The sequence below is a fragment of the Asparagus officinalis genome, chromosome 6 (genome assembly GCF_001876935.1).
Source record: "Asparagus officinalis chromosome 6, Aspof.V1, whole genome shotgun sequence".
NCBI classification, from domain to species: Eukaryota; Viridiplantae; Streptophyta; class Magnoliopsida; order Asparagales; family Asparagaceae; genus Asparagus; species Asparagus officinalis.
This window is the reverse complement of record NC_033799.1, coordinates 77350738-77478183: the sequence shown is the minus strand read 5'-3', so window position 1 is coordinate 77478183 and position 127446 is coordinate 77350738. Positions and strand designations below refer to the sequence as shown.

The 127446-nt window shown below is 38.7% G+C and overlaps 3 protein-coding genes and 1 non-coding gene across 5 annotated transcripts in view; 2 read left to right on the top strand and 2 right to left on the bottom strand.

The window, feature by feature from the left end:
- On the bottom strand, positions 20628–58808 carry LOC109845151 (agamous-like MADS-box protein AGL9 homolog). Its single transcript, XM_020414364.1, has 7 exons — positions 58484–58808; positions 56903–56972; positions 49847–49911; positions 49635–49734; positions 22192–22233; positions 22050–22091; positions 20628–20703 (listed from the first exon to the last, which is right to left on the bottom strand). The coding sequence occupies exons 1-7, from the start codon at positions 58666–58668 to the stop codon at positions 20635–20637; spliced, it is 573 nt and encodes a 190-aa protein (XP_020269953.1). The 5' UTR covers positions 58669–58808; the 3' UTR covers positions 20628–20634.
- Positions 113525–122064, top strand: LOC109844538 (probable tRNA (guanine(26)-N(2))-dimethyltransferase 2). Of its 2 annotated transcripts, XM_020413610.1 has the most exons (13): positions 113962–114354; positions 114429–114595; positions 114679–114975; positions 115133–115220; positions 115311–115432; positions 116273–116412; positions 116489–116561; positions 116669–116757; positions 118302–118407; positions 118528–118740; positions 119499–119693; positions 119781–119858; positions 121615–122064. In XM_020413610.1, the coding sequence occupies exons 2-13, from the start codon at positions 114548–114550 to the stop codon at positions 121903–121905; spliced, it is 1740 nt and encodes a 579-aa protein (XP_020269199.1). In that variant the 5' UTR covers positions 113962–114354; positions 114429–114547; the 3' UTR covers positions 121906–122064. The 2 variants fall into 2 exon arrangements, with proteins under 2 accessions (XP_020269198.1, XP_020269199.1); XM_020413609.1 differs by lacking the exons at positions 113962–114354; positions 114429–114595 and adding an exon at positions 113525–113871.
- TRNAD-GUC lies at positions 122355–122426 on the top strand. Its single transcript has one exon. It is a non-coding gene; the product is annotated as a tRNA-Asp (tRNA).
- Positions 126434–127446, bottom strand: part of LOC109846361 (cytochrome P450 85A1-like) — a 25406-nt gene continuing 24393 nt past the window's right edge. The window contains exons 6-8 of the mRNA XM_020415585.1: positions 127104–127182; positions 126618–126724; positions 126434–126517 (exon numbers count right to left, since the gene is read on the bottom strand). Coding sequence (XP_020271174.1) covers positions 126434–126517; positions 126618–126724; positions 127104–127182 — 270 coding nt within the window. The remainder of the gene's footprint in view (positions 126518–126617; positions 126725–127103; positions 127183–127446) is intronic.

Below are 127446 nucleotides of genomic sequence, written 5' to 3'. Positions count from 1 at the left end.
CAGGCTCGGCCTTGGCCAAGCCACCATTTGGTGGCTCGGTTTTGGCCGAGCCACCAGACGGTGGTTCGCATATTTCGGCAGTTCTAGGTGCTGTTTAACTTTTTGTCGACGCTGTTTCGGACCTTGGTTTCCAGACTTGGTGTGGTTTTGATGGTTTCTTGATCACCTCTTTTTGTTTCAGCTTCTGCGCCTCTCGCACGAGAATTCGTGCGTGCGCAATCAAGGCACGACGCTTCTGAATGCGCTCCTCGAGGGTTGAGCGGGTCCGTTTGACTTGGATCCACTCATTCGCTGTTGGTTTGGAGGAGAGGCCATTTATTTGCTCCTGGGGCACTTGGTGCCTTCTGCATTTCAGATCCGTCTCATAGCCAATTCCGTCAATAGGCTCCAAAGCCTTAGCAAATCGGCGCGCAAGTCGTTGGCGCTGCCTTTGGCGTGCCCTCTTCGATAAAGTCAGCGCGGCTACAGCGGTTATCTCCTTGATTGAGGAGTCCAGATCTATAGATCCGACTTCGTTGGAGGCCGGAGGGGCTTTGCAAGGCGAGATTGCAATGGCAACACGGGCATTGATCTTCATGCACTTGCGAGGTACAGAGGATCTGGAAGAGGAGGACGACAGATACTCCTCAAATTTTAGTTGGTCGAATTCGTACTCGACCTCTTCGTGAACCGGAATCCAGATCCGCGGTTGTGGCACGACAGCTTCGGCAACGAAGCTGTTGGCTCCCACTGTGGTCGCCAGTTTGTTCGTGTCAAAAGTTGCCTTTTCCATTGCTTTCAAATATGTTACACCGTTTATCGATTACAAGTTCAAATTGAAAGAAAAGTTGATCTTTTTATAAGATCTTCTTACAACGAAAAATAAAGATTATAACTTTATCAAATAAAACGCAACAGTAGTTTATCTCCCGCTGTTTTGCGTGGGATCTTTGCCTGTGCTAGGGACGCGTTAGTCCGTGGACCACCACAGATCAACCCGATAGACAATATAATTACACTCTTGTTTCACGAAGGAAACAATTGCGGAAGCGACAATCACGACCAAGCGAGATTGTGGCTCTTCTCGAGATTAAAACCAAGTTTAATCCGGAGGAAAGAAGGTGAAAGAATCACAAACCTTTCGAAGGGGCTTTCTTTATGAAAGTATTCGCCAAGCTCTGATGATTCTCCTCTGAAATTCGTGGTTAACTGGACAATTTAACAACACCTCGCCTTCTCAATCTCAGATCCTCTTTAAAGAAGACCCTAGGTTTCTATTTATAGGCTTTTGGAGAGGTCCTTTTGAATAAGAATTTGTATTTAAACGTCATCTGCAGTTTATAACTATCTAAACGTGTTTAGGGATAACCTCAAAATAGTTGGAGAGGTTTTGGGATGAAAGAATCCTTAAAAATTATCGAAATCCGTGTTTGGGGAGGTTTTGTGTTCAGTAAGAGTCCTAGTGGCTCGGAACTGTGCGAGTCACCATTTGGTGGCTCGGAACTATGCGAGTCACCATTTGGTGGCTCGCGCCTACACAGGCCTCCAAGTGGTGTTTCGTTCGGTTTTTTGATACTTTGGCAATTTGTAATTCTTCCATTTCCCTTGTTTTGTATACACTTCATCGCTTCGCTGACTTGTGCATTCTACTGATCCATTTTATTCCCTTGCTGATGTTGGATAAATTCCCTTGACTTGGATAATAACGTTTATCGTCTTTTTCTTGTCTTGAACTGTGTTTAAGGACTTATAGGTAATTTTTAACCCCTACAACGACGAACCAAAGCAAAAACCCATTTTTTTCTTTCGATTTTAAACTAAATCATTTAGATCCAAGCCTCAAAAGTGGAATCAAACCAAAAAGAATAGAACTTTACAGTTCAATAATGCTATGGATCCCAAAAATTGAAAGAAAAAAAATTAACCAATAAATAAACTTTTACTGTTCATCCGTGAACAGTTTGAAAAACAGAGATTTAAGATCAAAAACCAATTTTAAAAACCTTAAACCCCTAAGAATTAATCACGGGTGGCTCTGATACCACTTGTTGAACATTGTAGACATAAAAAATTGCCTATAGGTTCTCGCATATAGCTCGAGATAAAAAAAGACGATGAATGTTACTATCCGAGTCAAAGAGGATTATTTGAGTCAAAGGAGATCATCTGATATTGTAGAGAAGCTAAAACACACACGAAATAAGTCGGCGAAGCGTACGAGTCTGTGAAACATGCTAAACAATAAAGGAACAACTCAACCAGGAGTTGTGCTTTATCCACAAAAGGGTGAAGTACCATGTGTGTCTCATCTACTCTATGAGTGTTTTGCCTATGGAAAGTTGTAGATCTCTTTGTCAGATTTCCAACGCATCTTGGATCATCTCATTCCGAGATCGGATGATGGAGTTAGAGCTAAAATACCCGAGACAACACAAACTGTCTCAGAAGTGCGAGACAGACTTTACTGTCTCGGAATGCGAGACAGTCATGACTGTCTCGCACCAAATCTGAAGAAGGTCAAAAGACAAAAGTTGTATATCTCTTCATCATCTTTCCAACGCATCTTGGATCATCTCATTTTGAAATCGGACGAGGGAGTTAGAGGCAAAACCCGAGACAACACAAACTGTCTCGGAAGTGCGAGACAGTCTTCACTATCTCGGAATGCGAGACAGTCATGACTGTCTCGCACCAAATCTGAATAAGGTCAAAAGACAAAAGTTGTAGATCTCTTTATCAGCTTTCCAACGCATCTTGGATCATCTCATTCCGAAATCAGACGAGGGAGTTAGAGGTAAAATATCCGAGACAACACAAACTGTCTCGGAAGTGCGAGACAGTCTTCACTGTCTCGGAATGCGAGACAGTCATAACTGTCTCGCACCAAATATGAAGAAGTTCAAAAGATAAAAGTTATATATCTCTTCATCAGATTTCCAACACATCTTGGATCATCTCATTCTGAGATCGGACGAGGGAGTTAGAGCCAAAATACCCGAGACAACATAAACTGTCTCGGAAGTGCGGGACAGTCTTCACTGTCTCGGAATGTGAGACAGTCATGACTGTCTCGCACCAAATCTGAAGATGGTCAAAAGATAAAAGTTGTATATCTCTTCGTCAGATTTCCAACGCATCTTGGATCATCTCATTCCGAGATCGTACGAGGGAGTTAGAGCTAAAATACCCGAGACAACACAAACTGTCTCGGAAGTGCGAGACAGACTTCACTGTCTCGGCCATAGAGTTGGTTACAACACATTTTTTGACGGTTTTTTGGCTTCATAACTACTTGAGATCAACCATAAACGTGGGGAGATGGTTACAAACTGAAAGGAGACCCACTAACATCATAAAAGGATGGTATTTAGGTAGTGGGACAATGGTTATAAAAGGGGGCTGATTAGAGAGCATCCAAGGGGGCTGATCATTTTGGAGCATTTCCAAAGCAGATTAGAGCAGAGAGCCTTGAGTTTTGGTGAATTAGAGCAAGAAAGAGAGTCTTTCTTCTTCACAAACATCCTCAAGAAGTTTCTGGCGATTCCTAGAGATCTAAGCTCTGACTTGATCTTTAGAAGAGTGAATATCTTACATCGATAAGATATTCGCTTCAAATTCTTACTTCGATAAACGAAGGAAGAATCATTAAACCCTTCACAGTTCAATCAGAATCTGTGATTTGGTGGTCCACGAGTCAAAGCGCTCCCGGCACAGGCAAAGATCTCACGCAAGCAGCGATCCAAACAACGATCCTGCGTTTGTTTCTAAAAAGTTGTAATTTTCTTTTTTAGTTGTGTAAAAGGAGTCTTATAAAAAGACTATCTCTTTTGAATTTATTGTAATCGACCGAAGATATAATGAATTCCACAATGAAAACAACTTTTGACGAAAACAAAGTTTGTTTTCGTCAAAAGTTGTTTTCATTGTGGAATTCATTATATCTTCGGTCGATTACAACAAATTCAAAAGAGATAGTCTTTTTATAAGACTCCTTTTACACAACAAAAAAAGAAAATTATAACTTTTTAGAAACAAACGCAGGATCATTGTTTGGATCGCTGCTTGCGTGAGATCTTTGCCTGTGCCGGGAGCGCTTTGACTCATGGACCACCAAATCATAGATTCTGATTGAACTGTGAAGGGTTTAATGATTCTTCCTTCGTTTATCGAAGTAAGAATTTGAAGCGAATATCTTATCGATGTAAGATATTCACTCTTCTAAAGATCAAGTCAGAGCTTAGATCTCTAGGAATCGCCAGAAACTTCTTGAGGATGTTTGTGAAGAAGGAAGACTCTCTTTCTTGCTCTAATTCACCAAAACTCAAGGCTCTCTGCTCTAATCTGCTTTGGAAATGCTCCAAAATGATCAGCCCCCCTTGGATGCTCTCTAATCAGCCCCCCTTGGATGCTCTCTAATCAGCCCCATTTTATAACCATTGTCCCACTACCTAAATACCATCCTTTTATGATGTTAGTGGGTCTCCTTTCAGTTTGTAACCATCTCCCCACGTTTATGGTTGATCTCAAGTAGTTATGAAGCCAAAAAACCGTCAAAAAACGTGTTGTAACCAACTCTATGGCCGAGACAGTGAAGTCTGTCTCGCACTTCCGAGACAGTTTGTGTTGTCTCGGGTATTTTAGCTCTAACTCCCTCGTACGATCTTGGAATGAGATGATCCAAGATGCGTTGGAAATCTAACGAAGAGATATACAACTTTTATCTTTTGACCATCTTCATATTTGGTGCGAGACAGTCATGACTGTCTCGCATTCCGAGACAGTGAAGACTATCCCGCACTTCCGAGACAGTTTATGTTATCTCGGGTATTTTGGCTCTAACTCCCTCGTCCGATCTCAGAATGAGATGATCCAAGATGTGTTGGAAAGCTGATGAAGAGATATACAACTTTTATCTTTTGAACTTCTTCAGATTTGGTGCGAGACAGTTATGACTGTCTCGCATTCCGAGACAGTGAAGACTGTCTCGCACTTCCGAGACAGTTTGTGTTGTCTCGGGTCTCGCATTCCGAGACAGTGAAGACTGTCTCGCACTTCCGAGACAGTTTGTGTTGTCTCGGGTATTTTACCTCTAACTCCCTCGTCCGATCTCGCAATGAGATGATCCAAGATGCGTTGGAAAGATGATAAATAAATCTACAACTTTTGTCTTTTGACCTTATTCAGATTTGGTGCGAGACAGTCATGACTGTCTCGCATTCCGAGACAGTGAAGACTGTCTCGCACTTCCGAGACAGTTTGTGTTGTCTCGGGTTTTGCCTCTAACTTCCTCGTCTGATTTCGGAATGAGATGATACAAGATGCGTTGGAAATATGATGAAGAGATATACAACTTTTGTCTTTTGACCTTCTTTAGATTTGGTGCGAGACAGTCATGACTGTCTCGCATTCCGAGACAGTAAAGTCTGTCTCGTACTTCTGAGACAGTTTGTGTTGTCTCGGGTATTTTAGCTCTAACTCCATCATCCGATCTCGGAATGAGATGATCCAAGATGTGTTGGAAATCTGACGAAGAGATCTACAACTTTCTATAGGCAAAACACTCATAGAGTATATGAGACACACATGGTACTTCACCCTTTTGTGGATAAAGCACAACTCCTGGTTGAGTTGTTCCTTTATCGTTTAGCATGTTTCACAGACTCGTACGCTTCGCCGACTTATTTCGTGTGTGTTTTAGCTTCTCTACAATATCAGATGATCTCCTTTGACTCAAATAATCCTCCTTGACTCGGATAGTAACATTCATCGTCTTTTTTTTTATCTCGAGCTATATGCGAGAACCTATAGGCAATTTTTTATGCCTACAAACATAAACGTGATTAAATCATAGAGGATAAACTTAAGAGCGGAAGCTTATACTTGAATCCATGGCTTGGATTTGAGATGCGTTTTGGATCTTCTAATCTTAGGGTTTCTCTCCTTAAGATCTCTTTAGATGGGGATAAGTAGGGCTGAGCACGGTTCGGGTCGGGTCGGTTTTTTTCTAAATTTTAAACAACCGAACCGAACCACCTGTTAGTCAGAACCAAACCGAACTGCTCCATGTCGGTTCGGTGTGGTTCGGTTCGGTTTGTTTAGTTCTTACTTTCAAATATTATAAAAACTTAAACACACTTAATTATTCACTATACAACACAGAAATGATCACAGCGAATACTGTCACAAGCTTATCAAACTTAGGTTCAGTTATCTTGCTTACAAGAAAATGGATTATTTTGCATCATTAGAGCTTGGAGGTGATTAATTTGTTATAAAATGGAATCAGAACAGGGTAACAAACCGCGACTAATCTGATGAGCAGTCTCATCAGCTGCTTCGATCCATGATCCTTTCTCTCTCCCAACATACTCCATCATCGTCGCTTCTGACTTGCATCAGGTTCTCTGCCTCCCAGCAACAAAGAGGTGATGGGATCCTCCTCCGCCAGCCTCAGTGTTATCTAAAGAAACAAACTTTGACAGCATGAACGCACTCAAATCTAGCGAATCTGGAGGGTAAAACGATTTTGAAACCAAAGAGGTAAAGAACAAAAGCTGGCTTACATCTGATCCCATCACAAGAGGAGGTTAATATACTGAAAGATTTGAGAAAGTTTAAGGACATGGGCATGAGACATCTCACCGTCAGAGAATTGTCGGAGTTGGAGGCTTGGAGCAGCGGCGGCTGAAGGCTGAGGTTGGAGATAGGTTTAGGTGGGAGAGGAGTTGGGATTTTATAGAAATGAAGAACGGGTTGGGTAAATGAAGAATGGGCATTACGGTATGGGTTAGTAAGGGATATAAGCGGTCGGTTCGGGCGGTTTGGGTTGAAAATTTTTCAACCCGACCCGAACCGACTTATAACTAAAACCGAACCGAACCATTAAATTTCGGTCGGTTCGGTCGGTTTTTCGGTTTGGACCAAACCGTGCTCACCCCTAGGGATAAGAGAATGAGAGTGACTAACCCAAGATTAGGAACCATAACCCCATATATATAGATGTTATACATTTGTAATTTGACCCCTCATTAAATTACAATTACAACCTGGTATCTGCACATATAACCCCATGGTTTATTTAAATACCCATTAACCCAAATTAATTGATCACTTCAGTGGGTTATCATGAAGAATAGCAATACACACAGATTAATCATATGTGCCAACAAATAGATTTAATTAGATTTAAATCTAACATTTACATATATACATACATACATACATACATACATACATACATACATACATACATACATATCATCCTATTGAAGAGGATTAATAAGTTGATTTTGTCAGAGGTGTGATATTAACATGACAGGAATTGTGTTGCGATTGGAGCAACTTTGTGGACTTATCATCCTATTGATGAGGATTGATAAGTGGGTTTTGTCAGAGGTTTAGTGTTAACGTGACAGGATTTGTGTTGCGATTGGAGCAACTTTGTGGACTTATCATCCTATTGACGAGAATTGACAAGTGGGTTTTGTCAGAGGTTTAGTGTTAACGTGACATAATTTGTGTTGCGATTGGAGCAACTTTGTGGACTTATTATCCTATTGATGAGGATTGATAAGTGGGTTTTGTCAGAGGTTTAGTGTTAACGTGACAGGATTTGTGTTGCGATTGGAGCAACTTTGTGGACTTATCATCCTATTGACGAGGATTGATAAGTGAGTTTTGTCAGAGGTTTAGTGTTAACGTGACATGATTTGTGTTATGATTGGAGCAACTTTGTGGACTTATTATCCTATTGATGAGGATTGATAAGTGTGTTTTGTCAGAGGTTTAGTGTTAACGTGACAGGATTTGTGTTGCGATTGGAGCAACTTTGTGGACTTATTATCCTATTGATGAGGATTGATAAGTGGGTTTTGTCAGAGGTTTAGTGTTAACGTGACAGGATTTGTGTTGCGATTGGAGCAACTTTGTGGACTTATCATCCTATTGACGAGGATTGATAAGTGAGTTTTGTCAGAGGTTTAGTGTTAACGTGACATGATTTGTGTACTTGTAATTTGAACAAGATTTTGAGGACTAGCGTCTCGCTGGGGAGAATTGCTAAGTGAGTGTATCATCAGAAGCGATGAATTTTGATACTAAGATTTTGAAGACTTAGTGTCTTACTGGGGAAGATTGCGATTTAAGCAATTTTGAGGACTTATCATCCTATTGAAGAGGATTGATAAGTTGATTGTCAGAGGTATATTATTAACGTGACAAATTGGAGTGATGCCAGCTGCATTCATACTCTGTGGGGTGATGATCATCAGAAGTGTAATGTTAACTTGACGATGTGAAAGATTTATTACTCTTAATCCAATGGATTCTAAGTAACCAACCCCCAGTCTTGATTAAGACTTAGCAGGGGAATAAAAAGATGTAGACAAGACACATCACCTAGTGGGGCACTATCCATGAAGTCGGAATAGAGGTACATCACCTGGTAGGCTATTATCTGATGAGTTTGACTATCAGAGGTAACTGTTAACGTGATAGTTTTGTGGACCCGCCATCCTACTTGAAGAGGATTGGTGGGGGGATTTGGAGGAAAAGGACTATCATTGGTGGACCCTCCATCCTACTTGAAGAGGATTGGTGGGGGAATTTGGAGGAAAAGGACTATCAAAGGTGACGGTTAACGTGATAGTTTTGGTGGACCCGCCATCCTACTTGAAGAGGATTGGTGGGGGAATTTGAAGGAAAATGACTATCAGATGTGACGGTTAACGTGATAGTTTTGGTAGACCCGCCATCCTACTTGAAGAGGATTTGTGGGGGAATTTGGAGGAAAAGGACTATCAGATGTGACGGTTAACGTGATAGTTTTGGTGGACTTCGTGGTTGACGGAGGTGTTCTATTGAACATGACAACTCAGAAAATTTATTGCTCATAATCGAATGAACTATAAATAAACCAACCCCCAGTCTTGAACAAGTGCAGGGGAAAAATGGTAGACATGGCACATCGCCTAATGGGCCACTATCTAATGAGTTTGACTATCAGAGGTAACTGTTAACGTGATAGTTATTGGAGACCTGGTACCCTACTAAAGAGGATTAGCTTCAGTGGTCGTAGTATCTTCCGGTTCTGATTGGGAAGAATGAGCTTGGTCCGATTGCTCAGGAGAAGATTGGGCTTGGTCCGATTGCTCGGGCAGATCTTGCCCACTTTGTTCTTCAGCTTTGATCCTGGCAATAATCTTTTGAGCCTGTTCGCCTTGAGAGATTAGTTGTCTCCAGGAACGACATTCTGCAACCCCTATTCGGGCTAGAAGATCGGTCTGCAAGTTGTGTCGACAGGTCTTCACTAAGGTAGACTGTGTCATACCTGTCGGACATCGAAGAGCCATGCTTCGGAACCTCTTGACGAAAGCTTTGATGGACTCCCTCTTCTTTTGCTTAGTGGCGAGGAGGGTATGGATGGAGACTTCTGTATCCTCTTCAAAGAATCTTAACAGGAAGAGTCTCTCTAAATCTGCCCACCTTTGGATACATCCGGCAGGTAGTTTTCTGAACCATTCAAAGGCAACTCCCTTGAGGGGGCCAATGAACAATCGAGCCAGTATGACATCGTTTGATATCACATTCACAGTCTGTGACTTGAAATGATAGATATGTTGGTTCGGTGATCCCGTGCCATCAAAAGTTTGTAGCGTCAGGACTTTAAATTTTGGAGGATAAGGGGTTGCATCCCATTCGGCAGGATAGGGTCTAACAACTCCCTCATCTTAGAGCTCGCTTTTGTTAGAAATTGTATTGAGACGGGCTTCCAATTCTTCCAATTTAGCAGATTGGAGATTCTGCTCGTTCTCAGTCTCTCTTCCTTTATCAGAGGAAGATTCTAGATTGTGGGCTTCTTGGTATGTATGTATACACACACATACACACACACACACACACACACATACACACACACACACACACACACACACACACACACACACACACACACACACACACACACACACATATATAATCAGATGATTGGATCTCTTCTATACATATCAAACCGAACCAGACCCGATATAACTTATGCTGTAGGGAGACTGAGTCGGTATACCAGTAACCATAACCTAGATCATTGGTCTGCCCTAGAGAGAGTTCTCAAATACTTGAAAGGGACAGTTGACTATTGCTTGACTTACACTGAATACTCTGATACTATTGAAGGGTATAGTGACGCCAATTGGATCACGGATTTTAACAGTGTAAAGTCAACATCTAGGTATATATTTCTTTTTTGTGGTGCTGCTGTATCCTAAAAATCATGTAAGCAAACAGTAATTGTCAGGAGTACCATAGAATCTGAGCTGATTACTCTTGATACCACTTGCACAGAAGCAGAATGGTTAAAAGATCTACTTTCTGAACTTCCTTTGGTTCCTAAACCCTTTTCTCTAATTTCCATTCATTCTGATTCTAGATTTACCATACAGCTTCTAAAGCAAGTGCATGTAAATAAAAAACTCAACATGCATATTTAAATAAGATATATGTCTGTACAATGCCTGATAGGTAAAATTATGATCTTGGACTTTGTAAAGTCTGAGAAAAATCTTACTGGCCCTTTGACTAAGGTATTATCCAGGAGTGTGGTTCTGGATTCATCGAGGGAGAAGGGGTTAAGCCCATAAGAGATGTCACTGACAGTGGTAACCTAACCCTTATTTGGAGACTTAGTCTCAATGTTGGTTAAATGTGGTAGAAACAAGCTGGACTAGTGACACTCGTGTGGAGCATCGATCCAAATATATTCATATATCACTATATAGCTTGTGCTACTACCCCTTCTCTATGATGACGATGCTCTTATGATACAGCTGGCTAGGCTGAGTTTTACTCTCAATAAGTCCAACGTGTGTATTATGGGGGGTATTAAATAAACATATATCACTATATAGCTTGTGCTACTACCCCTTCTCTATGATGACGATGCTCTTATGATACAGCTGGCTTGGCTGAGTTTTACTCTTAATAAGTCCAACATGTGTATTATAGGGGTATTAAATAAACAGCTGTAGTACCCTTTGATGACTTACCTATGTGAGAGGAACCGTGATGGTCGCGGTTGGGGGGCTAAGCTAACCCTAGAAACTCTCATGAGTCGATTTATTATGAGCATGGCCTTTAACGCTCAACCCGCTTTGCTCAATAGATGGAGATGTATTATGTGTGTGTTTTGTCAATACCTGATTCAAGGGGCCTAATTCAATGCCTAGTCCATTATGTCCCTCAGGTGATGATAAACTCACTAAGGAAAAGTTCAAAGCCGGAAGCTACCTCTCCCGAATTTACGATACGAAATATTATCCAACCTATATCTTTTTTGATTTAATGATTTACTTATTGTTTTGTTTTAGTCAATATTGCCTTGGGGGGGGAGGGGGCTGTTGGACTTTTGGTTCATAAAAAGGCAATTTTGCCTTTGTGAATAGTCCCACATTGGAAAATGAAATAATGGTTCACATCTCAATGAGCATTTAGTTAGTATTTTGGGCATAGTATTGTTTGGGCTGTTGCTCCTCACGCGTGCGCGCGCACGCACGCCATACCTCACCTCAGCACGCCTCGCCTTGCCTCGACACGACGCGCACACCATGCCGCACCGCACTCGAACGCGTTTTTTGCCTCTCAACTTTTATTTTTTGCATGTTTACACAAGCTTGTAACGGTCATGGGAGTTATGAAAATGTATAACGGACACGGGATATACGTGTAACGTGTGCGGACTATCAGTATCGGTTATCAATTCGAGAGGCTATATAAAGAGCTGAAGCTCATTCGGAGAAGACACAACAACAAGAAGAATGCTCTAATCCTCTCTCATCCTCTAAAAATTTCTCAATATTATAATTGTTATATTTTTGGGCAACCGTCTTCATCTGAGCAGAAGCTCTGCTACTCGCGCTCGAGTAAAGAGGTTGGCCGTTTCCAGGGGCTTTTACCGCTAGGGTGAGAGGATCGACTACGCCAGGGTGAAATGTGGGCCCTCTATCTTCTAGGATAGTGAATCATGATTGTACCCGTTCAGGCCTGGTGTTCTAACTCTTTTATTTTTAGTTTTATAATAATTGTTTTAATTTAAACAACAGTAAGCACTACTATATTTATAATAAGATAGAAGCATTCCTATAATAACCGAGAGTGTTTTAGACCAACCTAGTGTTTGTTCAAATCAAGACTACTTATCATAGAGTGTTAGCTTTCATTTTGTATGACAATGACCATTATAAAAGAGTAATTTCACCTACCTAAGTATTTGTTCAAATCAACTACAATAAAGACTATCAAACTTAAGACCATTTATGAGATATTAAAATAATTAACGTGTACCCATTATACAGATGAGAGAAGCTTCTAATAAGTCGTGGATTGATAATCCTATAGTGAAAAGAAGAGCAAGATATGACACTCGATATTGAGACATATGGGAAGCGCTCCTTGAGTATGCTTATGCTAATATAAGGAAGATAGAGAATAATTTGTTATGTTTTCCATGTACTAAGTGTAGAAATAGGGGTTTGATGGATATAGTTGCTATACGAAGATACCTAAAAAGATGGGGATTTGATGAAAATCACTAATATTAGAGTTTTCATGGAGAAGGAGAAGATATTGAACCAGATGATAGAAATATAGACGTGATAATAAACGACACACAAGCAATGTTCAAAGATATTGAGCAGTTGTAGAAGTTGTCAAAGATGTAGAAGTACCAAAGGTTATCAAAGTTCCCAAAGATGCAGAAGGTGTTGAAAATATAGAAGATATGTGTGATACCAAGGGCTACAAAAGGTTAATAAAGTTATTGGAAGATGATAAAAAGGATTTGTATGATAGCAGCACCAAGTATAGTAGATTTTTATTTATTCTTTAACTGATGTGTATTAAGACCATGAGCAGAATGGCAGATAAATACTTTCAAATGCTTCTTAATTTACTATGCAAGGTAGGATGGAGAGAATAGCATAACAGAAAAGTGTTATGATGATAATAAGATTGTCGGTGCTTTGGGTTTAGGTTATAATAAGATCGACGATTATCCTAATGATTGTGTCATATATTATAAGGATAATGAGAAACTTGAGGAATGTCCAAAGTGTGGAGTGTCTCGTTAGAGAAAGAATACGTACACTTCAATACGAAAGTCAGATGAGTCAGTGAAGAAGCAATAGAAGAAAATTCTAGCGAAGGTGCTTCGGCTTTTTCCTTTAGTGCCTAGGTTACAGTGGTTGTTTATGACAAAAGACAAAGCTAAAGATACGTGGTGGCATAAGCAAGGACACGTAGATGATGGTAAGCTCAGACATCCAGCAGATGCAAAGACACGGGAGCATGTGGATCAAACTTTTTCCTCATTTGCCATAGAGTGCAAGAATGTCAGACTTAGTCTATCTAGTGATGGATTCAACCTGTTTAGCATTATGAGTTCAGGTTAATCTACTTGGCTAATTGTATTAATGTCTTATAATTTTCCACCTGGATTTTGTATGAAACAACCATATATGATCCTTTCATTGCTGATATCAGGTAAGCATTCACCCAGTAATGATATGGATGTGTTCATGGAGCTATTAATTGACGAGTTAAAATGTCTCTAGGATGAAGGGATCCAAACATATGATGCATTTTCTTGTGAGTTATTTAATCTCTGTGCTATTCTTATATTGATGATTAATGATTTTTCAGCTTATTCTAATCTCTCTTCTTGGTCTATGAAAGGGACATTTTCCTATCCTGTATGTGGCCTGAACTTAAAAGGCTTTCATTTACAACATAGCCAAAAAGTGTGTTATTGATTTAACAGAAAATGGTTACAAAATGGACATAGATATAGGGGCAAAAAGTGGACAAATAAGTTTGATGGCCAAAAAGAGAAAAGAGGAGAGCTGCATGAAATGACTAGAGATAAGATTGTAAACTCGTTTGAGAGATATCCTAAATTCAAGTTCGGAAAGAACCGATATACAAAAGAGGATATTCTCACTCCAGCATGAATTTCTATCATGAAGGGGGCACCAAAATCAAAGAGATAAGTGTAGAGTTTAGACGGCACACATACTGAGGATTTGCCAATAGGATGGATAAATTTTAGAATATTGTTTTAGCTTCCTTATGTCATAATCTCAAACTTTGACACAACTTAGATATAATGTATATTGAAAAAATATATGCGATAACTCATTGTCCACACCCCTACAAGATGGTAAGGAATCAAAGAATGATTATAGAGCTCGGTGAGACTTGAACGCACTAAACATCTGACATGATCCGCAAGCACGAGAAGTCGCCAATGGCAAATTTGAGTTGTCTTCGTCTCACATTACAATATCAAAAGTTGAGATGCAGAGATTCTATGAGGTTCTTAAGTTAGCAAAGTCACGGAATGGTTACTAGTTTAATGTTTCAAGTAATATCCATTGAAAAAAGTGAAATTTTTTTGGCACTTAAGACTCATGATTATCATATCCTTCTTCACCAATTGCTTTCAATAGCACTCTGTGACAACATGGCCGATGATGATGTAATAAAAGTTATAATTGAAGTCTGTGAATTTTTTAGAAAGTTATGCTCTAAAGTTATCAATATTGATGAATTTAAGGTACTAAAAGTAGAAATAAATGAAACCCTCTGCAAAATTCATATATTCTTCCCTCCATCATTTTTTACGATCATGATCTATGTTACACATTATCTTGTAGATGAGACATTACTCGGAGGACCAGTTAACTGTCGTTGGATGTATCCAATAGAGAGGTTAGTTAAAATTCAATTAAGTCTATTTACATAACATGCAATTAATTTTTATTAATAACTCATATTAATATCTCCTTTAGATATTCAGGTTTCTTCAAGCGCATAATGCACAATCGGGCTCATCCGGAGCGTTCAAGTGTTAGCTGGTGGTTAGTTTGTGGTCACAGAGTAGGCGTGACAACTTCAATCGGGATGACCGCTCCTACTCCATGCACTATGGGGCCTCTCCTGTGGAAGCCTCATGGGCCGCTCTGCTAGTTCCCACCAAGTCAGTGAAAAAAGCTCACGTGGTCTCCTTGTACCTATTTTTCATCCATCAACGTATGTTGCTAGTGGTGGAGAAATAGTTTCTCTAACCCGCCCTTCTTGCTTTCATCATCAGTGTTCACTTTTCTCAGAGAGGGATGGCAGGTGATGTAGGAAGTTGAGCGGATAGGCGTTGTCAAGATTGATTGATTCTTGTTAGCCGATTTATTCGACATAGTTGGAGTTGATTGCTTTTCTATGATTTGGAATTAAAGACCAACCATTCCTCAAAAGGTGGAGAAGAGGCCTCACGGTGGGCACCGAACTGTTTACATCAGAAAGTTGACATGTGATTCAGGGAAGTTTTAAACTTGATTTTTGGGCCCCTTAATCGCCTTTTGATAGTTAGTCTTTAGTTGAGGATCTTGATCTGTACTTTGCTACACAAGTAACAAAGGTTAGAGACACCAGAGGTTGTTCACTCGGGCATGCCCTCAGATGCTTAACTCAATGACTATTTCTAGTTAGTCTGAAGAGAAAAACAAAGTATAGTCTTATTGACTTTTTGTATGTGAAATTGTGTACCTTAGTTTGGTGGAAATTACTGTTATTTATAGAGGGTTTATAAGTGCATATTGGTAATTTTGGCCGAATGTGTGCAGTTTTGGTTAGATCTTACTTTACATATGCTGATAATTGATTGGTAGAGTTGCCTTTGTACACCGATGGGACTGTTAGAGTAAAGGGTTGATAGAGTAAAGGCGTATTTGAGGAACTTTGAAGGCTCTGGCTTGAAAGGTCATCTTGACTATGATGCCACATTAATCGTTGATGGTGACAAGGTAGCAAAGTACGGACGTTGATTGTACATTCATTAAATATAGTGTGAATTTTGATGATGCGAGTCAGGTCGTTCTACTTTTTGAGACGTGCTGCATTGGTTCGAGTGGAGGATGCTCTTCCTCTTCGAGTTGGACATCTAGCATGGCCCGGGTCGACAGCGTCTTTTGTCTCGGATTTGGATCGCGAGGCAGGTTGGTTGTCTCATCACCCGGGTCGAGCTTACATATGCTTCAGGAGTTGGCTAGCTAGCTACCACGTGACTACTCTTGTTAGGCTTAGTTATTTTCAGGATATAATAGTAACAATCTAGAGAGTTTCTCATGGATCACCACAATAATTGACAGATTTGCCCTTATCATAGTAGTTAGTTAACCGTACGCTATCTAAAAATCACTATAGATAGCTGATACCTATCAAATCACTAATGATGGAAGTTACAACCTAACGACTTTCACATCACCAATCCAATGATAAAAGTTATAATCAGACAACTTTCACGTTAACAGATGAATGCTACAATTGGAAGATTTTTACGTAGATCGAGAAATGTTACAATCTGACAACCTTTACGACAACCGATGAAAGCTCTGATCAACAGACTTCACAACAATAACGGGAGTTACAATCTGACGACTCTCATATTTTAAGGAGCCAATACGGAGATTACAAGATGACGATCTTCGCAAAGCTCTAACAAAAGTCTCTTCAATTCAAGACACAAAGCTTACCTTTGCGTCTCAGAAGCTAGTAGAACTGCGTTCTAGATTTTAGACGCAGAACTCATCTGTGCGTTCCAAGAATAAAACGCAGAGCTCATCTATGCGTTCCAGACTCAAAACGCAGAGCTCATCTCTGCGTTCCAGACTTAAAACGCAGAGCTCATTTCTGCGTTCCAGACTCAAAACGCATGGCTCATCACTGTGTTTTTCAGCCTCAAATGCAGAACCCAACTCTACGTCTCAGCTCCAGAACGCAGAGTTCGTGCCCAGAATGCAACTACTACGTTTGACTCCTTCAAACACGAGCTGAACGACAACCGAAACTTTTCCTCGCTACGAAAAATTCTGATTTCTTGGCGAAAAGGCGAAGAAGAGAAATCAGTACCAGATAAACCCAGTGGTTTCAAAATCATATCCCATGATTTGAGGGGATCACTCCCGCACTTAAGAGCGAATTAAGGCGGCGGTTACACCCCTTAATCCCCTATAAATGACTGAAAAACCAGCTTAAAATGAATCATCTTTTTTAGATCTTCAAATTGGGGGGGGGGGGGGCTCTTTTTGGATCTGGGAGCACTTTTGAATCTTGAAGAGATCGGCATTCACCCTTGGAGATCTGGGATCATTCCTCGACAACAGAGATCTTTAGAGCTTTTCTTCATCTTTGGCTATAAACCGATTTCGGTTAAATCAAATTAACTCTTTAAAAGAGTTTTCAACTCGCCCTGAGTTCTTTAACTCGCTAAGAGTTTCACACTTGTCACGCAAATTCTCCTCAACGTCAACTGAGAGGAAGATAGCGTGTTCCACGAGGTGAAGCGTTCGGATCGTCAACGGGATACAAGGATCTGAACTCCCATCGACACCAAGAAGAACACAGGTTAAACAAAGGGAATGGTCTCCATCGATCCCTTCTCTCTTTTCTAAATCGGGAAATTGATTGAGAGGAATTGTAATTTGTTTTTTTAAGTTTGTTAGAGAGATTGCATTGAGAGAATTGTAATCCATTCTTTTTCTAAGTCTGTTAGAGAAAATAATACAAATTCAATTCTCCATTTTATTCTTTCAAATTTCCCACCAAACATTAGCAAAAGTTGTACATCAATAATAGTATTGAGCACAAGTGGTGAAAAGGCAATTAAAAAGGGAAAATTATTTCTGTTTGCATAGGCGATTGAGACAAGCTTTTATGTGGCGCTTACCAAATTAGTCCTAAGAACCTTGAAGCCCCCCCACCCCTCAACCAATCACAGTAAGCTTGCTAACTTTATGGCATGCACCATTGTTACAAATGTTTCTTTTCAAGTGGGCCTTCGCACTCGCGCCACTTGCACATAGGAAACTATTTGAAATTAACATGCTGACCCCCACCCCCAGTGTAGCAATCCCATTATTGATGTGGTAAAAAAAAAAGAAAAAAAAAAGAACAATGGAAGCAATCATATTCTTATTGTAATGAAATAGTTACAATCAAGGGATGCCGCTAGAATAAGCCACACATTCATTCAAAATAATAAATATATTGCCTTCATATGATTTGACCCCTGCAGGGCCATTTTGTGCTTTCCGTGCTCTCTCTTTTGCCCTCTTTTCGGGAAAGCGAAACAAAAAACATGGGGGAAAGTATCAAATTGAACCTTATACACGAAGACTGGGGAGCTACGTAATAACTGAAAATTACTGATCACGCCCAAGAGAAAAATAGTTAAATATTCTGATTTCAGCGCTAGTGACAGATATTATGCTCAAATCTCTGTTGGGATAGCTTTTGATAATATGTATGTGATTGCAATCTTATCTCTTCCTACAGGGACATAAAATAGTGTCCTTTCACGTAAAAAGGGTAATCACTTTTTGATAGTAGAGACCCATCCCTAATCCTCTGCAAAGATGCATCCAAATTTCTAGTGCAATATATGTACCAAGTTCATTAATCTAAACTTACGTGGATCTACTATCAAAAAGAGAAAAAACAAAAGAGGAAAAAAAATGCGATTTCTATTAAAAAAAAAGAAAGAAAGAACAAAAGAGAAAAAAACGTCTGAAATTTAATTTCCTTGTATTTCTATAAAAATTTGTTGAACAGGTTCATAGATCTCAAAATGCGATCCTTTCTTGTTTTTGCTATTTCTTTGTTTGGTTTAAAATAAGAAAATGAGTTCCAAACTTTATAAAAAATATGTTGTTGTTTTTTTTTCCTATTTTGTTTAGTTGGATATGAAAACTTTATGGAAAAGTGCAACCCATATAAGAATATTTATAATGACTAGTTTAGTACAAATTGATGTTACAAAAATGCTTCTACCCTTAACTTACCGTGAACAAAAAAATTGCCAAGTTAAATAGGCCCACCTTTAGGGAAAAAACATGAGTAAGGAAGGTAGAGATATTGGTGAATCTTCATCCGCACCAACATCAAACGTAAAAATTATGAAATAAAAAACCAACAAAATTATTTTTTCCTAACGTTAAATTACTTTGCTTTTTTGATCTCAGGGTGCTCGTAAACTCACTTTTGAGGAACGGATTTCCTATGCAGATGAAGATCAAGAGCGTAATGAGATGGATGATTTAATTCATGTAGTAGGAAATAATGCTAAGACTTAATGCTTTGGTAGCTAGAGATCAAAATGCCCAAATAGATCCCAAGAAATAGACCAGATCCGAGGAAGTGCTGTAGATATGAACAAGATCAACAACCGAAAGTCCCGAAAAGATCCATCACCAAAACCATGAACGAGTTAAGGTGGAGGAGGTTGATTAAGAACCCGTCGAAGCAAAATGGGGGGCGGGAGAAAAAATTGGCACGAAAAATTTTAGGGGAAAAGAGAATTGGGAGCTAGAGCGAGAGCGAGAGGGCAGCTCAAACCCTACAATACAATTTCCGCTCTTCGTTACCCACGAGTAAACAAATTGGGGACTGGAAATGGGGTACATGTTAATTAAAGTAATTTTTAAATATCAAATGTCAGATTTCTCGCCCATTTCAACCCATCTTGATTGGAAGTTGATTTCTATACAACACCTCATTTTCCCTACTGCATAGAAATCACTTTTATAAAATTTTTTTCTGTGAACCAAATACTGTTTATAGAAATCTACAGAAAACTTCTACTTACGAAAACGCCACCACAGGCAATTTCCCTGAATTTTTTTTCGTTTTGGGCGTTTTTTTCTCTCCCCCCCCAGTCTTCGACCTGCGATGTTTCTTTAATTAGGACGTTCAACATATCGGTAGGGATCATTTGGTGGACCTAACAAGCTACCTTCGATCAACAAACCATCAAATACGACGCTGGCACGTGCCTTCCACCATTAATCAAGAAAGTGAGACGACGACAAGGCGCGGGTGGACAGGAAGGGCCCGCGCGTGGCCAGCGGTCCTGAGAAACGGCCGCGCGCTGCTCTCGTCGTCAACTCATGCCGACAGTTTGATATCTGAGAGAACTTTTGGGTTCGGAGACAACTAGTAAGCAAGCAGTAATGAGAAAGGGACGGCGTACGTGGACGGATCGAGCAGCGAAATGAATTAAACGAGTGGCGAAATCAAGGCCGAGGTGTGAATTAATGCGCCATTTTTCGCAATTCGGGAGCCGGATCTACCTACAGATCCGGCCCCTTAATCCGGTGCAGCTCGTCTTATGTTTTTTTTTTTTTAAGAAGGGAAAAAGGAAAGCAAATTAATGCACACGAGATCCGATACAATTAATCTACTAGCTCCCCTTTTGTGGAAACATCGTTATTGGTACACAGCAAGTTCAGAACTCCAAATTAAAGGGATTAAGGCGGCATAACGGAAGACTATCTACGCTAAATTATGAGGATATTGGCATTAAAGCTTCACCTGCACATCATCCCCATCAGTTCGTGGTTTGGGTCCGTCTCCAGCGTTCCACTGATCCATGCACACGGAGCTACTACTGCGCGTGAAACACAAAACAACCACATGTTGTAATAAAACGAGCCCGGATTCATGACAGATTGACTAAAACCGTCCGCAACGATGAAAGCTGTACGCCAATGCCGTCAAACAGGCTGGCAAGAACCTGTCTGAAACGTCAGGATCGCAATCTGGCAGCGACAGGCCTGATCACCCCGCGCCACCCACCACATCTTCCCATGAAAATCCCACGGGATTTCTCGAATCGGGTTCGTGCAACTGCAACAGAAATTAGTGATAGCAACCGTGAGACAAACGTCGGCCAAATTAGTGACTTACTGGCCTGCGGCACTAACAGAAATAAATTGAAACAATCTGTAGATATCTACAAGAAGCTTATTTGTTTAGAATCTCTCTAAAAAAAACAACTAGACATTAGAGAAATAATAGTCTTTAGACGTCCATAGAATCTGGAAAGTGTACAGACTTCTTTAGAAACTTTAGATGTATGATGAAAATACCTAATATCATAGAGAAAGCAAAAAAAAAACAAGAGCTTTGCTACAGGGACCAAAAATATGGGACCAATAAATAGGACAAGTGAGGTGTCCCCCTCCTATTGGATAATGAGTTGGCCATCATTAATGATGACCAACTCATTATCCAATAGGAGGGGGACACCTCACTTGTCCCCTCTATTGGTCCCATATTTTGGGTACTTAAAGAATTTTTCAAAAAACAATGCCTATAAACAGAAGTCGGGGTTAACCTGCATGGAAAAATAAGTGAATGCAAAGTTTTATAAGTTTCACTTAATTTCCTCTCTACTCAATCTTCCCATACAAAAAAAAAAAAGTTCTCCCACCTAGCTTCCGAATTCCCAGCCTCAACATACTCTTCCAACTTGTAATGAACCCAATTAAATACCAACGTTTCATGACAAATTGTTCCAGAGAACATGAATGGCTTCTAGGATGGAAACAGGAAAAAGCACTAACAGAAACTAGGAGTAAAGACAGAACAACACTTAAGTGGTTTAAAAAAACCAAGAAGAAGAAAATTAGCATGTTATCTACGAAAGGAACCATTTGGATTTGAATTAACTAGTAATATGAAAGCCAGCCGCTTACAAGTACTTCCTGGGTTTAACCGCTATAAATTGGAGGAATATGTTTGCGCGAGAGGATGAACGTATTGGAAGAGTTTCTATAGTCAACAGGCGGTTAATTTAATTAACACGGGTAAACAAGAAATGAATATATCAATCTTTCTCCCATAATTCCTTTGTAAAACTTTACGCAGCGCAAAAGGGTTACCTAAGCCATCTAAGGGAGTCAGCCCCTTGTCCTAAAACCCCAAATCTACATTTAGAGCAAACATTGACCCATTGCTGAACAGGGTTTTGAAACTGCTTGATCATGATCCGAGATGATTTTTCTTTACACGTTCATTCTGATGCTAAATGCAACAATCGACTAATCAAAATATTCGCAATACAGGAAATATTGCTGAGGTTAACTGGCTGTGGGACATTATACTCGGTATTATGATTGTGTGTGATAATATGAATAGAAATATTAAGTTATCAAGCGGAAGTAGAGGCATAAAAAATAAAGCAAAACAACCTTCTTTTCCAAGTCTCTACTGGCTTCCTGCAGGGCATGTTGCTGCACAAAGATAAGACTGCTTAATACCACACTGAAAATGGACTGAATTCAACTAGATGCCATGTGCACTGAAGAAACAAACGAATCAAGTATCAAGTACCTTCCTTTTAAGATCGCACAACTGGTCAAGCATTAACTGCGTCTGCAAAGACATAAGAGAAATGTAGTTCAATATGCTGACACACAATATGGCAACTCTATTCATTAGCTTCTTCTACCGTAAAATAGTAGATAATAGCTAGAGGAAATCTAACAAAAACTAGGCCAGAATCAGGCCCGCCTGAATTTCATCCTAAACTAGTTTTATTTTGGATCAAGGAAGAGGTGGTCCAAATTAGAACTGGTTTAGTGGTTTTTTTTTTTTTTTTTTGGCTTACAAAAACTGGGTCAACTTGCAAAATAAAAAAGTACCCAAAAACTAGGTAAGGTCCAATCCTAGCCAAGTTTTAATGGGTTGCCAAACGCACCTTTGAATTCAGTGTTTCAAGATAAGCTATTTTTTTAGAGCTTTGCTACGGGGACCCATAATATGGGACCAATAAAAGGGACAAGTGAGGTGTCCCCTTCTTATTGGATAATTAGTTAGCCATCATTAATAATGGCTAAGTCATTATCCAATAGGAATGGGACACCTCACTTGTCCCCTTTATTAGTCCCATATTTTGGGTCCTTGAGGAATTTTTTATTTTTTTATGCTAATGTAGGCATCTAAAAGGGGAGATGATTGTTATTCAGTTTACGAGGAGCCACTTCATGCAGCTGAAAAGTGCGCTGGAAATAAGGGCCCTACTACTGACTTGTAAATAAAAATAGCCTACAACTCGTGTGGAATCTTCAACTACATTACTCACATCCTTTTCTAAGTCGTATAGCTGTTGATTATTCTTAGCATTTATAGTTGATACTAAGATTACTGCCGTCTTTAGTACACCGGGATACGAAGTTTACTACATTAGTGTACTTGTAAAACATAAAATAGTAGGTTTTGGTATTATTTGGAAGAAAATATTGGTGTGGCTAAGATATTCTCGAGATCCTGTGGCTTGGAGAGGAGATTGAATGGTTTTTGTGCACAGGGGAGAGGAAGACTGTTGAGTTAATTAGTTAATATTGTAAGGACCTATTTGTAAGAGTACATTAATATAAAAGAGGTACCTCTATGTGAGAGAATGTAACCCTAATTTCCAACCCCAAAGACTACATGGTACCAGAGCTGCTGGAGATCTATGTGGCGACTCCAAAGATCTAGCTGAAGAACTCATCTCCAAAGATAGAGCTCCCCTCAGCCGATTCCAATACTTCTCCCACGAGTTCGTCGGCGGCGTCTCCTAGGGCCTCGCAGAGCTCCGCCTACCGGCCGATATCCTGGCTACTAAAGAGCACCTCCATCCGCATTCCTGCTAACCGGAAGGCCGCTCGTAGCATTCCTGCTAGCTGGCAGCCCATCCTCGCCGCTTGTCCAATTTTTGGCTCGGAATTCCTGTTGGCTGCTGGAAGCCACGCGCCTCGCTCGCACCCCTTGTCCGCTGTATGGTGGTGGTCTGTCGCTAGCTCCAGAGACAACTCCAGTTGAGGAGAAGAAGGAAGAGAATGAGGCGTTGCTGCTACTGGTGGAGCCGCTTCTGGTGGTGGTAGTGATGCCGCTGGTCCAGAGAAGCGATGATGATCTGTCGCCTTCTTGAATGATATCCGATGAAATTCCAGATCTGCAGAGAGGAGTCTCATCCGATTCAGACCCGAGCGAGCAGATATGTTGTGGTTTGAAGGAGTTTTTGGAGTTTGAAAAGCGAGGGGTTTTTAATGCTTTTTTTTTAACAGATCTGTTGTGCTTTTAACTTTTTTTTAAGGGGAAACAAAAACGAGCAGAGATAAGGATAGTAACTATAAAGATGGGAACACCCGTGACTAGTTAGGAATTGAACGAGATTCTAGAGGGGGTGGCCAGGGTATTTCAAACCAAACTAGAGGAGAATCCTAGTAGGTCAGTCGTGGCCGCACCGGAGTCGGCGCAAGTAATGCAGAGGGTAAAGTTGCTACCTAATAACATCAAGCTTGAGAGGACAAGAAACTAGCTAAGTTGGTCTCGGAGGGCACTGCTGAATCTTCGAATCAAAGGACTTGAAAAATATGTGAATGGGGAGTGCACTGAGCCGGAGAATAAGGCGAGTGCTGAGTGGAACACATGGAGTAACACTAATTCTCTGGTGGTTTCTTGGTTGCTGACTTCTGTATCTCCAACCATAACTGGGATGGTGGAGTCTATCTCAAATGCAGCTGATGTCTGGAGGACATTGGAGGATATGTACTCTGGAGCTGGGAGTGTGATGATGATGATGAAGTGGGGAAGAAGATTGATGCTACTACACAAGGGGAGAAGACAGTCCATCAGTATGGAGTAGAGCTACGTCACTTATGGGTGGATTTGGATCACTATGATCCGTTATCACTACAAAACCCGACAGATGTTCTTTTGGAGAGGCAGTATCTTGAGCGCAGGCGTGTAGCTCGCTTTCTCAAGGGTCTGAACCCAAAGTTTAAGGGAAGGAGGGCAGCAATGTGTCACCTGTCATCTCTCCCCTCCTTGGATGAGGCTATTGCATCGATGGAACAAGAGGAGATCAGACAGAAGGTGATGACAAGCGAGGCCTCACCTGCTATCCGCTCGGCATTGGTGGTTCTAAATGCTCACATCAGAGATGATAGAAAGTGCTACAATTATGGAAAAAAAGCATCTCAGCTACAATTACCCTCAACCTCGCAATACTGGTGGTAGCCGAGGGGGCAGAGGACAGAGAGGTGGCCATGCAGGTCGAGGAGGTAGGGAACGTGGAGGATGAGGAGTTGCTCACCTAGCTGTGACAGAGGAGTCTCAGACTACTGCTGGGATGATTGGAGCTGAAATAACAGAGCTGAAGGAACTACGTCAGTTCAAGCTTCAGGCTGAGAGTTCGAATGGTAAGGGACAAGTCACTCATGATCTAGATAACACTACCTACTTTGGTAACTTTGTTGGTTATGCCCATGCAAACAAAGATACACGAGTTCAGGCACTTGCATCCACTAAAACTCATGTTGATTGGATCATAGACTCATGTGCATCTAGCCATGTTACAGGAGCATCTAGTGAGTTTGCATTATATTATCCGAGTAAGCATATGCATCCTAAGACAGTTCAGACAGCTGATGGGACATCCCAACCCATCAGGAGTACTAGCTCGGTCCATTGCACTTCATCTGTTATCTTGTCATCTGTATTGCATGTTCTTTCGTTTCCAGTTAACTTACTCTCTGTTAGCTCTCTCATTGATCAATTAAATTGTATTGTTTTATTTGATCGAGATATGTGTATCTTCTAGGAGAAGGAAACAGGGAGGAGGATTGGGATTGACATCAGGCATGATGGTCTTTGGTACTTGGACAGGGAGACTGCAATGATTGCTCCTGTTGTTAGTGTAGGCGTCAAAAAATACTGAAAGATATCCAAATACAGCTCAAGAGGGAATCATCAAAAAAAGGCAGAAGAACACAAGTCTTGACTGTCTCGCCGTGCGAGACAGACTTGACTGTCTCGCCGCGCGAGACAGTCTTTACTGTCTCGCCGTGCGAGACAGTCTTTACTGTCTCGCGGGCGAGACAGACTTTTACTGTCTCGCCCACGCGAGACAGTCTTTGCTGTCTCGCCCACGCGAGACAGTCTTTGCTGTCTCGTCGTGCGAGACAGAATTTACTGTCTCGCACGTGAGACAGTTTTCAGATGGTCAAAACTACCTTTGCAACTGCCCTACACGTGGCCACTAACTGTTCAAGATGTCTCGCGGGCCGAGACAGCAAACACTGTCTCGCCCGTCGAGACAGCAAAAGCTGTCTCGCGAACCTGTTTTCTGCCAACTGTTCTTGGAGGTTATAAATACCCTCCTAAGGCCATTTTTCCAGGGGGCTGATCATTGTGAGTACTTCAGAGCAATCCAGAGCAATCCAGGGCAGAGAGAGAGCAGAGGTGCTGATCTTACGGCCAATCCTTGATAATCAGGCTTTGACTTGATTTCAAGAAGAACGACTATCTTACATCGATAAGATATCGTTTCAATTTCTCACTTCGATAAACGAAGTCAGAATCATAAACCCCTCACGGTTCAATCAGAATCTGTGATTTGGTGGTCCACGAGTCAAAGCGCTCCCGGCACAGGCAAAGATCCCACGAAAGCAGTGATCCAAACAACGATCCTGCGTTTATTTTCTCAAGAGTTGTAATTTTCTTTTTGTTGTGTAAAAGAGTCTTATAAAAAGGCTGTTTTCTTTGAATTTATTGTAATCGACCGAAGATATAATGAATTCGACAACAAATTCGACTTTTGGCGAAAACAAACTGGCGACCACAGTGGGAGCCAACGGTCTCGCTGCCGAGACCGTCGTGTCGCAGCCGATCAAGATTCCAGTTGAATCCATGGTCGAATACGAATTCGACCAAACCAAGTTTGAGGAATATCTCTCATCATCCTCTCGCAAATACAAGAGGATTTCACAATTGAGGAAGACTTATATGCCAAAGAAGGCACAAAATGAAGACTCTCGCTTGATTGTTGCTGAGAATTTCACTCGCAACACCTCTGCTCAAAATGGCTCTTATCTAATTGAAGAGTCATCGAATCAAAGCCCGACGACATTGACGAAAAGAGCTCGTCAGAGACAGCGTCAGCGTCGTGCTCGTCAAATAGCTAAGGCATTTGAACAAACCGACGGAGTTCGTTATTATGCGGACTTAGAGTCGAGGAAACAACAAGTGGTTCGCTCAACGCAAAGACAAACTACTCACGTTTCTGCACAATTCACAACGGATGAATGGACTATTGTCAAAAAGACTTGTTCGACCCTCAAAGAACGTATACAAAAATCAATTCACAACGGATGAATGGACTATTGTCAAAAAGACTTGTTCGACCCTCAAAGAACGTATACAAAAACGTCGTGCAAAAGTTGCTAATGCCCATTCTCTCTCACAACAAAGACGAGAAAAGAGGAAGGAAATGGTGACCAAAGAATCACCAAAACTTCGTCAAGTTTGGATTCCAAAGTCTGGACTTATGCAAAATCAGCATTCGGAGCCCGTTAAGACCCCATACCCGCAAATGGGTGGTTTCAGACGTGCGACTCCTAACATAACCTTGGATCGCTCAAAAACAAAAATAAATTGTCCTGAGAATGCCAACAAGGTTTTATACCCCCAGAAGAAGACGCATTCACCAAATGATATCGTCATACCTGGGAGATCATACCAACAGACGATACGATTTTTTGGCAATCATACCGATGAATCGTATTATCAAGTTGAAGTTGTGAATAATTTTCGAAAGAGAGTTATTCGAGAGATAAACTCTCGTTGTTCCTGTGCGCGACTCGTTAAAACAGCATTATCAGAATGTGACTGTTTCAAACGAGAAGTCATCCCACGAAAAGTCTCTGTATTATCGAAACCTAAGCCGAGACATTTCCGCAAAAGAAGAGCAGCTGTCCAAAATGATGAATTCCCTGAAGTCACCATCAACGTGGCTGATAGAAGAAAGTCTAAACAGCATTCAAGTGACTCAAATCCCGACTTTTCCCCGAAAGGAAAAGTCAATATAAAAGAAAGTCTAAGCGGCATTCAAATGACTCAAATCCCGACTTTTCCCCGAAAGGAAAAGTCAATTCAAGAATTGCTCAAAGGATGTCTCGACTCCAATTAGGAGCTATCAGACGCAGAGACTACAAGAGAATGCAAGAAGGAATGTCCTCGGAGGATGAATTCTCGGACACTTATTCTGCAATCGCTTCTGATGATACAATGTCTAGCACAGGACAAATCAGAGAAGTATTCACAATCACTGCTGATCAGTTCACTCAAATACTTCAGGAAGCTCTAGCCAAACAACGTGAAGAAATTAGAGCTGAAGTGAAGACAGAAATGAAGTTGGCTATCCAACAAATGAGAGAACTGTTAACTCAACAGCCTCAACCTCCTGAGTCCAATCAGCGATTTGAATCCAGCCACCACACTCGGAATGTTGTAGATGACAGTGATCCAGAGGTGGATGAAGTCATTATGGCTGATACACCTCCCAATGGCAATAACGCTGGGGGTGGTTTAACGGATCCTCCCAATAACGATATTGGGGGTGGTTCAATAGCACCTCTCACTGGGGGTGGTCCAATTATCTTTACTCGACATCATTCAGAAAGAAATGAAGACGATGACGGGAAAATGCAAAAACTTGAAGACAAAATCAATGCTTTGATGACGGCTCAAGAAGTTAAGAAGACGGGTATTCCATGTCCTTATCCGAGGGAATGGGATTCAATACCATACCCGACCAAATTCAATCTGATTAACTTCACACCGTTTGAAGGGAAGAGTTCGCCGATTCAACACTTGATTTATTTCAAGTCTCATTTGGGCATAATCTCTGGAAACGAGGCCTTAATGATCCGGTCATTCGTTGGCACCCTTCGTGGGCCCGCCTTCGATTGGTACCGACGGCTCAAGCCAGGGAGCATCAATTGCTGGGATGACATGGAAAGTTTGTTCCTCAGCAACTTCTTCGATGATGACACCGAAGTGTCAATCGGAATCCTTTTGGATGAGAAGCAAAAAGACGGAGAGTCAGTCGACAATTTTGTCAAGCGTTTCCGTAACATGGCGATGAATTGCAGAGATCCTATTACAGAGGAGTTCATCCTGCAAACATGCCACAATAACCTCTCCATCGATGTCTTGGAAGCTTTGGGGGTTGAGCCGTCCACAACTTGGAAGGAGTTAAAATTTCGTGGCGAACAAGCTGAACACTTTCTTAAAAGAAAGGAAGCTGAGAAAGGCCAACAAATGACATCTGCAATCATTGGGAACGCAACTTTCGATCCGAAGTTTCAAAAAGAATATTCATTCGAAGAGGATGAAGCTCCAGCCATATTGGAATACCTCCTCGCTAATGACAAAATCGAGCTACCACCTATTAAAGATCAGGATGGAGCTAAGATGATTACGGATCCAAATTACTGTGCGTACCACAGAAGGATTCTTCATCCCACCGAAATTTGCTTTGGACTCAAAAACAAAATCCAAGCCTTAATTGACTCCGGCGTCATAACGGCCAAAGAAGTCGAGTAAAGACGACCATATTACTCCATCGGATACACGAGTATAAACTGTTTTCCCCAACTCCATTGGGTACACGAGTATAAACTGTTTCCCCTCACTCCGAAAAGTATACGAGTATAAACTGCTCCTCGATACTCCAAAAGGTATATGAGTCTAAACTATTTCCTTTCCTTAACGGGAAGTTCCTGGAGAATCCTATATTCTTAAGGATAACCCGAACATATGACTGAGGTTAACGTACTCCTCGTTATACCCAGTTTTACAAAGAAAGCTGGGGGTCGATAATTCATGTAATGGGAAGTTCCTGGAAGAATGTTAAATATAATATTCTTAGGGATAACCCGATTATTATGGACAGAATGATAAATACTAAGCTCCTATTATGATTTTCGAACACTCTTTTGCTGAGATGAGATTCGATCACTTCGTTAGATCAATCTTCCCTCACAAAACCCATTTGGTCAAACCTTTAAACAGTTAGGACCGAAGCCAAAATCCCCTCTCGATTCGTTCCATGAACGAGAGGTCCACAAATTGAACGATCAAACCTTTAAACAGTTAGGATCGTCTTAAATACCCATTTGGTCAAACCTTTAAACAGTTAGGACCAAAACCAAAATCCCCTCTCGATTCGTTCCATGAACGAGAGGTCCACAAATTGAACGATCAAACCTTTAAACAGTTAGGATCGTCTCAAATTCCCATTTGGTCAAACCTTTAAACAGTTAGGACCAAAGCCAAAATCCCCTCTCGATTCGTTCCATGAACGAGAGGTCCACAAATTGAACGATCAAACCTTTAAACAGTTAGGATCGTCTCAAATTCCCATTTGGTCAAACCTTTAAACAGTTAGGACCAAAGCCAAAATCCCCTCTCGATTCGTTCCATGAACGAGAGGTCCACAAATTGAACGATCAAACCTTTAAACAGTTAGGATCGTCTCAAATTCCCATTTGGTCAAACCTTTAAACAGTTAGGACCAAAGCCAAAATCCCCTCTCGATTCGTTCCATGAACGAGAGGTCCACAAATTGAACGATCAAACCTTTAAACAGTTAGGATCGTCTCAAATTCCCATTTTGGTCAAACCTTTAAACAGTTAGGACCAAAGCCAAAATCCCCTCTCGATTCGTTCCATGAACGAGAGGTCCACAAATTGAACGATCAAACCTTTAAACAGTTAGGATCGTCTCAAATTCCCATCTTGGTCAAACCTTTAAACAGTTAGGACCAAAGCCAAAATCCCCTCTCGATTCGTTCCATGAACGAGAGGTCCACAAATTGAACGATCAAACCTTTAAACAGTTAGGATCGTCTCAAATTCCCATCTTGGTCAAACCTTTAAACAGTTAGGACCAAAGCCAAAATCCCCTCTCGATTCGTTCCATGAACGAGAGGTCCACAAATTGAACGATCAAACCTTTAAACAGTTAGGATCGTCTCAAATTCCCATCTTGGTCAAACCTTTAAACAGTTAGGACCAAAGCCAAAATCCCCTCTCGATTCGTTCCATGAACGAGAGGTCCACAAATTGAACGATCAAACCTTTAAACAGTTAGGATCGTCTCAAATTCCCATCTTGGTCAAACCTTTAAACAGTTAGGACCAAAGCCAAAATCCCCTCTCGATTCGTTCCATGAACGAGAGGTCCACAAATTGAACGATCAAACCTTTAAACAGTTAGGATCGTCTCAAATTCCCATCTTGGTCAAACCTTTAAACAGTTAGGACCAAAGCCAAAATCCCCTCTCGATTCGTTCCATGAACGAGAGGTCCACAAATTGAACGATCAAACCTTTAAACAGTTAGGATCGTCTCAAATTCCCATCTTGGTCAAACCTTTAAACAGTTAGGACCAAAGCCAAAATCCCCTCTCGATTCGTTCCATGAACGAGAGGTCCACAAATTGAACGATCAAACCTTTAAACAGTTAGGATCGTCTCAAATTCCCATCTTGGTCAAACCTTTAAACAGTTAGGACCAAAGCCAAAATCCCCTCTCGATTCGTTCCATGAACGAGAGGTCCACAAATTGAACGATCAAACCTTTAAACAGTTAGGATCGTCTCAAATTCCCATCTTGGTCAAACCTTTAAACAGTTAGGACCAAAGCCAAAATCCCCTCTCGATTCGTTCCATGAACGAGAGGTCCACAAATTGAACGATCAAACCTTTAAACAGTTAGGATCGTCTCAAATTCCCATCTTGGGGTCAAAACTACCTTTGCAACTGCCCTACACGTGGCCACTAACTGTTCAAGAACGTGGGAAACGTCGTGGGCGAGAATCACGTGGATAACTGCCAAAATAACGGAGTTTGAAACGTGGGAAGGCAATTAAGATGAAAACTGCCTGCGGTTACTGTTCCGCGAGATAGTGTTTACTGTCTCGCGGGCCGAGACAGTGTTTACTGTCTCGCGGGCCGAGACAGCAAACATTGTCTCGCCCGTCCGAACCTGTTTTCTGCCAACTGTTCCTAGAGGCTATATATACTCCCCGAAGGCTATTTTCTCAGGGGCTGATCATTTTTGAGCACTTCAAAGTAATCCAGAGCAGAGAGAGAGCAGAGGTCTTGAACTTTCGGCCACTCCTTGATAATCAGGCTTTGACTTGATTTCAAGAAGAACGACTATCTTACTTCGATAAGATATCGTTTCAATTTCTCACTTCGATAAACGAAGTCAGAATCATAAACCCCTCACGATTCAATCAGAATCTGTGACTTGGCGGTCCACGAGTCAAAGCGCTCCCGGCATAGGCAAAGATCCCACGAAAGCAGTGATCCAAACAACGATCCTGCGTTTATTTTCTCAAGAGTTGTAATTTTCTTTTTGTTGTGTAAAAGAGTCTTATAAAAAGGCTGTTTTCTTTGAATTTATTGTAATCGACCGAAGATATAATGAATTCGACAACAAATTCGACTTTTGGCGAAAACAGTTAGCGGAGGGCCAAAGGCAGAAGCAATGATTCAACATTACCGATTAGGGCATTTATCTTTTGATAGTTTGAATAGGTTAGAACCTGAGATAATGAAGAAAGTGGGTAGAAAAGTGTTATTTTGTAATGCTTGTGAACTTGGAAAGCATACTCATTCTACTTATAAAATGATTGGTCTTCGAAGTCTTGAACCATTTGCACTTGTCCATTCTGATGTTTGGGGACCATGTCCTACTACCTCTATTAGTGGTTTTAGATGGTTTGTTACTTTCATTGATTATTATTCACGTATAGTCTGGATATACATGATGAAGCAGAAATCTGAGGTTTACAAATGTTTTCAAGATTTCTCGACTTATGTGAAGACACAGTTTGGAGTGCAGGTAAAGATTCTTCGAACAGATAATAGGACTGAGTATGTTAACAAGGAGTTTGCAGCTCTCATCTCTAGTCAGGGAATTCTTTATCAAACCACCTGTCCAGACACCCCTGCTCAAAAATGGGATGGCTGAACGTAAAAACATGCATCTACTAAAAGTAGCACGCTCATTGATGTTGACAATGAATGTGCCTAAGTTTTTATGAAGTGAGACGGTTATGACAGTAGCTTATTTGATCAACAGGATGCCATCAAGAGTACTGGGGATGAAGACACAATGTGAGATGCTCTTGGGCTCGAATGTTTTTGTTGTTCTACCAAGAGTGTTTAGATGCACATGTTATGTGAGAGATCACAGATTGATGGTGAGTAAACTGGATCCGCAAGCAGTTAAATATATTTTTATTGGCTACTCATCAAGTCAAAAAGGATATAAGTGTTGGTGTCCCACTGAAAGAAGGTTGTTTGTCAGTATGGATGTGACTTTTCGAGAGTTTGAACCTTTTTATGGGGAGAAGATGGAGTTGAGTTACTTGTTTGGAGATGACTCTACTGATGCTAGTAGAGAGGGGGAGAATGAGAATGAGAATGGCATAGTGGTTGGGATGATTTCATGTCCTCTTGAGTCACCAAATAAAGATGGTACATCACCAAGTAGTGGTGGCGACTCAAGAGTTAGCAGTCAAGGTCAGAGGGAGCTGAGAGTATACACGAGGAGACAGAAACAGCAGCATAAGCCCCCTCCTGTGCCTGTGCCAATACCCACAAATATTGATGTCCCAAGTCCCTCCTCTCCAGTGCCTTCTCCATCTTCTCTACCTGAGTCGAGAGGTAACGATTCCTTCCCTGATACTTCTAATACTCTTGTCTTGCCCCACAAAACCTCTAGAGTCAATGCTGGAAAGCCTCTAGGTAAGTTTGATAGTTGAGATACTGACATTATAAATTACATTTTATACGTATCCATTCCACCTGCATATAAGTCATTCATTGCATCATTGCATTTAGTGCCTGTACCTAACAACTGGCAGGTAGCTAAGCAAGATCATAGGCGGTTGAGTGCCATGCAAGAGGAACTTCAAGCCTTGAAGAAGAATGACACATGAGAGCTGGTATCTTTGCTAGCTGGGAAACGTGTTGTTGAATGTAAGTGAGTGTATACGGTTAAGCAAACTCCAGAGGGCAGGATCGATATATACAAGGCTAGATTGGTTGCTAAAAGTTACAACCAAACATATGGCATCGACTATGACGAGACATTTGCTCCAGTAGTAAAAATGAGCACTGTTAGAATGTTGGTGTCATGTGCTGCCAACTTTAATTAGCCACTACATCAGCTAGATGTCAAAAATACCTTTTTGCATGGAGATCTCCAGGAGGAGGTGTATATGGAGATTCCACCAGGCTTCGCTACTTCTCAAGTAGCTGGGAAGGTGTGCAAGTTGAAGAAGTCTTTGTATTGGTTAAAATAGTCTCCGAGGGCATGGTTTGACAGGTTCATGTTGGCAGTCTGTGGTATGGGGTACAAACAGTGCAATGAGGATCATACTGTGTTTTACAGGCACTCCAAAACTCGTATCACTATCCTGACGGTCTATGTTGATGATATTGTAATCACTGGAGATGATGCTGAGGAAACCCTACGGTTGAAGAAGAAATTGTGAGAGGAATTTGAAGTTAAAGATCTAAGGCAGTTGAAGTACTTCATTGGAATTGAAATTGCAAAGTCGCGAAAGGGTATAGTACTTTCTCAGCGGAAGTATACTCTGGATCTTCTCTCAGAAACAGGGATGTTGGGGTGCAGAGTTGCATCTACTCCTATCGAGCAGAATCATAAGATGTGTGCCGAGGGTGGTGACCCGGTGAGTAAAGAACAATATCAAAGATTAGTTGGATAACTTATATATCTATACCATATGAGACCTGATATTACTCATGCAGTGAGTGTGGTGAGTTGATATATGCATGATCCCAGAGAGTAGCATATGGAAGCAGTTTACAGAATTCTTAGGTATATTAAAGGAAGCTCAGGAAAGAGGCTATGGTTCAGGAGTTCTGGACATCTGAGAATTAAAGGCTATTGTGATACTGATTGGGCGGGTTGTATGGATGATCGTAGGTCCACTACAGGCTATTGTGTATTTGTTGGAGGTAATCTCGTATCTTGGCATAGCAAGAAGCAAGATGTGGTGGCTAGGTCTACAGCTGAGGCCGAGTATAGGGCTATGGTAGTTAGTCTGTACGAATTGATATGGGTCAAAAACATATTATCTGAGCTACGCCTATTTAGAAGAGACTCCTTATAACTTTGGTGCGACAACAAATCAGCAATTAATATTACAAACAATCCAGTTCAGCATGATCACACCAAACATATGGAGATTGATCGGTTCTTTATCAAGGAGCAACTGAATAGAGGAGTTCTGACTTTGAGCTATGTGAAATCAGAAGAGCAGTTAGCTGATTGTTTAACAAAAGGATTAGGTTCTAGAGAGTCTGATATCTTTTGTAACAAGATGAGGATGATTGATATCTATCGCTCATCTTAAGGGGGAGTGTTGAGTTAATTAGTTAATATTATAAGGACCTATTTGTAAGTGCATTAATATAAAAGAGGTACCTCTATGTGAGAGAATGTAACCCTAATTTCCAACCCCAAAGACTACAAAGACAACCAAAAAAGCAAGTGTTGCAGGTTGGTTTGGCTGCTACAGTATATATGGTTTGGAGGGAAAGAAGTAGGCGCATCTTTCAACATATTGCGTCTCCTCCTAATCAATTAGTGAAAGCGATTATGGTAGTAAGTGATTACCAGAATTCAAAGTCTAACAGTGCTAAGAGTTGGATAGATGGGTTGTAAGGAATATATAAAGATTGTTAAGAGGGAATGTATGTAAAGATGATATGCTAACTCTTTGTTTCTGTGCTGTATGTTTCTTTCAGTGCAGCTATGTTTTCATTGTGCTTCTGGTATGCCTGGGATTTGTTCTTGTGTACATAATTCCAATTGGTAAATGAAAATCATTCAGTTACCAAAATAAAAAAAAAGGAAAAGAAAAAGAAAAGAATAGGTTCCGAACTAATAGTCTAGTACATATAGTTGCAGTTAGAAAAAATTGTTGTACGTTTTTCAATGGACTAAATGTCTTGTCATAGCCAACCAATACTGTTGAAGTAATCCACACATCACGTATCGTGCAATTTACCTCTTGTGCTTGAGTCTTCACCTTGTATACCCTTTAATAAGATACGTCTATTGCTTTTAGCACAAACTCCCAATATTTGATCACGCTTTAAAGTTCAAAGCCTAAAATTCTTCATCCATTGTCCTTCATTGAAACTCTAGTAGGACTCGTTAAATCTTAATGGCTTCTCAATATCTTTGATGCGCAATGCATTTACGTCCTTAAGGTTTGTCTTTTTACCTCATCGATTTTCAGAGTGTACCAGTATTACATCAATGTCCTCCATTTAGCATGAGAACTCCTTTGGGAAGCAATTTGCTATCAACTTTTTGTCCTTTGTGTCTAGAGAAGATGGACTTCTTCGCTTTAGACTATTATTGCGGTAACTCTTCTTGCTTTAGTTCTCACAGCTTCTCTTCTAGCTTTGCTTCCAAAACTATAGTTAAAGTGTAACTTCTTTCCGTAGCCCACGAAGAAGATGCTCATAAGAACTAATAGTCTTTGATGTATTACATCTTCGAATTGTACAATAATAACATTTCTACCATTGTCCTTTATTGTCGTAAACACCAGTAAGATTCATCAAACCACTTTATTATCAATGATTAGTTGCGAATAAAGCCCTTTACAAATGCACAATTGCAAGTAGACCCCCTGATGAAACTTTTTGGACCCTTTTACCCTAAAAAAGTCTATTTGTCAAAACACAAATTTTCTCTTTCCTTGAGAGTAAGAGAGTCAAAAATAATTTAACTCAATGGGTCTATCTACAAATAGAACTATAGGAGGCCTATCCACAATCAGGAATCATAAAGGAATTTAACTGCAATTAACCATATTATCAAACATGCTATGCAAAAGCTTAGGCACAAACTTTACAGACAGAAAAAATTCAAGAAGCAATTTATAGTTGGTTTAATATTTCACACCTTCTTGAATTATGGTAACCTATTGACATCTGCATTTCATTCTTCATGTATCCTTTCCTGGAACTGTCCTATACAATGTTTAAAAAATGGGAATGCAAGGAGAAATGTTATTATAGGCTAACTTACCACATGGATATTACAAGCAGTACCTAATGACCACATTGAAATTATCTCCGACGACAACAACATATTTAAACTTGCACGATGAGACAAATAATCTCAATATAAATTTTCCGGCAATCACTTAGGTGATCTACAACATGATGCTTAGGTGGGTTTATGATGATGTGGCAGCTGTAGTTAGCCTCGTTAAATCTATATTAATGTAAAAGGAAATAAAAGTTTTAAATTTAGGGCTTCTTCCCCTTCCTTCAAACTGGGGGTTCTCCATTGCCTGAGCTTGAAGAATCCATGTTCTCTAGTAATAGAGAACTCACAATTTAAAGAAAGGAAAAAAGCCTCTAAATTAAAAAACCCGCTTTTATTACCTTGATTTAAAATTCCCCTATTTCTATCAAATTGATCATGGCTTACCCATCATTGCCAGGTCATGATAAATACGCCAAAATCACAATACAGATCACGAGAGTGGTGGTTAGAAAAATTGGTTAGAAATTTAATTTTCTGGCTTTATTTGTCTCGTTGTGAAAGTTTAAATGCCTTGTTATTGCCGGAAATAATTTAAATACCAATTTGGTTATTAGGTACTAATTTTAAAACCAATCTAGTGATTTAGCCAAACTTTTTATGAAGCAAGGCATATGCGTCAATGATAAGGTGTAAGCCTCTTGAATTAAGTATATTTTACTTTTAAAATTATAAATATTATAAACTATGCTAGTGTAACAATTTACAAATAAATACGTCCATCTATTAGTTTGTATTGAAGGAATTGTGTCCTTTAATTGAATGTGCAATTACTAATTATAAAATGGGACATTTAATGGAGATTGAAGGAATTGTGTCCTTTAATTGAATGTGCAATTACTAATTATAAAATGGGACATTTAATGGAGATTTACAATCCGGTTATTTTAGGTATACTAATTATAAAATGGGACATTTAATGGAGATTTACAATCCGGTTATTTTAGGTAATCATAGTGCTTTACTAGAAGCCAATTATGATTTATGGACTTTATGTTATAAAGTTCATTGCTATTATAATTGGGTCCTACGAGGTCGCACACTAAGAGTTTATGGACTGGATATATTGGGAGAATTATAATATAAAGTTATATAAGATATAGCTTCGAAATAGAGTTTATTAATAATAAGGAGTTATTGTTAAATAAAGGATAAATTTATTGTAAATTTTATAAAAGATAATATTTAATTATAGAATTAAATATAACTTTAATTAGTGGATTATAAATAGGAGTGGTTTTTCTATTAGAAACTCTAATCCTATTCCACTTTCTCTATATATACGTGAAAGTGTTACTACTTTCTCTCCTATCATCTTCAACCTAGCAGTTGATTTCTAAGGATCCAGATCTTTGCTCGGGTGGATCAACTAGAGGAGTTTTTAAGTGAGACTCTCAATCTCTCCATTAGAGAAGGCTTTGAACACGCATCAAGAGGTAATTATTTTTTCCTAATTCTTAATCCAATTGATTTATGCAATAGATCCTTCGTTTAGATGTTAAGAAAACGTTTCCTACATTTCCGCTTAGAGCATCTAAAATCCTATAGTGGTATCAGAGCCTCTTGCATAAATTAATTGGATCAAATTTTAATCTTACAATTTGATGCATGTTCATGATTATTTAGATTCAATAAGAATAGATCTGATGTTTGGATTAATGCATAATAAATACGATTTATTTTATAAAATATTTGATATTTTATTTGATAAATAAAGATTTAATTGTTCTGTAAGATCTATAGATATCTTATTTGGTTAATTTTGAATTAACATAAATATTTGTTTCTATTTCTTGGCAAATTACTAATTAATATTAGATATTAATTCCATTCACAGTCTTATTGAATTAAAATAATGAGAAATCGTTTCTAATTTTAAATAGTTAATATGATTAATTATTTATGCTTTTTATTTGGATAAATTGCATGTCTTACTTGAATAACATTTCATATATGATTATTGCATGTATGTATTATGATATTATTGCATGTGGTGACTAGTATTGCCCAAATTAGGATAGATAAATACGATCTGTGCATCGTTATGTTTTTCTTGTACACGATCTGCGTATCGTTATGTATTTTTGTAATTTAAATTTATGCAAGAGAGTTTATTCAAATTTATGTAACACAAGAAGAAGAAGATCCTATGATGACTAAAGGATGGTGATCCAGAAAGTCAAGACTATCGAAGATTAGATCTCTTTAGGGGCCATATTAGGATCCAAATTTTTATTATTGCATTATGTGAATGTTTTATTATCTCTTGCCTTGCATGAATGCTTGTTTATTTATATTATTTAGGTTGCTTATATATAGACAACCATTGCATGCTAAAAGCCCCTTAAAAGAATATTGAGATTATGCCTTTCCATGTCATAACCATGAGGCCCCTGGAATTCGTTGGATAGTTTTCGCCCTAGCGAGGTGTCCTTCCTTGACCTTGGGATAGTGCGGGTATGTCTACTAGGGGCATGCTGCCTCGATATGGTTATACTCAATAAGATGCCAAAAGACTTAGTTTTGGATCTTGAGGCATAAGGATGTGTTAACATATGATGTGGCCATCAACCAAGAAAAAGACTTAGTTTTGGATCTTGAGGCATAAGGATGTGTTAACATATGATGTGGCCATCAACCAAGAATTATAAAGTGTTATAATTAGTAAAGTGTTTACTTACCTTGATTACATGAGATTTGGGGAAGTGCCTTAGTACGCTCAAGTTTCATCTAAGATAGGATCTTGGAATTATTTTACTCACAAGGGACAATATTATATTGAGTAGAATATGTAATAACTTATTATTTAGAACATGTCTAAAATAAAGTTTTTGCATTTCAAGCATAATTTATCTACATATTTCAATTTCTGTTTTGTAGTTACTATGTCTACTGAATACCTCAAATTCACGCTCCGCTCAATTGTTGAGAAAAACAAGTTGAACGACACCACTTTTCTTGATTGGGAACGAAATCTGAGAATTATTCTCAGGTCTGAGGACCAAGAGGATGTCCTAGAAACACTCATCCCAGAGCTGATTGTCACCTCATCTGATGAGGATAAGCCACGTCACAAAACAATATGCGAGAGGTCAAGGAATGTTACTTGCCTTATGCTGGCTGCCATGGAACCGGGTCTTCAACAGAGGTTTGAGGATCAGGATGCATATACAATTATGAGAAATCTTAGAGATCTCTTTAAGGAGCAGACCAGGATTGAGAGGTATGAGACCCTTAAGTCCATATTGCAAAGCAAGCTCGAAAAGGGGAAATCAGTGGGGCCACATGTTTTCCACATGATAGGCCTGTTTGACAGGATGGCTCAACTTGGAAACCCTTACAATGTTGAGATGGCTACGGATATGATCCTGTATTCCTTACATGATGGATTTGCCAATTTTAGGCAGATGTATCACATGGGAGCCATGGGTAAGACCGTCAATGAGCTGCATGCTATGCTCAAAACTGCTGAGCAAAATGTCTTGGTTGAACCTAGGAAGGATGTTCTTATGGTCAACAAAGGGAAAGGGTTTAAGAAAGGGCCACAGAAGAAGCAACAGTCCCAAGAGAAGGGCAAGACAGTTGTTCCACCTAAGGGAAACACACCTAAAATAAAGGTGGCTGCTGAGCATGACTGCTTCTACTGCAAGGCTAAGGGGCACTGGAAGAGAAACTGCCCCAAATATCTGGAAGATAAGAAGAGGGGTGCCTCTGCTTCAGGTATTTACGTCATTGTAATCTTATCAACTAACTCTAATTCTTGGGGTATTAGATACCGGTTGTGGTTCTTACATTATTTCAAATGTGCAGGGACTACGAAATATGAGACGGTTGCAGAAGGGTGAGACAGATCTTCGCGTTGGAAATGGAGCAAGAGTTGCTGCACTTGCCATTGGAGATTATAGTTTACCGCTACCTTCTGGCTTGGTTTTAGAACTTTATAATTGTTATTTTGTTCCTTCTATTACTAAGAATTTGATTTCAATTTCAGTTTTGAACCTTGAGGGTTATAATTTTGTCATTAAGGATTGTTTTTCTATTTTTAAGAATGACATCTTTTATGCTCAAGCCCATATGAATAATAGTGGATTATACATATTGGATCTCAAATCTGAAGTTTATAACGTTGATACAAAACGGCAAAAGTCGAATGACATAAGTGAAGCCAATCTATGGCATTGTCGCCTAGGCCACATTAGCATTAAACGCATGAAGGAACTCCAAACAGTTGGTAGCCTAAAGTCATTTGATTTAGAATCATTTGAAACATGTGAATCATGTCTAATGGGTAAGATGACAAGGTCACCTTTCAAAGGTACAAGTGAAAGGACTACTGAGCTCTTAGCTCTCATACATACCGATGTGTGTGGACCTATGAGCACAGAAGCTAGGAGAGGCTATCGATACTTCATTACATTTACTGATGATTTTAGTAGATACGAGTATATCTACCTAATGAAACATAAATCTGAGTCTTTTAAAAAGTTCAAAGAATTCCAGCATGAAGTTGAGACACAAACAGGTAAGAAGATAAAGGCACTTCGATCAGATCGAGGGGGTGAATATCTGAGCCAAGAATTCGACCATCATTTGAGGAGTTGTGGTATTCTAACACAACTGACTCCACCAGGTACACCACAACTGAATGGTGTGTCTGAGAAGAGAAACAAGACATTGTTAGACATGGTCCGCTCAATGATGAGTTTTGCTGATCTTCCTACATCCTTTTGGGGTTATGCCCTCACTACCGCTGCGTTCACACTAAACAGGACTCCGTCCCGATCAGTTGACAAGACACCACATGAGATATGGTTTGGGAAGCCTCCCAGCTTGTCATTTCTGAAGGTTTGGGGATGCGAGGCTTATGTAAAGCGTTTACTATCTGATAAGCTCGCACCCAAATCAGACAAATGCTTCTTTATAGGTTACCCCAAGGAAACGAGGGGTTATTATTTCTACAATCCCGTTGAGAACAAAATGTTTGTTGCTTGGGATAGTGTCTTTTTGGAAAAGGATTTCTTTTTCAAGAAGTCAAGTGGGAGAAATGTTCAGATTGATGAGATTCAACCTGAGCAACAAACCCTACAGCATGAGGACATAGAAGATGTCACAGAGGAACTTGATTTTGGAGGCGTACCTTCTCAAAGGGAAACCACCTCTATTCAATATGCAATTCCTCAGGTAGATGAAGCACCCGAGGTCCCACATACTGATGTGGTCAATCCTCCTGCCGAAGTCTCTCCAGCTGTTGGACCACTTTGGAGATCAAACAGGCCAAGGCGGCAACCTAAACGATATGAGGATTTCGTCTTGAATGCTAGCATTGACTAGAAGACCCACTCCGTTCAGCTTGATGAGATTCAACCTGAGCAACAAACCCTACAGCATGAGGACATAGAAGATGTCACAGAAGAACTTGATTTTGGAGGCGTACATTCTCAAAGGGAAACCACCTCTATTCAAGATGCAATTCCTCAGGTAGATGAAGTACCCGAGGTCCCACATACTGATGTGGTCAATCCTCCTGCTAAAGTCTCTCCAGCTGTTAGACCACTTTGGAGATCAAACAGGCCAATGCGGCAACCTAGACGATATGAGGATTTCGTCTTGAATGCTAGCATTGACGTTCTACTTTTAGAGAATGATGAGCCTGCTACCTATAAACAAGCAATGGCGAACCCCGACTCCGAAAAATGGCTTGAAGCCATGAAATCCGAAATGGACTCCATGTCTGAGAATCAAGTATGGGACTTGATAGATTTGCCTGATGGGGTAAAACCCATTGGATGCAAATGGGTCTTCAAGATCAAGACAGACAAGGATGGAAATGTTTCTGTCTACAAGGCAAGATTAGTTGCCAAAGGATTTAGACAAGTTCATGGTATTGACTATGATGAAACGTTCTCACCGGTTGTTATGATCAGGTCCATTAGGATAATCCTAGCAATTGCCGCTTATTATGATTATGAGATATGGCAAATGGATGTCAAGACCGCTTTTCTAAATGGATATTTAGAAGAAAATGTATACATGATGCAACCAGAAGGTTTTGAGGATCCAGAGAATCCTAGGAAAGTATGCAAGCTTAAGAAGTCTATCTATGGACTTAAGCAAGCATCCAGGAGTTGGAATCTTCGTTTTGATGAAGTGGTCAAAAAGTTTGATTTCATCAGATGCGAAGAAGAGCCATGTGTTTACAAGAAGTTTAGTGGGAGCAAAGTGGCCTTCCTGGTTCTATATGTGGATGACATATTACTCATTGGAAATGATATTCCTATGCTGGAGACAGTCAAGGAATGGCTTAAGAAGTATTTCTCAATGAAGGATCTAGGAGAGGCAGAGTACATATTAGGCATTAAGATCTATAGAGATAGGTCTAAGAGGCTTATTGGTCTAAGTCAAGGAACTTATATAGATAAGGTCCTTGCTAGATTTAATATGGTGAATTCTAAGAAAGGATTCCTTCCTATGCAACATGGCTTACGTCTCAGTAAAAGCCAGTGTCCTAAAACACCTGGTGAAACTGAGAAAATGAGTAGGATTCCCTATGCCTCAGCCATAGGATCCATCATGTATGCTATGACTTGTACTCGTCCAGATGTTGCGCACGCTTTGAGTGTGTGCAGCAGATACCAATCAAACTCTGGAGAGGCATATTGGTGTGCAGCCAAGAACATTCTAAAGTACTTGAGAAGAACTAAGGATGATGCCTTGGTGTATGGAGGTGATGACGAGCTGATCGTCAAGGGCTACACTGATGCGAGTTTCCAGACAGATAAAGATGATTTTGAATCTCAGTCTGGATATGTCTTCATTCTGAATGGAGGAGCCGTCAGTTGGAAGAGCTCAAAGCAAGGGACAATAGCAGATTCTACAACGGAAGCAGAGTACATTGCTGCTAGTGAAGCAGCTAAGGAGGCGGTATGGATTAGACAGGTAATAGCTGAGCTCGGTGTTGTTCCTAGCACTTCTAGAGCAATTGACGTCTATTGTGACAACAATGGCGCCATTGCTCAAGCCAAGGAACCTAGCTCTAGCTCCAGATCTAGACACGTCCAACGAAAGTACCACTTGATCAGACACTATGTTGATAGAGGAGACGTGAGGATGTGCAAAGTGCACACTGACGACAACATTGCAGATCCTTTGACCAAGCCCTTGCCTAGGCCCAAGCATGATAGTCACACTCGGGCCAAAGGGCTCAGACACATTGGAGAAATATTTTGAAATATTTTCGTTATTACAGACATTTATGCTTGATTTATATATATGAGTATCATATTATTATTTAATCACTGCTTGGGATTAGATAAAGTATCCGAATAATTTAATAATTATCAAATGGGCTCATCAAAACTGTTTTGGTAAATGAAACCCCATTAAGTGAACTGATATTATAAAATTATTAGTTGTTCATGGTCTGAGTCATTAACTAGGATACAAATGACTTAATTCAAGACCATATTGTGAGATTGATTGATAACACCGGGTTTCATGTGTTATAGGGACATGGAGATGTCTAATCGATTACATAGGTATGTATGGTGATACATATCAGACAGACCTATCATAGAACTCTTCGGGTTCTTTCTGCAGAGTTCTAGGATTATTCATGATTAGTGAGTTCCTTAGACATGAGTATGATATAGTCATCATTTGACTGCTGGTATGTCTTTGACGCTGCTAAACGCTGACCGTAACAGGCAGTTATAAAAGTAGTGATTGGGATTGCCAAAAGTTGAGTGGGAGATATAGTCTTACAAGATTGAATATGTCCTCCTATTCCATGTATACCATGATACATTTGGAAAGGAACGGTGTCTCGGCCACTTGAAGAGTGAGAACTGTGAAAAACGCATGGCCATGCTCAGATGGATTATTAGTAATCATTTGTACTGACAGTTCGATCTCAAGAGTTCAAGAAACATATTTGGTGATAAAGATGAGTTTCATCATATAGTCAAATAAGACATTAAGTGACAAAGGAATTTTAACATTGCACACTTGTTTCAAGGACAAGTGGGAGATTGAAGGAATTGTGTCCTTTAATTGAATGTGCAATTACTAATTATAAAATGGGACATTTAATGGAGATTTACAATCCGGTTATTTTAGGTAATCATAGTGCTTTGCTAGAAGCCAACTATGATTTATGGACTTTATGTTATAAAATTCATTACTATTATAATTGGGTCCTACGAGGTCGCACCCTAAGAGTTTATGGACTGGATATATTGGGAGAATTATAATATAAAGTTATATAAGATATAGCTTCGAAATAGAGTTTATTAATAATAAGGAGTTATTGTTAAATAAAGGATAAATTTATTTGTAAATTTTATAAAAGATAATATTTAATTATAGAATTAAATATAACTTTAATTAGTGGATTATAAATAGGAGTGGTTTTTCTATTAGAAACTCTAATCCTATTCCACTTTCTCTATATATACGTGAAAGTGTTACTACTTTCTCTCCTATCATCTTCAACCTAGCAGTTGATTTCTAAGGATCCAGATCTTTGCTCGGGTGGATCAACTAGAGGAGTTTTCAAGTGAGACTCTCAATCTCTTCATTAGAGAAGGCTTTGAACACGCACCAAGAGGTAATTGTTTTTTCCTAATTCTTAATCCAATTGATTTATGCAATAGATCCTTCGTTTAGATGTTAAGAAAACATTTCCTGCATTTCCGCTTAGAGCATCTAAAATCCTATATGTATAAGAATTAAATATGCAAAGTATAGACTCGAACTATGAAATACTAAGTTATATATCTAAGACATGTGACTTATTTTATTGTCACGGAGTCATATTGAGGACCCTTGACCTAAAGTTAAACTTTTTAATAGAAAAATAGAGCTTGCTCACTACATTAATTCAAAACTCCAAATAAAAATGAATAAGGGAATAGATATAACTCCCAAAAAATACAAATGATTGAATTTTAGATATGATTTGAAAATTCATCCTTGTAAACAATGGAATATAAATCAACCTTAAACTCAAAAATTCTGGAGCACGAGTTGAATTAGTAGAAAGAAGTGTTCATCTAGAGCGAACAAGAAATCAGATATACAAAATAGTTAGCTAATATTTTAGCTTTTTTATATCCTCCTCTTATTTTATCTAAAATACACACTTCAAAGAAGAGACGCTTCATGGAGTGAGAAGCTCACACTTTAGTTACATTTTAAGTAATGAGGTGTATGTTTTAAGGGATAAATGTTAGGAACTTTATGATGATTACCCGCGAAATTAAACACAAGAAACAAATAACGGTACTAACAAAAATATCACACACAAGCAAACATCAAGATTTATCGTGGTTCAATAAATCATGCCTACGTCCATGGGACAATGTAGATAGAAATATTTCACTATGAATCAAGAGTACACCTCAAAGTTACACCCAAGTTTGAGGATTAAATCATAAGAAAAAATATAATGTTACCTCTAGGGCACCAAAACACTAGAACCTGCCTCAATTCAAGAGTACTCCCTCCCTCCCTCCCTCCCTCTCTCTCTCTCTCTCTCTCTCTCTCTCTCTCTCTCTCTCTCTCTCTCTCTCTCTCTCTCTCTCTCTCTCTCTCTCTCTCTTCGATTGAAGCAACCTCAACATTTTGATAAATGAAATTATGCTTGATCATTAAAAGGGAAAAAGATAGACCCTACCTTGCATAAAATTTGGGTTGTGCAATATAAAAGCGACAAACTATCTATTGATAGTGTCTTTAAACTGCTTACACAATTTATTAAACTTGTTACTGTTGGGATTATGTCTTTGATTATTTGTAGAAATTCATGAGAATTAGATAGGGTTAGAGATCCATCATGATTAGGAGTTTGGATTTCATCATGATTAGGAGTTTGAATCCTATTCTAATTAGGAAGTTAGGCTAGAAATAGGGTTTTGGTTTCCCTATATATATTCTTTAATTGTTGGAGGAAAAACTAAGAAGAATAGAGTAGAGAGAAGATGTAGTAGAGAGAGAGAGTCAATATTCTTATAATCTAGGGTTAATAGAGGGCGTAGCCTGATTCAAGAATATTATGGGAGAGGCGAGGATTTCGTGATCTTTATCCGTGCAAAAGATTACAAGGAGTGGGCTTTGGAGAGAATATGGGAGTTGATTATGTATGTGAGTCTTTATCCGTGCAAAAGATTACAAGGAGTGGGCTTTGGAGAGAATATGGGAGTTGATTATGTATGTGAGGTTGAGAGATTGAATTACAAGGAGTGGGCTTTGGAGAGAATATGGGAGTTGATTATGTATGTGAGGTTGAGAGATTGAGAGATGAGAGTTGAGTGGTTCCTCTTGTATTTCTCCCTGATACATAGTGAATTTCTCGTATTGTTACCCTGTGGACGTAGGTCGAAGTTGGTCGACCGAACCACATAAATCCCGGTGTTCTTTTTTTATTGATTGTGATCATTTTATATCTTGTTGATTATGGGTTAGTTTCAGAGTTGCGTATATTATAGTAGACGGGGAGAGTAAAATTCTCCAACAAGTGGTATCAGAGCGATGGTGATAAACCCGGGAGCGAATTCGCAAGATAGAAGACGATGACGTGCAAGATTGAAGATCGACGTTACAAGAATCAAGACGAAAAGAAAAAGGAAAAATTACTATAGCAACGACATAATGTAACGGTCGAGAACTATAGCACGATACTGTAGTAGGAACATTGTAACGGCGCGACGGGATATTGTTCGCACAAATCCAACAGTTAAGATTGATTTATCTTTTGATCGAGGATTTGGAGGCGGATTTTGGTGATCCAGGAGTCATTCCTAGGGTTTTTCGACGTGATAGGTTTGTTTTTGGTGTCGGTTTTATCAAATTCAATCTCTATAGTAACTAATTTGAATTTTGATCCTGGTTAGATAATGATGACTTCTTCAGGTCCGAAGTTCAATATTCTGCTAATCAATGACAAGACGAATCTGATGGTAGATAGGGCAAACGAGTATACGACAGATGAGACTGGCGTAGAGAATCAGATGTGATTCTAGTAGTAGAGTTATCAGAATATAATTATTCAAAGCCATCGCGGGAGCAGTAGTTGGTTAGTGTGTAGACTCGAGAAGGACACTGCCAAATTAGGTGGAGCTTGCAAGCTAGCACGACGCTGTGACACATAGGGTAATGGAGATGGTGGTATTAGACTTGAAGACGATGAGCGCTCATATTCGGTCCAAGTCAAGTGATGAAGGAGATAGAGGCATCCGGCTCATAGTATGGAGTAGGAGAGGTGCACCGATAGGATTCGAGACGAGCGATGCAGGTGGAGCACAAGGACAACAAGTAAGGGGAGGCTATTGTCAGGCTCAAGTTGGGAGGACAAACATGATTGATTTGCTTTTATTGTCAGAGGTGACGAAGATCTCTTGGTGCACACAAGAGAGATGGAGGCTCCATGGTGAAGCAGATGATAGTGAGGGTCACGAGACAACCACCTGGAGTGTAGGTGTTCTGATTAGGAGTGTGGTTGCTTCGATTTGAAGTGCGAAAGAAATAAAAGACTCTAGCGGGAGAGACAAAGTTTCAAGACGACGATGATATATCTTCAAGGGAGTTTGGGAATCAAACAAAGTTTCAAGACGACGATGATATATCTTCAAGGGAGTTTGGGAATCAAATCCAAGGTGGAGATTGTTAGGATTGTGTCTTTGATATGATATATCTTCAAGGGAGTTTGGGAATCAAATCCAAGGTGGAGATTGTTAGGATTGTGTCTTTGATTATTTGTAGAACTTCATGAGAATTAGATAGGGTTAGAGATCCATCATGATTAGGAGTTTGGGTTCCATCATGATTAAAAGTTTGAATCCTATTCTAATTAGGAAGTTAGGCTAGAAATAGGGTTTTGGTTTCCCTATATATATTCTTCTATTGTTGAAGGAAAAACTAGAAAAAGAGAGTAGAGAGCAGATGTAGTAGAGAGAGTGAGCCAATATTCTTGTAATCTAGGGTTAGCAGAGGGCATAGCCTGATTCAAGAATATTGTGCGAGAGGCGAGAGTTTTGTGATCTTTATCCGTGCAAAAGATAATAAAGAGTGGGCTTTGGAGAGAATATGAGAGTTGATTATGTATGTGAGGTTAAGAGATTGAGAGACGAGAGTTGAGTGGTTCCTCTTGTAGTTCTCCCTGATACATAGTGAATTTCTCGTATTGTTGCCACGTGGACGTAGGTCGAAGTTGGTCGACCGAACCACGTAAATCCGGGTGTTCTCTTTTTCTTGATTGTGGTCGTTTTATATCTTGTTGATTGTGGGTTAGCTTCGGAGTTACGCATATTGTAGTAGGCGGGGAGAGTAAAATTCCCCAACAGTTAATGTCGTAGTAGTTAGTGGGAAGGGGTGGAGAGAAGGAAGGAGAGGAGCAATATTGAGGATTATACATGTCCTCCTCCTTTTCATGATTGTATTGAATTATATGAAAATTTTATAGCAGAGAGGAGTGTTCGCAAGCTATGGTCAGTCTTTGTTTCTGGCCTTATGTTGGTATATATGGACAGCTCATAACAAAATGACTTTCATTTATATCGCAATAGCCTTATGTTGGTATTTATTGAACTATGTGCCAGGTGACGTCTGGGACCAATCCCTGGTCAGTTTCCAGTGATGGATTAAGACGACTATAATATTTATCAGACTCCATAAATAGTTACCTTTCCAATATGTTAGCTTAGGAATAGGGCATCTCGCCCTATTTTCTGCTCAAAAAGTAAAAAGGAATCAAGTCAAAGCAGCTAAATAGCATAAAAATGAATGCAGGTTTTGCAGAATCTTTCTCTATTTAACATAACATTATTCTCAGCTAGTTGTTACCTTTGTCAGTCTTATCTGCTTTAGAGACATGGCAACTTGATTTTCTAGTTGCTCAAGTTCCTTAGTGCTTAATGGAGTCAAGTCCTCCCCGAGAAGGTTTCTGAATTTGTGCAATCAAGAGATCATTAGATTAAGGATTTGTACTTAAAAAATTGTAATGATCGAAATACAATGAGAAATATGTGCGGTGTTTTTTTTATCAGCAAGTCTACCTTTGTGAACGTTGTAGAATCTCAACTCTTCCTTTCAGCCCCAAATATTCTTCATAACTTTTTGGCTTCAGGGAAAAAAAAAATTTGCCCTTGTTAAAAGTTGTAAATGGAACCATAGAAAATGATAGTTCAAGTTGGCCTGACCAGATTTCTCTAAATACTCAGATCGCATAACGGAGTGTTATAAACTTTTATTGCCATTATTATTATGTAACGTACACTGAAATACTTGAGCACGTCACATACTTCAACCAAACATGGAGCAAATATGTGCTACTTCGTGATCTTTGTGATTATTTAACTGTGTCAAACCTGATTGGTGTAATCTATAAGCTTCAGGAGAAGCCGATAGCAGATATTCTGATAGCCATGAGAAGTGTATAGGGTAATGGATATAGCATGAAAAATATCTATGATTCTTGTTGATAATAGTGTATTATAGTGGGTTTTAGTCTCACATTGCTTGGGAGAACACACATCACACTCCTCTACTTGTATAAATATATGTGCACACTCAATATTCAACTAAAGGGAAATTTACCCAAGATTCTCTCTCACATTGCTAGGGCTATTTCCCCTTCAATAAAATTTTTAACGCTTCTGCGTTCTTTTGCCAAATCTTGGCCTTGTTGCTTTGCAGCCGTTTAATGTATTTTTTTTTTTTTTGCATTCATCTGCCAGATATTTTGGCCTTGTTGCTTTGCGGCCTCTTGACACGTTTCGCATTCTCGTTTAACCTTCGGGTTTCATTCTAACCTTCGGGTTCTATTTTAAACCTTCGGGTTTCATTCTAACATTCGGGTTCTATTTTAACGGCATTGTCGTTTTAAGACCGTCTCTCGGTCTCAAATTAACGGCATCGTCGTTGAAGCTGTCTCTCGGCCTCAAACGAACGACATTACCGTTTCGCAGTCAGTAACGGCATCTCGATGTCTTAACGTCTCAACATTGCTGTTATGGCTCCTTCAGAGAAGATTCCCAAACCACCTTTGCCCATCAATGATCAAAGTGACTGGGCAGGGTGGTCCACCATTGTCACCAATGCCTTGCGTGGCGCTGGTTTGCTTGATCATCTCACCAGTACGGGACCAGTTCCACCGTCCATCAGCACTGTTGCTTCATCCAGTACTATTGCCTCTGGCAGTGGTGATGTCGATCTTCAGACTGCTCGTGCTCTCTATGTCAAGGAGAGTTCAGAGTGGCAATTGAAGGAATTTCGTGTTATGGATTATCTCACTCGCTGTGTTGGCTCTGGTCTCACTGTCGAAATTGGCTCGTTTCCCTCTGCTCGGGCCATGTGGACTTATCTCACTGAGCGTTTCACTGAGTGCTCGGGTGCACGGGAGACATATCTTCTGCAACGCATTGCTCTACAACACAAAGGTAGTTCATCTCTGCAGTCCCATTTTAGACAAATGCAAGCTTTTTGGACAGAGTTACGCTCTATGCTTCCTTGACGTAATTCCACATATGAAGACTGGCTAGCCTGGTACGAACGGCATGAGGTGCATCAACTGTTTTAGTCCATTCCTGAATATTCAACTATGGCTGATCAACTACTTCATCAGCCTTAATTTCCGACTTTGGTCTCAGTTATGGGAGCTCTCACTACTTATGAGACCCGACAGCAGACAACACGACTCAATTTGTCAACAGACACTCCTACCTCTTCACTCAAGACTGTTTTGTCTGTACCTGTCACTACTCCTGTTATGAATCATACTTCTCAACAGGCTCCCTCTCCAGAAGCTCGATCTAAGCTCTCTTGCAAATATTGCAAGAAAGAAGGACACCGCATTGAGACATGCTTCAAGCTTCATCCTGAGTTACGTTCCTCAGGTACTGGTCGTGATCAGCGACCCCCTCAGTCTCAACCCTCTCGTACACCAGGATTGCTAGCCAATGCTATACCTTCTACTTCTTCAGACTCTACTATTCAAGCTATTAAAAGTCTTCGCCGTCAACTTGATGCTTTTCAACATATCACCTCTACATCAGCCGCACAACTCTCTAGTATGCATTTTGCTGGTTCTTCAGCTAATCCTTCGGTCTCTGGTATGAATGATCTCTGGATTTTTGACTCTGACTGTTCCTTTCATATGACTTGTAATGCCTCACTTTTATCCTCTGTCTTTACTTCATCCTCTCTTCCTCCTATCTACACAGCTGCTGGACAACCATTGTCCATTACTCAGTATGGCTCAATTACCTCACAAAATGATCCATCTGGTCGTCTAACACTTGGTCCCGTCTATGTGGCTCCTCAGTTGTGCTTGAATTTAATTTCTATTAGCTCTTTATGCATGACGGGCCTGTTTGACTCATTTTCTTCTGATACTTGTATTATGCAAGATCCACAGATGGGCAAGACGGTTGAGGCGGATCGTAGGAGGCACAAACTGTATTTTCTGGAATATATTCACCTTCCAGAATTCATACGTCCACATTCTCTTGTTGCTTCTCTTCGTTCATCAAAACCCTCTACCTCGCTTCCTGCTAATTTATGGCATAGATGACTTGGTCATGTGTCTAATAAAAGGCTGGAGAGTCTTATTTAGTCTGGAGTACTTGGTCCTATATCATCTAGTTCTAGTATTGAGTCATGTACTGGTTGCAAATTGGCTAAATTCACTGCTTTACCATTTAAAATGAGTACATCCGTATCCACTTCCTTATTTAATTTAGTACATTCTGATATTTGGGGGCCAGCTTCTTTGCCTTCTTCATCTGGCTACTTATATTATGTTAGCTTTATCGACGATTTCTCTCGTTTTACATGGGTTTACCTACTTAAGAATCGCTCTGACGTACTTACTGCTTATCAAGCCTTCACTGTTATGATTTTCACTCAATGGTAATCTCGTATTAAAGTTTTTCGTTTTGATTGTGCCAAAGAGTACCTATCCTCTACCATGCGCTCTATCATGTCCTCTCATGAGACTATCTTTCAACAGTCATGTCCCTACACTCATGAGCAAAATGGTGTTGCTGAATGCAAACATCGTTATATCCTCGATACTGCTCGATCAATGCTCATTTCTTACTCTGTTCCTCATCATTTTTGGGCTGAGGCTATTCTCACCGTGACTCATGCCATTAATATCACTTCATCTAGCTCTCTTTCTGGTGCTACTCCTTATAGTCGTGTTTATACTCATCCTCCCTATTATGGTCTAGTTCGTGTTTTTTGTTATCGATGTTTTGTTCTTCTTCCATCTCACGAACGTGATAAATTGTCTCCCAGAGCTGTTTCTTGTGTTTATTTAGGAATTAGTTCAGAACATCGAGGTTATCGTTGTTATGATCCCGCAACTGGTCGAGTTCATATATCTCGTCATGTTCAGTTTGAAGAGGATTCTCCATATTATTCTGCTTCTGATGACTTTAATTTCCTCCACTCCACTGATCATGCTTCCTCATCAACTGCATCATCCACTTCTTCACCTCAATTTTCCTTTCGAGATCTCCCTGACATCTCTCCCTCTCCTTCTGTTGACTCTTCCTCACCCGAGTCTTCTCTTACACCATCTAATTCATATCTCGTGGACACAACTCTCACTCTAGAAAATACTATTGATCTCCACGCACCTGCGCCAGCATCTCCCCCGCCTGAGGTTCCTCTTGCTCTTCGTCGAGGCAAACGCCCACATGTCATGTCTGCCCGATATGCTTCAGTTACTTCTTATTCACCTATCTTTCATAACTTTCTTGCTGTCATTCATACTATTGTTGAGCCAAAGTCCTTCCAAGAGGCAGTTCAAATTCCAGAGTGGCGACAGGCTATGACTGAGGAATTTCAAGCCTTTCAGCAAATTCATACCTGGGATGTTGTTCCCTGCCCTCCTGGGATCTCTCTTGTTGGCAGTAAATGAGTTTATAAGGTCAAGTTTCGTCCTGATGGCATCATTGAACGTCGAAAAGCTCGTTTAGTGACTCGAGGTTTTACTCAGCAACAATGTATTGATTATGAGGAGACCTTTGCTCCTGTTGCTCAGATACCCACTATTCGTACTCCTCTTGCGGTCGCTGTTGCTCATCGTTGGCCCTTATACCAGATGGATGTTAAAAATACTTTTCTTTATAGCTCTTTATCAGAGACCGTATATATGCAACCGCCTCCAGGGTCAAATATTCTTCTGAGACATGTATGTCTCTTTCGCTGTGCTGTTTATGGTCTCAAGCAGGCACCTCGCGCTTGGTTTGAGTGTTTTCGTGATGTCGTGCTCAAAGCGGTCTTTATAGAAAGTCATCAAGATGCTTCTCTGTTTGTTCGCACTACATCGTGTGGCAGAGTTTTATTACTCATCTTTGTAGATGATATGATCATTACAGGTAATGATATGACAGGTATACAATACGCAAAATCTTAGTTGCAACAATAGTTCCACATGAAGGATCTTAGATCTCTTCAGTATTTTCTTGGTCTAGAAATTTCTCAAGGCCCGCGGGGTGTATTACTGTCTCAACAGAAGTATCTCTCAGATATTCTAAATCAAGTTGAGCTAACTGATATGCAACTGTCAATACTCCACTCCAACAGAATGTTAAACTTTGCTCTACTGACGGTGAGTCTCTATCTGATCCTACTCGATATCGAAATCTTGTTGGCTAGTTGGTCTATCTGTGCATCTCTCGACCAGATATCTCTCATGTTGTTAGTATTGTCAGTCAATTTGTTAGTTCCCCACGTTTTATACACTATGTTGTCTTATTACGGATTCTTTGGTACCTCCGGGGTACTAGCACTCGCTCTCTTTTGTTTCCTACTACATCTAAGTTAGAGTTTTGTGCATATTCTGATACTGATTGGGCTGGTGATCCAACTACCAGAAAGTCTACCACAGGTTATTGTATATTTCTTGGTGATTCCCTTATTTCCTGACGAAGTAAGAAACAAGATGTTATTGCTCTTTTCAGTACCGAGGCAGAGTATCATGCAATGTCCACAACAGGTAAAGAGATTATTCATCTTCATCGCCTTCTCAGTGATTTCAGTATTTTTGTTATGACTCCTACTCCTCTCTACTGTGATAATAAGAGTATCATCCAGATTGCTAATAATCCAGTATTTCATGAAAGGACCAAACATATTAAGATCGACGCTCATTTTGTCATTGCTAATAATCCAGTATTTCATGAAAGGACCAAACATATTAAGATCGACGCTCATTTTGTCCGTCACCAAGTTATCAAGGACAAGACAATTCTACTTCCTCATGTTTCATCCGCTGACGAGCTTGCAGATTTCTTCACAAAGGCCTTACCTGTTCATCAGTTCCAGTTTCTTGTACGCAAACTCACTTTGTTTGATCCAACATGAGTTTGAAGGGGACTGTTGATAAAAGTATATTGTAGTGGGTTTTAGTCCCACATTGCTTGGGAGAATACACATCATACTCCTCTACTTGTATAAATATATGTGCACACTCAATATTCAACTAAAGGAAAATTTACCCAAGATTCTCTCTCTCTTACTTTAACAATTCTAAAGATATGTTTACACTCAGGGTCTCAGTTTTATGCATGGGTGCAAGTTGAATGAGAACAGAAGTCCAGTTCAAGCTACCATCTTGCGACTTCTACTTCCCTCTTAACCTTCCAACCTTATAACATAACCAGCCACAACATGTCCAGTGATCAAAAGTCTTGAAGGTACTTATGAGATTTATAATCACTTCAAGAAAAAGATTAAAAAAATGATGGATTGTTGACCAAATCAACCACATTTTGGCCAGCCTTGATGATGTGACAAAAAAGAAATAGATTTTGCTAATTATTATGTGAAATGGTCAATTTTACTAATATTTTTTCAAAAGTGATCTTTTTTTAAAATTTCCGTATTTACTAATACCTAATAAGATCTAATAATATCTAGCAGATTTAGATCCAAACTATGGATTTATGTGAACCAATTTCTTTCTTTGATTTAAGAGCGAAACAAACACATAAAATGCTTTTCCAGGAAACACCCAAAAATAATGGAAAATGCATTTTTAGGAAAAGAATAGACTTCCTATAGTTTCAGGAAACGAACCGATTAGCCCCCTAAAAGCAAAGAAGGTTTATATACATTTATTTATGGATATATTTCAAAAAGCCCCCACTAGGTTTGGGTGTTTCTTTGATAACCCCCTTAACTTTCAAATGTCAGAAAAACCACCTTATGTTTTATCAAAAAATCCCCCATACTAATGAGAATGATTGAAACTTCATTCTAGAGTTTAACGAAACTCTTAAGTGTGAGCAATTCTATGACCCCAGACTCGAGGTATGTTCTTTCTTCGCAGGATCGAGAGTATTTTGAGGAGCATGCTTAGTGGCAATGATCACCATTTATCGTATCAGTTCTTTAATTTCAATTGGTTTAGGTAGTTATTTGATACAGACATTTCCTTGAGCCATATGTGGCCTTCTAAACTATAATGTATTTTTACTTACTCTTTCCATTGTGAACTTGTTGTAGTTGAACTTTGTCTTTCTGGAGATTTCTTTATCTATATTTTTCTTTTATTGTCTTAATTGCATGCTCTGTGGTGTAGTTGTGATTATATATTTATATACAGGATGACCTAGAGGCATGAATGTGGCCGAATGATTGCATTGCCGGTCAAGTTACGTTCCAATTATTACGCTTTGGAACCGGGGCGTCACAAGGTTTTATTGACATTCCCCTTTAAGTTTTGTTAGATAAGATAATCCTCCAGTTTGGAGTGTTTTTTTTTTAATGTTTAAAGTTTAAGGGTTTTTATTAGAACTCTAAAACTTAAGGGAGCTTCTGTGACATTTTGAAAGTCAAGAGTAGTAATATGAGAATCACCTATACTTAAGGGGGGTTTTGCCAAATATACCCTTTTTTATATCTTCATTATGAGCAGTGACCTTAGAAGATCATATTCAAAACATAATTAAGAACTGTAATTTCTCACAAACAACTCCACAACAATAAGCAACAAGAGAATTTCATCAAAATAAGAGAAAAAGAATAAACAAGAGAAACTGTGGAGATTGAAAGTGGATGACATTTAAAACACTTTTAAAAGGTAGATTAAGTATTACCTGTATCTCATTTGCTGGAACTGCTTGAGCATAACTATATTTTCTGTATGTCTCAATAGTTTTAAGCACGCTGAAAGAAAGAATAAACAAATTAAAGAGCTACATATGATTAAACTCATTCAAGGTACATGGCAACCAAAGTAAGGTGGAAGAATTGAGCATGATATTGTCGAGTAACTATGGGAAAATGTCAACTTGAAAGCGAAAGTGTTGAGTACTAATTGTGGATACATTTATTCCTCCAGACTTTACCTTGATAGGACGTGTACCTCTGATCACTTTTTGTTTAAAACACTTGAGGCTCCCACACCATACGGTTAATTGGATGGATGCCAATTGAGTCGATCATAAGTATCCGAGAGAAACATTTTTTATCCATAAACATATTCCTCACGGTCTTGAGAGATTAATCCTATTTCATTTTTAAACTTCCAACAAAAATAAAAATAAAAAATATATGGTAATAAAGACCGTCAGTTAAAGCCTCCTCTTACTAAAAAAGACATGGAAGTCCATATACTAGATGAATGAACAATAGGTCACTGAATACTCGGCCTACTAATTAAGTGCTACGGATGCCACATGGAAGGCCACAATTGAGAAACATGCAACGGGTCTGTCTAGTTGTGAATGTTTATACCATAAGGTTAATTGGATGGCATGCTAATGTACGTAGTTGATCTAACTTTAGCGCCTTTTATATGCATTTTTCTAACCATATATATGTAGCTTGAGAATTTTAAAAATAAATAAACAAACAATTCAGAACTGAGGCAATTAAATACCTACACCCAAGGATTAAATTCTAAAGTGGGTTAATTGATTATTTATGAAAAAAAAAACTTAATTTTTGAATACTCATAGCACTGAGAAACTAACTATTAATGGAAAGGAGGGATATGTACGTATGTAACCAGAACAAGGCATTGAGGCGAGGGATACTTAATTAGTGGCTGGTGCTTGCATATTTGATGTTACAACATAGAATAAGAATCCCCAGGGTGGAACCCTAGTACATAAAACATGGCTTTAAGACATAAAATATATATGGTCATGTAATTATAAGCTTTACCAGTGGGGCCTGAATTAAAAAGGGGCTCGCTCTTAGTTTTCAAGGTACGAGGTGAACACACCCACACCCCACCCCATGGCACAGCAATTAATATACACAGCGGCTGCTGGTACGGATAAAAGCAGTGCGCAAAGCAGCTAGCTAGCATTCATTCATCCTAAGAATCCGCAGGGAGCGAAGTTCATAATTCATTCATAGTTCATTCTAAGAATCGATCTGCGAGGGTTAGGGTTCTAGAGGAGACGGAAGATCTAGCAAGCCAGAAACTTGGGACAATTAATAACGTCATTCATTAACTACACGAAGATATGTAGCCGGATCTAGTTTTGGACGCTCGGATCCAACAAACAAACAAACAAACCGGGGAAAAAAAACAAGTTTTTATTATTAATTAAATTTTTTGGAGAGAGAATGAGAGAGAGGAGATCGGAGATAGATTGAATCCAACAGTGCTAAGCTAGGGTTAGTTAGGGTTTGATTAGCTAGCTGGAGAAACGGTGGGTGGGAACCTGGAGCTGCTGCAGAACTCGTAGAGCCTGCCTCGGTTGGAGAAGACGACGAGAGCAACCTCGGCGTCGCAGAGCACCGACAGCTCGTGGGCCTTCTTGAACAACCCGCTCCTCCTCTTCGCGAACGTCACCTGTCGGTTGATCTTGTTCTCGATCCTCTTCAGCTCCACTCGCCCCCTCCCCATCTCCAAGATCGAGCTCCAAGATCGCAGAAATTATTAGAAAGACCAATGCCGTTCTTTCTCGTTTTTTATTTTATTTTATTCCTCCTCAAATTAGAAATTAGAAAAGTCTTGGCGGTGGTTTCTGTCTGAAGGAAAGGAAGCTACCCCACCCCCCTCTCACTCTCTCTCTCTCTTTTACTCGGATCATTCGTTACGTGTCGAGTTGGCACCGGGCAACTCAGTTTGCGGATTTGCCCCCGGGAGCTGGCGATATTTACGGATGAGATCGTGGAATCAGTTGGCTCCACAAGCGTGGCTGTTGTTTATTTACTGTTTTGACACCGCGCTCCCTCCGCACAGTAGCATGCTGTTGCCCCGGGCGGCCCTCCAGAAAAAAAAATGGACCCTGTTAATTATACGAGTTGGGAACGTACATTCATGTTAATGGTGTTGCATTAATTAATAACCATTTTTGTTTATTATTATTATTATTACGGTTTTTCTATAGGGTGCCCATGAGCACTTTATAAGAGAGGAGAGAGATAAAAAGAAATGAATGAGAAGATGATCCCAATGCAAATCAGTGGAACCCCCTCCTCATTCATTTCTCTCTATCTCTCTCCTCTCTTATAGAATACCCATGGGCACTCTATAGAAAAACCGTTATTATTATTATAGATTAGACAATATAGCTACTAATTTTATGATGCGTGTAGCAACTGATCAGCACGAGCTAACAGGCTTTACGACCAGCAAATGGCCAATTATGGGCATTGAGGGGGCGGCATTAATAATTAATAATAAAGCCAAAGGATAAGCGGAAGTCAATTGATTAAGATGAACCACAGCTAATTAACGACACGAGATTCCTATATTAAAGTAAGTGCTCGCAAAAAAAAAAAAGTTAGAGATCGAGGAACTTAATTGGCTCGAACCATCGGCTCCTGATTGTTTAACACTTGCTCCAAAATCAGGGTACACGTACAATTTCCCGAAACACGATACATCTATAAATTATTATAATAGCATTGAAAAAGGCAGTTGTAGCTAATTGAAGGATTGATAAGTGGCAATATCGTTTATGGATCCCACTATAATTCATTAAATTATATTGCTTCACATTTGATCCTCTCTCTTCTCCAAATCCACCCATCTCTGTCTATCGACCTCATAATTAAATACACCCACTGCAAGTATCTCCTCAAATTCTCCTTCCACGTTTAATTTCATCATGTCCATGTCCTCGTCCTGGAGTTGATGTGGATTAATTAGTTAATTATAAAAAGAACAAATAGTTTGACAAATTAATTATCAAAAAGCTACTTACAACTCTTTATAAGAAATTTTGGATCTAATCCGTATCAAACTACTAATTTTAGAGGGATTTTCTCGACCACGACGACAACAACAGAAACCAGTTTTAAAAGGAAAATAACCTAAAATTTTATTAGCTTGCACTTTTTCAAGACATGTTTGTAATATAAATATCACCATATGCAGATCTTAGTCGATGTGTAATATTACTAAATCAATAGGAGTCTTGATGTGCAGAGTGCGTACCACCAATCGATTTATCTTTATTTTTAATTTCACACTGTTAAGATTGTATCTTTAATTTTTTGTATAACTTCATGTGAATTAGATATCTATCATGATTAGGAGATTGAGTCTCATCATGATTAGTAGTTTATATCCTATTCTAATTAGGAAGTTAGGCTAGGGGTAGGGTTTTGATTTCCCTATATTTATTCTTCTATTTTTGGAGGAAAACCCAAGGAGAACGGAGAGAGCTAATATTCTTATAATCTAAGATTAGCAGAGGGCGTATCCTAATTCAAGAATATTGTGCAAGAGACGACGGTTTTGTGGTCTTTATCCATGCAAAAGTTTACAACATTGGGAGAGGGTTTCGCAGTCTTTAATTGTCCGTTCAAAAGATTGTAAGGAGTGAGTTTTGGAGAGGATGTGATAGTTGATTATATATGTGAGTTGAGAGATTGAGAGGAGAGAGATGAGTGATTCCTCTTGTAGTTCTTCCTGATACATCGTAGAATTCTCGTATTGTTACCCCGTGGATGTAGGTCAAAATCGACTAAACTACGTAAATCTCGGTGCTCTTTCTTCTTGATTGTGGTTGTATTCTATATTGTTGACTATGGGTTGGCTTCTGAGTTGCGGAGATCGTAGTATGCAAGGAGACTAAAATTCCCCAATAAGTGGTATCAGAAACATGATGATGGATTCGGGAGCGAGTTCGCAAGATAGACATCATATAAAAGTAAAGATCAGCGACATTACAAGAATCAAGATGAAGAAAAAAAGAAGGTATTGTAGCGGCGGGAACACTGTTCATGTGGGTGAGGGTTTGGTTAAAAATTATTTAATCAAATCTGACAGTGCAGATTAATTTGTCTTCTGATTGAGTGTTTGGAGGAGGATTTTGATGATTCAAAAGTTGATTCCTAGGTTTTGGAGTGCTCTGAATGCGATGGGAGGATTTGATTTTTTAGATTTTGCTCAGATTGGTCAGAAAGTGCTGACAAATTTTAATGATGATAACAAGACAGATCTAATGACAGATAGGGCAAACGAGTATGCGACGGATGAGACTGGTGTAGAGAATCAGATGTGATTCTAGTAGTAAAGTTATCAGCATATAATTATTCAGGGTCATCATGGGAGCAGGAGTTAGATGGTGTGTAGACTCGAGGAGGACAGTGCCAGATTAAGTGGAGCTTGTAAGCAGGCACGACTGAGTGACATACCCAGAGATAGAGATGGTGGCATTGGACATGAAGACGATGAGCGGTGATATTCGGTCCAAGCCAAATGATGAAGAAGATAGGGACATTCGGCTCATAGTATGGTGTAGGAGAGGTACACCGATATGATTCGAGACAATGTTACATTAAACGCTGGGAGCTCCTAGGCGTCGGACTTGGCGCCCAGCGTTTAGACTCCTAGGCGGCATCTAAGCGGTTTATGGGTGGGTTTTTTCTTTCTTTTTAATTGTGATACTTGAATATAAATATATATACTCAATCAATAATGCATAAATACAAAAATACCAACACATATGCTATCCAAACTGTAATAGTCAATCAAAGATGCATACATACTAAATGGCAAGGCATATAATATCCAATAACTAGAAGTTTAGGTCCCAAAATATCAGCAAAAAGATAGTCAAACAGGAATAGTCTAGATCTAATATAATGAATTAGCAATATGCATCTAATCTAATGTCATCATCAAACATCATCATCATGAAGTTCCTCCTCTACTCCATCATCACTATCCTCTCCAGAATCCATTTCCACACAATCCTCCTCCTCGTCTGAAACATTATCATCCGAGACAAGAGGCCCTTCTTCATCATCCATCACTGAAGTAGAAGCACTTGAAGGTCCTGGTAGCCTAGAACTCCTCCTATTCTCCGCAGCCTCAGCCGCTCCCGATATACCCTCTACCATCCTCCAAGTAAGGCCTGAGCTAGGATAAACTTCTTCCTCATCATCGGAACATGCTCCTTCTAGGATCCATGCTCGTGTCGTACTACGACCAGTAGACAGTAGTAGGTTCTTGTTTTCTCCTCTCCTCTTCTTCTGGTTGAGCTTTGAGTTAAACTTCACATAGACCAGTTCCTCTAACCTCTTCGATTCCAATCTATTCCTCTTCTTTGTATGAATCTTCAAAAGTAAAGGACACAAATTAGAAAACATAACTAAGAAGAATTTCATATTTTTTATAAGTTTAGAAGTTAGTTTACCCCCTCATAACCATCCAAGAATTAAAACAAGGAAATGATATCATACTCCCTTTAAAAGAGAGAGTTGTGAAAAAACTTTCCAATTATTATGTTACCCCTATTTTTTTGATATTACATTCTAATACTAACTAAACTAAATTAATTATCATTGTTAATTAATTATATTATATGTCACTTTAAATTTGTAGAATTTGGTCCATAAAACTTCCAATGTTATTGTAAACTCTACATCATATTAACTATTAGTAATGTATAACAATATATTAATAGATAATTACATGTTAATAAAGTATTTATGGAAAGAATAAAAAACATAGAATTGTTCTCAAATTATATCATGACACTTATATAGGAAAATTACAAAGAGCATTCTTATGTTTAGGTAACAAGACAAAAGGTACAAGCATAAAATTTTAGAAAACATTAGGATATTTAAGTGCAGCAAGATACGCTATCTTAAATTTAAAAAAAAGTGTAGCAAGATACAAGTGGAGGTATATATAGTATAATTTTGGTAAATTATAAGGTATATAAGTTCAGTTAAGCGTATAAAATATTTGAAATATTTGTTATCTACAAACAATAGTATATGATTTTATTGATAAATAACATTCATCATACAATATGCGGCCACTTGCATAGCTTATATTTATATAGTAAAGGAGATGTGGAAAAATTAAAGCATCATATTTTGAATGAGTCTCAAGATTTTGAATTATTTCCTAAAATTATATAATCCGCTTAGAAAACTTCAGAAGAGGTTTTCGAATGACTACTACAAAGTGTTGAACATCGGATAAATATTGAACAAATAAAATCCACGATATTGGATTGCAAAAATCAGGGATATGTATATAATACTGGGTGTCATATGAGATAATATTCATACATAACATGATATGTAATATGTAATCTAACATATTAATAAATTTTAAACATAAGAATTTGTATCAAGATATATATTTAAGATTTGGGAGAGCCAAGAGTGGAGAGATTTAGGAGAAGAATTGTGGCCTTTGTGTGTTTTGAGGGCTCTGATTTTGTTTCCCAAACACGATCCAAACCCGAGCCCACTATCAAATTAAAAATGACACAATTTTCTCGATATCTTCAAAGGGATATATCGGCCCTATTTTCGATAGCGGTCGATATTAAAAAAATTACCAAACAAAAAAAATAGTATAAAACATTATCGAGATAAAGTCTTTAACTCAATATATTAGCTGATATAGCAACATATCCACCAATATTTAATATAATGCCTGTAAGAGCAAATATGTAAATGTTATTTAGATATTAGTTCCTTGACTTTAAATGTCCAATAGTCCCTCAAAAGTTTAAAAAATCTCATAATTTTAGGTCTAATATTAAATTATTAAAGTTTTAATAGAAAAATTATAAATAAGTCATATTTAAAAGAATAGTTAATTTTTACAAAACCCTCTCAACTATGAAGATTGTCTTAAAAACCCACTAAACTAATTCAATTTAACAAAAGCCCCCTATTTCTGGGAGGTGTTATAAATAACCCCTCTCAATTTCGGTGCAATTTTAGAAAATACCTCTCAACTATAGCGTGTCTCATAATAACTCCCCTAATCTTTTATACTTCTATCAACAAACCCTCTTAATGTAGTTACCTCAATATGTGATTTGGACAAAATACCATATTGAAGAAAGCAATTTTAATAAAAAAAAGACCCTAAACTGATAATAAAAAGACCATAACCAATTTACAATTCTTTTTCCTCTATATCACCTATTTTTATTTTATCCGGCAAAAATCAAGGTAATTCTTTTATAGTTGATGGATATTTTGGTCTTTCCAAGTCAAGTACTTGTCACATAATAGATAAGACATAATGATATTAGTTTTGAGAGGTTAAGTTTAGGTGAGAAAAGTTCACAAAAAATCAATTTTTTTAAGGTGAGATAAATTATCTACAAAATACCCAAAACTTAACGGAGATTTACTCAGTTTTAAATAGTGGGGGGAGAGGGGAAGGGGCTAAGTGGGTTGACATGCCTCCAATAGTTGAGTGAGAGTTTTCTAAAATTAACCTTAAATAAAAGCACAACTTAAGGCCCATGTGACATTAATTTTATACAAGTGGAGTTTATAGCAAGTCTATCACTCAGTGGACTGGTTTGGGATGGATATGTGATCCTTCTGATTCCCCTTAATTTTTATGATTTATAATAAATTATTTGACAAAATAAATTAAGTTGTTATTTTATATTACTCGCCTTCTTATAAGTTTATGAAGCTCATAGCTTAGATATGAATATTGTTGTAGATATTATATTCTTCTAACTTATTAAGCTAAACCTTTGGATGTTGTTTGATATTGGATATATATGAATTATTTTATTAAAATACAATCAATATAAATGCATAATATGTATAAATCATTTCTCAGACTATATTTTATAATTTTCTAAAACTAGAGAGTAATCATTTTGACAAATCAATTAGTAATTGGGAAGATGTAAAAAGAGAACAACGTCATATTTTGGAATTGATCAAATAGTTATATTTTCTTTCTTGGTTGAATTTGCACATTCTTTTAGAAGATTGTAGAAAATTTTTCTTGAATATCTATAATGCTTAGTCGCCGGATAAATAACAACGGAAGTACACAACAAGTGGAAGTGATTTTTTATAACTGAACAAAATCCTTAATGACTAGATAAAACCTACTATTTTTCTTTGATGAATTCAAGACTTTATTTTTTTTCATTAATAATTATAGTTTTTTAGTATTGGTAACAACGGAAGTACACAACAAGTGGAAGTGATTTTTTATAACTGAACAAAATCCTTAATGACTAGATAAAACCTACTATTTTTCTTTGAATCAAGACTTTATTTTTTTCATTAATAATTATAGTTTTTTAGTATTGGTCCCTTACGTCATTAATATTTAGAAATTATACATTCAAATTACTAATCAGTCTTAAATTATTAATATTTTAAGGCTTTAAGTGTAACTATTTCTTTGGAAGATAAAATGTTAAAGCCACACATGGAAATATCTAAAAAAAAGTTAATAATTTAATATATTATGATAATTAAAAAGCTTTTTGCAACCATGTTGTAGTAAATAAATAAACTTAAAGTAAATAACTAAATTATCTGACCACGTGCAATGCACGTGTATTCCACCTAGTATTTAATAAAACCATGAATTTGTTTCTCACAAAGCGTCTACCTTGAGCATTAGGGTGACACGAAACCTCCTAACCTATGCATATGGAAACCCCTAATGATGTTAATGATCCAACAATTTACAATCAAAATAATGGTTGACGATACATTATCACTAGCAAGAGGTCTCTTGGGAAAGTAAGAACGTTTGAAGGGGTTCTATGAGACACCCCAATATAGAGTTTGTGGACTTTAATAATCCTCTTTACTATCAAAAAATAGTAGGGAGAGCACTATTTTTTTAATTATAACTGTTGATTATCAGTGAATGATTTTGGTTCATTCTAAATCTAGTACTCATGATCAAATGCTATCACCTTTGCACTTGAAGATAAATAATGTTGTGCGCGGCGCGGAAGCGTGACAACCAAACGGGCGTGCTTCGAGAACCAAATCAAACAAACATCGAGATAAAGGCCAAACAAATCAAAACAACGGCACAAATCCAAACATAATAGTTTTACGTAGTTCGGTAAATTGCCTATGTCCACAGGGCAAGAAGGGGATTGGGTTTTCACTAATAGAGAAGAAGAGTACAAACTAAGATTACAAAATGCTCAAACCAATTAACTAATCTCACCAACAAATCTCTTAATCTCTCTAAATAAACCCTCAAACAATTGCTCAGAAAAACTCTCCTTTTTCTGTGCTCTAATATCCCCAAACCAAGCCAAAGAAACTCTAATTCGTATGTTGGTATTTATAGCAAACACCAAACCCAAACTGAACAGGAAACTCAAACTGGACCCTGACCCGATTGGCAGTCGATCGCCCAAAGCTCGCGGTCGACCGTGATCCAGCGATAGAGACCAAAAAGTCATACAGGGTCTCACGGTCGATCGCGCCAAGTCCATGCACAAATCCTGGATCCGTGCACGATCGTAGTCGATCGGCCTTACGCTACGATCGACCACGCAACACCCAAACAGACTCATGCGCTATCCAAAACATGTTTTGATCAAATCTCTTGCCGATTCTACAATTCTCCACCTCGGCAAAGTTTCTTCCAAAAACTGAGCCGACACCGACCAAACCAAATGACTCACTTGTTGCGTCCCCGTACGAAGTGGAACGATTCACGATAACTGACTCAATCCACAACAAGTCGAGACCCAAACAGGAGTGCGAACACTCACCCAAATGTCAGTATCTACTCACCAAATCGGCTGTATCAAAACTGACTGCCTACATATCCTCTTGCCCAATGAATCAATCCTTCACATAGTTCACCCAAACAGCCTCCAAAGGCCCTCAAACAAATAGAAAAATTTGCAACTCTTCACCAATATTATCTGCATCTAAATCCAAATGATCCCCAATTTGTGTCACCTCAGCTGGAATCCCAAACGATGCAGTATGATCTGGAGTATATGGAGTAAACTCTACCCAACGTGGAGTAGCATCACCCTCCATCTGCTATGATATCCAACTAATCTGATCAACTCTCTCCACCTGTCGAGAGTTCAATGTGACATACTTGCTTAGAACGAAATCAGAAGCTCCCAACCGATAATCAAATAAGCCTCTGAATCCTAAATGCACAATCGGATCAAATCTCACATCCTCGATGTGACTAAATGTTAGGTAACCAAATATCTGATGTCAACCAAAATCTGAAGCAGCTTCACCAGATCCAAAATCTCCAAACACAGCAGTCGACAACCTATGCATAAGATGACCCGAACATGTCGAAGCCAGGATACTAAATCTAATGCTCAACAACCAACGCCGATCCCCTTCCAGAAAGGAACAACCAATCAAAAAATATCATTTTATCTCGTCGCCATAATGTTTTCTCTCCAATGAAGTGTCTCAAACTGCCATGAGCTCGGCACAAATGTAAAAATAGGTCCCTCTTGTACCTCCCACTAAAATCAGAATGAAGTACCTTCACCTTCTACCAATACACTTCTTCAACTGTTGTTGACTACTAGGACTTCAAAACTAACGGGACTTGGTTGCAACCCACAAATGCCTAGTATAATCCCTAACATAGGGAACCAAAATACCAATTTACCTTCCAATGATGCCTCCTTGGAAGGCCCCTAAATGCCTGAATGAACACCAAATAGAAGACTCCTCAATCATCGAATAGAAGTGCTAAACTCCACCTCGGTCTCCTTGCTCATACCAACGTGCTCAAAGAACTTTAATATGCAGGTCAAGGGCACTTCTCAATAATCCAATGCACCGTATTAATAAACAAATAACCAGTCTAATATCCTTCTATCTTGGCCAACTATCTCAAAGCACCAACAAATGAAGAATAGATCCAAACTGATAAAGGAGAGAATTTTACCTCCAATTGAAACCCTAACAAGAGTCTCCAAACAATCTCACCCCGCACGACGGCAACAAGATCCACAAATAGGAAAAATCCCACCTTTATCTCTAAACGAAGCCCTCGAAGAGCCTCCAAAGCGATCTACTCCTCCAAATAGCCCAATCCCCAACAAATCAATGCGGAACAAACAAAGAATAGATTCAAACTAAAAAAGATAGAGTCTTTACCAAAAAGATCTCACCTTTCTCACCAAACGAAGTCTTAGTCGAACTTCCAAATTGATCTACTCCTCCAACTAAGATAAAACCCTAGATCTGGAATCTGGAGCTCTGATACCAATGGTTGTGCATGGTGCGGAAGCGGGACAACCAAACGGGCGTGCTTCAAAAACCAAATCAAACAAATATCAAGATAAAGGCCAAACAAATAAAAACAATGGTACAAATCCAAACACAATAGTTTTACGTGATTCGGCAAATTGCCTACGTCCACAGGGCAAGAAGGGGATTGGGTTTTCACTAATAGAGAAGAAGAGTACAAACTGAGATTAAAAAATGCTCAAACCAATCAACTAATCTCACCAACAAATCTCTTAATCTCTCCAAATAAACCCCCAAACAATTGCTCAGAAAAACTCTCCTTTTTCTGCGTTCCAAATATCCCCAAACCAATCTCCAATCCAAGCCAAAGAAACCCTAATTTGTATGTTGGTATTTATAGCAAACACCAAACCTAAACTGAACAGGAAACTCAAACTGGGTTCTGACCCGATTAGCGGTCCACCGTCCAAAGCTGGCGGTCGACCGCGGTCCAGCGACAGAGACCAAAAAGTCTTACAGGGTCTCGCGGTCGACCGCGGCGGCGGTCGCCCGCGGCGGTCGACCGTGCCAAGTCCAGGCACAAACCCTGGATCCGTGCACGATCGCAGTCGACCGGCCTTGCGCCGCGGTCGACCGCGCAGCACCCAAACAGACTCCTGCGCTATCCAAAACTTGTTCTGATCAAATCTCTTACCGATTCTACAAATAATAATCATTCATTCAATAATAATCGATTTTGATAAAGTAGTAGTCTCTCCATTTTTTTCTGAAGAGAAGAGAATTTGAATCCATTTTGCCGTTGAAAAAGTTTTGGCGGTTTAGTGGGCAAGCCTCCAAAAGTCATGGGCGCTTTATGTAATTTATATAGGCTTAATATCAGGAAACACCCTTGACGTTGGATGATTATTAGACAACCTTCCATAGCTTTCAAAATATCAGAAACCCCCTTAAGTTTAGGGGTTATAAAACCCCTCCTTAACTTCAAGATTTTATCAGAAAATCCTCCGGAAGTGTGAACAACAATATTTATTGGCAAAAACACCTCCGTGTGAAATTTTACCTACACATGTAAAAAATTACGAGTAATAATGCTAGTAAGTTTTTAGTATGATTTTCCGATAACTCCTAACTTTATATGAGGGACGCAGGGGGGGTTCTTGGTAGTTTGAAAAGTTACGGGGAGATTAAATGCTAAAAGTTAAGGGTGGATTTTGTGATATTTAATTAGCCATTTATTTACGTATAGCACATGAAATTCACACGTGATTTCCGTACAGGTGCGGCAAAAGAGCCTCGTAGGGGTCACGCGCAGCTACAGCACGATAGGTCTTATCACACTGCTCTGCGTATTCAGACTGCAATGACCCGAGTGAACCCGAAACCCAATTGAACAGTGAGCGCAACCGGCACTTCTTGGCTCTTGCGGTACGTGAACACTGTTGATTTGACTTTCATCCATGCCAGAACCCGACCCGCTTCCGACCCAATATCAGACTGGTGTCTTGACTCATCTGCATTATCTTCAGGCTCGTGTGACCTTTTATGGACTTTACTGATTTTAAAAACAGAGGTAGCGATCAAATATAGGAAAGCTAGCTAGCGAATAGGAAAGTACTTTCTCCTTAATTATTCAAATCCTCTAAATTATACTACCATATTTGTTAATCAATTTAAATTCTAAATAAAATCAAGGAAAAAATGTGTACAGGCCCCAAAAACAGAAACTTCATGTGCTGCAGCCCCTCTTAGTTTCCCCCATGTGATTCAGCCCATTGAAATGTAACACTTTGTACTGCGGCTCCTTTTTAGCAATTATTACATGCCAGCTAAGCTAAAATCCCCAAAATAACCTTATCACATCTCTTCAATCCCTCAAGCCCAGCTCTCTCATCTCCCTGTGTTAGTTCTAGCTAGTTGGGGGCAAGTTAGAGCTAACAATATTCGAAGCGATATAACGAGAGATAGAAAATGAGCCCAAGTGAAAGGAAGATACCGTGTGATACACAATATAAAGGGCTACACACCGGCGAAGACGGTGGTGAAAACGGAGACCGGAGGTGGCCGAAAAACACGCGCGAAGTCGGCACGGCGCTGCTATTTTCTGCTCGCTGATGCCGTCGAGCGATGTTTCGGACGTTACCGAGAGAGATAGAGACTGAGTTAGAACGTGATATAAATTGGAGGTGATAGACAACATGTAGGGCTAGTCACCAAAGAAGAAATCGGCGGACGGAGATTGGAGGTGATCGGAAAGTGCGTGCGAAGTCGGCACAAAACTGCAGCACCGTGCCGACTTCGCGCGCGTTTTCCGGCCACCTCCGGTCTCCGTTTTCACCACTGTCTTCGACGGTGTGTAGCCCTTTATATTGTCTATCACACGGTATCTTCCTTTCATTTGGGCTCATTTTTTATCTCTCGTTATATCGGTTCGAATATTATTAGTTCTAACTTGCCCAACTAGCTAGAACTAACATGAGATGGGCTAGAACTAACATGGGGAAAGTTAGAACTAACATGGAGAAAGTTAGAACTAACATGGGACAAGTTAGAACTAACATGGGGTAAGTTAGAACTAACATGGGATGGGCTATAACTAACATGGGGCGAATTAGAACTAACATGAGGCAAATTAGAACTAACATGGGGCAAGTTAGAACTAACTTGAGAGTCCAAGAGCCTAAAACTAAGATGAATTAGAGCTAGAACTAGCTAGAACTTACATGGAGCATGCTAGAACTAACATGGGGCGTGTTAGAACTAACATGGGATAAATTAGAACTAACTTGAGAGCCCAAGAGCCTAGAACTAACTTGAGAAAAAGCTCCTCCCACCTTCGGCGGAGCCCACCGAGACACCCCGACGACCCCGACAACCTCCTCCCACCTCCAGCAAGCCCGGACAGCGGCGAAAGGCTCCGAACAGCGAAGAACAAACCTGAATGGCGAGAAATTGCACTGCAGAAAACTGTAGTTTTGTGCCGACTTCGCACGCACTTTCTGATCACCTCCAATCTCCGTTTCTGCCGATTTCTTCTTTGTTGACTAGCCCTACATGTTTTCTATCACATCCAATTTGTATCACGCTCTAACTCAGTCTCTATCTCTCTCGGTAACGTCCGAAATATCGCTCGACGACAGCAGCGAGCAGAAAATAGCAGCACCGTGCCGACTTCGCGCGCGTTTTTCGGCCACCTCCGGTCTCCGTTTTTACCACCGTCTTCGCCGGTGTGTAGCCCTTTATATTATCTATCACACGGTATCTTCCTTTCACTTGGGCTCATTTTCTATCTTTCGTTATATCGCTTTGAATATTGTTAGTTCTAACTTACCCAACTAGCTAGAACTAACATGGGACGGACTAGAACTAATATGGGACGGGTTAGAACTAACATGGGAAAAGTTAGAACTAATATGGGGTAAGTTAGAACTAACATGGGGCAAGTCAGAACTAACATGGGGCGGGCTAGAACTAATATGGGGCGAATTAGAACTAACATGAGACAAATTAGAACTAACATAGGGCAAGTTAGAACTAACTTGAGAGCCCAAGAGCCTAGAACTAAGATGAATTAGAGCTAAAACTAGCTAGAACTAACATGGAGCGTACTAGAACTAACATGGGGCGTGTTAGAACTAACATGGGGCAAATTAGAACTAACTTAAGAGCCCAAGAGCCTAGAACTAACTTGAGAAAAAGCTCCTCCCACCTCCGACGGAGCCCACGGAGACACCTCGACGACCCCGACAACCTCCTCCTACCTCCGGCAAGCCCGGACAGCGGCAAAAAGCTCCGAACAGCGAAGAACAAACCCGAACGGCGAGAAATTGCACTGCAGAAAACTACAATTTTATGCCAACTTCGCACGCACTTTCCGATCACCTCCAATCTCCGTTTCCGCCGATTTCTTCTTTGTTGACTAGCCCTACATGTTGCCTATCACCTTCAATTTGTATCACGTTCTAACTCAGTCTCTATCTCTCTCGGTAACGTCTGAAACATCGCTCGACGGCAGCAGCGAGCAGAAAATAGCAACGCCGTGCCGACTTCGCGCGCGTTTTACGGCCACTTCCGGTCTCCGTTTTCACCACTGTCTTCGCCGGTGTGTAGCCCTTTATATTGTCTATCATACGGTATCTTCCTTTCACTTGGGCTCATTTTCTATCTCTTGTTATATCGCTTCGAATATTGTTAGTTCTAACTTGCCCAACTAGCTAGAACTAACATGGGACGGGCTAGAACTAACATAGGACGTGTTATAACTAACATGGGAAAAGTTAGAACTAATATGGGGTAAGTTAGAACTAACATGAGGCAAGTCAGAACTAACATGGGGCGGGCTAGAACTAACATGAGGCGAATTAGAACTAACATGAGGTAAATTAGAACTAACATGGGGCAAGTTAAAACTAACCTGAGAGCCCAAGAGCCTAGAACTAAGATGAATTAGAGCTAAAACTAGCTAGAACTAATATGGGGTGTGTTAGAACTAACATGGGGCAAATTAGAACTAACTTGAGAGCCCAAGAGCCTAGAACTAACTTGAGAAAAAGCTCCTCCCACCTCCGGCGGAGCCTACCGAGACACCCCAACGACCCCGACAACCTCCTCCCATCTCCGGCAAACCCGGACAGCGGCAAAAAGCTCCGAACAACGAAGAACAAACCCGAACGGTGAGAAATTGCACTGCAGAAAACTATAATTTTGTGCCGACTTCGCATGCACTTTTCGATCACCTCCAATCTCTGTTTCTGCCGATTTCTTCTTTGTTGACTAGCCCTACATGTTGCCTATCACCTCCAATTTGTATCACACTCTAACTCAGTCTCTATCTCTCTCGGTAATGTCCGAAACATTGCTCGACGGCAGCAGCGAGCATAAAATAGCAGCGCCGTGCCTACTTCGCGCGCGTTTTCCGGCCACCTCCGGTCTCCGTTTTCACCACCGTCTTCGCCGGTGTGTAGCCCTTTATATTGTCTATCACACGGCATCTTCTTTTCACTTGGGTTTATTTTCTATCTCTCGTTATATCGCTTCAAATATTGTTAGTTCTAACTTGTTCAACTAGCTAGAACTAACATAGGGAGATGAGAGAGCTGGGTTTGAGAGATTGAAGAGATGGGATAAGGTTATTTTGGGGATTTTAGCTTAGCTGGCTTGTAATAATTACTAAAAATAGGTTACAGTACAAAGTGTCACACTTCAAGGGGCTGAATCACATGGGGGAAACTAAGAGGGGCTGCAGCACATGAAGTTTTTGTTTTTGGGGTCTGGACACATTTTTCCCTAAAATCAATTTCTTTCTTTCTTTGTTTTCCTTTTTTTTTGGTGATATAAGGATATATTTACTTTTTAATTAAATTAACAAATTTTTACCATCATTGTTTTTATTTGTCATAGATATGTAAAACCTAATTTCATAATTCTTGAGACTCTTTTAAATTTATAAAGATATGTACATGCTAAATGTCGCTCTTATTTTTCTAACACGTCCCTCTCTAACTCTAATCTTGAGTATAATTGATCATTTAAAAAGGGTGAAAATGAATGAAAAAATCACTCTAGTACTCTAGTAAATTCTCAATTCAAAATTTCAGATGAAAGTATGATTCATAAAAAATGGTGTTTAGATTTCCAAACTACACTCTGCAGTATTTATTTTATACCTTCACAGGGCAGAGGAAAGTGTTGTGTTCTCACCCGTTCCTTCAAATTTGAACCTGTTGGGGGTACACACCAACAATAACGCCTCGAATGGAGACGTAATACATAGAATAAAAGCGCAAAAATCAATCACAGTACTCACAGATATACGTGGTTCACTCCTTCGAAACTACTCCACGGTGCAACGATGACGCCAAATTCTTTTATATCCCAAAAGAATAGATCAAAGAGAACACACACTCTTGATCAGATACACTCCAAGAACTCTCACAATCTCTCTCTGTGTTTTCTCTCTTACTTTTCTATGAGAGGAGTTGTTTCTGGGATGAATTTTTCTGAAGAGTTTAGGGCCATATTTATAGTGTTTAGAAAATACTATGCACTAATAAAATATTATTAGCGGGACCCTCCACTAATAATATTTTATTAGTGGGACCCATCTTTGTGGGGCCCATAACCCTTTTTCAAACTTCACCTAAAATTAGCTAGCCAAGCTCTCCTTTGTCAAAAAGGTGGGGCTGGGGCTGCTAACAATCTCCCACTTGAAGATTTGATTGAGTATCAATCATATCTTCACACCACTCTTGATTGCATCATCCGGATGTCTTGTATCTTTGACGTCTTACACGGCCCTCAATGTTCTTAACGGAGGTCATATGAGGCTGCACATAGCCTCACCTTCTTGAGTGGAACTGGCTTGGTCAGCATATCGGTTGGATTGTACCTCGTATCAATCTTCACAAGCTTGAACTCGTTCCTGCTTTGTCATCTCCGTATGGCATGATACTTCACGTCAACATGCTTGGTCCGAGCATGGAATGCGTCGTTCTCTAATAAGTGAATGGCACTCTGACTGTCATAGTGGATGAAGTATTTCTCAAAGCTTAGTCCAAGCTCAAGAAGAAAAGCCTTCAACTATAGCAACTCCTTTGCTGCTTCTGCTGCAGACACATACTCAGCTTCGATTGTAGACAAAGTCACAGTATCCCGTAACTTGGATCTCCAACTTATCACTCCACCACCCAAGATGAAGATGTAGCCGCTCGTGCTCCTTCTTGAGTCTATGTCCCCTACGTAGTCTGCATCACAAAAGCCCTCTAGCTGCAAATTTGTCCCGCCATACTCAAGACAACAGTCGGACGAGCATCTCAAGTAGCGTAGAAGTCACTTGACCACATCCCAGTGTTGTTTCCCCGGATTGCTCATGAAGCAGCTCACAACTCCTACTCCTTATGCAATATCTGGCCTTATGCACACAATCACATACATCAAACTCCCGACGACAGATGCGTATTGTATATTGGCCATGAACTTATGCTCTTCAACAATCTCTGGTGCTTGGGTCTTCGATAGCTTGAAATGGCTTGCAAACGGTGAGCCTACTGTTTTAGCTTTCTCCATGCCAAACTTTTTAAGAATCTTCTCAATGTATGCTTTCTGAGACAACCTCAGCATCCATGCTGATCTGTCTCTGATGATCCTCATCCCCAGAATTTGGTTTGCTGAACCCAAATCCTTCATCTCGAAGCACTCAGAGAGATGCCACCCAAATCCTTCATCTCGAAGCACTCAGAGAGATTCCCCTCGAGTTCTTTAATGTGGGCTAAGTCGGGCCATGCAATCAACATGTCATCAACATAAATCAAGAGTATCACATATGATTCGCTATATCTCTTGATAAAGCAGCAGTGGTTTGTGTCACATTTGAGAAAACGGTTCTCCTCCATAAAGTTCTCAAACTTCATGTACCACTGTCGCAGAGTTTGCTTCAGGTCATACAAGCTCTTGCGCAAGCGACACACGAGGCCTTCCCTGCCTCGTTCCTCGAAGCCCACTGGTTAATGCATATAGATCTCTTCATTCAAATCACCATGAAGGAATGTTGTCTTCACATCCATCTGCTCTAGATGAAGATCTTGAACTGCCACAATGCTCAGCACAGTCCGGATCGTGGTCAACTTAATGACGGGAGCAAAAACATGAAAATAGTCTATCCCTGCTTTCTTCTCATAGCCCTTCACTACAAGCCTTGCCATGTTGCGTCTCCGTCCATCGGCTTCATCCTTGACCCGATAAATCCATCGCTTGTGAAGAGTCTTTCTCCCTCTTGGAAGCTTTACGAGCTCCCAAGTCTCATTCTTCATCAAGGACTTCATTTCTTCCTCCATGGTAGACTCTCACTCGCCTCGAGTTTTTCCAGTCTGTTGTACCTCCTCATAGCTTTCTGGCTCACCATTGTCAATCAGAAGAAGATAATTCATGGTGGAAAGGTACCTCTCTTACTCCCTTGGATTTCTTGGAGCTTTACGAACTGCGATCGTCAACTTTGCTGGATCCTGCTGCTATACATCCGGTATGTTCTCTTGGTCTCCGTCTTCTATGATGATAGGTATTTCACCGTCATCCTTACTGTTAGCAATATCTAGGAAAAGAAGAGTGGGTATTTGACTCCCACTCACCTCTTTAGTCTTGTACACCACATTCTCATGGAACACGATGTCATGACTGCACACCACCTTACGCGCATCGTGATCCCAGAAATAGTACCCATACTCATCTCCTCCGTAGCTGATAAAAGAGAGCTTCTTTGACTTTGGATCAAGTTTTAATCGGTCTGTAGGATTGGTCATGACATAGGCATCACAACCAAATACTCGTAAGTGCTCTAGTTTCAGCTTCTTTCCGGTCCAAGCCTCTTTAGGTATCCCATAACTAAGAGCCGCGGATAGCCTGCGGTTGATCAAGTATGCAGCAATATTAACAGAATCGGCCCAAAAACTCTTGTACAATCTGGAGTGGATCCTCATACTTCTGGCGCGCTCCAAGATAGTACGATTCATACGCTCCGCCACTCCATTGTGCTGAGGTGTGCCTGGGACGGTCTTCAATCTCCTAATCCCATGGGATGAGCAGAAGTTCTCAAACTCCTGGCTACAATACTCGCCTCTATTATCAGACTTTAGGCACTTCAGCTTATTACCTATTTCGTTCTCTATACAGGCAAGCCACTTTTTGAAGACGATGAAAGCATCTAACTTGTGCTTCAAGAATAATACCCATAATTTTCTAGTAGCATCATCAATAAAAGTGATAAAGTAAAGAGAATTTTTAACAGATGAGACTTGCACAGGTCCCCACACGTCGGTGTGCACCAACTCTAATTTTTGTAGTTTTAGAGCCGGTCCGGTCTTGTTAAAGCTCACATTCTTTTGTTTGCCTAGGATGCAGTCCTCACAGAAAGTCAGATCGATCTTGTTCAGACCCGAAAGCCTCTCTCCCGCGGTCATAATATGCATCCCTTTCTCACTCATGTGGCCAAGTTGTCGATGCTAAGTCATGCAGTCGACGCATGATGATGATGATGCTTGTCCTGCGGCAAGCAAGTGGTCGATCTTCCCATTGGCGATGTAGAGAGACTCCTCGTGTTTGTCGTGTACCACCACCAGGGTACCCTTGGACACCTTCCAGCTTCTCTGCTCGAATGATACTTTGTAACCGGAGTCAGTCAGTTGCCCGACTGATATAAGATTTTGCTTGAGATCTGGTACATGCCGAATGTCATTCAGCATCAAGGTGGTCCCACCTTCCATCTTAAGGGTACAATTTCCCTTCCTAGAAACCTTGCAAGGTTGATCGTCGCTAAGATAGACTGTCCCCAAGTCCTTATTCACGAACGATGAAAGCAGCTTTTGTTGTGAGGTTGCATGGAAAGATGCACTAGAGTCAATGACCCACGTATTATTTTTGTCTTCTAGGGATAGGAGAAATGCATCTGAATCCGTCTCGTGCATGTGATTGGATGCACCATCAGCCCGATCATCCCCTGCTGATGCTAGAACATAAACTCTGTAGTCCCGTGCAAAGTGACCTTTCTTTCCTCATCTGAAGCACTTCCCTTCACCGTAACCATTCGGGTTCGGCCCTTTAGACTTCCCTCTAGATTTCAATTGGTCTCGTCGTCCCCTACCCTTCTTCTACACACACCCTCATACCTTGACATGCAGAGTACTCCCACTACTAGAGGCCTCAGCTCCTGAGACTTTACTGTGAGATTTTTTATCCAGAATTGCCCCAATCACTATGTCGAGCTTCATCTTTTCATTGTCATTGGCGTTGCTCACCGCCATCACTATATTCTCCCATGAATCTGGTAGACAAGAAAGTAGTATAAGAGCTTGGATCATTTTGTCAAACTTGAGATCTACTACAGCAAGCTGTTGCACCACTGCCTGAAATTCGTTCAAAAAGTCCGCCACGCGAGCTCCTTGCCGCATCTTTAGATTGAACAACTTCTTCATCAGGTATACCTTATTTAAAGCAGACGACTTCTCATATAGTACCTCCAAGGCCTCCATCAACTTCTTGGTGGTGGTCGCATGCGAGATGTTATAAGTCACATACTGGTGAAGATTGAGCCTGATAGTGACAAGTGCTTTACGATCGAGCACCTTTCACTTATCGTTGTCCATTTTTTCAGGTTTCTCTGCCTCTCCTTGGAGGGGTAGGAAGAAATCCTTCCGGTACAAATAGTCTTCTATTTGCATCCTCCAATACCTAAAATTTTAGCTACGAATTTCTTAATTTGAAGCCTATTGTCTTCAACTGTAGATCCCATGGCGAAAGATTACGTCTTTCCCGAACCGTATTTGTGAATAATAATAGTACTTGTAAACAGTACCGTACTGGTGAATAGTATCGTATTCGTGAATAGTGTTCAGTGCCTTAAAAGAGTAAATAATAATCTAACTTATTTGCTGATGTGGAGGATCCACTTTTAGTGTCAGTCACAGAGCATGCGATAAGCAGATATATATACTCTAAGTCAGGCTCTGATACCAGTTGTTAGTAGGGGTGTTAACGGAGCGGATACAACTTGGATATGACACTTACCATATCCATATCCGCTTACCCATCTCGGATACGGATATGGATACAGATATATGTTGGTAAGAAAAAATCATATTCATATCCGCCAAAATCGGATATGGTTACGGATATAGATGCGGATATATAAACGGATATGCATGCGGATACAAAAAGGATACTAGAAAACTAGATAGTATTTAGAAAAATATAGTCATGTGATACAAAAAGAGTTCGTTAATATGTTCATTATGATTAAAAAGCTAAGATTAGACATATTGATCATCAAAATTAACCACAAATCCATAATCTAAGAGTATGACCAATATGTATTCGGATATTTTCGGATACGGATACAGATATTTCACTACAAAACCATATACGTAACCATATCCTATCGGTTATAGATTTGAGTAACCATATTTGTATCCTAACAGATATGGTTACGGATATTTCCTCGGATATGGATACGGTTTGGCACCCCTAGTTGTTAGGGTACACACCAACAATAACATCTCGAACGGAGACGTAATATACAGAATAAAGGCACAAAAATCAATCATAGTACTCACAGATATACGTGGTTCACTCCTTCGGAGCTACTCCACGATGCAACGATAAGGCCAAATTCTTTTATATCCTAAAAGAATAGATCAAAGAGAACACTCTCTCTTGATCAGATACACTCCAAGAACTCTCACAATCTCTCTCTGTGTTTTCTCTCTTACTCTTCTATGAGAGGAGTTGTTTCTGGGATAAACTTTTCTGAAGAGTTTAGGGTCCTATTTATAGTGTTTGAAAATACTATGCACTAATAAAATATTGTTAGCGGGACCCGATACTAATAATATTTTATTAGTGGGACCCGCCTTTGTGGTGCTCACAACCCTTTTTTTCAAACTTCACCTAAAATTAGGTAGCCAAACTCTCCTTTGTCAAAAAGGTGGGGCTGGGGCTGCTAATAGAACCCTAACTCTATCCTCGTTAAGCACTAGAGGTATATTGTAACCTTTTTTTTTGTCTTTTTGAATAAAAGCGGTAGTTTATTAGAAAGAAAGGGGGAACAAAAAAGCCTTTGATAGAGAGCATCTCACTATCTATCCTACTCTTCGTTTGAAATTCAGATCTTAGTAGCATGCTGAAAATTTTCATGGTTCATGCAAAGAGGATTAGAGTCGTCGAAAACGTTTGCGCTAGATCAACCTTGTCGATGTGCGCCTGATCGATGGTCGTGTGGTAGTCGATTCTCCCTTGCTCTATTGATTAACTCACTTATTTTTAGCCGACTATGTGGGATGCATGTCTGTTGCATGTGGTTAAATATTTTTATTATTTTTTTAGTTTATATCTTCACTGTAATTGCATTATGGACGTGATTTGTTTTGTGAACAGAAAAAAAAAGTTAATAAAAACAAGAAAAATTAAATTTAGGAGAAATTATGATGAAGAGTTTTTGAGTATTTATATATAATAATACTTAAAATTAATAGTGAAATAAGTAGAAACAATCTACCGAATCCATGTGAATTAGAGATGATGATCGTAAAACTGATTCCTAGTTGCTATTGTAGTCATCACCTTAATAAATTATTTTAATTAAGTGGAGCGCACGCGTGCACACACACATGAAAGGCTTTTTTATAACTGTCACGCACCGGTTCCAAAATGCAATAATTGGAACGTTACTCGGTCGGTAATGCAGCCATACAGTCATATTTACGCCTCTGGATCATCCTGTATACAAATATATTGCCAAAAGAACTACTACATAGAGCATGTAACTACGAGAACACAGAAAATAGGTAGATAAAGAAATCTCTGAAAGGACAGAGTTCTACGACAAATCCACAACTATCCAAAGTGGGGGGAAAATACATCATAGTCTGGAGAACCACATGTGATTATAGGAAAAGTCTAAAACAAATATCTGCCTAAATAAAATGAAGCTGAGAGAGTGATAGGACAGAAGGTGATCACTGCCACTGGGCTTGATCCTCAAGGTACTCTCGGTCCTGCTAAGAAAGAACGGTCCCCGAGTCTGGGGCACGCAAACCCCAGGGGAGTCAGAAAACTCCCAGCAAACATGTAAAATGAGAAAATTGTGCGCGTGTAAGTGTATGTGGCAGGTATAAAAAAAAGATGGAAACTCAATTAAATATGATAAAGGAAATTGCTAATTGTAGATATCAAACAAAGTCTACCACAAAAGCATATATCTTATACCCTGTACTAAAAGGAGTTAGGATTTAGAAACCTACAACACGAGATGAGTACGTCGAGAGAATAGTCCAAACAAGGAAACCCTCGTGTATACCATATATCTCAAATTGTTAATCACTAAATATCAACTCCCAAAATCTTATACACAAGCAATAAAAAAAATACATCACCAACACCTCATCCAGGACATGTCGTGCATGCCAAGTTTATCACAAATTATATAAGCACATTATTCTTATTTTACATGTTATTTGAATTAGAGGAGAATAGTATCATGTATATAAATCGGTCTTCCCATAACAAGTCCCGGGAACACGACTTCAAGTCATGTGTTGGCCCTTGGCCCTTGTATATATAGCTCAAGATATCAGGAATGTGCATGAGACCATTTATATACGTTATATATTATCCGTCCAATTCTCCTTTATTAAACCCCATATTTGTATATTTATTTAAATGATTGTGCATGAAATATTGTGCACTAACCACAACATCACCGTTGAATGACTTTTGTAAAACTATAAAAAATAACCGTGACCCAGAACATGTCCAATCAAGATGGGTGCATTGTCTAGTAGGTGCTACAATAGTAATAACCAAGGAAAAACCTCATATCGGGATATCGACATCGAGCGAGGGCATAGCCATGCTATGAAAACGCACTTACAAATCATATTTTTAACAGGAGTCGTCTTCATGCACAGTCTCTCCTATTGGATAACAACTAGGTGATCACACAACAATTTTTCATAAAGTCATGCATGTCAAACACAGTAATCTAATCATGCCGGTGCTAAATTAATGTAGAACACACAGCAGACATGTTTATGTCAAAGTGGGACAGTCGCAAGCCCAAATGCGGACCTGGTCGAAAATAATAACTTTTCATCAATAAAATTTTTCTTTTCAATATTTTCTTCGTGGATTCGAAGATCGTTCTTTGTGGATTCAGAGAACACCCTTGGTGGATTCCGAGCTTATCACTTCCGCGCTGCGTCATAAATATTACTCTTGTATCAACCAACCGATACGTACGTGCCACCATATACTTGTATATCTTTGTAATGCTAAACTTGAATGTATCCGCTGACTATACACACTTTGTCAATACTACATACTATTATTAAATAAGATCCCTAATATCACCCGTTATGCACATTGTACGTGTACCTACTTTAACCTACTACCATCTGCATACTAACAGTTTCCTGCTATGATGTGAATCATGCTGCCTCACTCTAAGATACTACATCTCCTGCTGCTGACCTCTACTAGACCATTTGAAATAGTGAATTGTATGATATGCCTTCGTGTCTACATATCTGCCTATGTCTTACTAATATGTGTGTGACCTCATTGCTGCTAACATCTATTTACAAATGTAATATGGCTTCATAAATCTCAACTTATACTTAGACCATTCTATAAGAATATATGTGTTAATATATGATTACTAGCTATATTATTAATGTACACAAATTTATATCTATAAGTGTGTATGCTTACATCATGTGTCAATCAGTCAATGTGTGTACTGTTACATAACACTTTAAGTATATGCACTTATGTGTGACTATTTGCATGACCATTTGTTGTCACATATAATACACTACTGTAAACACCGTGCAAAGCACGACATATTTTTTTTCTGCTGTAGTAATCCCGGTTTTTAACTGATACAGTATCTCGCCTCTGCTGTAGTATTCCGTTGCTACAGTGATATTTTTCAGAAAAATATTGTCTATTTTTCATGTTTGCTACAGTAATAATACTACAATAAATACTACTGTATCATTTTACTGTAACATGAATAGTAAATCTTGGGTTCTCCCATTTGTATAGAGGAGTAGATGTCACTTGTATTCGTGAAAATCTAAATGAATCTAGGATGACATTGCCTTAGGGGGTGTTTGGTTCAATTTCTAGAAATTATAGGAAATATTTTCCACCTAAAATATGATTTCCTTGTATTTCTTAAAAAAAATTATAGGAAAAGTTTTGAGAAATCAAAAAGTACCAATTTTCTTATTTTTTGTACTTTGCTTGTTTGGTTCAAAACAAGAAAATAGCTCATAACTTTATAGAAAATAACAAGATTTGGTAGGTATTTAATTAAATATGGTATGCGTCAGATTTCTGGTGATTTCCTCTCATTTTGAGAGGAAATCGCTTTTTGTAAAATTTGGTAGGTTTTGATATTTTATAGAAAATATTTCTATAAATTTTTTATTGAACCAAACACAATTTACAGAAATCTTTGAAAAACTTTTAATTATAAATTTGTCATTGTCAGATGTTTTGAGAAAAGTTTTTTCAAAAAGTGTGCAACCAAACAGCCCCTTACACTAACCAACCTACACTTAACTCATACTAATCGCATACTTTACTGCATGTAAACATTTGATAATGAAATATCACCATTGCTCAATTCTGTACCCTATGATTTTAGCATTTTTTGTGAGGACCTTCATGTGCGATACTATTTTTTGATCATTTTACTTACTCAATTGACAAATTATTACTACGTATATGTGTGTACATCCAACACTGACAATTTAAATAAACGAAACTTTGCTCGTACAATTGCGAAAATCACGAAAAAGCATAAAACACAGACAAATGCAATTTGACTGATGCTTACAAAAAGACGAAGTAAACCCAACTCAATATCAAAAATCCAGGTACAATTATTTGAAATACACTTTAAGAATATCATGTACCACACATGACAAAGGTCCCAACATAAATCCTTCCAATAAAAACTATGTGGTCAACAAAGAATGAAGGACAAGGCATTGTCAGTAAGTTTTTGTATGAACCTTTAATAGGGAAAAATATAAAGAAATACTGCTCTATCCAAACAAAGTTGAATAACCAGAATTCTAAATTAAATGGATAGAGTCGTAACTATCAGTAAGACTGAAATGGGTTTTGTGGAGGGAAAAAAAACCTAAATTTTGTATTATTAATGAGTCCCAGTTATGGAAATTGCATTAAAACATTTTTGGCAGCTACAATCTATTGCTCATGATTTTCTAGAAAGTAATACTAGTAATTAGATAAGCTGATCATGAAAAAGAGAGAGTTAAAGGATAAAAAAAATGCTTGCATAATAATAATGAGAAAGATAAAATGTGCTTGCCGATTATGGAAAAAAATAAGGCAATCATGAAAAATAAAAGAGTTGGATAAGAAATGCTTACTTGCGTATTAGATCCAAAAGATAACAATTTCTAAAGACAGATTGACTGAATTCCCCCTTCCTTCTCTATTGTTTTCTAACCAGAGGTCTTCATTCTTCTCTCTTTTTTTCTTTCTTTCTTTCTTTCTCTCTCTCTCTCTCTCTTCTTGTGAGAAGTCTCTCTCTCTCTCTCTCTTCCTCTTTCTCGTGAGAAAAAAGTGGAAGAAGATGAGCGTGCTCGCAAACCAAACGAGTCGTCGAGCGATGAGAGAAGAGAACTAAACCAAATACGAGTACAATAACCAAAAATACGACACCAAACAAACAAACACAGAGAATTTACGTTGTTCGGCAAATTGCCTACGTTCACGGGGAGAGGATTAGGAGATTTCACTATATGGAGGAGAAAAAAAATACAACGAGTTACAACTCACACAATCACTCAAATATAACCCTAACAAAAAATCTCAACTCCCTCACAATATCTCTCTCTCAATATGCTCAAAAGACTCTTTTTTCCTCTCTAGTTCTCTCTTCTAAAATGTTCCATATATATAGAAATCCTAAAACCAAAAACATACTAGGAATTCTAAAACCAAAATCAAAACAAATTAGGAATCCTAATAACATGTTACCAAAACAGATTAGGAATTGGAATTCTAAAACCAAAATCAAAACAAATTAGGAATCCTAATAACATGTTACCAAAACAGATTAGGAATTCCAATAACATGTTACCAAAATAGATTAGAAATCCTAATAATCTGTTACGAAAACAGATTAGAAACCTGCTATCCAATAATTCTTCACATCGGCGAAGTGTTTCCAAAACTGAACCGACACCAAACATGAGCACCACTGCGTCGTCTCATCAAATTCAGCTGCACCAATGTGGTTGCCTACGTACCCCCTCTGTAATAATCATTTTTTTTTGTTATGCAAGGTTTTACATAGGAGGCCCACAATCATTTTTATGTCATTTTTATGGTAAGCCATAGGCATAGGCCCACATCATGATGAAATTGATAGAAAAAAACAAGTTCTTAAAGGCCCATCCTAGAAAGCCCAAGTCCCACTCCTCATGCAGGTTGTTGTAATTGATTTTTTTTTTTTTGAGATTGGTGAATCATTTTTTTGGAACTTTTGCCCAACAAAACCTCCGTGACTTGATAACTCCCAAGATCAAACGTGGGATCCTCTAGATTTTTTTGTTACAATTACCTTTTTACCATACATTAAACTTCCTTAATCTTTGGGTTTCTTCACTCATTCTTTTCCTATATAAGCCAATCCTCTCTTCTCCCCATCTCTATTTCAAAAAGGCAGGAAAAAGAAAATGAAACAAAACCCCAACCGAGAACAAGAGGTGAAGAGGAACGAGATTTGGATTTTCTTTTGGGATTTGGGGTTCATAGCCTTTTCTTCGACAAATCGGCAAACATTCTTTCCCTCAAATATTATTATTTTTTATTTTATTTTTTTATTTTTCCTTCAAGCAAGCATTTTTTCCACTCGTTAGTTTTTTTCATAATTTTAATATTTTGTAGGTTATCAATTTGATTAGTACACTATACTTTAATTCACTGTACATATGATATTAATTTGAATAGTTCACTGTACATATGTTATTAATGAAGAAGTGGCGAGAGAAGCAGCAAGAAGTTCAGGAGAATCGGCTAGGCAGACTGGCGGTCGACCGCGAGTTAGCGGCGATCGACCGTGAACGTGCACGAAGGCCAGTGGGATTCGGAGCTGAAGGCGGTCGACCGTGGTGGTCGACCGCGAGGACCCTGTAGGTGATTTTTGGTCTCGGGATGAGATTCGGTCAACCGCGCCATAACTGTAATCGATTCTGCTCTCAGGTTTTTGGTTCGGTCGACCGTTGCGGTCGACCGTGGTACCTGCACGGTCAACCACCGTGGTCGACCGCAGACTGATTTGGGCTGAGCCTTGGTTTTTAACCCGGTTCGCTTCTGAGTTAATATATAACCATAAACCTGATTAATTAGGATTAAGTAAGGACGATTTTGAGCAGTCTTTTGGAGAAGATTGCTGCATTCAATTGTGGGAGATTTGTGAGAGATCTAGAGTTTTGTTTTAAGGTTTGATCGGTGAGATTTATAACTCTATTTGTATTCTCTTGGTTTCTAATAGTAAGAACTCCCCCCTCCTTGCCTCGTGGACGTAGGCAACTTGCCGAACCACGTTAAACTCGTTGTATTGCTGTGGTATTGTGTTTGGCTTATTAGTTGTGATTTATCTCTTGGATTGTTCGTGTTGTTCCGAGAAGCTTCCGTCACGCACAACAACTGGTATCAGAGCTTCAGGCTCGTTCAAAGGATTCAGTGAAGATTCCTATCTGAAGAGTTAGATCGACAACATGGGAGATGCAAGTACATCAGGTTCGTCTCTTACGAAGGCGATACAGAGTCTAAGCATCAATAACACGAAGATTGATATATCGAAATTCTATGGCAAGATCAATTTCGGATTGTGGAGGTGTCAGGTGATGGACACCTTGGATCGATGCATAGAATTTAGAGGAGACTCTTGAGTTAAAAGAGAAATCCGCTGATATGGAGGATAAGGTTTGGAGGAAGATGAACAGTAGAGCTTGTGGTATTATTAGGTCATACTTGACGCCGGATCTTATTTATGATGTAATGAATGAGACGTCGGCGAAAAAGATGTGGGAAACACTCAATGAGAAGTATCTTATGAAGAGCATTGAGAATCGGCTTTACTTAAAGAAGAGGTTTTACCAGTTCAAGATGAAGAGGGGAGTTTTCATCAGGGAGCATGTCAACAATTACACTAAGCTACTTTTAGATATGGCCAATGTGGACATCATAGTTGAGGATGAAGACAAGACAATATCACTTTTATGTTCGTTACCCGAGGATGATTATGGTACGTTTGTTCTAACTATGATCAATGAAAGAACTATAGTTAGCTATAAGGAGGTGACCTCAGCCTTAGTAAATAATGAGTTGAGGAAGAGTGATGGTGAACCCTCCGAGAAGACATCAGGAGATGCATTAGCTGTTCGAGGTCGTGATCCAAACTGCCACCAGTTCAACCACTCAAAGTCAAAGAATAAGAGTGCCTATAAGAGTGTTGATAAAAATCAATGTCGGTATTGTAAAGAAGAAGGACATTGAAAGATTGACTGCCCAAAGTGGAAAGAAAAAGCCAGGAAGAACAAAGGAAAAGCTGCACAGGCTTCAGAAGTAAATGTTGTGAAAGCTATTGGTGAACATTCAAATTTAGATTCTTCAGGCTACTCATGCTCTGTACTACCGTCGGTTTGCTATGCTGATTCCACAGAGTGGATGATGGATTCAGGAGCTACATATCACATATGCCCTAGGAGAGATTGGTTCTCTAGCTTTGAGGAGCTAAAAAGAGGGGATGTCGTGCTTATGGATAATGACCATGTATGTCCTATTGGTGGTATTAGTTCGGCCCAGATTAGGATGCATGACGGAGTGATTGGGGAGTTGGAGGAAGTGTTGTTCGTGCCGCAGTTGACGAAGAACATTATTTCTCTTGGGACTTTGGAGGCAGCTGGATATAGAGTGATCTTAGAGGAGGCTACAGTGAAGGTCACGAAGGGTTCTATGGTGATGATGCGAGGTGTTAGGAAAAATAACCTATACTACTTGAAGGGCAAGACAGTTACAGGGGGTCCGGCAGCTTCTATCACTACAGAGGAGGACACTATCACTTTATGACACATGAGACTTGGACACACAGGAGATAAGTTATTACAGTCATTGGCGAAACAAGATCTATTAAAAGGTGCTAAGACCTGCAAGATGGAGCTGTGTGAGCATTACGTACTCGGGAAGAATACTAGAGTAAAGTTTGGCATCACTCTTCATAATACCCGAGGTACATTGGATTACATTCACACAGATGTTTAGGGCCCTTCCAAGAACACATCTCTTGGTGGGGCCAACTACTTTGTCACTTTCATTGATGACTATTCCAGAAGAAATTGGATATACCCTATGAAGCATAAACGTCAGGTCTGGATATTTTTGTGGAGTGGAAAAAGAAAGTAGAGCTGCAGATAGGTAGAAAGGTAAAGACTCTACGTTCAGATAATGATGGAGAGTACAAGAGTGATCCATTTCTGTAGTTTTACCGGGATCACGGCATTAAAAGATACTTCACAGTTTGAGAGACACCGCAACAGAACAGGGTGGCTGAGAGATTGAACCGTACCTTGCTAGAGAAGGTGCGATGTATGATGACGCAGAGTGGATTGGCTAGATCCTTTTGGGCCGAGGCATTGGTTTATACGAGCCATGTCGTGAATAGGTTGTCATGCACTGTGATTGACGGGAAGACTCCTTTGGAGCGTTGGTTTGGTTCAGTGGCTAGTGATTATGAGTCGCTTCGGATATTTGGGTGTCCAGCTTATTACCATGTCAGTGATGGTAAATTAAATCCGAGAGCGAGGAAAGTAGTCTTTGTGGGATTTATAGATGGAGTCAAAGGCTTCAAGTTACGGGATCCATATGACAAGAAGATAGTTATTAGCAGAGATGTCACATTCGATGCGACATACATAATGAGGCCTCGAGTCCCTCAACTGGTGGAGGGAGACCAGACAGTTGAGATATCGCAGCAGGTAGAGGATGATGTGACTCCACCCACTCTAGAGAGCATTGTATCCATCAAGGCTCCTACAGAGGTGACACTGAGAGGAGATGTGATGACAGACAGACAGATAGAGGATACAGTGGATTATGAGACTCAGGAACAGGGTCATGTTCAGGGGTCCATTGCAGCAGATAGACCAAGGAGAGTAATTCGTCGGCCAACTAGGTATAATGATATCATGGTCGCATATGCATTATCAGTGAAGGTCGTTGATGATATGGTTCTATCCACATTCAGGGAGGCAGAGTCTAGCCCCGATTCGATCAAGTGGAGTAAAGCTATGGAGGAGGAGATGCGGTCTCTTTAGAAAAATAACACTTTGACACTTGCACATCTACCTAAAGGTAAGAAAGCTATAGGTTGCAAGTGGGTATATGCGAAGAAGGAGGGATCTTCTATTAGGGACATTCAATTTAAAGCCAGATTAGTTGCCAAGGGGTATGCACAGCTTGAGGGCATTGATTACAACGAGATATTTTCACCCGTTGTGAAGCATTCGTTGATACGGGTTTTATTGGCATTAGTGGCATAGTTAGATTTGGATTTGGTCTAGATGGATGTAAAGATAGCATTTCTACACGATGATTTAGATGAGGAGATCTACATGATACAACCCTTGGGATTCAAACCTACATGAAAGAAAGATTTGGTTTGCAAGCTGAAGAAGTCTCTTTATGGTTTGAAGCAATCGCCGAGACAGTGGTATAAGAGATTCGATAACTTTATAATTGGCTATGGGTACACGAGGAGCGCATATGACCCATGTGTTTATATGCATAAGCTACAGGATAGTGAGCACATATATTTTCTTTTATATATTGACGATATGGTTATTGCTTCCAGGAATTCTTCGGCTATTCAAAAGTTGAAAGAGGAGCCGTCATCTGAGTTTGAGATGAAGGATCTTAGAGAGGCAAAGAAGATATTGGGTATGAAGATCGAGAGAGACAGGGTGAAAGGAAGTTTGAAACTTACACAGAAAAGCTACTTGCAGAAGATGTTGAAGAAATTCAGCTCTGATGGTAATGAAAAAGTAGTTAGCACACCATTGGCTCTCCACTTCAAGCTTTTAGCATTGATATCTCCTGTTTCAGTTGAGGACAAAGATTATATGTCGAAGGTCCCATATGCTAGTGTAGTAGGTAGCTTGATGTATGCAATGGTGTATACAAGGCCAGATTTGTCACAGGCCGTGAGCATGGTATCGATATACATACACGATCCCGGGAAGGGTCATTGGGAGATCGTGAAGTGGATTCTACAGTATGTTCGAGGCACCGTGGTCCGTGGATGTTGGTTTAGTATTCCAGAAGGATGAGAAGAATGGACATGATTGTATTGGATATGTGGATTCAGATTATGCTGGAGATCTTGACAAGCGCTGGTCTACTTCAAGTTATGCTTTTACATTGGCAGGTGCACCTGTATGTTGGCGATGTACACTTCAGTCCACAGTGGCTCTCTCTACTACAGAGGCGGAGTATATGACGGTGACTAAAGCTGTGAAGGAAGCTTTGTGGTTGCGTGGATTATTAGAGGACTTGGGAATTGCACAGGAGAGCATGTTAGCTATCTATTTGACAAAGAACCATGTTTATCATGCGCGCACGAAGCACATCGATGTCAGATTCTACTTTGTTCATGACGTTTTGGATGATGGAGACGTCATATTGGAGAAGGTCCACACGAATGACAACCCTGCAGATATGCTAACCAAAGTTATTTCAGGAGTAAAATTTGGTCATTGTTTGAAGCTTTTGAACATTCTTCAGTGTTGAGGCCTTTGGAGGCCATTTGGGTGAACTATGTTTGGCTTGATTCCTTGGGCAAGAGGATACATAGACAGTCTTTCAGATACAGTCGGTTTGATATGTTAATTCAGATGGGGGGAGATTACGTTTCAGCTCGATCTAGTTTAGTTCTCGGACTTCTTGAGGGACTATTAGATGATTTGGTGTCGGCTCGGTTTTTGGTAGAAACATTCGCCGAGGTGGAGAATTGAAAAAGTGGCGAGAGAAGCAGCAGGAAGTTCAGGAGAACCGGCCAGGCAGACTAGCGGTCGACCGCGGTTGACCGCGAACGTGCACGAAGGTCAGTGGGATTTGGAGCTGAAGGCGGTCGACCACGAGGACCCTGCAGGTGATTTTTGGTCTCAGGATGAGATTCGGTCGACCGTCGTGGTCGACCGTGTCATGACTGTAATCGATTCTGCTCTTGGGTTTTTGGTTCGGTCGACCGTCGCGGTCGATCGCAGACTGATTTTGGGCTGAGTCTTGGTTTTTGACCCGGTTCGCTTCTGAGTTGATATATAACTATAAATCTGATTAATTAGGGTTAAGCAAGAACGATTTTGAGTAGTCTTTTGGCGAGGATTGCTGCATCTAATTGTGGAAGATTTATGAGAGATCTAGAGTTTTATTTTAGGGTTTGATCGATGAGATTTGTAACTCTATTTGTATTCTCTTGATTTCTAATAGTAAGAACTCCCCCCTCCTTGCCCCGTTGACGTAGGCAACTTGCCGAACCACGTTAAACTCGTTGTCTTGCTGTGGTATTATGTTTGGCTTATTAGTTGTGATTTATCTCTTGGATTGTTCGTGTCGTTCTGAGAAGCTTTCGCCAACCACGTTAAACTCGTTGTCTTGCTGTGGTATTGTGTTTGTCTTATTAGTTATGATTTATCTCTTAGAGTGTTCGTGTCGTTCCGAGAAGCTTCTGCCGCACACAACAATTAATTTGATTAATTTATTGTGTATATATATATTTAAATCTTTTAGCATAGAAGTATTTATTTGTGATAGTTTTATCTATGTTTAGTTGTTTCGTAAATAGTTTGATGGCATGAGTTGTAAATAGTTTGATGGCATGAGATGTAAAATAATGAAACTCTATGACCAAATTGTTTCTATCACTAGTTTCTTGTTCCCTTATGATATACATATGGGCATTGCTACAGGGACCCTTAAATAAGGGGACCCCAATGGGACAGGTGAGGTGTCAGCACCTGGGGGTGCGATTTACTGTTCATGAACAGTAAATCGCACCCCCAGGTGCTGACACCTCACCTGTCCCATTGGGGTCCCCTTATTTGGGGTCCCTGGGGCATTTTTCTATACATATATATGTACATATATACATATTTCCTTCACAACGGTTGAGTACCTCAAGGGTTTTTATTATACTTCCTAATAAACAATTATTTTTTATACAAACTCTAAGGTCTCAAGGAATATATTGTATGTTCTTAAACCATCCGGCTTATAGCTAATAACCTATTTTTTATAGGCAACTTTATTTTCTTTTATTTCAAATTCTGCTCATAAATATTAAACTGTCACATTAACAAGTAACTTTGATTAAGACTCCAGATGATTTTCCATTTACAGTTAGTTTCAACAACCTTATTTTATTTTATTTTATTCAAACAGTAATAGTATTTATTACTCTTTTATTTCACAACTAAATATTAAGCTATAGAATTGATAAAGTATTTTCCAGCAAGGTTCCAAAGGATTTCAAGTTAGCATTAGTTTTTTTTTAACAATTGTATTTTTGATAACTGGTTATTTTTTACCATAAGTTTTCTCCACTACACGAAAATTTTATATCCTCTAAATCATCTATAAATCAAATTATATATATTTTTAAGACATATACAATTATCAGAAATCGAGTTTATAATATTTTCCCTGTAACATATTTGTCTCAATGTATAGTGTCTGTAGTGGCTAGTTACCCTAGATTACCACCCTTAGGTTGGGAGTTCAAATTCATAGACCCTCATTTATAAATTTTTTTATTTTGGGCCGGACATTGTTGGTCTTTGTCTAGCTAATTTATTTCATTTAGGTTGTTAAATCATATCCCGTATAAGGTTCAAAATATTTTTTATTTACTTCCTCAAATGTAATTATGTCTAGTAGCGTGATTTGGTTGGTCACTTAGTGACATTTAATAGGGTTGATTGTGCATGAAGACGACTTCCGTCAAGAAATATGATTTATAAGCATGTCTTTCAAGCATGGCTATGCCCTCGATATCGATATCCTGATATGAGGTTTTTCCTTGGCTATTATTATTATAGCATCGACAAGACGATGCACCCCTCTTGATTGGACATGTTCTGGGTCACGGTTATCTTTCATAATTTTACGGAAGCCGTTTCACGATAACTTTGTGGTTAGTGCACAACATTTCATGCACAAACACTTAGATTAAACAGAAAACATGGGGTTTATAAAGGAGAATTGGATGGAGAATATAATATGTATATAAGCGGGCTCATGCGCATTCCTGAAATCCTGAATTATATATATAAAGGCCAATGGCCAATACTTGACTTGAACTTGTATTCCCGAGACGGTTTATGGGGAACCAATTTATATACATGGAAATATTCTTCTCTAATTCAAATAACATCTAAAATAATAATACGCTTGTGTGATTGGTGATGGACATTATCTTGATCACCATAATTAGCATTTTTCTTTATCACTATTAATTTAGAATTCATCTTTTCTTTATATCTACTACATACACTTACACGCGTACAATTTCTTTATTTTACATGCTTGTTGGGAGTTTTCTGACTCCCCTAGGGTTTGCGCGCCCCAGACTCGGGGACTATACTTTTTTCGTAGGACCGAGAGTATTTCGAGGAGCAGGCTCAGTGGCAGTGATAACCGTTCATTCTATCAGTTCTCCAGTTAAGTTGTTTAGGTAGTTATTTGGTTTAGGCTTTCTCTTGAGTCACATGTGACTTTTCTAGACTATAATGTAAAAATTTTCTTGACTCTTTTCCATGGTGGATAGTTGTGAACTTGTATTCGGACTCTGTTGTTTTGGAGATTTCTTCATCTATACATTATCTTGGTTACATGCTCTATGGTGTAGTTTTGGCTTTATATCTATATACAGGATAGTCTAGAGGCGTGAATGTGATTGTATAGTTGTATTACCGATCGAGTCACATTCCAAACTATTACGTTTTGGAACTGGGGCGTGACACCCTCTCCCAAGGGATCAAGCCACTCGTAGTTCATCCAAATGGCCTCGAACAGCCTCAAATCATTCACGGTATCCCAATGACCCAGACCCGGGTCGTGCATGTATTTCGAAACTATGCTCACTGCCTGTGATAAATCTGACCCCGTACAAACTAATTTATCCTCCTCTGCAGCTCGAAACCCTAATGGCTGAGTCATATCGATTTCCTCATCAATATTACCATGAAGAAATATTATTTTCACCTCAAACTGATCTAACTCTAAACCATACTGTGCCATCAAAGCTAGCAAAATCTGAATCAAAGAATGCTTCACCACCGGAGAGAAAACCTTATTATAATCAATACCTTCCTCCTGTGCATAGCTCTTTGCAACCAACCTAGCTTTGAACCTCATGGGAGTGTCTTCAATGCCCTCCTTCTTCGTATATACTCATTTGTAACCAATTGCCTTCCGCCTTTTTGGAAGCTCGACAAACTCCCATGTGTCATTCCTATGAAGAGACTCTATCTCCTCCCGCGTAGCCACCTACCACAAATCAAAGTTCGAACTCTGCTCGGCCTCTCTGAATGTAGTAGAAACTATCTCATTGACACTCTCCATCGGAAGTGCATACGCAACAACTGTGTCTGTATACCTAGCTGGCATCCATATGTCTCTCCTCTATCTCCGAACCACAATAGAATCCTGAACCTGAACCATCGGTCCCTGATCCTGCTCAACTGTACCTGTATCCTCCAAATCATTACTGTGCTCTCCTGGCATCACCTTAGTCGACACTCTAATGGATACAGTATTATCTGGATAATATGGAGCTGTATCAATCTCCACCATCTGCGATGTCTCCAATGTCGGGTCTCTCTCCACCTGATAAGAGCTAGGAAGCTTCAAGATAGAAAACTCATCGAATGTGACGTCTCTACTCAGCACAATCTTCTTATCAACTGGATCCCAAAGCTTGTATCCCTTAACACCATGATTGAATCCCACAAATATGGCTTTCCTAGGTCAAGGTTCCAATTTATCTATTCTAACATGATAAAATGTAGGGCACCCAAATACATTGAGCTGATCATAGTCATGTGTTGGCTTTCCCGACCACATCTTCATAGGCTTTTCCCCTCAATCGCAGATGAAGGCAGCCTATTAATGAGGTACCTCACATAAAAAAGTGCCTCAGCCCAAAAGATTTTCTCCAAATAACTCTGCGATAATAAACACCGGACCTTCTCCAACAAAGACCGATTCAACCTTTTTGCCACCCCATTCTGCTGCGGTGTGTGACTAACTGTGAAATACCTCTCTATGTCATCGTCTCGACATAGCTGCTGAAAGGGGTCAGAAGTATACTCACTGCCATTGTCGGATCATAACGTATTGATCTTTCTCCCAGTCTGTAGTTCTAATCTTTTTTCCACTCCACAAATATCTCTAGGATTTTACTCTTCTTCATCATAGTATACACCCAACAATGCCTAGAATAGTCATCTACAAATGTGACGAACTAATATCGACCACTAAGTAATGTCGTCTTGGTGGGACCCTAAACATCTGTATGCACGTAGTTCAAGATGCCTTTTGTCCTATGAATGACTGTCCTGAACTTCACCTTTGTCTTCTTGCTAAGTATGTACAGCTCACAGAATTCAACTTTCCCACTCTTGGCTCCCTTCAATAGCTCCTGCTTGCACAATGCCTGTATTGACTTTTTACCTGTGTGCCCCAACCCATAGTGTCAAAGTCTGCTCGTGTCCTCCTTTGAAATAGCTGAAGCTACCTGGCCAATGTAGGTGCTCTCCTTCAGATAATACAAATTTTTACTACGGACTCCCTTCTGTTAGACCCTAATGCTACTAGGAAAGAACATTAGGAGGGGTGAATAGGATTTATGCTAATCTAATGCGATTTAAAGCTAATTAAAACTAATTAATAAATATCCTAGCAAATTAGATATGCAACAAGATATAGATGTAAGGATATACAAACAAGGGTAAGTAAACTATAAACAAATACAAACAATCTAGTGGATAAATTAAACAATGAGAGAATGACAATAGAGATAAACAAAATATAAGTACACAAGCCAAACTCAAACACACAAGAAATAATCACGGAGTTCGGACCTTCCGTCATACATCTCCGCTCCCCATTCTCGGGGAGATATCCACTATCACACCTGGTTTTTGACGCTCATCCAAAAATGTTTACACCTCACACTCAATTTTCTAGTTCATCGAAAATTTTACAATCAACACTCTTGCAATCATACTTTACACCCTCTAAGTGTTGGTCTCTAGCCCGTGTCCCCTTCAAGTGATCGGATTTACAACCTCTCCCTAGACTTTACTACTGACGCAACTTCTCTTAGGACGACCCAAGTCTCTCACCACACACTTCTCTCGGTGTGCAAATATATTACAAAGTGTATCCTCACAATGAAAGCTCAATACAATAATTTGTTCTCTAATATAGATGAGAACACAAATAAGCTCACTCTCAAGGCACAACCCCACAACCCAAATATATTATGTATGAAAATACTAAAGCTCAATGGTTGTGTGTGTAAGAATGAGTAAAACAAATCTAAACTTAATATAAATCTAGCTTTAATAAAATAATTAACAAATAAATATAAAGCTAGAAAGAGTTTAGGGAAACTTCTCTATAGATCAAGAGAGAGAGGGAGAAGAGTTGAATGCTCAAACACCAAAGGATGATCTCCTCAAACTCTTATGAAATTATCTTCACAAAATCAAAACCTGAAACAAACTTGAAACCCTTAAACAAAATTGTAAAACTCTTTTAAAAGTTTCTTAGTAGATCAAAATAGTTATAGCAATGGGGTATATATAGGGTGGAAGAAACCAGCCCAAGAAAACCCCAAAAACCCATACAATCATTAAAATATATAAAATCTGGAAATAGCCGTTATTGTGCAATTGTCAGATTTATAAGTCGACTTGGTATAAGTTGACTTGATATAAATTATAATTTGACTTACAAGATGAAAACAACAAGTGAAAAAGATGATATAAGTCGACTTGTTAAAGACTATAAGTCGACTTGCAATAAGTCAACTTGCCATGACTGATAAGTCAACTTGGCAGAGAAAAGTTTAATCATTCCAGAAGAGATCATAAGTCGACTTGTCAGGTGTTATAAGTCAACTTAAAAACATGCACAGGCATTGTTCATGCTAAAAATCTAATTTTTAAAGTGCCTTTAAAAATAGCAAATAAATTATAAAAATTATAAAACTTTGAAAAAAATTTATAAACATAATAATAAATATGTTATAAAAAGAATTTTTTAGAAATGCACTTCCTAATAGTGAAAATATCATCATTTTGTAAAAATGTCCAAAAACATAAAAACTAAATATACATGTTTTTGACATATTGATTTAAACAAACTTTATGAACTTTATAAAATAATTTTATAGACTTGATAAAAGATGTATATAATGATTGTTAAGTCCATAAACCAATAACATAATATTTTCATAAAAACACCTATATTTTGATAAAATCAATAAATACGTGTGTGTGTGTGTGTATAATTGAGCTTGAAGTATTAACACACAAGTATAAACACCTAAACTAAATTACCCAAACTATCTTGATCTTCAATAATCTCTTCTTGGTAAATATTGCGGATGAAGCTTGATCTTGAATTAGACTTGATGTGTGATGGCTTCATACCGATATATCTTCTAACCTACATTTGATGTGATTGTTTAGGCTCAATCCATCCAATCTTCAATAGATATGATCGTGAAAGCTCTAGTCCATCCATCCTTCATCTTATTGTTTGCCTAGAATAAATAAGAAAATACAAACACTAGACAAACGATATTAGTTGTAAATTATTTGTTAGAACATCATCAAAACAAAAAGGCCAACAACTTCATCACCACCAAAGATCCATTAGTAACATTCGCTACAGCGTTTTTAAATGTTATCTTGAATTCCTTCACCTCCAAAGCTCCATCTGAAATAATATTCTTCTTCAACTAAGGAACAAATCTCACTTCCTTCAATTCACAAACTACTCTATCGTGCATCCGAATCCTGATAGTACCTATCCTACAAATACCACATGATTGATCATTTCCCATGACTACTACGCCCCCATCGAGTTTCTCGAATGATGCAAACCAATCTTGCCGTGGAGTCACATGATAAGTAGCACCAGAATCAAGCATCCAATCAGATGCATCCACATGGTTCACCTCTGGAGTAATCAATAGAGAAAAGCACAAGTCATTAGAATCATCACCTCTCGCGGCGTTCACCTCATTAGCCTTCGAGCCATTCTTCTTGCTATTCTCCTTCTCTTTGAGCTTCAGACAATCTCTCTTTCAATATCCTTGTTTCTTACAGAACGCACACTGGTTCTTCGCTAACTTGTGGTGGTCCCTTGACTTTGACCTGTTCCTATTACCCTCACTCGGATATGAACTTCTACCTCTCGTCGACAAGACATCCCCTGAAGTGCTAGCTCTGGAAGTCTCTTTGTCCTTCCTCATCAAATCATAATTTGTCAATGCATTAGTCACTTTACTATATGTGATGGAAGATCGACCGTTCAACAAAGTGAGTACGAAGGTATCATACTCCTCATCGGGTAAGGTGCCTAACAAAATAATCGCCTTGTACTCATCCATTATCTTTTCATCCACGTTCGCCAAGTCCGACAACAACTTTGTATAGTTGTTCACATAAGCTATAAATGAGGTTCCCTTAGACATTTGGAATCTGAATAATCTTTGCAGCAAGTGCAATCGATTCTCAACACTCTTCGTAAGGTACTTATTGTTAAGAATCTCCCACATCTTTATCGCAGACGTCACCCCAATCATATCGTATTTCAGTTATTGTTCCAAATAAGACCTGATCACTCCACAAGCGTTCTTATTCATCTTGTTCCATATCATCTCATCATATTTCGGTGGCCTCTCATGGACCATGATGGTCTCTTTCAAATTTTGAGCATTGAGAGTGTCCTATATGTCGCTCATCCATAAACTAAAGTTGATTTTACCATCATACTTTACCATACTAATCTTAGTGTTTTGAAATCCAACCTGAATTGTACTTTCCATCATCTTACTGCTTTCACCAACTTCTTCTCACGATCTCCTAACCACACGAGGAAAGGGAGATCTCTAACGATAAATCCACAACGCTATCTCCACCGAAGCCTAGAATTCAAAAAACCAAGCTTCCACAATAAATCTTCCTCCATCCAATACCAAAACCCTAGATCTCAAATTTGAAGCTCTGGTACCAATTGTTACCATCGTGCGGAAGTGTGCTCGCAAACCAAACGAGTCGGCGAGCAATGAGAGAAGAGAACTAAACCAAACAAGAGTGCAATCACCAAAAATACGACACAAATCAAACAAACACAGAGAATTTATGTGGTTCGGCAAATTGCCTACGTCTACGGAAAGAGGATTGAGAGGTTTCACTATATAGAGGAGAAATACAATGGGTTACAACTCACACAATCACTCAAATATAACTCTAACCAAAGATCTCAACTCTCTCACAATATCTCCCTCTCAATGTGCTCAAAAGACACTTTTCTCACTCTCTAATTCTCTCTTATAAAATGTTCCATATGTATAAAAATCCTAAAACCAAAAACATACTAGGAATTCTAAAACTAAAATCAAAACAGATTAGGAATCCTAATAATCTGTTACCAAAACAGATTAGGAATCCTAATAAACTGTTACCAAAATAGATTAGGAATCCTAATAACCTGTTATCAAAACAGATTAGGAACCTGCTATCCAACAGAGGGTTATATGGATAGATTAGAGGAGGTTAGGTTTTAGTGGAGGGATTAGTGGAGATTTGGTTGAGATTTAGTTTTTGTGGAGATTTGGTGCTAGGGAGAATTTAAAGTTAAGTGGGGAGATAATGAGAAGTTAGATGAGGGATTAGCGGAAGGATTAGTGGAAAAGAGTTTGTTAAATAATCCATGAGCAAAGATGTGGAAGAGGATTTGTTAAATAAATGAAATGTGCATTCACTAGTAGAAAAACGATCAACCTAGACGGAATAAACTAGAAGGAATTTTTTCCCGTCTAGTTTGAGGCAAACTAGACGGAAAAAATTCCGTCTAGTTTGTTCCGTCTAGTTTGAAACAATCTAGACGGAAAATTCCGTCTAGATTGACAAACTAGACGGAAAATCAACCTAGACGGAATTCCGTCTAGGTTGACAGTCAACCTAGACGGAATTTCCATCTAGGTTGATTTTCAACCTAGACGGAATTTCCGTCTAGGTTGACAAGCAACCTAGACGGAAATCCGTCTAGGTTGCCTAGGGCAACCTAACTTCAGCCGCCGCCCCCCTCCTCTTTTCTCAATCTCTCCTCTTTTCCCAATCTCTCTATCTCTCTCTTACTCTCCCCCTCCCCCGACCCCCTCCCGCCTCCCGACCCCCCCTCCCCCGACGCCTCCGACGCCTGAACATCCCCTTACCTCCTCCCCAACCCCCTATCGACCCCCCCCCTTCCCCCCTCTTTCTCTGGCAGAACCCCTCCCCTCTTTTCTCACCCCCCCAGCCCCTCCCCTCCTTTCTCCTCTCTCCCGTCTGGCAGCCCCTCCCCCTTCCACCTCGCCCCCTCATTCAGCCCCTCCCTATTCCGACCACCCCCCTCCCTTCCCCCCTCCCACTCCCCCTCCGGACACCCCCCTCCCCCTTCCGACCACCCCCCTGTCCTCGGCCTCTCCCCTCCCCCTATCCGCTGCCCCCTTCCCCCTTTCACGTTCCGACCCCTTCCCCCCGAGCCCCCCTTCCCTCCCTCCCTCCCCCCCTCTGCCCTCCCCCTCGACAGCCCCTATCCTTCCCCCCTCCCCTGGCAGCCCCCTCCCCCCTCCCCTCCCCTGACCACCCCTTACCCCCCTGAGGCCCCCTTCCCTCCCCCCTCGGCAGCCCCTCCTCCTCCGCACAGTGTCCGGTCTTTCATTTGCCTAAAAGGTATGTTTTTTCTACCGAGCTTTAGAATTTTTAAATTATTATTATTTATTGTTGAATTTAGTTTAGAAACCCTAATTTATGATAAAAAAATAAACGAGTTCAATTCTGAAAACCCTAACTTAATTACATGTTAATTCATTTGAACAACACCAGTAATCATATTTTGTTTAAACACTTATAAACCCTAACTCATTTAAGTTTCATTCGTGCTATAAGTATGTGTGATTATTTAAGTTTGTGATGTGAAAATATGTGAAATAAATTTTTTTAAAAAATAAAGTGATATATAACACATTATAAATTTTTATAATGTGTTATAATCCAATTTAGGTGAATAAAAAAAATAACATTACCCCTAGACTTCCGTCCAATAATTACATCCAATTATTTGGACTTATAATATATGATATACGACTCAGATTTGGGTAGGAGACGAAGTTTTCTCCAAAAAATGAGCATTTATTTTATATTATAGGAATAAAAAATTGGTACTGAAATTCGTAATTATTAGATCTGTCCTTCTCGGACGGGTTAGGAATATAGTTGTGCATACATCCAACTTTGTATACTTTGTATATTTTCATTCTTGAAAGTTTTGACAGCACCTATTCATTGTTCTCCGTGTACAATAAGCGTATGTTATTCTGTGTTTTGGGTTATTACTGATATGCATAATAACATCCGCACAGTGTACAGGAAGAACAACGGGTAGGTGCTGCCGAAATTTTCAAGAAATAAAAATATACAAAGTATATAAAGTTGGATGTAAGCACTACTATATTCTTAATGGATAGAAGTCTTCCTATGACAGCCGCAAGATTAGTGTAATTAGTTTCTACGTATGTTTTATATATATATTTTATGTAGATAAATATTCATATTGTTAAATGATATATGAATGTATGTTTGATGTGTGTTGAATGTATAAAAGTAATGGATGTATTAGTAGTTGTGAGACTAATCGTATTTAATAATTATATATAATTTACAGATGAGGATAATTCCAGACAAATCATGGATAGATATCCCACGGCTTCATAGATTTCGTGACACACGATACAAGGAGGGATGTGAAGCCTTCATGCGTTATGCGGAAATGAATCCGAGAAATTTAAGAAGCGGTGCTATGTATTGTCCTTGTTGTAGGTGTAGGAATTTGAAGCTGCTGAATAGAAATGATATAAGGATTCACCTAATAAAATCAGGTTTTGATGAGAAATATAAATACTGGAACTGGCATGGGGAAGGTATCACTGAAGATGAGGATCCAAATATGCATATTGGTACGTCAGATGACACAGAAACATTGTTGAATGATATTTTTCCTCGACCTACAGAATATGATGTTGATGATAATGTCGAGGATGATATTGGAGACAAAAGTGAAGATGATAACGAAGTTGAAGCTGAAGAGGTAGGAGGTGTCGCGAGTGTCGAAAATATTGATGATATGCATTCCTCCGCAGAAATAAAGCGAATAATGGAGCTACTAGAAGATAGTGAAAAGGACTTATATGAGGGATGTACCGAGTACTCCAGATTTTCATTTATGCTGAAACTCCTTCATATTAAGACACTTAGCGGTATGTCAGATAATTATTTTGAAATGCTTCTTGATTTGCTTCGGACTGTAATCCCTGGAGGAGAGAATAGCATACCCCAAACAACTTATCAAGCTGAGAAGATTGTCTCTGCTCTGGGTCTTGATTATAATAAGATTGATGCATGTCCGAATGATTGTATTTTGTACCACAAAGCCAATAATAAGACCTTCAAGAGTGTCCGACATGTGGAGTTTCTAGGTGGAAACAGCGCACAAATTCTTCAACAAGGATTACAATGGAGACAGGGATAACACAGAAGAAAATTCCAGTTAAAGTGCTTCGACATTTTCCATTGGCTCCTAGATTGTGAAGATTATACATGAACAAGGAAACAGCAAAGAATATGAGGTGGCATAAGGATGATCGAGTAGACGATGGTAAATTGAGACATCCTGCTGATGCTTTAGCTTGGAAGCATGTTGATAAAATTTATCCTCGTTTTGTCGAAGATTGCAGAAATGTAAGACTGGGTCTATCAAGCGACGGATTCAATCCATTTGGGGTAATGAGCTCTGGCTGGTCTACGTGGCCAGTTGTATTAATGCCATATAATTTACCTCCATTGCTTTGTATGAAACAGCCGTTTATGATACTTTCATTACTGATACCCGGTAAGCATGCTCCGGGAAATGATATTGATTGATACCCGGTAAGCATGCTCCGGGAAATGATATTGATGTCTACTTAGAGCCTCTAATTGATGAGCTAATACAATTATGGTCTGAGGGTATTTTAGCATATGATGCCCATTTAAAAGAGTCGTTTAGATTATGTGCTATTCTATTATGGACGATTAATGATTTTCCAGCTTATGCTAATCTGTCCGGGTACTCTACGAAGGGCAAGTGTGCTTGTCCTGTATGTGGTCATGAATTTAAAGCTCTTTAATTACCACATAGTCGAAAGAGTTGTTATTGGTTTAATCGAAGGTGGTTGCCCTTGAGTCATAAGTACAGAAAATTATCAGCTAAGTTTGATGGCACAGTTGAGAAAAGAATGAAGCCGCGTCAACTGACAGGTACTGAGATCGTTCAATTACTTGAGGGGTTTCCAAAAGTTGTGTTTGGGAAAAAACGTTATTCTAAATTTAACCCGCTCTGAGTAAGAGATTATTTAAAGTTAAAAAAGCCATTGAAGCATAAACGAAAGGTCCGTGAAATGCAAGTTGAGGACGAAGCCCAAATATTACCTAGAGGATGGACTAAATTTAGTATCTTCTTTCAGCTACCTTACTGGCAAAATCTTAAAATCCGACACAACTTAGATGTTATGCATATTGAGAAAAATATATGTGATAACATATTATCAACTCTCCTACAAGATGCAAACAAGTCGAAGGATGATCTACGGGCGTGCCAAGATCTGACTGCTTTGAATATCCGAAATGATTTGCAAGCTCAAGACGTTGGCCTTAAAAAATTAAAGTTGCCTCCGTCTCGTGTTACAATGTCAAATGAGCAGATGCAACGAGTTTGTGAAATTCTCAAATCGGCAAAGTTGCCGAATGGTTACTCTGCTAATATTTCAAATAATGTCCAGGTGCAAGAGAGAAAACTCTTAGGTCTGAAGACACATGATTATCACGTCCTTCTCCATCAATTGCTCCCTGTTGCAATCCGTAACAATATGGATAAAGAAGCGTCGAAGATTATTATTGAGTATTATGGATTTTTCAAAAAATTATGCTCTAAAGTTATAGATGTAGATGACTTTAAGAAACTTGAAGCTGATGTCCGAGTTACTCTATGCAATATGGAAGTAATATTCCCTCCTTCATTTTTTACAATTATGGTCCATCTTACCAAGCATCTTGCAAGAGAGGATAGAATCGTCGGTCCTGTTACTTATCGTTGGATGTATCCGATTGAAAGGTAATTTATGATTTTTCTTATATTTAATAATTGTATATGCATTTTTAAAATTACCGTGCTAATAATTAACTTTTATGATTATAAGATACTTGGGCTGCATGAAAAACAATGTTCGCAATCGAGCTCGTCCCGAGGGCTCGATAGCTGAAGGATACGTGGCTAACGAATGCTTTGTGTTTACATCACGTTACATGCGTAAGAAGAAAATCACATCTCAAGCACCTCAAAAGGAGAGGAAGCGTGAAAAATACCCGATATCTCTCTTAGATCAAATTCATGCATATGTGTTGGAAAACCTTGATATGTTCGAAGACTATCGAAGGTAACAAATAAAATCTATAATATAGATGAGAAATATTCATTTTACATATAGTTTATCAATATAAACTTATATATTGTTTACATAGGCGACATCTGGAGAAGCTTAAGAATGAAACAACCGGTAGGAATGTAGCGCACAATATTCAGAAAAGACATAAGAAAGAATTTTCTGATTGGTTAAGAATTTATGTAAGTGTTTTACAATTAATTATTGAACATTCATAATATAACATCACCTAAATATTCTCAAATTGTTTATCTTAGGTTGAAAAAACACTTCTTGATGATACTACATTACCAGATGAAATTATTATCCATGCACAATGTACTTATCACGAAGTGAGACGTTATAATGACCATTTGGTGAATGGATATAAATTTCGAACGTTAGAGACCGATGACAGGAGGGTAACTCAGAACAGTGGGGTCATGGGCTTGTTTGCTCAAGAATGTTTTTTAAGTATAAGAGATCAGAATCCAATTCTAGCTGACATATTATATTATGGCCAATTAGAAGATATTGTTAAGGTAATTTACGGGTTTGGTAAACCAAAATAATGTACTTACACGATGTTCAAGGTTCGGTGGTGTCCTGCAAAAAAGCAAAAGGATCATTATGGATTTACACTAGTCAATCTTCACCGAGAAGTATATACGAATAAGAAATTCATTTCACAGAACAAGCTGATCAGTGCTTCTATGTGAAAGATCCGAATGTCATGTCTGATTGGGTGGTTTTGTACAAGGAGCCAAGATTTGTTGTTCTTCCTAATAATAATGAAAAAAATATTGAAGAAAGTGAAGATAATTATAGTGAACCAATTGGTTCATCTGATGATGTTTGGTAAGAATTCTCTTACGCACAGAATGTGGCGCTGGATGTAGGTATGAACTATATATATTACACCACATTATCGATTTTTATCTTATCATAATAAAAACAATAATGCATTTCATAACAACATATCTCATGAGCATGTATATATATTTTTCTTAACAATTGTCTTTATAATATTTGCAGATGAGGAGGATTAGGAGGCTCTTTGACCAGTCGGCTGATCAATCACGAAGTATCACGCCAGGTAGTGGTGCTGATGATTCACTACCTTCTTTGGATGCAGGTATAAAAATTAATTAATACTTTAATATATTTTATAAATTTTTAGTTATCTAGATCATAGTGTTCATTTGTTACAGATGCGGGATATTCATCACCCGGCGGTTCTGATGCAGCACCAGAACCATCCCCCGACACAGGTATTAAATATTTAATAATTAATAATGGTCAATTAAAATTTAATATTAATGATTCTTCTTTCTTATGTAGGTGATACTTGGACCCCGACATATCCATCATATACATTCCATACTGACTTGCGGCCAAAGACACAGGACTATCTCAGTTTACCCTTACCTCCGGACTCTCATAAGTCCAAGGCTGACTCAAGGAAGTACCACCCACGTGCTGCGATAAGGTTACAGGAAATGCTTCCTATGTTGGAGACTAGGAAAGCTGATGCACTCGCAGCAAAAGAAAGAGAGATAGCGAATGGTAAATTATATAAATACTTTTAATTTTCATATTTGTATATTATATGATATATTATCATGTTGTTATTATTGTAGGTGCTAAGTCAGATCGCATAGAGGGACGGTGTGGTGGAGGTAAGCCTGATTCTAAACAACCGCCAAGAGGAATGAGGGCCATTATTAGGTGGAATAGTTCTAATTTGCCCGTTTGTCCTTGGTCGACCCGATTGAATACATATATTGGGGTTCTCGTGCGTAGAGCGACCATTATCAACCCTTATTTTCATTTTCGAGAATTACCATGGACCGCATACGAGGCGATATGGACTGCGCTTATGGTAAGTGCATATTGTTTTAGATTTTTATTTATTAATAATTAGTAACTAATATTAAATTATCCTTACTAAATATGTATGTAAATCTACAGGACTGCTTCTGCCTTGAGGACTTTGAGGAGGCTTGGAATTATGTGTTTAATGACAAGGTTGAAGCAGTCCTCAAACAATGGAGGCATGAGATCAAACATGAAACCTATGACAGGTATGAGGAGGACTGGCAGAGGTTTTTAAACCTCGATGACCGAGTTGACGAGATTCATTTCACGGCTCTCCTCATGTATTGGGACAGCGATGCCGCCAAGGTTAGCATGAAATTTAGTTTATAATTTTAAGATATTATTTCATTTTATATTTACAGAATTTTTTTAAAGAATAAATCCACGAAGGGGTCAGAAAATAGAAGAAAGAAGCTGCATGACCATCACTTGGGCTCACACTCCTACGCCAATCTGGAGGATGTTTATTGTCAAGATACGATATATGTTATTTAAAGATTTAAAATATCTTAATGTTTAGTATGATTATGAAATCTCATAATTTATAATATGACAGGGGAAGTCATTAATGCCGATACACTTGAGGGCCAGAGCGGCATATGGTACTTTCCGTGAATAATATAAGGGTGATGAGAAGAATCGGGATAAGATCACGGTAAATCTCGAGTTAGTGGTGAGACTTATACATATCTTGAGTAGTATTATTAATTCTATTTTGTTAACATTACGAGGAAACGAGAACACAAATAATATGGTCATTATCTTGAATTAACTATAAATTTGTGCTTTAAGAGGGATTTGAGACCGCATCCAAGGAGGCTGCATCTGTCTACATTTCGCAGGAGGAGGAACAAACCGAGCCAGACCCTCACATGCTTTCTGCAGAGGAGAACATCAATCTCACACAGAACCTGATGGGTCATAATAGGTAAGGATGGTGAAAAATCGAATCAATTTGAATACTACATACTATTTATATTTGTTTACCATTATTGAATTTGAGAGCAAAGTTTAATATTTATTTCTCCCTAATAATAGGAGAGGAAGATATCCTCTGCATGGTGTCGGTGCTTCACCCGGTATAAGCATTAGATTGTCCACAGCATCCTCCACACCATCTACGTCGATGAGAGCAGCCACAAGCAGTTTCCAGGCTATGCCATTTGTCGCACGTATCTCTGCCTTCTTGATTGACAAAATTAACCCGGAGCTGCATATTTAGGTGATTAATAAGATGACTAGAGTTGCGCTGACGGCGAACTCGATGGACGATCTCATGGGATATGTTATACAATATCCCGTCGATCCGCGTGGGATCTCAGAAGTGTAAAGCTTATGTCTCGGTTAAAGCGAGACACTAGCTCTCCTTTGTATCACCGCTAAGGGCAACACTAAGGGAAAATAGAAAAGGGAATGAAGAAGGGGGAGGCTCCTTTACTGCAGAAGGCTCGCTCACTCCTCGATCCGGCAGGGCTTCGCCGCTCTCTTAGAAAACCCCGACTCCTTCCTCCGGCAGGGCTTCGCCGCTCCTCTCGTATGGTGGTGTCATACGGATCATTAGCTCGATTGGCGATAATTCCGACGCTAGACAGAGTAGTGCTCATGTACCTTATTTTTTTTATATTTATAAATTTATTTTTATCTAATATGTTATCAAACACCACATAATGATTATTCAATTAAACATTTAGAGTGGAGATATTGGAGGGAGCAGCACCCGTTCTCGTAATCGGGATAGAGATACCCCCGCCGATGACGATGAATGAGGTTTTTTTATTTTTAATGCAATAAACAGTTTTATTTGTTATAACACTACATTTATTCATGTCCTGTATCCTATCTTAGTCATGTGCATTGTTAGTATATATGTTGTTGGATGTGTTTTAGACGGAACTGATTTCGGCTGATAAAGGGAAACAAAAAGAACTCCGTTTCAACAGAAATCTCCACCCAGAACATGGGGAGTCCAACACTCCCTTCCAATTCAATGTTATGGCACAGTTGGCCAATATACCGGCCAGAATCACTCTATACGAGCTCCTGAGGTTGTCCAAAACTACCAATCTTAGTCATGTGCATTGTTAGTATATATGTTGTTGGATGTGTTTTAGACGGAACTGATTGATGTATAGTTTGAAGTGGTTGGTTGGATTTGTACAATGTGTTGGATTTGGTTATATAGATGTTTTTGAATGGAATTGTTATGAATTTTGATTATAATTGGATGGTTGAATGTGGCGTGTACAATATTTTCTGGATGTATTCAAATATTAATGTAATTGTACAGAAATTGGATGGTTGAATGTGGCGTGTACAATATTTTCTGGATGTATTCAAATATTAATGTAATTGTACAGAAAAATATAAAGTTTAATTAATTTTTTTCTTCTGAAAAAAGGCAATCTAGACGGAATTCCGTCTAGGTTAAATATTCCTAGACGGAGTTCCGTCTAGGTTGTAAAAAACCAACCTAGACAGAAATTCCGTCTAGTTTGACAGACCAGACAGAATTCCGTCTGGTCTGTCAAACTAGATATATCGGATCTTCCGAAATCAGTCGTGTCCAGGTTGACCCGGGCTCCGCACTCAGCATCATGCCCTATGGAGTCATGCAAGTCTTAGGAATTCTTATGCACAGATTGCACACTACCCAGACCACCATCTTCGGGTTCAATGCAAACAGCACTCGACCCCTAGGGAAGATCAAACTCAGATGAGACGGAAGCAAAATAAACCACCCAAACTAGACGGAATTCCGTCTAGTTGACCTAATCTAGACGGAATTTGAATCAACCTAGACGGAAATTTCCGTCTAGGTTGATCATTTTTCTACTAGTGATTAGTGGGAGTTTACATACCAAAAATGCATAGTGGACAAGATGAGTTTTATATACTTTGTAAAATATCAAATGATTTAGCTATTATACCGACGTAAAATCTTTTTAAAACACTGTCATTGTTTATACCAAAAAGTGTATAATAAAATATAAACTCAAGGAGGTTTAAACCATACTACTGTGATGTCATCATACAATGTAAACTACATCTTCAATTTTTGATACGATAGGTTTCTTACAAATGACTTAGCCGCAGCTTTTAGTCATCAAATTATGCTAAAAGGTATGTATTTGGAATTATCTAGATAATAATTATTATATAAACTTCTGTGAGATATGTTTTAGAAAAAGTGCCTCTTATTTTGATTAGGTTGCTGAATGACTTTGTGACCGAGCATGAAAATGAACTACTGGTTGTTTATGCGATATCTGGATGATTGAAGAAAAATTCTCAAAATGTATTGCATGAAACTTGCGTCAAGATCACATCTTGCAGGTAAGGTGGACAAGCACAAAAAAAAAAAAAAAAAACTTTACTAGAGCTCGATCTTTAAAAAAAAAAAAAAAAAAAACTTTACTAGAGCTCGATCTTTAATTAAAGCAGGTAGTGTGTATTACAATATCACTCTTTAAATCATTGGTATTTTGTTATTAGGCCTTCACATCTTCATATTTTGATATTAGTTCCTTAAATTGCACAAAAAAATATGTTGATATTTTGGTGGAGATTATAAATAATAGGAAATATTCTGTTATTTTTAACTATTTCAAGAAAATTAATAATTATATCCTCACTGCTAATACCCATATATACATATCCTTAAACTTAAAAAACCAACAAAAGAGTTAATCTGAACCCATTTCACAATAAATCTTCTCCAATGACCTAATAAAATAGTAAACTTGTCTTCTTTAACGACTCTTTTTATTTTTGTAGACTATAAAAGCACATTGGAACTCCTCCACACAAGAGGTGGGGGGCAGGGGACACACAGTTTGGTGGGCGAATTAATTGGGTGGAGAGTATTTTGGTAGCTAAATACCCATAGTTAGTCTAATCCTAATCATGATTAAGGATATTGAACATGAAGTATAGAATAGAGCGATTAATGTCTATACACTTTTGCAATTTGAGAGACTAATATGTAGATCTAAGGGACTAATACAGAAAATACTAATAATTTAAGGACTGATATAAAAAAACCCATATATCTATTAATATATTTATTAATTTATATAATTTATGAATACACATGATTTAAGGGACTAATTTCAGAATACTAAAGATTTAAGGGACTGATATTAAAAAAAATCCTTATATGTATTAGTATATTTATTAATGTATATAGTTTATGAATAAATAGAATACATGTTTGCACTTGTTGCAAAAGTTATTCTATAGATGTTGATTGTAAATGAGTTTTGAACCCTAATATTTCTCCTTCTTCATCTTGTTTCATCAAATTTCATGATATTATTTTGTCATTTACATTCACACTACTTGAAAAAATTTTGTGAAGTCTTAGGGTTCTTTTTATAACTAATGAAATTTTAGGGGTCATTTTGACTTTTTAGGATTATTTGTTCTACAAATTTTTTAAATATCTTGTGTTTTATTTAAGTAGGAAATTTTCTACAAAATTAGAAATGTTTGCAATTCTGGAGTTTTCCCAAAATTTTGTAAAATCTAGGTTTTTCTACAAATTTCATAAGGTCTAGGATTTTTCTACAAAATTTTTAATACGTGAAGTCTTTTTAGGTTTTGATAAGTTCTTTACACTTTTTCATAAAATATACAGTTTCTGAAAGTCTTTTGGTTATTCCTAATTTTCATTTTTTATTTTTTATTTTTTGTAAAACCCTCAAATTGTGGAAATTCTTTGGGTATATCTACAAGTTCGGTAAGTTCAATAGATTTTGGATATCATTTAGGGCCTGTTTGTTTGCACGGAAGTAACTGTGAAATAGCAGAAGTAGAGGAAGTAGAGGCTATTTCTGCTACTTCTAGGCAAAAATGTACGTTTGTTTTTCTTGAAAATCCACTTCCACTATTTCCTTAAATAATGATGTGGCGCCTACGTGTCATCCCTATTTTCTTGATATTTTTCCGTCTTCAAATGCACTGAAATACAGCGAAAGTTAATATAGGGTGGGGTCCACCATGAAAAAATGATTTTCAAATAGAGAAGTGAACAAAATTTAGTTAGGTCTAGTTTTTTATAGAAATCATACGAATATTTTGTAGATATACAATCTTTCGTGCCTCAGCCTCCTCGATCCTAAACACATGGCAACATAAAAACTGATTAATTAAGCATTTTCTTTGATTTTAACGCAGCGGTGACGTATGCCAGCGATTCAACACGCCATTATATAAACTACTTACCGATTCGTCGCAAGCCGAGGCAAGTGGCAATTCCCTTCAAGACCCTCCTGTTGCATGAATCCATTCGATTGAAGATGAGTTAGTTTCTTTGAATTGATTGAAAAGAAGAAGAGGGTCGGGGGGTTTGCATAATATAAGTTAATAATATTAGTTTTTGCATAAAACAAGTATATGCAAATGGATACGATTTTTTTTTTTGCATAATATCAGTTAATTACTTCTTAGTAATATTTTGAAATATTATCCAAACAAAAAAAGTAAATGAAGAGGAAGAAGTTCTACTTCCATTACTTCTAAAAATATATGAAACAAACAAAATAATTGCTATTTCCGCTACTTCCTATTTCATAGTTTTGAAAATTACTTCTGTAATCTACTTCTTACTTCTAATACTTCCATTATCCAAACGGGCCCTTAGCTGGGTTAATAACACATAAATAATAATTGTCTTCTTAATTATGAAGATAATTTAGGAGGCGAAAATATTTTATGATGTCATCGAATTATCTTTATATTTGTTTTCAAATTTGAATACAAAGTAATTGATGTTAAGATAAAGAGTTCTATTTTTTTACTAAATAGGTACAAATTTTAAATCATTAGATGGTGTAAAATTTAAATTTTTGTATGTTATCTATAGTAAATAAAATTTTAAGTTATAAGATTTTCTAATTTTTAATTTCTTGAGAAATAGTTGAACCTGGAGATTGAAAAACTATTTATAGCTTGTGTCTTAATAATGATAATTTAATTAACTAGAATATGATCACAATGAAATAATGATAAAGATATTTCTATTAATTAAGATAATTTATAATGTAAATAATTCTTTTAGATTTTTGTACAAAGTTTGTAAACCTTGATTTTTCTACAGATTTTTTAAAGTTTAGGATTTTTCTACAAATTTTTTAATATTTTGAAGTCTATTGGGCTTCGACACTGAATATACAATTTATAAATGTCTTTTAGCCAATCTAATAATTTCGTAGGTTGATTTTATAAAATCTTTAAATTATGTCTTTTGGGTGTTTCTACGAGTTATGCAAATTCTATGGATTTTGTATATTTTCTAGCCTGGTCACTCATGTCGATATTTGTCTCCTTAATTATGAAAATAACATAGGAGTTAAAATATTATCTAATCTTTAGATTGTTAAAGTCTTATTTTTAAAATTTAGATATAAAGAAACAAATGATAAGATAAAGAGTTCTATTTTTTAACTTGTTAGATTCCAAATTCAAATATTCATACTGTCAACATTTTAAATCTTTACCTGTTTTCAGTAGTAAATATAAATTTTGTAAAATCCTGAGATTTTTTATTTTTAACATACGTAAATTAAATCCGATCTTATATACATATTAATTAAAATAGGCTAGGATAACTGAAGCCTTATTCCTATTGATCAAAGTTAATTGGGATAGGATATGATAATAATATAATAACTAATGGTGTCAAGGGTATTCTTGTCCCTATGCGTGTTTGCTAAACTCCCTCCTTTTGATGAAGGAAATTTCAGACGCTTACGCATGTTGATTTTATTATACATTTTGCACTACGATTTTATTGGGCCTCATTCCTTACAAGGTCTTATTACTTTTACCTGGGCTTCCTATGGAAAACTGTGTATTCAACTGGACCATAGAAAGCCCAATAACAGCTTTTCGTTCCGTTGGGAGAAAAAAGGGTTAGGGGTTCAAAGAAACCAGTTTTGGATACGGATCGGTAAGTATTAATGAGTCCAAGCACCATCCAAACCCGAATCCGAAACTCGCTGCTGAGACGCGCCCCCCTGAATCGGGAAAGGCTACTAGCTAGGGTTTAAACGGTTGCGAGGCCGCGCCGCCCCTCTCTTTCTCACACTTATTTTTCAATTATTCTATTTTTTTTTTGCCATATATGATATGAAAAAAATAAAAAATAAAAGAAGATTTCTCGATTGAATAATAGTAAGAGCGGGGCTCCCAACTCTCAGAGAAAACCCTAATTCACTCGCACGCAGCACAGACGCGCACATAATTTTCTTATTTTTCGAGCGAGCAAAAAATCTCGAGAAAATGGGGGACGTCGGAGACAAGCTGAAGGGGTACACGGTTATCAAGGAAGGGGAAGCCGAGATTCTTATGCACACCAGCAATACCGTCTTCTTCAATAAGGCCCAGGTCGGCTTTCCTATTTTATTCCTCGTTTTCTTTTTTCTTTTTTCTTTTTTTTCCCGTTTCCGGGGGTTTTATCTGTTGCTCATTGATAAAGATCGCATCTTTTTTTTTGTTTTTTTTTGTTTTTGAATTGATGCGTGCACAGCATCCAGCGATTTATTTGATAATTTGGGAGGTTATTAACCAGGGGAGGGGAAAAAATCTACCTTTTTAATGGTTGTTTTCAATGCTCAATGTTATTTGACTTATATATTTGACGAGATTTATAATTTAACGCGCTATTGATCTAATACCATCGGAAGCGGGTTTAATCTGTAAATTTTCCTATGACCTGTTTCAAATGGGTGTTGTTGTACGTACTTGAAATTTTGCTACCACGGTGGAAAAGAAGAAGAAGAAGAAGAAGAAGAAGAAGAAAAGATTAATCTTTAACCCTAACTTGGAAAAATTCTGGAATCATTACTTCTTTACTTGAGCAAAGTCGAGGTTTGATTTCTTGCTACAAATCTTGTGCACCGATTATTTGGTAAAACAAATGTATGAATCTGGTATAATGACAGTGTCTAGGTATTGCTAAGTGTCCAAAGGTGCCCGAGAATCTTGATGGGGGGCCACACTTATGTCTCATAAACTCTTAAGCAAATGTCTAGAAAATTGCACGCCTTCCATTTGCTGCTAGATGAATATGTCATATACGCTGGCTAAAGGATCTACTTATGTTACTGAGGTTAATTAGAACACGCCTTACCGTTTACTGACGAACATTCGTTATATTCCTGGATAACATCAACCTCTCGCGCATCCCTTCAGGTTAACAACCGAGACATGTCCATTGCTGTACTGAGGACGTTTATTGAAAAGCGCAAGGAAGAGCATGCTGCGAAGTTGAGTAGAAAGGTAAAATCAGATCATAAAGCGCCTGAGGCGACATCTTCCGCTACTGCTGTAGCAGAGGATGGAATTTCTGCTCAACGTGAAGCATCAAATGGAGACTCTGATATCCTGCCGAACCAATCTACGGGTGTAAAAGACAAGACCGATGATGAGCTAGTAAATTCTGATTCAGCAGCAGGACAGAGAGAACCGAAAGCACCGAAAGTACTTGAGGTGAATGTTTTTTCCACCTTAGGTTTAATGTATTTCCTGTCTTCAAGTAAGGTATTATCTAAGGACTTACGTTCATGAATTTTAGCCTACCTCTCGACCTCAAATCGTCCTTTACATGTTTTTCTTTGACTTGGAATTCTTATCACGAATTATGTAGGCTTTGGCTGCTTCTGGGTTAAGAGCATTGAGATATGCTCGAGAAGTAGACGGGATTGGTCAGGTTGTAGCACTGGACAATGATAAAGGTACCTGAAAGTTTTCAAGGAGTTCATTGTTGTTTGCTATATCTTATTAACAATTCTTCTGGCTGAGTAAAATCACTTGTTTCTTTACAGCTTCAATTGAAGCTTGCAAGAAAAACATAAAATTCAATGGCTCTATGGCATGCTCAAAGGTGGAAGCTCATCTTGCGGATGCTAGAGTTCACATGCTCACTCATCAAAAGGAATTTGATGTGGTAATTACTTTTTTTCCCCTTTACAATTTGTTAAAATCACTATTAATACATACATCAGTTTCTAGTTTCTACTCTGCAAATTGTACAACCTGCATATTGCTGAACCTTGCATCTCACTTGAGTTCAGGCTAGTGCAACCTGTGTAGTTATACTTATCTATCTTTATCCTTGTTAGAAAGTAGCTCAACTGTTGATAAATCATTTCTTGGTAACTACGCATGTCAAGCCAGGTGATCAACATGTTACGAGGAGCTCCCCCCACCTCCCATATAGGAAGAGGGGAGCTATGCACCTTGTTACTAAATAAATATATAGCATGGTTTTCTTTTTTTCTTTTTTTTTCTTTTGTTTTCAGTTGAATATAGTCTACCGAACACATGCACACAATTTTTAGTTGAATGAGAATAAATCTAAATGATAACATGCCAATCTAAGGAGTAATCTGCTGTGACATGTTCACTAAAAAAAACATTTATAGCTAATCATTTACAGAGAAAAATTGAAAAACTCAACATGAAGGAAGAGAAAGAAATAATAGTAACTTGGTCTGCTTGAACTTTTCTTTGATTTTGTGATGACTGGTTTTATATAGTCTCATACATGTTTTTGTTTTTTTAAGACAAAGCTTTTATCCTCTTACTATTTGCTCTAGATGTTAATTGTTTACGGTCAGCGATTTTAGTCTGTTACTTGGTTCTAGTCACATTATGAAAGAACAATGTAAAGAAGTGCAATAGAGACCAATATTGATATCTTTTATTATTTTTTCTTGCTGTCAGTAACCAGTATTGATATGACTTCATTGGAAAGTTCCTAATTGTTTGAACTCTGCTCTTTCAGGTGGATCTTGATCCCTATGGATCACCTTCTGTGTTTTTGGACTCAGCTGTACAATCGGTTGCTGATGGAGGCATGCTAATGTGTACAGCTACTGATATGGCAGTGCTATGTGGGGGCAATGGGGAGGTCTGCTATTCAAAGTAAGATTTTGTACTTTTAGGCAGGGGTTTCAAAAAGTTGGGCTACAAATTACTAACTTTTACATTTGGAAATCAGGTATGGCTCCTATCCTCTGAAAGGAAAATATTGCCATGAGATGGCTCTGAGGATTCTCCTTGCCTGCATTGAGGTAATTCAACACCTGAATTAACCTTCATTGGTTGGTTGTTTACAATTTTGCCTTGTTTAATTTATGTTATTCACTGCCTCTGACTTTTTCATATATGTCTGCTGCAGAGCCATGCAAACCGCTACAAGCGTTACATTGTTCCTGTCCTCTCTGTGCAGATGGATTTCTACATCAGGGTTTTTGTTCGCATATACACGTATTTTTCCTCTTCTTCCATGAGTTTATTTGGATATTGCCCATTTGTGCCTTTCTTGTGGTTTTTATCTAATATTATTGTATCACATGCATATATACACAAATGGTGTTCAGTGTTAAAGTTTTCCAAGACACTGGAATGCTTCCATCATCTTAAATTTTGAAAATCTGCATTAATTGTCTTTTGGGAACTTGTCATGCCAAGAAAACTTAATGGAACAAAGAACTAAACTCTTTGAAGGCCAATGCATAATTTTTTGTGACTTCTTGGTGTGTGGTTTGAATATTCCTCTTACTTATCGTGCAAGATCCCATTTATTTCAAAACTCTCTATGTGATTACTTTGCCTAACCTAATTAATGTGTGTTATGCATAACATCATACCAATGTTGAAAATAACGATAAGGCACAATATAACACTCTACCTCCTGTTAAGAGTTAAAGAGAGGAAAAAAAAACCCGTAAGGCATAACATAGGTTATTTTGTTTATTAATTGGTTACATATTTTACGAATACAAAGTATTCATAATGACTTTAATAATTAAAATCATCAAAATTTTCAAACATAATATCTCAATTAGGGACAAAATATTTTCTTAGTATTTAAATTAAAATATATAAAATATGTTCATAATAATTTTAAGAATTAGGAACAAAATCATAGATTCTTAGTACAAAAATATTTTAATAAAAATTCTTTAATTTAATACAAGCTATATGGACTTTGTAGGAAATATCACAATCGAATACCCAAATGTATAATCATAAATTTATAGCTCATTCATAAGAATATTTGTTTTATTGGTCATACTATAATTTCATGATCGCATAATGATGTCATCAAAACAAGACATGGTGGTTTAACAAACAATTCGAAAGTAATTACTTTACTAGTTCAAGTTTTGAGAAAGGATGTACTCTCAAGTCTCAAGTCTCTAGAACTTATATTGAAATAACACATGTTATATTGAAATAATGTATGTTATATTGAAATAACACTTATGTTATTGTAAATTTGTAATAATGTAGAGTTATGATGTGTCCGAGTTATTTCATAAGGTTATGTAACATTTAAGGCTTGTTAGGTTACATACACAACATAAAGAGTTTCTTAACGGGTTTTTTAAAACTATGCATCATACCATGTGAACCAAAATTTGTTGAAACAATGAACTAAACTCTTTGAAGATCAATGTATTATATTTTTTGCGACATCTTAGTGTGTGGTTTGGATATTCCTATGACTTATCCTGCAAGATCCCATAGAGACCAAAACTCTATGTGATTACTTTGGCTAGTTCAATTCTTCTTCTGCATAAGATCATACCATGCGAACCAAATGTGTATAGATTAAAGGGGAAGTAGCAAGCAACATGTACGAAATGTTCAATTGATCAATATGACCCATTGATTTCAATTTTCTATGTGATTACTTTGATATGCTTCCTATGCGTGAAATCATACCATGTGAACCAAGTTTGTATGTAGATTATAGTGAAAGTAGCAAGCAACATATATGATATGTTCAATTGATTACTATGCAGTTCTGCAAGTGCAATGAAGAATACTCCCCTGAAACTGTCGTACGTGTATCAATGTGTTAGTTGTGATTCGTTTCATCTGCAAAGTCTTGGGAGGACAGTGACTAAGGTATGAATCCTTTTCTCGGCTCTTGCAGGCGTCTTATTTTTTCTCCCCCAAAAAAGTTTAGGAGGTTAAGCTTTTGACAACTGATGTAGGTTTTTTTTTCCTTTTTTTTAATGATTCAAGAATAATAGCGTGAGGTATCTGCCAGGCTTTGGTCCCGTGGTCTCTCAGGAGTGTGGTGATTGTGGTAAAAAGTTTAACATGGGTGGGCCCATATGGTCTGCTCCCATGCATGATCAAGATTGGGTACTTTCTATTCTAGCAAATGTTAAATCCATGAAGGAAAGGTATCCTGCATATGAGAGAATTTCTGCAGTTCTAACAACAATATCTGAGGTACTATAGTGCTATCACTTATCTCTTAAATTCATCTACTCAAAATTGTTGTTAAATGTCCTATTAATTATATTAGGTAGATATTCTTTAGCGTACTACTGTCGTATCCAATAATTTCAAATTTCGACCATGATTAACATGGGTGGGCCCATATGGTCTGCTCCCATGCATGATCAAGATTTGGTACTTTCTATTCTAAATGTTAAATTATCCTGCGTATGAGAGGATTTCTGCAGTTCTAACAACAATATCTGAGGTACTATAGTGCTATCACTTATCTCTTAAAGTTATCTACTTAAAATTGTTGCTAAAATGTCATATTACATCATATTAGGGAGATATTCTTTAGGGTAGTACTGTCGTACGCAATGATTTCAAATTTTGACCATGATTCTTAAAACTATTACAAACTTAATTTTCTTGTGATGGGCATTAATTATAGTGTGGTTAATGGAAAGGATCCATGTCCTTGTTTGGTACCATCAAAACCTTAGAACAGTATTACACTTAACACTAGTCAGATCAGTCTAATATTTCTGTCCCTGGTTTTACTTTTGTGATAACCTTTTGAGTATAAATAACAAAAGGTTCTGATCAAATGATCATTAAGATTGATTTTTGCATTTTTGTGAAACAAAAGCTGTACTAATTTTTTGCATCTCCCCCTTTCTCCAGTATAAGATCATCCTTTAGAAACATTTGAGGTTTGTTTTATCATTTTACCTAATGCTAAAGCGTGGAGTTTTATGACTATGTAGGAATTGCATGATGTGCCTCTCTTTGTCAGCCTCCACAATTTGTGTGGCACTCTGAAATGTACCTCCCCATCTGCTGTTATGTTCCGTTCTGCAGTAATTAATGCTGGATACCGCATCTCAGGCAGCCACGTGAATCCACTTGGCCTTAAATCTGATGCCCCAATGGATGTCATTTGGGACATTATGCGCTGCTGGGTATTTGCACAGCCCCGCTACTTAGTAACTTTTGAATCTTCAGTATACTTCCAATTTATTTGTTTCTGTGGTTGTTTCCCACAATAGGTCAAGAATCACCCAGTGAAACCGCAGCCAGCAGATCAGCCGGGAACTGTGATTCTTGCTAAAGAACCAACACTTCAAGTGAGTTTATCCTTCCATCACAGCTCTTATATTTATTTTCTCACTAATACTATCTATATATATGATTTGCCAAAAATGTAGTGTGTGGTACACACACTGCTCAGTATTGTTTTTGGCTTTCTTATTGAAACTAGATTTGAAATGATTTCGAGATGATATTCTAATTCTGACATTTTTCATATCTAACATTTGGGTAATTTGGTCTCAACTTTAGATTTCTAGGATGTAAAAGAAATTCAATTTGCAGTGTTGGAATTTGTAAATAATTTTTCAACACATTTTAGAACTTAAAAAGGAATTAGAATTAACTTTCGGAACAAGGGTCCACATGTATTCTTCAGATGAAGGTTTTAAATGTTGGCCGACATGTCGGCCGACATGTTGGCCGACATATCGGTTTGAGGGTTTGACCGACACGACACAGACGTTTTCAACTCGTATGTCGGTTTTCAGAGCCAAATTGGAAATATCAGGGTCATATCGGGTATATCGGCCTATTTTTTAGCTTTGAAAAATCGGCCGATATGGTACTTTTTTTAAGATCTGTTTTTTGTTATCGGGTTTGGGTTTAGTGATAAATACCCAAACCCGTTTGACCCGTTCTCATGTTTAAGGGTTTCTTTATGAACCCGATAGAAAGAATTTATGAACTCAAATCCTTATATTATTTACTTTTTTATATGTTTAGTCTATAGAATTTATAAAGTATGCTTATATTGAATTTATGAATGCTTAGATTACATATAGGACATGATATTATACATATGCGCACTACCCGATATAACAATCCGATATTTAGTTAATGTCCCCCGATATATCCCCGATTTCCGCTATCTGACATGGATTTCAGCCATCCAACATGAACCCGACATCCGACATTTAAAACCTTGCTTCTGATCAATTTGCAATGCCAGCCATGCACAGTGGTATTGGTATTATAGTGGCTAGATATTTGATCTCACTTCTGTGAGACGCGGAAATCAAGAAACTGGGATACTTGTTTTCTTGTGAGAAACTGTCTATAGATTCGGAAGTACAATGTCACATGAAGGGTTAAACTACGCTGATGCTGTGAACTATTGAGGCCTAATTCTTTGACCCAATCTGAAAGCTGGATATCACCACACATAATTTTGATCTGCATCTTTAAAAATTAATGAATGGAACGTGAAGCTAGACCTCATATTATGTTCTATGCATGTTTTACTTGTATGCAAACAGGCTCTTGATAATCTCAAGTTGAGTCCGATACAGGCAGGCTTACAAATCTAAGTTCTAAATCATTGATATCTTGCTAGCATAAAATGTTGCATCAGGCAATTCAACTTCTACAGGACTCGAACAAAAGGAAAATAATGTTGGTCTTGTACATATAGGCATTGGCTAATATATAGACTTTACAATGTGTTCTGTCCAGGTTGATCCAATCAAGTATCTGGGCAAGCAATAGCCTAAGTGCATATCATTCGTCAATGATGTAGCCACTGGTCTGAAACAAATCTGGCCGATCCCACAAGTCTAATGAAGCTTAGATAACTAGTAGAGCCAAGACTAGAGATAGGACTTGATAGTGATTAGCTTAATGGACGATATAGTCCTTACCTATATTGAGTGAACGAGTGGGAATCATATTGTCGATCCACCAAAAGTTTGGGATAAAACTTTTTGAATGCTGTTGTTGTTACCTGTCATATTTTGCATACTTTTTCTTACGAAAACATAATTTTCTAAGGCGGCTCTTTTTTTATCGTTATAGGCAAATTTTTCAAGAGCCGTCTCTTCCCTCAGCAAGGCACAAGCGAAGAAAGTGGCAAGGTTCCTTCCAAACCCCGAGAGGCATTGGGGTCCAAAGGTCAGGGCTGGGAGGCGAATAACAAGCAAGCATGTCTCATTGTTGGGTGCTGAGGCTCTAAACGGGACTAACAGCCATGGACAGGGCAAGGGAAGTGCAGAAATTGTTGCAGAGGAAACCGATGGGAACGAAAACATAAGCCATGAAGGAGGCGAAGGACCTGATACAAAGCGTCAAAAGACTGGGGATGATTAAGAGACTAATCTTCAACATGAAAAGTGTATTATTAGTTTGAGGTTCTTTAACTTTTCTGCTATATGAGTGCTGCGCGAGCGAGTCTAATTTATTTGTTAGACGAGTGTTAATTGTTTAGGGATTAATAAAAAATTCTCAAGTGATTTTGTTTTTGTGAAAGGCAGTTGACGTCGTCGTTTCTGAATCGTTACTAACAAATAATCTACGGAGGCACAATGCACATGTAGTCATAATTTGATTTTTGTTTTTTTAAATTGACCCGTTGCTATTTAGGGCCCTAGAAACCCCAGACCATAATCGGTGACGAGAAGAAGTTGTTTTCTTCTGTTTAGTAGATATATGACATGATTAGATGAAGCTCTGAATGGGATTAATCATGGACAATTTTTGTTGCTATTTACTTTGCTTACCTTCTTCTTTTAGTCATGTTGTTTAGTTTCAACGGCGAAGTCGTTGTAGTATAGTGGTGAGTATTCCCGCCTGTCACGCGGGTGACCCCGGTTCGATCCCCGGCAACGGCGCTAAATTTGTTTTTTCCCCTGTTGTTTTATTTTGTAATTTATCCGTCTTGGGGGATAAAAATAAAAAAGAAAGCAACCCTTTGGTCCGGTAAAGGTGCTAACATTATTCAGTGAAGAATACTGTGATATAAAAAGGTTATAAATAATTCTCGACAAAATTCAACAGACAGAGCAACATCATTTTGAGCAAGCTGAGGAAAGTTTGGTTTTTGTTAAATCACTCTGAGCAAATTGCTCAAAATATCTCATCGGCCTCGCTAGGAATATGTTCAACTAGACATTTATGCAAAGTGTTGTGTTCTGATACCACTTGTCGCGCGTCTATAGGGAAGCGTGCTCGCTCACCAAACAAGTCGTAAGCACGAGAAAAGAATAACCAATCACACACGAGCACAATCCAAAACTAAAATACGACAAATCAATCACAAACACAGAGATATACATAGTTCGACAATTTACCTATGTTCACGGGGAGAGGATGAGGAGATTCCACTAAATCAAGGAGAGTACAAAGGGTTACAATCTCACAAAACTCACAAACTAACCCTCAACCAAAGTTTCCAAGTGTCGTTCTTCTGAAGAGAGTGCATCTCCTCCTCCATAGCTTCCCTCAACCTGATCGAATTAGAGTTATACTCTGTCTCCTTATATGTAGAAGGAACCAAATCATCAACGACCTCCACTGATAAAGCATATGCAATCAACACATCTTTGTATCTTGCTGGCCGACGAATCACCATTCTAGGTCTATTTGCTACAATCGACTCCTGAACATGACCCTGCTCCTGAGTCTCACCATCCACTGCATCCTCCAAATGCCCGTCTGTCATCCCATCTCCTCCCAGTGTCATTTCTATAGGAGCCTCAATGGATACAATGCTATCTGGAGTCGGTGAAGTCATATCATCCTCCACTTGCTGCGATATCCTACTAGTTTGGTCTTCCTCCACCTGCTGAGGGACTTGAGGCCTCATCATGTATGCCTCATCAAACGTGACATCTCTACTAATGACTATCTTCTTATCTTGCGGATCCCACAATTTGAAGCATTTAACTCCTTCTCTAAAGCCCACAAAGACTGCTTTCCTCGCCCTCATATTTAATTTTTCATCATTGACATGATAATAAGCTGGACACCCGAATATCCAAAATAACTCATAATCACTAGCCACCAAACCAGACCATAGCTCCATAGGAGTCTTCCCCTGTATCGCAGTGCACGGCAACCTATTCACGAGATGGCTCGTATAAACCAACGTTTCGGTCCAAAAAGGATCTCGACAATCCACTCTGTGACATCATACATTGCACATTCTCCAGCAATGTACTGTTCAATCTCTCAGCCACCCCGTTTTTTTACGGTGTCTCTCGAACTGTGAAGTATCGGCTAATGCCGTGATCTCAGCAAAACTATAAAAATTGACCACTCTTATACTCTCCATCATTATCTACACGAAGCGTCTTCACTTTTCTACCTGTCTGCAGCTCCATTTTCTTCTTCCACTCAACGAATATATCCAGGACCTCATGTTTATGCTTCATGGTATATACTCAATTTCTCCTGGAATAATCATCAATGGAAGTGACAAAATAGTTGGCCCCACTAAGTGATGTGCACTTGGAAGGGCCTTAAATATCTGTGTGAATATAATCCAATATACCTTGGGTGTTATGAATTGTGGTGCCGAATTTCACTTTAGTCTTCTTCCTAAGTACACAATGCTCACACAGCTCCATCTTGCAGGTCTTTGCACTTGTCAATAGCCCATGTTTAGCCAATGTCTGCAGGGACTTATTACCAATATGTCCCAATCTCATATGTCATAAGCTGGTAGTATCCTCCTCTGTAATGATAGAAGTTGTCAGATCCCCTGTAACTGTCTTGCCCTTCAAATAGTATAGGTTATTTTCCCCGACACCTCGCATCACCACCATAGACCCTTTTGTGACCTTCAAAGTGACATTCTCTAATATCACACGATAGTCTGCTGCCTCCAAAATCCTAAGAAAAATGATGTTCTTCGTCAACTGTGGAACGAACCTCACTTCCTTCAGCTCCCTAGTCACTCCGTCACACATCCTGATTCAGACTGTACCAATACCACTAATATGGTATACATAATTATTACCCATAAGCACGACATCCTTCTTTCCAACTCCTCAAAGCTGGAGAACCAATCCATCATAGGGCAAATGTGATATGTAGCTCCCGAATCCAACATCCACTCCGTAGAGTCGACATAAAAAAACTAACGGTAGTGTAGGGTACGAGTAGCCCGAAGAATCTGAATCTGAATTGTCGCCACCAGCCTTGGCAACATTCACCTCTAAAGCTTGTACAACTTTCCCCTTGTTCTTCCCGGGTTTATCCTTCATCTTTGGGCATTCATTCTTTCAATGTCCCTTTTTTTTTTTTTTACAAAAGACACATTGATTTCTACTAACAATCTTATGGCCACCTCTATTCTTCAACTTTGAGCGTTAAATTGGCAGCGGTTTGGACTACCGCCTCGAACTCCTAATGCATCTCTCGATGCCTTTTCGGAGGGTTCGCCATCACTCTTCCTCAACTCATAGTTCACCAATACCGAGGTCACCTTCTTGTAACAGTAGTTCTTCCATTGATCATAGTGAGAACGAATGCACCATAATCATCCTCCAGCAACGAACACAATAGCAACATCGCCTTATCTTCATCCTCAACCATGATGTCCACATTGGCCATATCCGAAAGCAACTTTGTAAAGTTATTGACATGCTCTCTAATAGAAACTCCCCTCTTTATATCTTGAATTGTTAAAATCTCTTCTTCAAGTGAAGTCGTTTCTCAATGCTCTTCGTAAGATACTTCTCATTGAGTGTTCCCCATAATCTCTTCACTGATGTCTCGTTCATCACATCATAAATCAAATCCAACGTCAAGCATTGACCGAATAACTCCTCATGCTCTACTATTCAACTTCATCCAAACCTTATCCTCCATATCATCGGGTTTCTCTTGTAATTCAAGAGTCTACTCTAAGTTCTAGGTATTCAACGCATCCATCATCTGACACCTCCACAAACCGAAATTAATCTTACCATCGAACTTCAGAACATCAATCTTTGTATTATTGAAGCTCAGACTCTGTATCGCCTTCGAAAGGGACGATCTCGATGTGCTTGCTTTACCCATGTTGATGATCTAACTCTTCAAATAAGAATCCTTCAGAGAATCCTCCAAACGAGCCCCAAGCCAAACCCTAATCTCTGATACCACTAACAAGAACGAGATAGATCACAACCAATAAGTAAAACACAATCACCACCAGCAAGACAAACGAATTTTACGTGGTTTGGCAAGTTGTCTACGTCCACGGGGCAAGTAGGAGAAAGTTTTTACTATTAGAGGTAAATATAATACAAATAGGGTTTATAATCTCACCAAAAACCCTCAAACAAAGCTCTCAAAATCTCTCACAAATTCTCCCTCAAAGGATGCACAAATCTCTCTCAAAAGATGCTCAAAGTCGTCCTTTTTATTCACCCTAGAAACAACAATGTTTCTATTTATATGAACGGTAAACCCAAACCAATCAGGAAACTGGATCTAGGCCCAAAAACGCGATCCGGTCGACCGCACATATAGTCCGGTCGATCGACCAGAAGGCTGAAAACTCAGCTTAACGATTACATGGTTTCGGTCGGCCGGACTTAGCCTAGCGGTCGAGCGAACAGGGTTCGCGGTCGACCGACCTAGTATCGCGGTCGACCGGACAGAAAGCCAAAATAACACCCTGTAGCGTGCACGTTTCTGGTCGACCGGACTGCATCCAAAAGTTTGCTTGGTTCGTTTTTCCTGTTCTTCGTCGCCATTTTCGCCGTTTCTACAGAGATGTTGATCATAAAATGAAGCGCACCACTTCGTTTTGTATGGAGTATCTGTCGTCTTACAATGCTGGCTCAGTATAATTTTATGTTTAGATTCCATAAGAATTACAGCAGAAACTGTATTCGGTGTAAAATCTTTATTTATTTCCTTTTTTGATCTCTTGTTCAACCCAAATGCTTCCTCCCCCAAAGAACAGTTGATGTGCCTCCAAGTTCTCATCCTGCATTTGGTGAAATTATGCAATCAAGAACCCGAGAGTGGAAAAAAAAAAAAAAAAGCAGAAACTGCTATTTTGTGCGTCTAGCTCATGCGAAACTTACCATCCATCTCCTTGGATTGAAGGTTAGAGGTTCATGGTATAGACATGGGTCATAGTTCATCTCCCCCATATACAAAATGATTTTCCACCCTTTGGGAATCACAAATCCTGGTAGAAAGCATTATTAGAGTTTGTGCTAAGTATTAGTTCTTGTTTGAAGGGAGTAAAATAACTGAATGTTTCTCTTCAGTTAGTAGGTACTTGAGGATTTTTTTTAGATTATAAAACTCAGAATTTAGAAGGAAAAAAGCATCAAATTTGCTAATAATGAGGCAATTGTGTAGAGTGAAATCTTAGCGCGGAAGTATATTGTAGTAATCAAAGAAAACATAGTGGAAGCCTCAATGACAATCAAGTCATAGTTGGTTCTTTCATTCGTACTTAATCTTCTTGAAAGAAAATCTTTAACAACTGAAATCATTTCATAAGTAAGAAATTTAGATAATCACGTACAGTTACTTTTCTACTATAAGCTATGGGAACCAACCTCTTATTTCTATATCTTCAGTTGTTTTCCTCAAAACTCCCTTAACAATTGAAGCCATTCTCAACGTTTCTAAAATCACCTACAGCATATAGAAAATCCATTAAAAATCCATTAGCTTTTAACCTTGCAAACCATTTCCTAACAGATGAAAGGTCAGTTCATCTGCTTACTGCACGAGTGAAGTTCATGGACTTGTAGTCGTTAGAGTTAAGTGCATCCCCAGGTAACTTCCCTTTTCTGATTTCTAAATGTTCATTCTGCAGTCAGTAATCGGTTGCTAATCAAACTTAAACTAGTCATAAAAATAGAAAAGAAATTAATCACAACACTCAATTCATACCCT

What these genes read in the sequence shown, in the direction of transcription:
- LOC109845151 (XM_020414364.1), bottom strand. Translation starts at nt 58,668, where the DNA reads ATGGGGAGGGGGCGAGTGGAGCTGAAGAGGATCGAGAACAAGATCAAC. An exon ending in GAGTTCTGCAGCAGCTCCAG is followed by an intron (nt 56,973 to 58,483) that starts GTTCCCACCCAC and finishes TCTTTCTTTCAG; the next exon opens with CGTGCTTAAAACTATTGAGA. An exon ending in AGCAGATAAGACTGACAAAG is followed by an intron (nt 22,234 to 49,634) that starts GTAACAACTAGC and finishes ATGTCTTTGCAG; the next exon opens with ACGCAGTTAATGCTTGACCA.
- LOC109844538 (XM_020413609.1), top strand. Translation starts at nt 113,767, where the DNA reads ATGGGGGACGTCGGAGACAAGCTGAAGGGGTACACGGTTATCAAGGAA. An exon ending in GTTTTTGTTCGCATATACAC is followed by an intron (nt 116,758 to 118,301) that starts GTATTTTTCCTC and finishes ATTACTATGCAG; the next exon opens with TTCTGCAAGTGCAATGAAGA. An exon ending in TTGGGAGGACAGTGACTAAG is followed by an intron (nt 118,408 to 118,527) that starts GTATGAATCCTT and finishes TAATGATTCAAG; the next exon opens with AATAATAGCGTGAGGTATCT.